Source organism: Cupressus sempervirens, chromosome 5, assembly GCF_028749045.1.
Source record: "Cupressus sempervirens isolate cs-2001-9-10 chromosome 5, ASM2874904v1, whole genome shotgun sequence".
Taxonomy (NCBI): Eukaryota; Viridiplantae; Streptophyta; class Pinopsida; order Cupressales; family Cupressaceae; genus Cupressus; species Cupressus sempervirens.
The window spans coordinates 290,078,841-290,223,019 of NC_143122.1; the positions used below are offsets into that span (position 1 = coordinate 290,078,841).

Sequence of the window (144,179 nt, forward strand, 5' to 3'; positions counted from 1 at the left end):
TTTTTTGCTCTTTTGACTCCCATAATTGTAGGAGAATGATCTCCTACTGTAAAATAAAAAATTTCAAAATGTGCTACTTGGAGCAAGCCTTCCAACGACTATAATTGTAATACATATTTTAGTCATTAAGACTTTCAAATATGAGTTTAACTCATTATAGGTTCATTACCAATTGAACATCAACCAATTTTGACACCTTAGAAAAATTAGTAAATTAGGTCAAAAAAATTTTGAAAAATATGTAGGAACTAGCTTATTGAGATACCTTTCTATTCAAAAAAAAAAAAAAGGTTTATGATAAATTGACTTCAAATTATCTATGTCAAACGGAATGTATGTCTGAATTACGGTTCATGTCACTTCAAAACTTCATAAACTATACAATATTCAACCAAAATAAATCAAACCAAATGCATCCTCTGGATATTGATGTTACAAATCTAATGCCAAAAGAATTAATTCATTATCATTTCTAGAAAAAAGTTATGTGTGTCAAATGGACTATCACTCTTTAAAAATATTAGATTTTATCATGTACCACTTTTCGGAGGAGATAAAAAAATTTGACATAAATAAATTTTTTTTTAAAATTAAAAAATATGGTTACAAAGTAGGAACAAAGTACTCAAAATCACTAGTTTATGTCATCTTGAAATTATTTGTAGTTTTGGAGATATAGTCACTTGAACATGATGTTTGTTGCAAAAATATTAATTTCAGTGTCAAAATTGGTCAAAAAGTGGAACCCATTATTGTGGGATCACCCAATGCTAATAAAACAATAGTTGAAAATTTTCAAATTTCTTATAAAAAAATTGACAACACGATTCGAGGAGGTGATTTGAGCACTATATGTAGAGCTGATGACTACTATATCTAGTAGAAAGTTGATACATAGAAAACAAGTACAGGTAGTTTCTGATTTACTACATATATCTAGGAGAACTATTCAAAGATACATTAGGAGGAGAAATATGCTAAATGAAAACATTGAGAATAACTGAGTGAATATTAGCAGAGTTCCTTGAAAAGATAGATTTTTTGAAGATGTAAAAAGATAGGTTATTGAATTTTGGACCACATCATCTTGTGTTTTTTCCAATAGATGTGATACTATACAAATTAAAGATCAAGAAATAGAGGCAAAAATTGAACATTCAAAACTTTTTATAGCTATAACACAAAGTGAAGTATTTCAAACATTCAAGCAAGAATTTTCAAATGTGAAAATATGTCAAAGAATATTTGAGAGCATGTGTCCTTCCTTTGTACACATAAATAAGATACGTGAAACTTGTTCTTGTCGAAACTATGTTGAATTTGGTCTACACTTGCAACCATAGAAAAAAATTATGGTAGTACTTGATCCAAATTTGGTCATCCCTAGCAGTATGTCACAATTTGTGAATTCTATATTATGTGATAAATTAGAAGATTCAGATGAGTTCAAAGTATAATGCATCATAACTCCATTTCCAAATTGTGGAGATTTATCTAAATTTCCACTTAAATTTGAGAATATCTATGAATCGACACTAGTTTCATGGATGAGATATGAATATAAGATAAACCAAAATAAGACAAGAGTTGAATCCAAAAAAATTGTCCTGAATGAGAGTGAATTGTGGTATGATGAGTTTATGGCCAAGTTCCATCCATTGATATATTCACATATTCAACATTGTCATGGTGCACAATGGCAAGCTAAACAATTTCATGATTTAATTTTTTTTTTTCCACCTGGTTGTATTCTTTCAATTGTAGATTTCTTTAAGAACTATACATTTTCACCTCAAACAGAGCTTCAAGGGCAATATTTTCATTCTAAAAAACTTGCAATATTTGTGCAAGTGACTTATAGACATGCACAATTTCAGGTGCATGAGATAGAAAGTTTGGAGGAAAATGAATGTATTATCATCAAGGAGGTTCATTTCTATATTAGTGTTGATAGAGTTCATGATAGGAGCTATGTTGCTAATTATTTTGCAATGTTCTTTGAAGATCTTAGAAATCATGGAATAAATGTTTTAGAACAATGGATCTGGTCTGATGGTTGTGTATGTATGTGTACATTTTTATTTAACTTTAAATTTAAAAATTATATTGATTTATACATTTATTTCAATTTGATTTATATAATTAATTTTATTCTCATTTCATGAACACATAGGATAATTTAAATTTGCAAAAGAATTTAATTGGTTAGCCATGCAACATGCTAGAAGCAATGTTAGGCTTTTGCAGAACTTCTTTGAAAGTGGACATGGAAAAGGGGAGCAAGATGGAGTATGAGCATGTATAAAGCACACACTTAGACAACATGAACTTTCAAGTACATATGTACATACATTTAGTGTATTCTTGATCTACTTATAACATATATACATGTATAGATTCTCTCTAGAGAACTATATATAGATTTAATGTATTTTAAATTATATATACATGCATGTTACACATTCAGGTAATAGGATAGAGAGTGCAAATAAAATTATTGAATGGTGCAAAGATAATTTTTTTACTCGAGATGTTGAATACAATAAGCGTTATTTTTGAGAAGTGAAAGGTAAATATTGTATATTTATTTATTTGATATAATACACGTGTATATTCTTATAATTCAAGTTGTTAATTATATACTTATTCTGAACTGTGATATATATTCTTATAATTATATATTAATTAAATAATACATATTTGTAATAGATATAGATTGATCTAATCCTTACAATTGCCAAACAATTTATGGTATTAGAAGTTTACATCAAGTGGTGACTACAAGACACCAAAACCTCTAGTGATTAAAGTATGAGAGAAATCATGTTTTTGTGATGACTGCATGCAGAACAATCTAATGAGTGTATGTGAAAATATTGTGAATGAATATGTTTCAAATTGGGATTTGAAGAACATAGTCAGAAAGCATCGTTTTGAAGATGTTGAAATTGACATTAACATTCATGATCTTATATATTTAGCTTATAATGAGTGTGTTTCTGATTTAGTTATAGTAGGCTTCTGGCATATGTACATATATATGAAACATGTGTATGTTCATTAAAATAAACACACACACACACACACACACACACACACACACACACACACACACACATATATGTATGTATGTATGTATGTATGTATATGTAGATACATATATATGTATGTATGTATGTATGCATGTATGTGTATATATATATATTTATTCACTTTATAAACATGTTTATTTGTATGTACATGCAAGAGGTATTTTTTTGTCCAAGCCTTAGTAGATAATGTAGAAAATGTAGACTATTATCTTCTAAGATGCACAAAAGAAAAACACAAGTTGCTAGAAGCAACTATAGATGTTCATGGATAGTCATATCCAATTGGATCAGTTGTTATTGAAGGAACGTATTATCAATAAAAAAGGATAATCGATAGTGGTATTCATTTTATTGAATACATGCTTGGAGAGAAGCTTTTTACAATATAGTAGTTCCATGTTATGGTGACAAAGTTGCAATTTGACACAATACAAAGAAGAGGACATCGTGGAAATCAAAAGTGGAAACTCTCTATTGAAGAACATGAAAATATTATATAGATGATTAAAAATAGAGAGTATCCTAACAATACAATGTTTGTGGAGCTCTAGTTTAGCTATTTGTACTTATTTTCTATATACAACTCTCATACTTTCATATGTACTACATACACATCATTTTGGATATATGCTTCATAAATTTATATAAATTTGATCATGGATCTTGGATATGTGGTACAAATTATGAACATGTATTTTTATTTATATATTGTGTATGGTTTGATGTATATATATATGTATACATCCCATCAGGACTCCCTCTTAGGACCTCCCCTTAAGACTTCCCCTTAAGACAACCCCTTAAGACATCCCATTAAGACTTCCCCTTATGACCTCCCTATAAGACCTCCCCTTAAGTTAAGACATCCCATTCTAGGAGTTCCCCTTACGACCTCCCCTTAAGACTTCCCCTTATGACCTCCCCTTAAGACTTCTCCTTAAGACAACCCCTTAAGACATTCTATTCTAAGAGTTTCCCTTAGGACCTCCTCTAAAGATTACTCCTTAAGACAACCCTTAAGACATCCTATTAGGACTTGCCCTTATGACCTCCTCTTAAGACTTCCCCTTAAGAAAACTCCTTAAGACATCCCATTAGGACAACCCCTTTACTGATTAAATACATTCTTATTAGATTCTATAACATGTATTACATTCTTTATGTTTGTATGTATTCTTTGTGTTCTTATATGTATTAAATTAAGCACGATTAAATGTTGTAACACATGTATTCTTTACTAGTACTCTTTGTGTTCTCAAATATGTATTAAATTTATTGATTAAATGTTGTAACACATGTATTATTTGTACTAGTACTATTTATGTTCTTAAATATGTATTAAAAATTTATTGATTAAATGTTGTAACACATGTATTGTTTACTAGTACTCTTTATGTTTTTAAATATGTATTAAATTTATTGATTAAATGTTGTAATACATGTACAAAATAACACATGATCTATGGAATAAAAATATGAATTTTGAGAACATACATACATTCAACATGAACATAAGACATGAGCATAACATGTACATCTAAAAAATAACACATCTATGAAATAATGTAACTATGTAAAATGTATCCAAAATACCATATAAAATGTCTCCAAAATACCACATCAAATGTTTCTAAAATACCACATCAAATGTATCCAAATAACATATAAATAACATCAAGGTCTACTTATCAAAGTATCTAAAATAACATGTGTGTGTGTGTGTGTGTGTATATATATAAAATTTCTCGACATCCATGAAATAGACATCTAAAATAAGATTAACTACATCCCCCTCCTGATCCATGACCCCAAAAGGCTCTATGATCTGGGTGTGAACCTTGTGTCAAATGAAATAAATTTGTTATTATAATATTATGTACATGCATGTATTATATCACATGTGTGTGTGTGTGTGTGTGTATCAAATATATATATTAAAAATTATAACATACTTGTGACTCATATCGTGCAATATCTATTGGGGTCTAGAGATCTCCAAAATGCAACATACTATTACTAAGACCCTATAAAGCACATGTATGTACACAAGTTAGATTGAATCACTTGAATATATGTATGTCTCTAAGTACATGTATTTAAGCTCAAGCATGTTAAACTTATAAGTGTAAATTATTGTAACAAATAACTTTAAACGTATAAATTTATATTTACCATAGCATCATGTAATGCTCTGCTAATCTAAATGATATTTAAATCATGTAGTGATAAAAGTAGTCTGGTTCAAGTTGATCATCTCATTACAAAGCATAGTAGTAAATACACACTTTCGTACTGTGGGGTGTTGTACGAGGTGGTACAATGTCCTCAACATGTGGGGGGTAGGTGTTGTAGGACCTTGTGTAGGAGTAGGTGCTACAAGATCTTGAGTAGGTGTGGGGGTAGGTGATGTAGGGTCATGTATAGGAGCAAGTGTTTTAGGTGTAGGGATATCCTCCTATCTTTGTGAACCCTATGATCTTGCTATGCATGAGAGAATATGGCTGATGTGTCCACCAATGTCACTAAGAGGAATCCACATAATTTTTGATAATGCTTGATATGAACCAAGAAGATTAGATGCTAACTAGGATACCATATGATGTAATGCACCCACATCTGATATAATAGAAACTTCTAGTGGAGATGGTATATATGCTATCCCCTACACATCATCAACTCTTATGTTAGAGGATGCAACTATTGAAATGGTACCATGAGACCATAACATATATATGCCACATCAATCTGAAGACATATTCTTTAACTGTGGCAATGCTAGAATAGATTTGAGTCCTGGCTGTATCATCTAGAATAGTCATACCCACAACAACCATCTATGGAGCTCTTGACATGAACAAAAGTTTTGGACCCATCATTTCCTATTTATTAACATATGCAAGGGTGTCTACAAGTCTAAATCTCTCTGATAATCTACCAAGGCCCTATATAGTATGACCTGGAAAATATATATAATCTACATCATGATGTAAATGAAATTTTGCAAACAATTATTTGCAGAAATAAAGAGGAAACCCACCCATGATGTGTAACTAAGTAGTGAAAATATATAAATGGTGTAATGAGCTGATCTATATACATTGTAGATGAATAATATATAACCCTAGACCTATCTGTATAAAAGGGAAACATACTCTTCACCATAGCAATGGAGACTTGTGTATCAATCTGTGTATACTTCACAGTGCCAATGACACTCTGAAAAAGGAAAGAGTAAAAAGTCTCAATAATAATATCATCATATGGGTTGTATATCTCTATATTGTTTGAATCATATGACATAACTCAACTCTCATAGAAAAAATCTTCTCCCTATTAGGGAGAGTGGTAGAAGCCAGAAGTGTAGAATTGAGAAACTCTATAGCATGAGATAACCTAGTAATTGTATCTCTAAATAAATGTTGTCTCTCCTTAGAGGATGATGTTAGTCTATATGCTATACTTGACTTAGCACTATGACCCCCTCCTTGAACACTAGCTTCCCTTGAGGACATAGGTGCACCATCAGTACTAGATGCCATAATGACATACAAAGAAGATATGTCTATAAATGAAGAGTTAAGATATGTAAGTATATAAAATTGAAATTAAAATTTAATTTAAAACATGTGTGTGTGTGTGTGTGTGTGTGTGTGTGTGTGTGTGTGTACAAAGTTGAATATAACTAAAAAATATAGATCATTTTAGTTAACACACATGTTAATGTATATCAACTTGATGTATAGCTCATGTATGTGAACAAAAAATGTGTACATGTGTATGTGTGATAAAAAACTAATTGGGTGAACCCACAATAATGGGTTCCACTTTAGTGGAAGGAAGAAACTTGAAAAAGTTGGCAAATTTTAGGATCTCCATTTACCATACGTTCGCGCGAACACCTTGGACATGTTCGCGCGAACATGTACAATGCGCATGTTCGGGCAAACATATGCACGTAGGTTCGCGCGAACATCTGCATGGTACATGTTCATGCGAACCTATATTGGAACAATTTTCGGCACTTTAAACCAGTTTTTTAACTTTTCCAAAGTCATTTTCATGTTGACTACTGTTCATTGAGCGTTCGGGCAAACATGTGGTTTGTGCTACTTCTGGCAACGTCATCCTGTTGTTTTCATTTTGATTTTCATTATTAGGTATGTCAAAATATTATTAATTTAATATTTTCAATGTTTTTGAAGTATTTTTTTATATTATCAAAGTAGATTTTAATGTTTTCAATGCATTTTTTTATGTTCTGAAAATATATTTGAATGTTATTTACATTTTTAATAGTTTTGAAAACATATCTAAATGTTAATTTAATATTTTTATTGTTTATTTATATTAATTTAGAAAACAAAAAAATATTATATAGAAAACATTAGAAAAACACTAGAAAAAATAGTAAAAAATTTATAATATAAAATTTAGGAAAAATATTAGAAAGAAAATTTAGAAAAAACATTAAAGAATTTATAATTTAATATAAAATTTAGAAAACAAATTTAGAAAAAAAAAAAAAAAAAAAGTAAAAAAACATTAAATAAATATTAAAAGTTTTATAAAAAAACATTAGAAAATTTAGAAAAAAAAACATAGCAAAAATATTAGAAAATTTAGAAAAAAAAATTACAAAAACATTAGAAAATTTATAATTTAATATGAAATTTAGAAAAGAAATTTATAAAAAAATATTTTAAAAAATTAGAAAATTAAAAAAAAACATTTAAAAAAATTAGAAAATTTAGAAAAATATATTGCAAAAACATTAGAAAATTTAGAAAAAACATTACAAAAATGTTAGAGAATTATTAATTTAATATAAAATTTAGAAAAAATATTTTTAAAAAAATCAAAAAATAAATTTAGAAAAACATTAGAAAAAATATTAGAAAATTTATAATTTAATATAAAATTTAGAAAATAATTTTAAAAAAAACATTGCAAAAACATTAGAAAATTTAGAAAAAACATTACAAAAATATTAGAAAATTTATAATTTAATATAAATTTTAGAAAACAAATTTAGAAAAAACATTAGAAAAGCGTTAGAAAATTTATAATAATATAAATTTTAGAAAACCAATTTAAAAAAACATTAAAAAAATATTAGAAATTTTATAATAATATAAAATTTAGAAAACAAATTTAGAAAAACATTAGAAAAATATTTTTTTAAAAATAGAAAAACATTACAAAATTTATAATAATATAAATTTTAGAAAAAAAATTTAAAAAAATAAAAAAATAAAAAATAAATTTAAAAAATAAAAAATAAAAAATTTAAAATATATATATATATATATATATATATATATATATATATATATATTTTAATGTTAAATGTAGACATGTATATTTTTGATATTAATGTTTATTCATATATGTCAAATTCGCTTTAATGTCTTAATCTTAGAAGTTTAATTAAATGACATATCTTAAGGGTCTAGATCCTAAATTGTACATGTAAAAATATAGATTAGAATGTATAATTTTTTATTTTGAACATAAATGTACATGTATATTTGTTCATGGTTAAAAGTAGATGTATGTACATGTTTTTAATAAATTCACATTTTTATATGTATAATTTGTGTATATGTTAACTATTGATCTTAATTTATCTTATAACTAAGTGTAATTAACTATATTTAAAAACCCATGTCTTAAGGGGAGATCCTAAATTATACATAAGAATGTAGATTAAAATGTATATTTTATTTCATAAATGTACATGTAAATATGTTCATGTGGTAGATATAGACGTGCATACATATGTTTTCAATATTCATGTTTAAATGTACATATGTTATTATTTTTAATGTCTTAATAATTAGAAGTATATAATTAACTATATAATTCAATGACATGTCTTAAGGGGAGATCCTAAATTATACATATATAAGAATGTAGATTAATTTGCATATCTAGGTACGAATATAACATACATGTACATCCAAACCCTAACCCTAACTTAACCAAACCCTAACCCTAACCATTATCCAAACCATAACCCTAACCTTGATCTTAAAATTTAATTTTTAAACCCAAGATTATATATAATAATAAATACCCTAAATCATAATCTTGAACCAAATCATAAACTTCATATGCTAAGTTCCCTTATCCTAAATTCTTAACCATGGACCTTAATATTAACCCCTAAATTTAATGCTAGAAATTATGTAATTTTGTGTAAACCCTAACAATGTCATAAGGTCTTAAATCTTACCCTAAAATTGAGCCTAATTAAACTAAAACCCTATTTCAAAACCTAATTGAGGCCTAACTTACATAAAATTAAAACAAGTTGACCCTAATCTTAAATTGCTAAAAATTACATTTGAGATACATGCACATACATTCAAAACCCTTTTTTTAAATGATATACATGCACATATATGAAGTATTCACCCTTTTTTTAAATGATATATATGTAACCCAACTTGAAACCTAAACTTTGAAACATTATCATTTAAGAGTAATATAAATAATTTATTACCCTTTAATTGAATTTTCTAATAATACCCCCCAAAGTATAATAAAATCTTAGAACAATAAATTAACTCTAACCATAACCAAACTCTCAACTTTAAAGTTATCTTATACTTATATGCAAATTAATCTAGGTCTGGATGTGTTATAGATTATCTAGGTCCATGATGTGTGATGTATGTTTTATTACATGTGTATAATTTTTAATGTTAAAAATAAAAAATTGTGTGTACAACACGTAGTTTAGCTCTTCATACATTTCTACAAATATGGCTTCACACAATTAGCTTGATGCAGCTCCTAGTGCGGCACTTGATGTAGTTCTTGCTGCAGCTCCTACTGTGGCACAAGTTGATGAGGTTCTTGTTGCAACACCTGATGCAATTCCTGATCTAGCTCCTCGTACAGCTCTTGGTGGGGATCATGTTGTAGCTTCTAGTGGGGTCATCGTGTACCTCAATGTAGGGCTCATCGTGCAGCTCATGTTTCGGCTCCTAGTGGTGTAGGTCCTGTCGTGGCTCTTGGTGCAGCTCCTATTCCATATCAGGCTGCACCTGCAGCTCCTGCTAGAGGTCCTGCTGCACCACCTTCACGCATTGATATCGATGCTTTATTTGCATTTTCAGAGCAAGAGATTGCTAGACTGTAGCACTCTATATTGACCTCTGATGATGGTCTTTATAGAGACATATGTATTATGATTTGTAGGAGTTTATAGGATCTGATAGCTAGATTTAGAGCTCACCATTCATTTACTCCTGCCATATTAGCATCCATATCGAGGGAGCTTAGGGATGAGGTTTCAAGAGATGCATCATTTAATGACATCAAGAGGGTAGCCCCCAAAGACATCATCCAGAGAGAGCTCTTTCCAGCTTATGAGGGAACACGGGGTAGGGTGAGAGGCTACAGAGTCACACGATGCACAGACCCTATTATTGCTAGCATGATCTATCCATAATTTTTAGCTACACATGGTCATTATCCTAATAACGACTAGATACCCCTTTATTTTGCACAACAGTTGTACACTGAGTTCCATATAGGGCTCAACATCAACTACTTGGATATTCTTGATTATTGCAGACAGGGGCGTGGTCGGATCATAGATCGTGACCAGTACCACAATGTAGATCATTTCCCACCTACAGATCTTAGAAAGTTTGTTGGACCGAGGATGCCTCCTGTAACTCCTGCACATACGCCTATTGCAGATAGAGTCATCATTACTTCCTAGAGGGAAGGAATTGACACTATTGGGCACATTGCATCTGTGGCAGCTAATATCACATCAGATTCTATTGGTTGTTATCTTCATAGTCGACGTCCTCATCCACTTGGTCGACCATCTTCATAGGCATCTAGTAGCACTTGAAGTGCCTCCTCTGATGATGCATATAGAGCTACTGGGCTACCACTGCCAGGCGATATTCATGGTCTTTCAGGACAGCATACACATATGGATATGGCACTATATTTCTTGGAGGATATGTTGCACTTTATTAGCTATATTTCCTATACATAGAGGATTCCAGTACACTCAGTGATGGATGTTGTTAGATAGCATCAGAGCCCCGACACAATTCCACAGACATAGGCCGCCACACCAGTGACAGATGATACACCTGTGCATAGCTCACAGCATTCGGCACCAAACTCATGACACTCTACAGATGACTCGAGCATATGAGTTGGAGACGTCCATATCACAGCTGAGCATCTTGATGATTTTGGTGAGCAATTGCAAGTCCTGTTTGAGATTGATACTAGTTCGAGCCTCGATATTTCATCATACATGGACCTATTGTTCGGACCTGGCAGCATTGATTCTACACCAAATGTACCCAGCCAGTTACACAGTCCACTTCACTCAGATTTACTAGCAATTGGACATGGATTTTCAGGCTCAAGTGCATCAGTAGACGATACAATGGAGTTTGATGATCATCCTCCACCTCTAGAGACCCAGGTACATATATAATTTAATTTTAATTTTAAAAATATATGAAATTAAAAAATATGTTCATTTATTAAAAAATTTAGTTCATATGTATATGTAGATATTTAATTTAATCTTTAACTCATAATAAATCATGTAGGCACAGGTCGCTGAGCACATGGTTACACATATTGTTGGTTCAGGGCATCATGTACATGAGAGAGATGATTCTATTGAGGCACCTGGTAGTGCTCAGGTACTTGAGTTTTAAATAGTTTGTTTTAAATTCATATTTAATTTGAATGTACATGTACATGATGCACATATGTATATATATGTTTTAAAGATAGAACTCTAACACATGTATGTATATATGTATATATATTTGCAGGACTTGGTTGATGCGCCTCGGCGAGAGGATGTACATGAGACTTGATCAGAGGGCCATTCTGTTTGTATGCATCTTGAGGGGTCCTTCTAGTAGTAGATCAGATTTATATATTTTTTGATGCATTTATATATTGGAGGTCCAGTTTACATACGTACACATGTGTATTTTAGTTTCTTGATGACATGCATGTACTTTCACTATTTATTTGATTATTGAGTATTTTAGTAGTTAGATACCATCACACGTACGTATATATGAATTTTTATATTTTGCTACATATGTGTATTTATTCAAAATTTATAGTTTGCATTTCAAATACATAGAGATATATTAGATCTGTAGATGTTTATTCTTGAGACATGTATATGTGTACATATGTGTTTTTTTTTTTGTTATAGCTATAGAACATGATCTTGAGATGTGTGTACATGTATATCAAATATCAATTAGTAGAAAGTTAGAAAGATACATATTTCTTATATTATCAATTACTAACCCGCTAAAGATAAATATTAGTTTTATGTGGATAAAAATATGTTAATAAACTAACCTAAATGATAACTATGAACTTATAATTTTACAATTTTAAAAACAAATGTTTAATTTTCACTTATGAAATTCAATCTAGTTTGAAAAAAAGTTGATAAATGAATTTAAATTATTAAATTCATCTATGGTACAATTAATTTAAATTATTAAATTATATAGTTTTTTAATAAACTAAATTTGATAATTAAGAATTTATGATCATACAATTAAAAACTCATTTAATTCAAGATGAAATTCATTTAACAATAGCCAATACATTATTTTAGAGAACTTTTACAAAATATAATATTAAAAAAAAAATTAATTTAAACTAATTTAAACTTTAAGAGTACATGACTATAGATGTAATAAAGTAACATTAAAATTTAATTTTTTTTTAATAAACTAACCTAAATGATAACTATGAACTTATAATCTTACAATTTTAAAAATACATGTTTAATTTAAGAATTGTAACATAGATAACGAAATTGTGTAAGTTTGAAATTGTAACATAGATAATGAAAAATATTGGCCAGTGTTCAAAGGAAATCAATGTGTTCATGCAAGGGCCACCTTTTTTCTACTATGAGAATGATGCTTTTGCATCGAAGGATATTTGGAAGACAATATCCAAACAATTTAATAGTGTTGAACCAGAGTTGGTGGACTCAATGTTATTTTTAGCTTCCAGAAGAGCAAGAGGGTATGTGCATAATCTACCAAAAGAAGAATGATTTCAAGCAGAACCTCTCCCCCTCATGACTATTCAGGAAGCACTTCCGCAAATAAAAAAATATTGGCCTTCATGGGATCAGAGGACAAAATTGAATTCCATAGACTTAAGACAATGTGGAACTATCTTTATTGATCAATTGAGAGTTATGATTCAGAATTCACGAGGGCAACTGCAAGATTGTGCGCAGAAATATATACTTCAAAAGTGTGAAGAGTGGAATTTGGTATAGGTGGGGCCAGGTGACCTTGTCCCTCTAGAGCTTCATGAGATAAAACTTATATTAGGATTTGATAGCGATCACAGTTGTGGAACTTCTTGTCTGACTGATCGCTTGCATTGTTTGGGTATTTCATTCCAAACAGATACAGTTGCATATCATTTATCAGTCTTGAAAGCATTATATCCTAATGGCATCACAATACTTTCTCTATTTTTTGGTATTGGTGGAGCAGAAGTTGCTCTTCATCAACTTGGGATACATTTAAGTTGTGGTGTATCTGTTTTTTATGAGTTTCCTTGCATTGTGATGGAAGTGAGGGAAATAATGCACTAAAAAGCCTCAGCTAATAATTTTTCCTGATCAATGTGTAGGCTCATTTTTTTTGTAAATAGCTCAACGTTAATAGACTACTTGAAAAATGGAAAAGGATTTAAACCAAAACAGAATGTTCTCTACTGATTTTAAATTGTCAAATCAAAGGATTACATACCCTAACTAAGAATAGTAATTTTTTTTCATTTTCAAACTAGTTTTATAAAGGTCTACAATCAGAAAATACTTTTTTTTTTAACGAGAATTCAATTTTTAGTTGTCCAACGAATTTCTTTGAACTGATTCTAAAGTGGTTTGTCATGGAAGCTTATTTATTGTTTGCAACTATTGTTGTGTTTTACAATGATACAAAATCACATATTTATTGTTTGCAACTACTTGAATTTCCTTGGAACTTTTTAAGGTGGAGTATCAAGAATCGTAAATTATTAAATTCATCTATGGTACAATTAATTTAAATTATTAAATTGTCTAATTTTTTAATAAATTAATGAAAATTAAGAATTTATGATCTTACAATTAATCTAAACACATTTAATTCAAGATGAAATTCAATAGTTTGAAAAGAAGTTGATATTTAAGAATTGTAACATAGATAATGAAACTGTGTAAGTTCGAACTAACTTCTAGCCAATTTATATCAATTTGTTAAATTATTAAATTCATCTATAGTACAATTAATATTATAGTTTTTAAATAAACTAATGATAACTGAGACTCAAATATTCAGATTAAAAACACAATTTCACCAAAGTTGATATATGTACATTTATAACATGCAATTTTTTTTATGATCTTCACTGTCTAGTCTCCACTTGCGACGTGCACGCTTAAGTTTGACTGGATTCAAACAAAGCCCTGTAGCAATGACCAGGTGGTCATATTGTAAAACCTTGTTGTCATGTTGATAATCAACAAAGTTTATTCCATGTTGGACTATTTTGTCTTGCTTCAAATATGTTCCCTCTATCACAACAAAACCTGTACCACAAATTTAAGTGTTTTAAAATTTGATAGATATGAAGTTACCTAGATATATTTATTTATTTAAATATATATGTGCATGTACATGTATATGTATAATTTACCTACGGGGAACAACATTCCATCACTTTCTTCAGGGTCATATAACTTTGTCCTCTCTGTAGTACATCGCAATAAATAATAACTAACACCTTCATGATTTCCAAGCTCAGCAATCACTACAAAGACATCTCTTGCATAACAAGTATACATGAATGCATGTGTACAATATATATAAGACAATTGAAATTGATAATTAAAGAAAAAATTGAAATTAATTTTTATGATACTCACCCACTTTTACTAATCCAAAGATATGATTATAATCATCAGAAATCAATGGAATATCATCAAAATTTTCATCTTCTTTATCAAATGTATCGGTAACATCAAGTGGTAACGACATGTGTCTGATTGATGCATTCTTCATAATTTTCATCAATGCAACTGTCACAAAAACATGAGTATTCTCTTGTTTTCAATGTCCAATTGCAATTATCTGTACTCATGACTGAATGTAAGGAACTTGTCTTTTCTATCCTCTTGCAACCATGCATGTTTTTTCTATTAACACCTGAAAGTTCGTTAAATTGAAAATATAGAAAAATTAAATTTAAACTTCAATGAATTCAAAAATAAAATTTAACAATAAATTTTTATAATTTAATTGCATAAAAGGTAAATAAACATACACATCCATACCTGTTATCTCCCAGAAGACTCTAAATGGTGTTTGCGACTCATTGTTGATGATGTCCCGACCTCATCTAATGCCAAATGAGTTTTACACCATTCAACAACATCATGTGCATCATTTATACAAACTCCCTGATAATTCATTTGATACTTTCGCAAAGCATGTTTGATGCAAGCTCCAGCACCATCATGTTCACCTTTTCCATGGTCACTCTCAAAGAAATTCCATATGTGTTTTATATTCTCATTGCGATGATAGCTACACAATGCATAAAATGGTCTAGATGATTTAAACTGTGTAGCACATCCATTAGACCAAACATAATGTTTATCAACATTTATGTTTCTTTCTTTCAAATAAGAAAAGAACGTATTGAAGCAATGTTCTACATAGTGAATGTCATGTTCTTTATCATCACTTATATATAAATGATATTCATTTATAATTACTCGTGCTTGTTTTGTACTCTGAACACCATCCAAATCTAACTGTGCATGTCTATAAAAAAACATGTACCATAATAGTGATATGCTTTTTAAAGTAATAATCTGATTGAATTTCTTTCTGATGAACAAATGAATAGTTCTCTACAAAATCAACAACTGATACAATTGTTCCAAGTGGAAAATTATCTCTCAGAGCTTGAAACTATTGTGCTTGCCACTTTGCAAAAAATGCATGACAAATATAAGGTTGAATCAATTTCTTAAATCTGTCCATAAATGTTAGAATAGGCAACTACTCTTCAACATATTCCAACCTTTTTGTTTCTTTCCCCAACTTTGTTTCATTCTTGACATACTTGTAACTTTTGCAATTCAATATTTTTGTTACATCAATATTTTTAGTTTTCAAAGGAAATAGAGCCAATTCACCACATGTTTCACATAATCCTTTGATGCAATTTATTTTACTAGTTGGATCATCTATGTTGTCACACAAAATGGACGATGTAAACTCGCTTCTCCTACTAGGAGGAGCAGCATGAAAACCATATGTATCTTCTATAAACTTTTGAAATACCTGATAGTGGAGATCAAACTCAATATGATGACGACAACAACAAGTTTCAAAGACTTTGTTTGACATCACAAAGTATGGCTTCAATTTTTCAAACAATGTTTGCCCAACTTTTACATTAGGATGTTCATTACAAAACGACACATATAACTCATGCTGTGCTGTGTCCAACCAATGTTTTGTATGATGTTCATATTGACTAGGTGCAATCTTATGCCTAATAACATCTCTACTATTTGATGAAGGATGAGTGTTATCAATCCAAAATGATATGACTAAATTTTTTAATAACTCTTCAATCCTATCAAAATGAGGTGTTGTACACATGATAGCCCAGTTGCCCTCCATAGTACTGTCATCCACAATTAATCTTCTCTTAACATATTGTCTCATTGTTTTCCTACTAAAACCCATTTCAGATGAAATTGAAGATATTTGTCTATTTTGAGACATATTTTTACTTACAACAGACATCAACATCACTTTTCTTGCCAAAGACTTATCTTTAGTTCGGGAGTGTTTTCCTATGTTTCTCAAACCTTGTTTAACATTTTCAATCAAATCATTTTGCATGCTAGAAAATCTTCTCTTCTTTGATGTTGTGTTTACACCTAACAATTTCAATGCCTCTTGCAACTTTTTTGTGTAGGAAAAAGTGAAAGCAACTGAGCTTGTTCAAGTGTTTCAGTATTATCAAATTGAGTCATAATTTCTCTTATCTTCTTCTTCATGACCTTCTCTTAGACAAACTTAATGGTTGAACACTAGCTGCAAGTTTTCTCAATTTATCTACATCTATTTTAAGTAAATGATTTAAATTCTTATGAGAAATACCATACTTTACAGATTGGACAATATTTAAGAGTTCATCCATACCAGTTCCTACACCTGATCTCGACCCTTCTCTGATTTTTGTTATTGGAATTTCTATAGGGACCAATCTTGAGCCTTCTCCAACATCCATTGTTTGAGATTCAACAAAGAAAGATTCTGACCCTTCTCTGACTTCTGTTATTTGAACCTTTGTAGGGACTGATCTTGAACCTTCTTCAACATTCATTATTTGAGATTCTGTAGGGAGTGTTCCTAACCTCTCTCCCATACACACTACTTCTACTTTTATTGAGCCTTCTTCAACATTTCCTTCACCTTGTTTAATTCGATGATAATGTGCCGCAATCTTCTGAATATTTCTTTGTTCTGCTTCATCAGATCTTTTTCTTGCATATTTGTTTTGTCTTCCTTTCTTGTTTCCCATTATAAAATAAATAATAATAATAATTTATCCCTTGCCTCAAGATAAATTTTGCGCAATAACCAGATTAAAAAATCACTGTATAGATTTGTCTGTTGTTGTTGGTACTTTTAAATTGTTTAACAGAAATCAATAGAATGCAGTCATCTGCAACAAAGCATAAATATTCTTCATTATAATATGACTAAAATATGTGAGTCACATTCTTTACAAGTGGCAAAGCATGAAATCCTTCTTAAGACATCATTGAATCACAAACAAATAACATGGTATGAATACTAGAATGTTTCTCCTAAAAAATAAATTGCTTTTCATTTTATGAAAAAATATCAATCTATTTTTTCAAGAATAAATTGCTGCATAAAAGACAATGGCATCGGCTATCAAAAGAAGCAATCATAATGTTAGGAATCCTCTCTTTCATTTGTAGCTCTCATGTCCTTCTTTCTTCTCCAAATGATGTGAGTCCTAAAATCAAGTCTTAATGTCCTTTTGGGATATTTAGGAATTGGTGGTATCTCATCAAACAAGAGATTAACATTGATGTGTTCAAATGTACCTTAGATGATTTCGATGGTTGATTCTTGATGAGACCTTATAGGTGTCATTATTGCATTTGATAACTCCAAAGGTTGTGTCCTAGTGAGTGATGGCATGATACCTTAGAATGCAAATGTAGTGGAGGGAAAATTAAATGAACTTTATGCCTCCCAAGTGCATACCTAGACTATCAACTGCGCACTTGAAGTGTGTAGTTAATTAAAAAAGGTTGTAGTTGGTAAAACAAGGTTGCAGGGTGCCTAAAATGCAAATTTTGATTGTTTTGAATGATTTAGAGTGTTTCCTAAGGTCTTGGGATGCAATGCAAGGTGTGGAAGTGCAGATTAGGGTTCTTGAACCTAGAATGAAACACCTAATTACCAAGTGCACCCTAAAACTACCAACTGCACCCTGAAACTACCAACTTTGCCCATGAAGTGTGTAGTTGGTAAAATAGGGTTGCAGTTGGTAAAAGAGGTCAAAACTTGATAATTAAGATGTGGGTATGCAAGATATGAGTGTTTTTGGGATTTTTAAGTGTTTAGAGATGTTATACAATGTGAGGAAATGCTAAATGACATAGGGTTTTGATATGCAAAGTGCAAATGTCCTAGGGATGTTATGCAAGTGCAAATGCAAGGTGTTGTTTTGAAGGTATGCAAGATGAAGATTATGATATGCAAAATGAAAGTTAGTGTTATGTTTTGGACTTGGTAAAGATGCTAAAGGTAGGTGTACACAAAGTGGACTATGAAAGGGATGGTTTCCTAGGGTTCATAATGACATTTAGGCAATGCAAAATGAGGATAGGTGATCAAGAAGACAAGTTGGTTGATGGACAATTTGATAGGGTTTGATAGTGAAAATGATGCTAGGGTTTGCACAATGCAATATGAGGGGGATATACTACTAGGGTAAGTCAAAAATGACATTTAGGAATGTGATTATGCTAATGATAGAGGTATACATAAGGTTTTTTGAACTTAGGTGAAATCTTGACAAGGTTTTCACAATGTTTGATGTTTTGACAAGGTTTTGCAAGTTTTCAAGGTGTAAATTTAAATGTTGGCTTTTATCTTGATTATGTTTTACACACATGCAAGACACATTAATACAAGAATAGCTATTGTTAAAAATGAACAATCACACCACAACCTAGGCTTTAGGACTATATCCACTGAATTCCTACTTGAAACAAAGTTCAACCGCGCTTATCCAGAGTAGACAACTTAGGACCTTGGCACCACAAGCTCCCCTTACAGTGCACTCACTTCTCGGGGCTACCAAGATCCACGTCTCAAGGGGCATGACTTCCCAAGGGACTATTGTCTCTACTAAGGACTGCGAGAATGTAGGATGTCTTCACAGGCATGGGTGACCCCTTGAGCTAGTGGATAGAAAGGATTTTGGCCACTAAAACATGGTTTTTAGTAAGGGAATTCTATTTAGCAAGTGAGTGATAAACTTCCTCAGAAGGTCTCCCAACCCCTAGAACCAAGGTTTGATGCACCATAAGGGTACTGGAGGAGAGCTATCACTCAATAATACCACCGACATGGCTTTCACCGTAATCAAGTTTTATATAGCGGCTGGAATGTTGACCTAGCTTTCGGCCTATTACCACTTTGAGGTCTTCCCTTGTGATGGAGACACAATCCAAGAACAGAATGGACACAACAGAAAAGGGATATTATATTAACTGAGAAAATAAGCTAGTACAAATAGTACAGATAAAATAAACTTCAGAACATGCCCTAAGGGCTTACAATAGCATAAATCTGGAGAATATTTCTCCTTTTAGCACCTCCTCTCAAACTTCACTCCGAACTGCCTTTTACAATGTCAGAAATCTCCTTAAATAGACCCCAGAGGGTTAAGGACTAGGAGTACATTCTAGAAAGTGCTAGTAGGCATCCATCGACAAAATAGAAGGTTCCAGAAGCTGCGTTAGAAGTCGGTACAAATCTAGAAGAATCCAGAAATGGTAACCGAACTTTCGGGAGGCATAACTTTTGAATCGTAGCTCCAATTGACGAACCGTTTACATTTTTGAAAAGCTCTCGAAGAGCTCTATAGCCCTATGGACCAGCTTTGCTCATCCCCCATTTTTAGACCCTTTTTGAGGTCATTTAATGCCCCAAACCTGACTTTGAAGCATTCTTAGGAGGTCTCCAAAACCCAAAAAATTGCAATAACTTTCAAACCGTGGGGCCTATTGACCTGATTCTTTTTTTGGAATGCTCTAAATCATGATTACATTCATCTGGCCAATTCACACCTTCTAGTTTACCGAAATGATGGCCCAAATACATGCTCCTATTTTTTTGGGATTTTCAAACGCACTGATAGTTGAACTATGAGAGTTGGAACCTTTATTTGATCCAAATGGGTATCCAAAAATGTAAAGACATGAAACAGAAACTAAGTCTAAGTACATTTTTTTGGGTGACACAGGATTGCCCTTATACCTCTAGATGCTCCTGCATCAGACACCCAGGGTAGATTGAAAAGTGACCCTGTCACTTTATGGATGGTAGAGGAAATCCCAAATGGGAAACCTCAGCTACTGAAATCCAAGTTGAGTCCTCGATTGGCCATCCTTTCCATTTGACCAAATACTCTTCATACTGCCTATTTCTGGTACTCCTACCCACATGATGATCTAGAATGTCTTCTATCTCCTCCTTCTTAGAAGCAGGAATTGGACATGGCTCTAACACCAGCTCCTCATCTACACCATCATCATGATACTCTGTTAAATCTGCAATGTTGAAAATGGGAGAAATCTGAATACCATCTAGCAGCTCTACTTCATATGCATTTCCTGAGTCATGTTTCTTCAAAATTTTGCAGGGGCCAAATTTCTTCATTTTCAGCTTGTTGTAAGTACCGGCTAGAAATCTTTCTTTTCGTAAGTGTACCATGACTAAATCTCCTACTTGGAATTCCTTATGTCTTCTCCTTTGATCAACCCTAGCTTTATACTCTTGATTCATCTTTGTTATGTGTGCCTGAACCTCCTCATGTAGACGCTTGATATGTTTAGCAAATTCCTCAGCTTCAGCACTTGTCCTCTCCCCTTGTTCTATCTTCCTCAACTCTGGTGCAGTCCTTGGGCTATTCCCATATACAATTTGGAATGGTGATTTTCCAGTACTCCTATTTATAGAGTTATTATAAGAAAACTCTGCCTGTGGTAGAATCAAATCCCATCCCTTGGGCTTATCCCCAACTAAACATCTTAGCAAATTTCCCAGACTCCTATTTACCACTTCTGTTTGGCCGTCAGTTTGTGGGTGATGCGTGGAATTGAATTTCAAGTCTGTTCTCAACTTTTTCCACAATGTCCTCCAAAAATACCCCACAAATTTAGTATCTCCGTCAGAAACTATACTCCTTGGAAGACCATGTAGTCTTACCACCTCTTTGAAAAACAAGTCTGCAATAAGGACAGCATCATGAGTTTTGTGACATGGAATAAAATGTGCCATTTCGGAGAACCTATCAACCACCACAAATACTGAGTCATTACCCCTTTGTGTCCTTGGCAATCCAAGAACAAAATCCATACTTATGTCCTCCCATGGCCTTAATGGAATAGGCAATGGCTGATATAGGCCAGTATTGTGACTAAACCCCTTGGCAACTTGACAAACTTGGCAACTCTGTATGAACTTCTTCACATCCTGTGAAATTTGAGGCCAAAAATAATGTTCTCTAAGAATGGCAATGGTCTTATCTCAACCAAAATGTCCTGCCATCCCTCCATTGTGTTTCTCGTTAATCAGATTTTCCCTCATGGAACTCCTTGGAATGCACAATTGACTACCTTTGAACAACATGCCATCCTGAATCAAATAGTCTAACCACTTGGTTCTATCTATAGCAACAGGCTCTTTACAAGCTTTCCATGCTTTAGAAAAATAAGGATCCTCCGGGTACAAATTCTTGAGTTCATCAAACCCAACTACTTTAAGCTGCATTGTTGTAAGCAACAACTGTCTCCTACTTAGTGCATCTGCAACCCTGTTAGATTTTCCACTTCTATGCTTCAACACAAATGTATAACTCTGCAAGAATTCTACCCACTTCATATGCCTCTGATTCAATTTACCTTGGCTATTTAGGTGCTGTAATGCCTGATGATCAGTATACAAAACAAATTCCTTTGGCAATAAATAATGCCTCCATTTCTTTAAGGCCTGAACTATTGCATAGAACTCTTGATCATAAACATAATACTTCTTCTTTGCATCATTCAATTTTTCACTAAAATATACAATAGGCTTACCTTCTTGGCTTAATACAGCCCCAATACCACCACCACTAGCATCACAATCCACCTGGAATACTTTTCTAAAATCTGGAAGTGCCAACACAGGCTGTTCAGTCACCTTCTTCTTCAGCAATTCAAAACTTCTCACAGTTGTTGCAGTCCATTTGAACTCTTTTCTATCCCCTCTTATTGTATCAGTTAGGGGTGCACATATGCCACTAAAAATCTTAATAAACTTCCTGTAAAAACTAACTAGACCATGAAATGATCTTACCTCAGTAGCAGACCTTGAAGTAGGCCATTCCAAGATGGCTTTTACCTTCTCTGGATCCATTTTGAGACCTTCAGGTGATATAAAAAATCCCAAATAGACTAACTCCCTTTTTGCAAAGACACACTTCTTTAGATTAATTAACAATTTCTCTTCCCTTAGCCTTTCAAGGGCACTACGAATATGTAGTAAATGTTCTTCCAAAGTCTTGCTGAAAATTAAAATATCATCCAAATAAAGAATAAAAAAATGTCCCAAGAACTTCTTAAGTACCTCATTCATGAGCCGCATGAAGGTGCTTGGGGCATTCGTCAATCCAAAGGGCATAACTAACCACTCATAAAGACCCTCCTTGGTCTTGAAGGCTATTTTCCACTCATCTCCTTCTCAAATCCGTATTTAATGATAGCCACTCTTGAGATCTATCTTTGTGAAGTACTGAGCTCCACTCAAACAGTCCATAAGATCATCCATCCTTGGCAAAGGAAACCGGTACTTGATGGTTATCCTATTTATAGCTCAGGAATTTGTACACATCCTCCACTCTCCATCCTTCTTTGGTGTGAGTACTGCAGGTACTGCACATGGACTCAGGCTCTCTTGAATCAAGCCCTTCCTCAACAGCTCTTGAACCTGTCTATTTAGCTCCTCTATTTCAGTAGGAGTCATCCTGTGAGCAGCCTTGTTTGGCAAACTAGCTCCTGGAATCAGATCTATCTGATGACTAATTTGCCTTATTGGTAGCAATCCATCTGGAACATTATCAGAGATAATATCTCCAAATTCCCCTAGTAAATCTGAAACTTCAAATGGTATTTCACTACTACCTTCTTTATCTTTCCTAGGAATCAAAGCATAGCACATATGCTGATGTTTCATGCCATCTAAAAACTTCCTTCCATCAACAAGACAAATCCTAGCACTGCTACATACCTTTTCACCTTCCTTTTTCATGGGCTTCAATTTGTGGCGAACTCCATCCTTTGTTAGAGAGTATGTGTTTGCATGTCCATCATGTATTGCATGTCTATCAAACTGCCATGGTCTACCCAACAATAGATGGCAAACATCCATCGAAATAACATCACAGAGAACTTCATCATGGTAACTCCCAATTTTGAATTTTACTAAACATTGTTCACTTACCAGGACCTTATGATCATCTTTTACCCAAGAAATCTGATAGGGCTTGGGATGTTTCTCCCTCTTGAGCTTCATCTTAGAGACCATCTCTTCTGATACCAAGTTATCAGTGCTACCACCATCAATGATCACATCACAACATTTATCCTCACACTTGCATCTGGTACGGAAAAAACTCCTTCATTGTCCTGGTTCATTCTCACCACTTAGTAGGACTCTTTCATTTACCAAGGTCTCTCCTCTTTCTGCATCCTCTGAATGTGATGATTGTGCATCCTCATCCACATGAGCAACCCTAGCTTGGCCCTCAGCTCTCCTATCTATCCTTCCTTCTCGTTGAGGGCATTCAAAGGCACGATGACCTTCTTCATTGCAATGGAAACAGGTTCCATGGAAGCCTCCTCTTCCTTGTCCACGTCCTCTACCTCTTCCTCTTTGATTTCCAAAGTCTTGATCATGGGAGCGGTTGAAACCCTCATTCCTCTGGTTTCTGCTAGTACCCACATCTTCATTTTTCTTTTGGGTTTCATTGTGGCCTCCAGATGATCTACCGCTTCCCCTTCCTCCTTGACCATGCCCTCTTTGTCTTCCTTCAAACCTTTTATTCAACTTCTCTTCAACTTGTAGGGAAAAATGGTATGCCTCTTCAATGTTGGTCATTCTTACCAGACTTAATTCCTCCTAGATGCTAGGTCACAACCCACTGATATAACGCTCAACCTTCTCCTTATTTTCTTCTGCATGCCCCGCTCTAATCAAGAGTCAGTAAAACTCCTCTGTATATTCTTGGACTGATCTTCCTGCTTGCTTTAACCCATGCATCTTCTTAAACAGATCAAGCTCGTAGTCCACAGGAATGAACTGCTTCTTCAATTTGTCCACCATGCGATCCCATCTTGTGATCTTCTCCTTTCCTCTTCTAAGTCTTTCTAGTTGAACCTCTTGCCACCAGATTTTGGCATGGCCTTTCAGTTTGGCCTTTGCAAACTTAACCCTATCTGGGTCCGTTATATCCTCATACTCAAAGTATTCTTCTAGTTCATTGATCCAATCGATCAACTCATCTGGTTTCAGATTTCCTGAAAATATACCCACTTCAATTGTAGGTCTTTTCCCAAACTTAGTAATGGCCCTAAAAAGCCTTTCCTCTATAGGATTCAGAACTTCCCCGTCAACTTCCTCTTCTGGTCCCATTACTTCCTCTTCATTGTCATCCTCACTATTGTCACCTGCGGCAACATTTGCTCCTCTACGAAGCTCCTCTTGCAATGCTTGTACCTGCCTCTGGAGGGCTCTAACCTCCTTAGGATCAATAGCTCTGGCCCTTTCGCCATGCTCTCTTTGTGGAAGCATCTTCTAACTCGAACCCACAACCACACAGTCCTAGTGTAAACTGCCTCACAGTCGGCACTCTGTCTACACACTCAGGAAAACCCACTCTGATACCACTTGATGGGGACACAACCCAAGAACAGAATGGACACAACAGAAAAGGGATATTATATTAACTGACAAAATAAGCTAGTACAAATAGTACAGAGAAAATAAACTTCAGAACATGCCCTAAGGGCTTACAATAGTATAAATCTAGAGAATATTTCTCCTTTTAGCACCTCCTCTCAAACTCCACTCCGAACTGCCTTTTACAATGCCAGAAATCTCCTTAAATAGACCCCGAAGGGTTAAGGACTAGGAGTACATTCTAGAAAGTGCTAGTAGGCATCCACCGATGAAATAGAAGGTTCCGAAAGTTGCGTTAGAAGTCAGTGCAAATCTAGAAGAATCTAGAAACGGTAACCGAACTTCCGGGAGGCATAACTTTTGAACCGTAGCTCCAATTGACGAACTGTTTACATTTTTGGAAAGCTCTCAAAGCGCTCTATAGCCCTATGGACAAGCTTCACTTGTCCCCCATTTTTTGACCCTTTTTTAGGTCATTTAATGCCCCAAACCTAACTTTGAAGCATTCTTAGGAGGTCTCCAAAACTCGAAAAAACTGCAATAACTTTCAAACCGTGGGGCCTATTGACCTGATTCTTTTTTTGGAATGCTCTAAATAATGATTACATTCATCTAGCCAATTCACTCCTTCTAGTTTACTGAAATGATGGCCCAAATACATGCTCCTATTTTTTTGAGATTTTCAAATGCACTGATAGTTGAAATATGACAGTTGGAACTTTTATTTGAGCCAAATGGGTATCAAAATATGTAAAGACATGAAATAGAAACTAAGTCTAAGTACATTTTTTTGGGTGACACAGGATTGCCCTTATACCTCTGGATGCTCCTGCATCACCTTGGCATACCCAATATCGAGTATCTTGGTCCAAGGCAAGCCTCCTATAAAAGTTACATGGATTTCTCTTACACCCAAGATCCATGAATGGTGAGGGGAGAGGATACGTCCAATGCAACTCTTAGGGATTTAAACACTGTAGACACGCTAGACAAAAAATAAAAAGTTCATTTTAAGCAACAAATGAAGTGTTGTTTAATCTAATAAATCCACACACATGGTTTTGACAAACACATAATGGTCTTCGACAATGTCCTACAAAACAAGCATTAGTAGTTTATTACGATCATGTCTTTATTCCACAATTGCCACGTGCTACAAGGAGTGCATTAGTAACACAATAAGAATATACATTTTTTAACATTATTAATGTGTTACTAATTTTTAATTTAACTTCAATGCATCCGTCAAACAACGTCACTAATGAAAAAAATAAATAAATAATTTAAATGTACAAATTTTTACCAAATTGATGTTTTCAATTTTGCGAATGAAATTCATGGCAAAGATAAACAATGCACGTAGGTTAGGTTGATGCCAAATAGTTTTACAAATGGCAAATAACTTTACAAATGGCAACCTTTTTGGATTTTTTTTTAGTGTTCGCAAGAACACATTGAATTGCATATGTTTAGGCAAACATATGCCCAAATTTTTTCGACAACTGCAAAATTTGATGACGCATGTTCGCGTGAACATACATTCATGTGAACATGGGAAATGTGTTCGCACGAATGCCATGCTCGCGTGAACATGCAAAATAACAAAAAAATTAACCTTTTTTTCATTTTTTTTTTTTTGCTCTTTTGACTTCCATAATTGCAGGAGAATGATCTCGTCTTGTAAAATAAAAAATGTCAAAATGTGCTGCTCAGAGCAAGCTTTCCAATGACTATAATTTTAATACATATTTTAATCATTAAGACTTTCAAATATGAGTTTAACTCATTATAGGTTCATTACCGATTGAACATCAACCGACTTTGACACCTCGGGAAAATTAGTAAATTAGGTCAAATTTTTTTTTTAAATATGGAGGAACTAGCTTATTGAGATACCTTTATATTCAAAAAAAAAAAAATTGGTTTATGATAAATTGACTTCAAATTACTTGTGTTAAATGGAACGTATGTCTGAATTACGGTTCATGTCACTTCAAAACTTCATAAACTATACAATATTCAACCAAAATAAATCAAACCAAATGCATCTTCTAGATATTGATGTTACAAAATCTAACGTCAAAAGAATTACTTCATTATTATTTCTAGAAAAAATGTTATGTGTGTCAAACGGACTGTCACTTTTTAAAATATTGAATTTTATTATGTACCACTTTTTGGAGGAGATAAAAAAAATTGACATAAATAATTTTTTTTTTTAGATTACCTTTTTTTAATTAAGTTAACTTTCTTCTACCTAATTTTTTACTGCATGTTAAAGTACATAGGTTTACAATGTTAATGTTTTATAAAATCTAACTATTTTTTAGCTATCTTGAGGTTTGAACAAGTTTTCTAAGTTTCATGTATATGCATGTTATTGTAGTTTCTAAGTTTTTTAAGTTTGAAATTGGTTAAATTTTAACTTTCCAAGTTTGAAAAACTAGAAGTTATTATAGTTTAGTTCTACCTAATGTTTCACTACATGTTAGTTATCTATATAGGTTTGTACTATGTTAATATTTTCTCAAATGTAATTAATTTAGTTATCTAGGTCTCAACTTGAGTTTTCTATGTTTGATTAAAATCTACATTTATGATTAAGTAGATATTTAAATAAAAAATACTATATAGTTCTATATCTAACATATGATTTAACTAACTAACTAACTAACTATATATATATAATTAACTAATCTAAATAACTAACTACTAAAAAACTTAAAATACAATTAATTTAATTACTAAAATAATTAAACTATATTAATTTAACTAATACTAACATGTAATAACTAAAAACAACTTGAAAAAACAAAGAAAAACACCTACCACTTATGATCGGAATACCCTAATCTACTCCTCAAGATCCAGAATTCGCAATAGTCAAAATGACCTCCAAAACTAATTTTTGGCCTATTTTTAATGTCTCATATGTTGTTATCCATAACCATTTTGGTAGTAAGGGTTTCATCCATAACTCCGGTGACCACATAGGTATAGAAAAGTGCAACGCATGTATGATCAATAGGGTTATGACCAAAACACTTTTGGCCATAACATGTTCGGTCGTAACCCTCCAGGATATACGAGAGGGTGACACAGTTTTGTGCTTTTACCCCTAACAAAATTTATAGATTTTTTTCCATTAGTAGTGAATATTGTATATTAAGTAGATGTTTTCAATGAAAATATACCAAGGAAATATTAATTAACTTTGGATTTGGATTCTAGGCTCCTAGTTATGTATCATTCATTCAACAATTAGGAATAATTTAAATATAAGAAAATTCTATATTAACCTTACAACTCTCAGTGGAATTAAGAAAGGTAACTAGTGATGCTAATAGTTAGCACACCAAATTATTAGGCCATTGATTAGCAATCGCTTAAGAGGAAGATGCACAATCTCACAATCATTTAGTAGACATCTACACTAGTCAGATCAAGTATAAAGATAGGGAAAAAGCAAGTCAGTGAGTCACAATCAATTTGATGAGTCACCATCAATGTGACATGATAGAGAAGTCAAGATCTGCACCATGACATGATTAAAGTTCAGTTGACATGGTAGAATAAAAGAAAAATAGAGAGGTGGCACTTGGGCCTAGCATAGGATTGAAAAGGCTAGCATTCTAGACCCTATGATATAGGTGTTATGATTTTTTCATGTACATCTCATCCATGTGATTCAAATTTTAAATGAATCAATTTTGGGTAGGATATTTTAGGGTTCTGACACCCAGAGAAGAGGGTAACACATATAGCTTGAAAACATTTAGATTCATGTATTCGTGTGGTATGTGAGTGAAGTAGTTAGAGATTAAATTTGAGAGAAGTATTTCCTAGAAAGGAAATAAAGGGAGCAGAAAGCTAATGCAGACTAGTACACTATAGACAAGGTAAACCAAATATAAGGGAAGAGGTGATACAATAATATTATGGTGAATGCTAACATAGAGAAAGGAGACCAAGATATCTCCATTATACATATTGGATATCTAAAAGGAATGGTGTCCCATAAGGTTTAGATAAAACTTTGATTTCTTTCTTACCATTATAATCATTTGTAAGCTCTTAGTTGAGTATGCTTTAGTAGCAAGAATATTGTAAATCTACTAACCAAGAACCTCTCAGAAGGATCATTTTAATCCTTTAACAAGGTATCTTTGATAAGCTCATGTAATCCTCAAAGGTTTCAAACATTCATAACGATATGTGTTCTTAGAAGTAATAGTTGTAGCCTTTAATCAACTAACTTTTTATCTGCAATAAAAGAGTGGTAGGTATATTACCCCCACTATGATCGTCATTTTTTCATTGAGGGTTTCTACATAAAAATTTGTGTCATTTGATGTATAGTTTTGTGTGTGAGATCATACACTTTTACCTTATTGCATTTATCATTATTATGTCATTCAAGTTATTACTGTTCAATTTTGTAAGAACAATAGTTCCATAGAGTGGTTGGAATGTTCATATCAATTCACCCCCACCCCCCCACCCCCTACCTACCCCCCAAGTCCTACTTGGGACCAACAATTAGTATTGGAGCTTAGACCCTAGTAGTGAAAATCTTGACAACTTGAGGAAAGAATAAATGAAAACCATTAGATATAAGAAGGGACTTGGTGAATCATTTGATAGTGTTAAGGAATTGAAAAAAAAGTTAAGATTACCACTGTCAACAAGAAAGAAACTAAATAAGAGTCATGAGTTATTGAGAAAATGTAAGAGTACAATGGAATAGATGAATCTAAAGAAACTATCATTGATCTCATGAGTGACAATGAGAAGATAATAAAATAAATCTCATGTCTAAAGAAAGAGTTAGAAAAAACTTCAACAAAGCTAAGTCAAGCACATAAGGAGAAAGGTAATGTTGCATTGACAATCGAGAAAGTTGTGGATGTATTGAGAGAAGAACTAGAAGAAAAGAGAATGGTTGATGAGAATAAAAGAAAGAATGGTGAACAAGTCCATAAAATAGTTTAGGAACTAGAGAGTACAAACAAAAGAAATGAAAATATAAAGATGTCTAATGACTCTATGAGAAGATATATGAGAAACTTAAAGCATAGAGAAAGACCACGAGCACAATTGGTCTTGGATTAAAAGTTCATAACAAGAATAAAGTAGTTTAGACTTCTAGAAACAAGTCCTAGAACCACAAAAGACAATAGAAAACATCATCTAAAGGTTAAAAAACCTAAGGAAACAACTTGTCATTGTTGTGGTAAAATAGTTAACAATTCTAATGTATGTTGGCATAGAAAGGGTATACCTATGACTTAGAATACCTTCAATGGGTATTGTAACACATGCCACTAGTATGATCATGCTACATAAGAATTTTTCTCTTATCCAAATGAGAAAAGGTTTGATGGATACTTTTACTTCTATAAAAAGTATGGGAACAAGGCTAAGGTCTATAGGTCCATAGAAAAATTAGACTAGTCATTTCTCAAAAAATCAAATCGTTCTTGGCAAAATAGTTTTACTTCACTAATATGTTAAACCTATGGAAATGATAGACATGTTACAAAATACTACAAACTAATGACTTTTCAGAGGAACCATTTAGGACCCTATAGGTGAACATGCATTACTTGTTACTATTGTGGTAAAATAGGTCATCTTGCTAAGGAATGTAGATCAAAGAAAAGGTCTGACAAGTAGAACCCTAATAACAAGGGAAAGAATAAGATAGTGGGCAAAGAGGAAGCTAAAAAGAACTTCTACAAAGTTTGGAGAAAGAAGATTTGTAAAGGTGTAGAAGACAATCTTGTTGACATTGTACGGTCACTAGTTAAAGGCAAGACTTTGGAATATAATTAAGTTGATCCAAGATAAAAAGGGGTGGATTATGAAGGCTAAGATCTTAAACTAGTCCCCTACTCAAAATGAGTAAGCCATGCACTAACAAAGAAATAAAATAGACAAGAAAAGAATATAGTGCCTATAATAAGATAGGAGTATGAGGAGAATATGATCATTGTCTCATGGGTCATAAATGTTAATTATGGGTTAATGGTAGGTAAGAATTTTGTTTACTATTGCATATCAACACTAACCTAGCATTATTTACTACAAGCTATAAATAGGATTTCAAAGAGCCATATACCACTGTACAAATTCAAACACATGAGTTGTTTATTGGTGACAACCTAGCTTATCATATTTGAGAACCATTATCTTGCAAAAAAGTTATATCCCAAGATTGCATAGGCAAAAGTGAAGAAAGAGAACAAGAAGTTTCTGCTGCAATATAAACTAATACTCACCAATAAGAAATTATAATGGAACAAGTAATTCACAAATTTGAATTGGTTAGCACTAAGTAGTATGAACACCCATATTATGAGATCATTCCAATGAAGGGAGGTGCAAAGAACATGATTGGAGAACTATCATTACTAAAATCTACTAATTATATGGAATGTGGGTGTGTATCTTAAGGAAAAAAATTCAAAACTCTGAGATGATAAAATTTGTAGTTTATTTCAACATTATGTATGAATGGGATATTAAAACCTAAACTAACTTATCTATAAGAAGCCACCCTATACCATGTTGTAGACAGTCATGGCTTCTTTTGAGATGATTGGATAAAATTTACATTGATTAGGATATATGACCAATATATGTGGCTAGATAAGCACTTTAAAATTACCAAAGAGGTTATCAAGAGGGTGACTATATTTAGTGCCACTATAACCAAGATAACAATAGGGAAAAATGTTGTAGATAAATATGTAAATTTTACAAGAGGATGGAAAGATGGACAAGCATGTGTCATCAATGACATTTCTAAACCAAAAATGAGGTTTATTGTAATGGTGATCACATACAAAACATATTACTCTTGTGAGGCTCAAAATAGTGTACCTAGTGGAGCAACATATGGTGCATACCAAATAATTCATAACCATGCCCCACCTTACCTAATTGGATGAATACACAAGCAATTAATGATCAATCTATGCAAGTTCAAGGAGAATTCTAGGATACATTCATTGAAGTGAAGAGCTATACTAGTATGCATCTTTTATATTTAAAGAGGGAATTCCTAGGACATCCATCGATTAATAGGTCAAAGGAAATGCCTATCACTAAGCAATTCTATAAGATGTATAAGCAACTAGGAGATAGAAGAGATGACCTATTTAGGTCATATTTTAATAAATTTTAGATAGACATGCATCAAAGGGAAAGAATACCCTTTACCTTAGTTAAGGAATACCAAAATAAACTATGCTTTTTAGCATGCATATACTATTGAATGGTGTAGGGTTTTGAACCAAGAACTCATTGGTTAACAACATTCCAATATGAGGTGATAGAAGAGGAATAAAAGCCTTATATTGACTTTCTACTATCAATCCCTATAGACCCAATGTTTCAAAATCTTGGCATGATCATGATGAGAAGGAGTTCACTCATCAAATTAAAGAAATACAAAATACTAGCATACAAAAGTTCAAGAAAATCTAGAAAGAATAAAGATGAAAAAAATCCTCAAATTAGTATGAGTCATGAATTCAACATGGAAGAAGATATGGGACTTGCTAGTGAAGCATCACCGAGTTCATGACAATAGGAAAATATTAAAATCAACATTGATTCAAGAAGGTTCTCCTCCCCTAAAATAGAAATGCTCTTGAAGGAAAGTGGTAAGAAAGGAACCAATACTACTTAATAAAAAAGGGTGGACATATATAAGGGTAAGAAGGAACAAAAATAAGAAAAGAGGAAGCTAAAGTCATCTAATAGAGAATCATCAACAACAGCATCTAAACCAATGAAGAAAGAAAATGATGCAGGAGCATCCAGAGGTATAAGGGCAATCATGTGTCACCCAAAAAAATGTACTTAGAATTAGTTTTTGTTTCATGTGTTTTTATTTTTGGACACCCATTTGGGTCAAATAAAGGTTCCAACTCTCACAGTTCCACTATCAGTGTGCTAGTAAATCTTGAAAAAATAGGAGTATGTAATTGGGCCATCATTTTGGTAAACTAGAAGGTGTGAATTGGCAAGATGAATGTAATTGTGATTTAGAGCATTCCAGAAAAAGAATCAGGTCAAAAGGCCCCACGGTTCGAAAGTTATTGCAGTTTTTCGAGTTTTGGAGACTTCCTAAGAATACTTCAAAGTCAAGTTAGGGGCATTAAATGACCTTGAAAAGGGCCAAAAAATGGGGGACAAGTGAAGCTGGTCCATAAGGCTATAGAGCACTTTGAGAGCTTTTCGAAAATGTAAACAGTTCGTTAATCGGAGCTACGGTTAAAAATTTATGCCTCCCAAAAGTTTGGTTATCGTTTATGGATTCTTCTAGATTTGCGCCGACTTCTAATGCAGCTTCTAGAGCCTTCTATTTGGTCAGTGGATGCCTTCTAGCACTTTCTAGAATGTATTCCTAGTCCTTAACCCTCTGGGGTCTATTTAAGGAGATTCCTGGCATTGTAAAAGCCAGTTTGGAGTGGAGTTTGAGAGGAGGTACTGAAAGGAGAAATTATCTCCACATTTATGCGATTGTAAGCCCTTAGGGCATGTTTTGAAGTTTATTTTCTCTGCACTAAATGTACTAGCTTATTTTTTAGTTAATACAATTTTCCTTTTTTGTTGTGTCGATTCTGTTCTTGGGTTGTGTCCCCATCAAGTGGTATCAGAGCTAGTTTTCCTGAGTGTGTAGACAAAGCACCAACTGTGAGGCAGTTTGCACCAGGACTGTGTGGTTGTGGGTTTGAGTTAGAAGATGCCTCCATGAAGAGAGTGTGGCAAAAGGGCTAGAGCTATTAATCCTAAGGAGGTTAGAGCCCTCCAAAGGCAGGTACAGGCATTGCAAGAGGAGCTCCGTAGAGGAGCAAATGTTCCTGCAGGTGACGACAATGAGGATGACAATGAAGAAGAAGAAATGGGACCAGAAGGGGAATTTGATGGGGAAGTTCTGAATCATGCAGAGGAAAGGATTTTTAGGGCCATTACTAAGTTTGGAAAAAGACCCACAATTGAAGTGGGTGTATTTTCAAGAAATCTAAATCCAGATGAGTTGATCGATTGGATCAATGAACTGGAAGAATACTTTGAATATGAGGATATTAGGGACCCAGATAGGGTTAAGTTTGCAAAGGCCAAACTAAAAGGCCATGCCAAAATCTAATGGCAAGAGGTTCAATTGGAAAGAAATAGAAGAGGAAAGGAGAAGATCACAAGATGGGATCGCATGGTGGACAAATTGAAGAAGCAGTTCATTCCTGTGGACTACGAGCTTGATTTGTTTAAGAAGATGCATGGGTTAAAGCAAGCAGGAAGATCAGTCCAAGAATATATAAAGAAATTTTACCAACTCTTGATTAGAGTGGGGCATGCAGAAGCAAATAAGGAGAAGGTTGCTCGTTATATCAGTGGGTTGCGACCTAGCATTTAGGAGGAATTAAGTCTGGTAAGAATGACCAACATTGAAGAGGCATACCAATTTGCCCTATGAGTTAAAGAGAAACTAAATAAAAGGTTTGAAGGAAGACAAAGAGGGTGTGGTCAAGGAGGAAGGGGAAGTGGTAGATCATCTGGAGGCCACAATGAAACCTAAAAGAAAAATGAAGATGTGGGTACTAGCAGGAACCAGAGGAATGAGGGTTTCAACCGCTCCCATGATCAAGACTTCAGAAATCAAAGAGGAAGAGGTAGAGGACATGGAAAAGGAAGAGGAGGCTTTCGTGGTACCTATTTCCATTGCAATGAAGAAGGTCATAGTGCCTTTGAATGCCCTCAATGACAAGGAAGGACAGATAGGAGAGCTGAGGGCCAAGCTAGGGTTGCTCATGTGGATGAGGATGCACAATCATCACATTCAGAGGATGTAGAAAGAGGAGAGACCTTGGTAAATAAAAGAGTCCTACTAAGTGGTGAGATTGAACCAGGACAACGGAGGAGTTTGTTTCGTACCAGATGCAAGTGTGAGGATAAATATTGTGACGTGATCATTGATGGTGGTAGCACTGATAACTTGGTATCAGAAGAGATGGTCTCTAAGCTAAAGCTCAAGAGGGAGAAACATCCCTAGCCCTATCGGATTGCTTCGGTAAAAGATGATCATAAGGTCCTGGTAAGTGAACAATGTTTAGTGAAATTCAAAATTGGGAGTTACCATGATGAAGTTCTCTGTGATGTTATTCTGATGGATGTTTGCCATCTATTGTTGGGTAGACCATGGCAGTTTGATAGACATGCAGTATATGATGGACATGCAAACACATACTCTCTGACAAAGGATGGAGTTCACCACAAATTGAAGCCCATGAAAAAGGAAGGTGAAAAGGTATGTAGCAGTGCTAGGATTTGTCTTGTTGATGGAAGGAAGTTTTTAGATGGCATGAAACATCAACATATGTGCTATGCTTTGATTCCTAGGAAAGATAAAGAAGGTAGTAGTGAAATACCACTTGAAGTTTCAGATTTACTAGGGGAATTTGGAGATATTATCTTTGATAATGTTCCAAATGGATTGCCACCAGTAAGGAAAATCAGTCATCAGATAGATCTGATTCCAGGAGCTAGTTTGCCTAACAAGGCTACTCACAGGATGACTCCTACTGAAACAAAGGAGCTAAATAGACAGGTTTAGGAGCTGTTGAGGAAGGGCTTGATTCGAGAGAGCCTGAGTCCATGTGCAGTACCTATAGTACTCGCACCAAAGAAGGATGGAGAGTGGAGGATGTGTACAGATTCTCAAGCTATAAATAGGATAACCATCAAGTACTAGTTTCCTTTACTAAGGATGGATGATCTTATGGACTGCTTGAGTGGAGCTCAGTACTTCACAAAGATAGATCTCAAGAGTGGCTATCATCAGATATGGATTCGAGAAGGAGATGAGTGGAAAATAGCCTTTAAGACCAAGGAGGGTCTTTATGAGTGGTTAGTCATGCCCTTTGGATTGACGAACGCCCCAAGTACTTTCATGCGGCTCATGAATGAGGTACTTAAGAAGTTCTTGGGAAAATTTGTTATTGTCTATTTGGATGATATTTTAATTTTCAGCAAGAATTTGGAATAACATTTACTGCATATTCGTAGTGTCCTTGAAAGGCTAAGGGAAGAGAAACTATTAATTAATCTGAAGAAGTGTATCTTTGCAAAAAGGGAGTTAGCCTATTTGGGGTTTGTTATATCACCCGAAGGTCTCAAAATGGATCCAGAGAGGTAAAAGCCATCTTGGAATGGCCTACTTCAAGGTTTGCTACTGAGGTAAGATCATTTCATGGTCTGGTTAGTTTTTACAGGAAGTTTATTAAGAATTTCAGTGGCATATGTGCACCCCTAACTAATACAATAAGAGGGGATAGAAAAGAGTTCAAATGGACTGCAGCAGTTGTGAGAAGTTTTGAATTACTGAAGAAGAAGGTAACAGAACAACCTGTGTTGGCACTTCCAAATTTTAGAAAGGTTTTTTGAGGTGGATTGTGATGCCAGTGGCAGTGCTATTGGGGCTATATTAAGCAAAGAAGGTAAGCCTATTGCATATTTTAGTGAAAAATTGAATGATGCAAAGAAGAAGTATTCTGTTTATGATCAAGAGTTCTATGCAATAGTTCAGGCCTTAAAGAAATGGAGGCATTATTTATTGCCAAAGGAATTTGTTTTGTATACTGATCATCAAGCATTACAATACCTAAATAGCCAAGGTAAATTGAATCAAAGGCATATGAAGTGGGTAGAGTTCTTGCAGAGTTATACATTTGTGTTGAAGCATAGAAGTGGAAAATCTAACAGGGTTGCAGATGCACTAAGTAGGAGACAGTTGTTGCTTACAGTAATGTAGGTTGAAGTAGTTGGGTTTGATGAACTCAAGAATTTGTACCCCGAGGATCCTAATTTTGTTGAAGCTTGGAAAGCTTGTAAAGAACCTGTTGCTATAGATGGAACCAAGTGGTTAGACTATTTGATTCAGGATGGCATGTTGTTCAAGGGTAGTCAATTGTGCATTCCAAGGAGTTCCATGAGGAAAAATCTGATTAAGGAGAAACATAGTGGAGGGATGGCAGGACATTTTTGTCAAGATAAGACCATTGCCATTCTTAGAGAACATTATTTTTGGCCTCAAATTTCACAGGATGTGAAGAAGTTTGTATAGAGTTGCCAGGTTTGTCAAGTTGCCAAGGGGTTTAGTCACATTACTGGCCTATATCAGCCATTGCCTGTTCCATCAAGGCCATGGGAGGACATAAGTATGGATTTTGTTCTTGGATTGCCAAGGACACAAAGGGGTAATGACTCAGTATTTGTGGTGGTTGATAGGTTCTCTAAAATGGCACATTTCATTCCATGCCACAAAACGCATGATGTTGTCCATATTGCAGACTTGTTTTTCAAAGAGGTGGTAAGACTACATGGTCTTCCAAGGAGTATAGTTTCTGATAGAGATACTAAATTTGTGGGGTATTTTTGGAGGACATTGTGGAAAAAGTTGAGAACAGACTTGAAATTCAGTTCTACGCATCACCCACAAACTGACGGCCAAACAGAAGTGGTAAACAGAAGTCTGGGCAATTGGCTGAGATGTTTAGTTGGGGATAAGCCCAAGGTATGGGATTTGATTCTACCACAAGCAGATTTTGCTTACAATAACTCTATAAATAGGAGTACTTGAAAATCACCATTCCAAATTGAATATGGTAATAACTCAAGGACTGCACTAGAATTGAGGAAGATAGAGCAAGGTGAGAGGACAAGTGCTGAAGCAGAAGAATTTGTTGAACATATCAAGCATCTACATGAGGAGGTTATGCACACATTATCAAGATGAATTAAGAGTATAAAGCTAGGGCTGATTAAAGGAGAAGATATAAGGATTTCCAAGTAGGGGATCTAGTCATGGTGCACTTACGAAAAGAAAAATTTCCAGTCGGGACTTACAACAAGCTGAAAATGAAGAAATTTGGCCCCTGCAAAATTTTGAAGAAACATGACTCAAGAAATGCATATGAGGTGGAGCTGCCAGATGGTATTCACATTTCTCCCATTTTCAACATTGCAGATTTAACAGAGTATCATGATGATGGTGCAGATGAGGAGCTGGTGTTAGAGCCATGTCCGATTCCTGCTTCTAAGAAGGAGGAGATAGAAGACATTCTAGATCATCGTGTGGGTAGGAGTACCAGAAATAGGTAGTATGAAAAGTATTTGGTCAAATGGAAAGGATGACCGATTGAGGACTCAACTTGGATTTCAGCAGCTGAGGTTTCCCATTTGGGATTTCCTCTACCATTCATAAAGTGACAGGGTCACTTTTCAATCTACCCTGAGTGTTTGATGTAGGAGCATCCAGAAGTATAATGGCAATCCTGTGTAACCCAAAAAAATGTATTTAGACTTAGTTTTTGTTTCATGTGTTTTCATTTTTGGACACCCATTTGGGTCAAATAAAGGTTCCAACTCTCACAGTTCCACTATCAGTGTGCTAGTAAATCTTGAAAAAATAGGAGTATGTAATTGGGCCATCATTTTGGTAAACTAGAAGGTGTGAACTAGCCAGATGAATGCAATTATGATTTAGAGCATTCTAGAAAAAGAATCAAGTCAAAAGGCCCCACGGTTTGAAAGTTATTGCAATTTTTTGGGTTTTGGAGACCTCCTAAGAATACTTCAAAGTCAGGTTAGGGGCATTAAATGACCTTGAAAAGGGTCAAAAAATGGGGGACGAGCAAAGCTAGTCCATAAGGCTATAGAGCACTTTGAGAGCTTTCTGGAAATGTAAACGGTTCGTCAATTGGAGCTACGGTTCAAAAGTTATGCCTCCCAGAAGTTCGGTTACCGTTTTTGGATTCTTCTAGATTTGTGCCAACTTCTAACGCATCTTTTGGAGCCTTCTATTTGGTTGGTGGATGCCTTCTAGCACTTTCTAGAATGTATTCCTAGTCCTTAACCCTCCGAGGTCTATTTAAGGAGATTCCTGGCATTGTAAAAGGCAATTCGGAGTGGAGTTTGAGAGGAGGTACTGAAAGGAGAAATTATCTCCACATTTATGTGATTGTAAGCCCTTAGGGAATGTTTTGAAGTTTATTTTCTCTGTACTGAATGTACTAGCTTATTTTTCAATTAATACAATTTCCCTTTTCTGTTGTGTCCATTTGTGCTTGGGTTGTGTCCCCATCAGAAAGAATCCACCTCCTCCACTTTCTAGTGAAGATATTATATATGATATTATACCATACATAATAGAAACTATAATACAATAAAGAGTAGATACAAAATCTTCAATAAAGAAGAGAAAAACTAGGTAATAAGTGTAACACTACTCAATTTAATAATGTACAACAAAAGACAATTTTCTGAAAGAAATAGTGTCAATCATCTAAAGGAGATGGAAAGTTGGAATTAATAAGTTTAAAGAGATGATATATGATGCACTATCAAGTGATAGGCCAAACTTTTGAAAAAATATAAGAAGAACATTTGTTGAAGCATATAAAGATGATTTTATTTCATAAGAAAACATTGGACTAGTAATAACAGGAAGAGAAAATGATGCCTTTGAAAAGGCAATAAATTATTGTAAAATAATTATAGAACAACTAGAGGAACTTTGTACACAAATAAAGGAATAGAATGAAAAATTTCAAGTATCACAACAAGTTGATCCCAAAGGGAAACATATTCTACAACAAGAAAGATTAAAATAACTAAACCAATTGAATCCAATAGAATTCTTGAAGAAGAGGGATACATAGAAGAGTTATAGGAGACAATTTTTAACTACAACCCCCTTACATCACCAAGGATATAGAAAAACACTACTTCTCAAAGTGTGGATGCCCCAAAAAGGAAAAAAATCCCTTAAGTTGATAAATTTGTGAACAATTTCAATAGTAGTAGAATAGATAGAGAACGCAATGGATGAAAAGTCACCTAAAAGGGACTAATTTTCAAGTCTATGAGAGGCATTGGTACCTCATTTGAGATCACCTACAAAGGATACTAAGAAACCACAAGTATCCTAGTCTAACAAGATAGGAGTTGAAGAAAAACATCAAGATGAACAAGACACCATGTCTTAGAGTGTTACATCTACACACATAGATGAGGAAACAAAGGAAACTACCACTATAAGTGGAGAAAAAAATATAAAATTAGAATAGAAAGCTACTCAAGATAAGTGATCTACACAAATTGACACATCAATAGAAACCCAATATGTCAATACTCAAAAACCAATAGCAGATACAATACCAAAAATAGAGAAAATAGAATCTTAAAAGAAGATTGAACCAGATATGTCAAAATCTCATAGAGACTGTGTCTTTATGGATGAGAAAAGTCTAGAGAGGGACATAATCCAAACAAAATACAATTCACCTATTCAAGAGACAACACAACAAGAGGTTAGCAATGACCCACCAGTCAAATAGGTGAAACGAGAGAAATCTTAAATGGTTTTTAGTACCACTCAAGAACCTAGGAGCACAATGTAGTCTAGATCCACAAAGAGGAAACTTAAGTTGGATAATGATGGAATAGAAAAAGGAAAGAGGAAAATGAGTAAAGGGTGAAGATTTCCATCCTCATCATCTTTAAGCTCTGAAAATGATAGATCATTATTTGATAAATTTACAAAAGTTGTTGAAGACCTTACCAAGGTCTAAGAGGAATTAGATAGAAGCACTAGAAAACTAGGAGAGATGAGAAAAAAAGGAACTTGAACACTACTATAAGTTTGTTTACACATTCTTAATATGAAAGTAATCAACCAAATGATAGAAACAAGCTCAAACAATGACAAAATCAAGATATGTAATTAAGGGACTAGCCACTAATGCTCAACTTGATGCAGACATAGATTTCATAAGTCAAATAGACCAAATAGTTGAGATTGTAGATATTGATATTGATATGACCCTTAGAAAAATAGCAATCAGGAAATATAAGGATAATATTACACAACTAATTGAGAAATGTAGAAATTAGCTTATAGAAGAAAAGAATATTGGGGTGGTACTACTACGAGGTATCTCACTAATTTTACAAAAAGTGTCGAATGCCAAGGCTCCATGGTATTTCTGGAGAGCAACTTGATGAAATGTCACAAGGAGATAAAGGAGAAACATAACTCTTTTGACACTTTGATGAGTTCTGCAATAGAATATACTAGCCAAAAATAAGAAAATATACATTTGATCAATAAGATCAATGCAAAACAAGATAATTTCATTTCTATACTCTTCAAATTGTATTACTTCCTATCTCCACTGGTAGGAATTATCCAAGAGCATGTAAAATAATTAGAGGTACTAATGACCACTATCCTAATGGATACAATGGAAGATATGGATACCATTCACAATGAGATAATAAGCATGACCCTAACACTCAAAGAAATCCACATCTCATGTAGGCACAACTGGATAGTTCAAAGGCTCAGTATCCAAACATATTGTGATGCTTTGACATTGATTAAAAAAGGAGGTGAAATAAAAATAGCAAAAGGGAAATGAAGAAAGGAGGAGACTGAGATCAAAAGGGGAGATAAGAAAAAACAAGGAGAAAAATGAGCAGATGAAAAATATACAAGAGGAGATGAAAAGAGAATAGAAGAGACAAGACTGAAATGGATATGAAAATAGCCAAAGGATAAAGGTAGACAAAACAAAAAAAATAGTGAAGAATGGTACAAGATATGAGAAGGCATGATATTTCACTTTTTACTAAGTCCATACACTTGTGAGGAATCTACCAATGTCATTGAAGGAATTCCAATACAAGGACGGAGAAAAAATCAATTATAATCATAAGTTTTTTGATCAATGATAAAGGGGGTGATTGTTGATCCTACAAGTCTCAATAGCATTAAGAAAGGTAACTTTTACAATTAACCTTAGATAGAAATAACAATAACATGTAAATATCAAAAATATCAAAAAATAATAAATTGCAAAGAAGAAAACACAAGACACCAAAATTTAATGTGGTTCACCGAAACCCTAGGCTACATCCACCAAATAGAAAGTCCAATATTATTATGATCCAATGAATTGCAACTTGATTAAAATTTGTAATCCCCTACAGCTCAATACCACCACAAGAAAAAACTTTTGCATCACACATAATGAAAACCCCTAACCCTAAGCTCTTTTATAAAAGTATTTTTACTACTTTAGGGTTATAATTAATTATTACATGTTGACTCAACATCCTGATAAAATAGGGCCCAATTTTTTTTTTGGGGCAATGCCCTAAATGTTGGGTGATGCGACGCGCTCCCCTGCCCACAGGTGGTTAATTATGTGGTGTTCCATGTTCACTAACAGTCATGGCTTTTGGTGCAACGGTAAATGGGCCCTACAATTGGTATCAGAGCCTGGTTTTGGCCTGGTCATGGGTTCAAATCTCTCCAGTGCTTTCCCGACCCGTGTAAGCACTTGGTATGTGCGTCGAGGGGGAGATTGTTGGGTGATGCGACGTCCTCCCCTGCCCACAGGTGGTGAATTATGTGGTGTTCCATGTTCACTAACAGTCATGGCTTTTGGTGCAACGGTAAATGGGCCCTACACTGAAGCCTAAAGAATTATGAAGTATGTATAGTACGTCCTTGATTAATCACAACAAACTAACAATCTCCCACTTGGAGATTAATCTTATAGCTATGTTGCTACTCCATGAGGCTCCCACTAGATCAAACCACCCTAGACTCTATTATTCTTTTATTTTGTTTAGTCTAGAAGACCAACCGAAGCTGAATAGGAGTTCAACTTCTCCCTTGTCACTACATTTGTAAACAAATCTGCTAGATTTTCATTTTTATGTATCCTGTCCAACTTTAGCTATTCATCATCCAAAATCGATCGAATAAAATTTTTCTTTAAATGCAAAGCTGAATTCTTTGCATCTGACTATTTGTAAACAAATAATTATCCCTCTAAGGGTGTCCCAATTCTTCCAAGAAGAACTAAATCCATATCATCTCCTTGGCTGCCTCTATAGAAGGAACATACTTTAGCTCTATAGTGGATAAAGCAATAACCTTATATAACCTTGAAATCCAGCTCAATACTACCCCACCAATAGTAAATACATAACTGATAGTACTTCACCTAGTATCAATATCCCCTCCCAAATACAAGTCAACATATCCTTGTAAATTAGTAGTAGAGCCCCCAAAATGTAAACACTTACTAGATGTTCCTTTCAAATATCTGAGAATGCATTTAATTGTATTTCAATGCTCAATTCTTAGATGACGCATATATCTGCTAACAACTCCCACCATGTTTGCAATATTGAGCCTTGTACATACCATAGCTTACATCAAGCTTCCTTTAGCTAAAGAATAAGGTACCTTAGACATATTATCCTCCTCTTCTTTTGTCTTGGGGCACATCTCCTTATTCAACTTCAAATGACCACGTAAAGGTATGCTGACATCTTTAGCATTCTCCATAGAGAAATGTTGCAAAACCTTCACAATATAATCAACCTGAGAAAATGTCAATTTCTTGTTCTTTCTATTGTTGTAGATCTTCATACCAAGGATTTGTTTTTCTACCCCCAAATCCTTCATACCAAATGCATGTGCTAATTGGCATTTTAGCCCCTTAATGTGATCCATGTTAGACCTAGCTACAAGAATATCATCAACATATAAACATAAAATAATGTAGCTATCATCATCCAACCTTTTAAAATAAACACAATGATCTGAATGACACCTACCTTATCCATGCTCATGCAAAAAATTGTTGAATTTTTCATACCATTGCCGAGGTGCTTGCTTCAAGCCATATAAACTTTTCTTCAATTTGCACACTAAGCTCTCCTTACCTTTGGCCTTAAATCCTTGTGGTTGAGCCATATATATCTCTTCATGAAAATCATAATGAAGGAAGGCTATTTTAACATCAAGCTACTCCAAATGCAAATCTTCAATAACCACAATGCTTAAAATAGTATAGATAGAAGTCATTTTAACATCAGGAGAAAATATCTCATCAAAATCAATACCCTTTTTCTATGAAAATCCTTTTACAAATAACCTGGGTTTTAATCTTTTCTTACCTCCATCCTCTTCTCTCAACCTGTAAACCCATTTATTTTGTAAAGCCCTTTTACCTGCAGGTAACTTGCGTAAATCCCATGTCTTATTTTTCAGCAAAGAATCCATTTTGTCTTTCATAATAGACTCCCATTGAATCTTAGTATCCACCTACACAACTTCATCATAACATTCAGTTTCACTAGCATTAGTAAGTAAAATAGAATACAAAGAGGGAAAAAATCTTTCTGGAGGTCTAATTAGCCTTGTTGATGATCTAACATTCACTGGTGTGTGTGTTATTGGTTTTTGTGATTGTTTTACATCATGAGGAATTTGTAGAGCATCATCTTTTGGGGTATCATCCAACATGACATAATCATCTTCTTTCTTCTCATGTTGCAGCAACAGATCTTTGTACAACACTTTCTCATTGAATATGACATCCTTGCTTCTCAAAATTTTATGATTTTTATAATCCCAAAGCCTATAACCAAATTCATTAATGCCATTTCCAACAAATACACATTTCTCTGGCTTAGCTTCCAGCTTGGTTCTATTTTTAGAATCTATATGAGCAAATGCTTCACAATCGAAAGTGTTGAGAAAAGAATAACTCACCTTCTTACCAATCCATGCTTCCTCTAGAATACCACAACCAAAAGGAGTAGAGGGACCTCTATTAATAAAATATATACTAGTATTGACAACCTCTTCCCACATGTTTATGGACAACCCAACATGTAACCTCATGCTCCTTGCTTGCTCGACTATTGTCATGTTCATGTGTTCATCCACTCCATTTTATTGTGGAGTCCTTGGAACAATTTTCTATCTATAAATACTATTAATGGAGAAATAATCTTAGATCTCAAACATTTTTATTTCTTACCGGTCTCATTTTCAACCAAGTATTTCCATTTCTTAAAATTTTGAAATACATCATATTTTTATCTAAGGAAATAAATCCATAATTTTCTAGTTGTTTTATCAATAAATGTAACATAATAATGAGATCCACCAAGGTAGGAATACCTAAGTTGGTCCTTGTACATCTATATGTAGAAGCTCAAATCTCTTACTTTTCTTTTCCTTCCTAGTCTTCACAAAACCCACTCTCTTTTGTTTTTCATACACACAACTTTTATAAAAATCCATATTAACACATTTCAAATGTAGTAAAAATTACTTTGAATGAATTACTTTCATACCTTTCTCACTCATGTTCCCAAATCTATGGTGCCATAGCGTTGTATCAAAATTTGCAACAATAGTTTGTTCTCCCTGCTCAACTACAGCAACTATTCTTGAACACTCTTTTTTCTCTTAAACAATAAAAGTAGAAGGAAAAATAAGACATGTACAAAGATATTAGGTGCCTAATTTCACACTATTTTCTACTATAAGGGAACCTTTTGAAACCTTCCAGTTTTTATCATTAAAATTAACTACACAGCCCTCATCACCGAGTTGCCCGGCTAAAATTAAATTCCTACTCAACCTTGGAACATGTCTTACCTCATGTAGTAGCCAATGATTCCCATTCTGCAGCTTAATCTTTACTTTTCCCTTTGCAACAATATGATAGGGTTCATTATCCCCCAAATAAACAAGCCCAAAGTCCCCTTGGACATAATCAATAAGATAGCCTCTATGAGGTGTAGCATGAAATGAAGCACTAGAATCTAAATCCATGAATCATCAACACTTTCCAAAGATAGAAGCAAAATATCCTCTTTGGATTTTTTACTTGCCACATTTTCCTCCTTGTTCGCTTTGGGTTTATCTCCTTCATTGTTCTTTTGATTCCAACAATCTTTCTTCTTATGCCTTGGTTTCCCACTGTACTAGCAATCTCTTGGTCCACTCGATTGAGACCTCTTCCCCTTTGACTTTCCTCTTGATTTCCATGATTTCTAGAATTATTTCCTCTCTTAGTCATTCTATCTCTACTTTGTGTGTTCAAAGAATTTCCTAATGTAGATCCACCTAAGGTTTTCCTATGAGTTTCCTCACTCAAAATAAAACCGATCACATTATCATATTTTAGGGTATTAGATTGAGAAACAAAATTATGCAGAATCATTACCAAGCCATTTTAGCTTTTAGGTAAAGAACACAAAATCAATAAAACCCTAATTTCTTCATCAAAATTAATACCCTTAGAGGATAACTAACTAGTAATAGTATTAAACTCATTCAAATGATCCGTAACAGATCCACCTTCTACCATTTTCATATTAAATAAATGCTTCATGAGAAATACCTTATTTTAAGCAAAGAGCTTTTCATACAATTTCACTAGGGTTTCCATCAACTCTTCCATCATCTTCACTTTTGTAATATTAAATGTCACCAATGGTGCCAGGTATAAGTGAATGCTTTCGAGTGCCTTTCTATCTAAAATCTCCCAGTCCTCATTTGTCATAGTTCCCTGGTTCTTAGTATTTCCTTCCAATGGCTTCCATAAATCCCTCTAATAGAGATAGTCTTCCATTTGCATCTTTCATAACTAAAAATTATTCCCATTAAACTTCTCAACCCTTAGCTTACCCTCACCTACCATCTCTCCCACTCAACCATGAGACTTTCTTGTAGAGGATAACTAAAAAAAAAAAACTTGGCTCTAATACCACTTCTTAGGATTAACCTTAGACAAAAATATGTTCAATTACATGCAAATATAAACAATAAAAAATAATAATAAATCACATAGAAGAGAACACAAGACACCAAGATTTAATGTAGTTCATCTAAACTTTGGGCTACATCCACCAAACAACAAGTCCAATATTATTAAGATCTAGTGGTTACAACCTGATCAGTACTTCCCTGATTAGTCACCACAAACTAGCAGTAACTACTGATGCAAATATTTAGAACACCAAAGTGTTGTTATTGATTGGAAACTGATAAAGGAGAATGTTTACCATCTCATGATCATCAATAGATATCTAAACTAGTCAAATCATGTATGAAGATGAGGATAAAGAAAGGAAATGATTCGTATTTATTATAATGAGTCACCATTGATCTGAAACAAAAAAGAAGACATGGTCTGCACTATGACATGATTGAAGCTCAGCTGAAATAGGAAAACAAATGAAGGACATAAAGGTTATACCTAGGCCTAATTCAAGAATGGAAAGGCTACAAGTCTAGACCTTATGATGTAGGTGTCATGAGTTTTTCATGTACAAATTGGACATGCAATTCAAATCTTGAATGCATCAACTTTGGGCATGATGTTTTAAGGTATCAACACCCAAAGAAGAGGAACACATATATAGGTTGAAAAAATTTACATTCAGGTGTTTGTTTGGTATGCAAGTGAACGGGTGAAAGATTTAATTTGAGAGAAGTTTTGTGTAGAGATAGAACAAAAGAGAAAAAGAGCCAATTCATACTAATGCACTATAGATATGACAAAGCAAAGAAAAGGGAAGAGGTGATACAATAATATCTCAGTGAATGCTAACATGACAAGAGGAGATCAAGATATTGTCATGATATTGTTGAAAAGAATTATTTAATTGTATATTATCTTTAATGTTACACAAAATGTCAAGTCTTTATCAATTAGTGTCTATCAAGATCACTCGGGTGCTGAAGATAGTTTCCACTATCTGACGACCATTCCAAGGTAAATCAAGTTTAGAGACAATATGTACTAAGCTTCACTCAGGTACCAAAGCAAATTTGTAGGAAGACAATGTCTACCGAGTTCACCCAGGCACCAAAGACAAGTTGGTATGGAACTAATGTTAACTGAGCTTACTCACTTACCAAAGGAATTTAGTTTAGGATGTAGTGTTAAGTGAGTTCACACAATTAACAAAGGAAGTCTAAAGAAAGTCTTTTTTGAGTTAGTGTTGATTGAGCTAGGTTGGCTAATGAAGGATTTTCTTAAATCAACATATTTAGTTTGATGAACTTATTTTTTAAGTCTATCCAGCTTAAGGGATGAATATAAAATATTTGTAAGTACATTCAAGCTAACTTGACTATGAAAAAGATATATAAGTATAAGATCAAGTTGTGCGATTGAAAAGATAAACTAAGGAAGCAAATTGGAAGGATAACAGAGTATCCTAAGTTGACCGAGCTGCAAAGTTTTATCTGATCAAGGAGGTGTTGGCGCTAAAAATTGCATGGTCAATTTTGAGCACCATTGTGAAAATAGGCCCTATAAATGCTTTTGATGAGATTGTACTTAGCTGTCAATATGCGGCCTACATGGTGTTCAATGTTTCTAACACCCTCCATTCAGCATGTCCACCGGTCCCATGAGGTTAAAACATCATTCCGAGCTGTTTGGTGAAGTCTTGTTTTGAGCTAGTGTCAAATAGTGACAGGAAGCTGTGTTTTCCATTGATTATCTCGCACCTAGAAATGTCTCATGACTTATTGCTTTGGGAATGTCTAGTGTCCATACTCGAGAACTTGTGTTTTAGATTTTGAGTCATTTTGAGTATGTTTCACTAGGTTTTGAATCCCTCAAAGTTGGTCATTTTAAATTTGTCATGTTGATGCACATTGCACATAATTCTAGGAAGCCCTGTTTGACGTGCTATAACTTTGACCCAGTTGACCCAAATGTTGAAATTCTTGTTGTGTTGCATTTTAGAGGTTAGAGACTTGTTATGTTTCAAGTTTCATCTTATGACGAATCCATTTGATCAGTTTTCAAAGGCAATTCCAAACACAATTTCTATCTTTTTACTAGTGTCAACATTTGTAGATTTTTTAGGACCCTTGTCCGAGACATTATAACTTGAGATCCATGATAGGTCAAGTCAAATGGATTATACCCCTACATTTTCCTCTAAAAATACTTTAAGTGTGTCAATTTTCAAGTCATGACGAATACATATGCACACTTTTCCAGGTCAATTCCATTTGCAAAAAATGTTTTTTGTTAGTGCTTTTAATCTACAAATTCTAAGTAGCTCACTTTGACCGCTCGCCATTTGTGCGTAGTTATTCGTCATAAGCCCAAATCATAGATTCATAATGTCCTCATGACAAAGAACCAGTGTCCCAATTTTTGTTTCCCCATGTGCCCGTTTGCCCAATTTTCCAGGCCAAGTCCAAACCTAGTTTATGGTATTCTAACATGTTTTTGTGCAAGGAATTCTAAAGGGGTGACTTTGATGGTCAATATCTTTTGACCCTGAATTCGTCATGAGATAAGATTTGACAGGGTGAAATTATTTGGAGCAAAGAATCAGTGGGTCAGTTTTCAGAGCCTGGTCAGTTGTCTGGGTTAGTTTTTAAAGGCAGTCAATGGACCTCCTGACACCAATGTGACAGTTTGCAGATAAGTGGTAAAATGGTTTTCAGTTGATTAATCAATGATCGAACTTGATTCAAATCAATTCAAGGTAATCAATAGATCAATTTAGCATTTCAGTTGCCTGGAAATGAAATTTTTTTAGCCAGACCCACTTTAGGGTCTGACTAAATTACATCAAATTGAGATGAACACTATGAAGTTTTGATGATGTTCTAAAAGGAAGATTATAATGATGATGATTTGTAAAGACAGAGTGATTGTGCACCAATCATCATTTAGAAATTAGAATATTCTATGAGAAAATGAAGGAGCAATGTTCTCAAATAAGTGAGGGCCGAGTCAAAAGAAATGGATATTTTTATTCATTTCGTATCATAGGAACCAGAGTCTACCTCTGACAATGCCCATTTTGCTCCACATCTACTGCTATCTGATGCCCTCTATTAGTTTTAGGCAGTCTATTGCCTATGAAGCCATTGTTCTACATGTTTCAAATCGTGGACTGTGACTTGTGTGGGTTCATTTCTCAGAGCAACCCTAACTCCACATTAAAAGAAAAGATGGCCTGTATAAATCAAGAAAACCATAAATAATAACAATATACAAGGATAGGCAAAGCCAATGGCCAGTCTTAGAAGAAGCCCACGTAGAGAACAATACTTCAAAAAGGAACTTCACGATGCACATATAGAAGCAATCCACATTGAATGAAGGAAAGTAACAAGGGATGTTAGCATGTTATAACAGAGCTCACATGTAATTCTTAAAAAGAAATAGTTAATGTTTGATAAGGAAAGACCACCACAGAGGAGATTGGGAGGACGTGGTGTGGAAGAGGATTTCCATGCCCAAAACTTATAGCACCCCACTGCTGCAAGGAATCAATGAACATAGCAAGTGAATAAACTAAAAACCCCGTGCAAATAAAACAAACATTTCCACACATCGAACATAGTAAAAGAGAGCCCCATCAAGTAAACAAAGAAGAAATGATACTCCATGCCATTTAGAAGAAGCCTCACATAAAGTAGCCCACACGAATTGATGCACTAGATAGAATGTGCAGGGCATTCCCTCTAGCATAGTAGGAATCCTCACACCAAAATTGAAAGGAGCAGCTCATGCGCTAAACAGGGATAGAGCACTAGCAAACAAGAAAAGAGGTCCACATGTATGAAGGAGATAAGGCTACACGTAAGAGAGGAAGCTTTTTGTTTTTCACAAAGGACTCATGACCATGTAGCCTACAACTTTTAATTTCTTATCAGCAAGAGCAGTCCATGCTAAGACAGGGGAACTTCTACTAAAATCAAGCGACAGTTAGCGTTAGAAGCAAAAGAGACATGCAGCTAAGAGGAGCAACCTCCATGACTGGGACAAAATAATGAAACCTGTAGAGAACATGGCAGGGAGCCACCCATACCAGAGGAAGAATCTACAGGGCACCCCACGTGAAGAACAAGCCGCCGATGTAAAGATAGAAGCAGACCCCTGCATTAAAACACACACACAGTCAATGAAAAAGAAGAGGCTCATGCTAAAACCCCAACTCCATGCATTTTTAAAAAGGGGCTCATCCACATCAATGAAAGACCTAGTGCAATGAATGAAAAAGTTGCAGACAGAGAGGACAAAGGAAACAGATTAATCCCACATTGTCCACGATAAAAGAACTTATAGTGTTTAAATACTAAAAGACATAACATGCCTTGTGTCTTGAAGAATGAAGGCTTTTGGAGGCCTATGATGAACATGGGCCCGGTGATGTCATCTAGAGGAAAGGCAATGCAAAATTTTAATCAAAAATGCATAAATGATGATGTGGCAGAATCAAGTGAGGGACCAAAGGATTGCACCACATGGCACATCCTATGGTGCCTGCTTCCTTGCAATATCAAGTTGCAAGGAAGATAAATAATGCAAGGAAGCGGGCAGTTGACAAGTGGCAAGTGGGGCCTAAGCTGGTGGTGAAGTGGCGCTAGTATGACGGGTGATAAAGAAATCAAGCAGCTAGTAGAATAGTGCCATGTGCCAACTCGCGTGGCAATGGATCCTAGTTGGTGATCAGGAACAACTTGAGATAGGATGTGCTTAGATCGTGACACATGTCACGATTTGAAAAATGGTGCTTCCCTGCAAAATAAGATGCACATTAGTTTAAAAATGCAAGAAAGTGGGATTTTTCCACATGTCACTGGGCCTAAAGTAGATGATGATGTGGCATCTAATGCAGAGGTGGACGAATCATAGAGCGCCAAGCAGCATGGGTCAACAAAGGTTTGACCTCAAAATTGAAGGGATGGGTAAAATAAAATGATTTTAAATTTTCATTTTTTAAATTATTTTCAAAAGGTGACTGCACGTTCAAATTGTTTTTAAATCAAAAGAGGTTATTTTAATAAAAACTTTGAACTTTAGGCAATTTTTTAAATTTTTGAAAAATTTAAATTCAAAAGAAGTTGTAGACAGGCTAAGTGTTTCTACCAGGGGAGCAATTTTTCAAACTAGCTTTATGGAGGTTTTCAGAAGGAAAAATAGGCAATATTATATATCACCGAAATCGGGAGAAGATGAACTTTTCGATTTCGAAGTCAATTTTTGCATAGGAAGTAGTGTGTTCATGCTACAAGAGGTTTTCATCCAGATTTGAAACTTGCAACCGCATTTAGGAAATGAATTTCAAACCTATTTCATAATATGGAAATAACCTAAACATCAGTAAAACATGATTAAAATGCAATTGGGATGGAATTGAGTTACATTCAAATCAGTTAAATTTTGATTCCTTCAACATTTTATGATGCAGTTCAAATTTTTGGCAAGTAAAGGGATTTCATCATTAGGCAGAGATATTTTTAAGTTTGTTGCAAGGTAATGATGAAATCAAATCAGATTAGATGGAAGAGAGAGGTTAGAGAGAGTCTTTTCAATTGCAGAAGAGGGAATTTCAAGTGGACAGATGTCGATTGTAGATTCAATTTGGGAATTTACCTTTGTCTATATCTTTCTATCTTTCATCCATTGTAAGGGTTCCAGTCTTGGTCACTAAGAAACCAAATGGTTGGCAGTTTTCTCTAGGTAATACCAGCAGGGTTCCAGTTTTTTACTATGATACCACATTCTTCAGCAAATTTCTCTCTTGTATGAATAGCAATAGGAAGGTTAATACAGATAGTTCAGATCTGTTAGGTATTTTTCATGCTTTCATTTCATGTATATGGTTGTATTGTTTCAAGGAAATTAATATAATAAATAACAGATTCATTAGTTTCATTTTGATTCTTGTCTTCCTTCATCAGTGAGTTTTAATGTTTTATGGCCTTTGAACAAAGAGTCTAGGTCATAGTTGCAGTCCCTTAAGGCTATATGTTATTTCATTGTTGCTTATGACTCAAGTAGTTATGTAAATGCTTTAGGGAATTAACAAGGTTGCAAGTTTGTTGATGGGGATATCATGTAAGAATGAGGTTCAGATTGAGCATTGATGTCTATTTACAAGTTGAATAGATAGATCATATATCTAAATATATGTATAAGTATCAAATATCCATATGTATACATTTGATTCATGGATTTTCCCAATGGTTAAGGCACTGATAAGCTACAAGATCATTAAGTCTTATTGCTACATATCTGAGGGGTTTTCTAAAATCAACATTATTAATCAAATGATCTTTCTCTTTCATGTTGAAGGACCTAAATGTAATGCCCTCATTCAGCTTCTAAGATTCATAGATCTACATTTAGCTATTGTAGGTCGATGTCTTTTCATAAGCCATTAGGAGAAATAGGGGTATAATCTACTTAATAGATTCAAGGATACATTTTTTGCACTGGTACAGTATCATTTGAATTTGAGGTCTACCCACCTAGGTCTAGCAGAGCCTGAAGTAGAAGAAGGGTCATGCCTTATAGTTGGCCTGTTGTCAGAAATGGCATGTTGAAAATGGGAGTTAGTTGCCCCTAGATATGTCAGTTTCTCAGTGGGATAATTGAAAACCCTCCAGCATTTCCAAACACCAACAAGAGGATCAAGTATTCAAGCTAGAACACAGATATGAATTGCATCAACAATCAAATCATATCATTGTTACTCTCTAATAATTGTAATAGTGTATCAAATCTCTTAAAAGATTTAGCTTAACAACTATTTGCCAAGTCCTCTAACAAGGTGGCACTTCTAGATTAAAGTGTCTAAAGATCTCTAACAAAGCCACTCCTAATAGGGTGATTAAATCCTTTAATAGAGTTGGATCTTAATAGAGCTCACTTCATAAGAGTGAAAAACAGTAAGTAGTTGCAATTGGTGGTTTTCCCCAAATTGGGTTTCCATGTTAAATCTTTGTGTCATATGTGTACATGTTATTTTCTTTCTATTTCTACAGCTAAGTTAATTAGGGTTAATAAAATTAAACATCTTAAGAAGCATTTGTTTTACTAATTGTCGAGTAGCAATAATTCTTATTGTTTGTTGAGTGATTCAGTTCTAACAGAGTTACAATATTATTTTCAGTTTCAATAGAGTTTGGTTTTGATTTGTATTGACATCTAAGGGATCTAAGGTTTATTTTATTGTTAAATAATTCACCCTTCCCTTCTTATTTACTCTTATATTTCCAACAATTGGTATTAGAGATTTTGGTGCTTGTAGAGAAGGTTTCAAGGACCTAAGCTAAAGATCAAGATGTCTTATAGAAGGAAGATCCCTAAGCTAAACAAAGATAACTTTAAGGCATGGTAGGAACTCATGAGATTGTATTTGGCAACCATTGGAGACTTGGGCCTAAAGTACCTAGACTCCAAGTATGTAGCACCTTCTAGAACTATGATTGTTGAAGAAATCATAGAAAAGAAGAATAATAACATTATGATGATTGATATTACTTCAACTCTTAGCTATGTTGAATTTGATGAAGTCAAAGACTGTGATACTACTCATAAGATGTGGATCAAGCTAAGAGCCATATATGGAGGAGATGATAATGTGAGGAGAGCCAAGGTAGAAATTTTTAGAGGTTAATTTGATCAAATGAGGATAAGATATGATGAGAACAATGAAAAATATAGTGAAAGGATAAAAGCTTGTGTGTGTGCAATAAGAGCCTTAGGAGGAAAGATAGAAGATGAGACAGTGGTAAGAAAGATTCTCATAACACTTATTCCTATATATACAATTAGAATGTCAGTAATTCAAGAGATGATATGCAATCCCAATAATACTATAACATTAGATGCAAATAACTATGACAATTATGTTCCCACACTAGCAACCTTGAGTCTACATTTCAAGCCAAGCTATCACTCAAGAAGAAAGTTTCAAAATCTAAAAGGAAATCTAATAGTGAGGATGAAGATGGTTTTGATGAATATCTTGAAGTCATTGAAGCATTACTTGGAAGATGATTTTCCAAGGGCAAAGGGAAGTACAAAGGCAAAATTTCTTTGATATGATTTTCTTGTGAAGATTTTGGTCACATTGCTATAAGGTGTCCAAATAGAGAAAGAAAAGAATGAAAAGTACAAGGGGAAGAAGGACTTCAAAAGATAAAAGGCCTACATATAAAAAGGTAAGAAATCTTGTTACATTGCTAACGATTCTAAAAGTAGTGAAGAAGAATATGAAATGGTCTAAATTATTGTTAAGGATGAATCGGATGATGAGAATGATAAAATGGCATTTATCTCACATATTAGTAAGGATGATACATGGATTATTGATAGTGGTTTTGACTGGTGACAAATCTAAATTTAAGATCATAGTACACTATGATGGTGGAAGTGTTAGATTTGGCAATGATGAACCATGTTATATGAAAGGTAAAACTTGTATTGCACTAACCAATGATCTTAGGTGTGATCATGCTTATTGGGTTGAGGGTGATGTAGGAGCATCCTGGGTGTAAAAGAAATCTTGCAACACCCAAAAATATTTTATTTTCAATATTTTTCTATTTTAATAAGGACTAGTAGACAAGGTGATTACTATTTATGGTAACTTTATATTTTTAGTAAGCTTTTCAGACGAGCTTAGAATGTTCTCATTTTCTACATGAAGGTTTATTTTGGACTACTACCATAAAGATCACGTTGCTTCAACTTATGTATTAGAGAAGTTATTACAAATTTTTGATGGAAAATTTTGCAAAAAAATATTTAGGCTCACAGTTGGAGGCCTTAAAGTGCCAGGATGAGGTCCAAAAACTCGATGAAAAGGTGCTTGCACTGTTTCAAGCTTGTGATCAGGAGCTAACATTTTTTAAATGTGATTATAATAGCCAATTAGAGTAATAGTTTGTGAGTTATGGCCTTTCAAAGTTGGGCTACCCAAAATATATAAAATAATTGTTAAAGATGGATTTGGTCAATTCTATATGTATTGTTAGGGTCTATCGGCCCTAGGTATTAAGTTTCAATGTCTAGAACCTTCCTCAGTGGCATAAAATTGCCTATTTAAGAGAGGCCCAAACATTGTTTAGGACAACTCTAGGTGGTATTTCATAACTTAGTTTTGCATATTACTATAATGAAGGCACCCATGTGGGTTAGCCTATTGTACTTGTGAATTTTGTAATTTCACATTATGGCGCTAAAAATAAGTCCATATTTTGTTTTTCTTGTTTCTATTATGAGTTTATGATTTTAAGGGGAGCACCCTTCATTAGAGGGACTAAAGTATAATCTACTTAATGTGGCTCAATTGAATAATATTGGATTCAATGTAGAATTCATGAATGGAAAGGCCAATTTGTTGGATGGAAAAGGAAATCTATTTGGGACTAGAAATCAAGAAAAGGGTAATCTATTCTACCTAGATCATAATGGAAGTTAATGTTTCATTGGTAAAGTAGAAGAAAATTGGTTATGGCATAATAGGTTATGTCATGTGAATTTTGATAACCTGATAAACATAAGCAAGAACAAAAGGGTTAGAGCCATTCCAAACCTAAAGAAACTTTACATGGGCATGTGCAAGAATTGTCAAATTGTAAGATGGGAAAGACAAGTTTTAAAAGAAAAAGCAATCATTCTAAAGAAGTGTTAGAGCTGGTCCATACAAACCTTTGTGGACCTATTGGCATAGAAAGCTACATAGGAGATAAGAACTTTATTTTATTTGTTGATGATTATTCGAGAATGATGACTATTATGTATTTTAAGGATAATTCATAAGCTTTTCAAAAGTCCAAATGGTATTTGGCTAGAGAGGAAAATGAAATAAGAAAGAAACTCAAATTTTTAAAATCAGGTAGAGGAGGAAAAATTATTTGTAATGAATTCAATAAATTATGCAATGAGAGAGGAATTAAAAGCCAAGTGTTTACACCTGGCACACCTCAAGAGAATGACATTTTTGAAAGAAGTAATACATCAACCATGCATTGTGTAAGGACCCTTATGATAGAAAATAATGCTACTGTCAAATATTGGAAGGAAGTAATCAACATTGTAGTTCATACCTTGAACCGAGTTCAATTGATGAAGGATTCAAATAAAACACCTTTTGAATTATGGCATGGCTATAAACCTAATGTGTGTTACTTCAAAGTGTTTGGCGGTAAATGTTATATTCTAAAGGAGTCTAGAAAAGGAAAATTTAATGTCAAAAGTGATGAAGGCATATTTTTGGTATATTCTAATAAGAGAAAAGCATATCAATGTTTGATTCTATCTACACATAAAGTTATAGAAAGTGCACATGTGAAGATTGATGAGTTTGAAAAAAATAGTGAATAACAAAGCAATAAGGAACTTGAACACTATAGAAACTTTGTTTACTATGAGCCTGATACTATTCCTAATGTTGAAGCAAGTGGCAATCAACAACCTCCAACACTCGAGTCTTCAAAATCTCTAGTTCAACCTGAGTTGTAGCAAGTGCAATACGAGTCATCAGAAAGACCCAAATCATTAGAAGGACCCAAGTTTCAACAAGAGGAAACTGAGTCATAGTCTAATGGACCTAAGTCACAGACAATGGGACTCGAGCATGAAACAAAAGATCAAATTGAACCTACTGATTTTAGAAATAAGGAGCCTAGACTTGCTTGATATGTTAAAAGGCATCATGTACAAGAGAAAATCATTGAAGACTAGTCAGTTAGCACAATGACAAGGAGCAAGTTAAAAGGTACATGTTTTCTTACTGAATTTGAACCTAGATCTATAAAAGATGCATTAGAGAATGAAATTTGGATTGAAGCTATAAATGAAGAAATTGATTAGATTGAAAGGAATAAGACTTAGACTTGTGTTCCTAGACCCAAGGATAAGAATGTAATTGGCACCAAATTGGTATTCAGAAATAAGTTGAATGAGAATGGAGAAGTTTCAAGAAACAAGGCAAGGCTATTTTACAAGGACTATGCTCAAGAGGAAGGTATTGATTATGGAGAAAATTTTGCTCTTGTTGCTAGACTTGAAGCTATTAGAACACTCCTTGCATATGAAACACAGAAAGGATTCAAAGTGTATCAAATGAATGTGAAATCAACATTCCCGAATGGAATCTTAGTAGAGGAAGTCTACATTGAGAAACCTAAAGGTTTCATTGATCCTAAAAAAAGGGAGATGGTTTATAGACTACATAAAACCTTGTATGGTCTCAAAAGCCCCCATAGCATGATATGAGAGGTTGCACAAATATCTCATAAAGATTGGTTTTCAAAAAAGTAATGATAACGACAACCTATACATCAAAGAAAGACCAAATAAGAAGATTGTGTTGGTAGGAATATTTGTGTATGATACATTATTTACTAGAAATGATGATTTATGCAAATTGTTTTCTTAGGAAATGAGTAAGAAATTTGAGATGTCAATGTTTGGAGAGATCAAATTCTTTGTTGTCTTAATAGATTCAATAGAAGAAGGATGGTATCTATATTACTCAATCAAAATACATCAAGGAGATACTAAAGAAGTTTAGAATGGAGGATTCTAGACCAATCACAATACCTATGTCTATTGGACATAAGCTTTCCAAAGATGACAATTCAAAAGAAGTAGATCAGACTACATATGGATCAATGATTGGGAAATTTTAGTATGTGGTGTACACAAAACCTAATATAACAATAGTGGTTGGAATGGTGGTAAGATTCTCTGCTAATCTAGAAGAAAATCATATGATGGAAATCAAAAGAAACATGAGGTATCTAAAGGGTGCTAAAGGTTATGGTTTGTCGTATAAGAAAGGTTGCAACTCTGAATTGAAAGAATTCATTGATGTTGATTGGACATGAAGAATTAATGATAGGAAGAGCACTAATGGTGGAGAATTCTTTCTTTGAAAGAGGCTAGTATCTTGGACAAGCAAGAAGAAAAACTGTATCTCTCAATCAACAATAGAAGCACAATATGTTGCTGCAGTAGGCAATTATTCAAATATTGTTTGGTTCAAACATCTATTTATAGGTATGAAGGAGGAGATCAAAGATCTAGATGTTGTTTTTTATGATAACACCAGTGCAATTAACATTTCCAAGAATCCAGTGATGGATACCAAGACCAAGAACATTGTAATTAAGTATCATTTCTTAAGAGAATTGGTACAAGATTTGGAATTAAGACTAGAATATGTAATAAAAAAGAATAGATTGCAGATATATACACCAAGCCATTCCTTAAGGATGCAATTTTTTGTCTAAGAGGTAAGCTAGGGGCCATTCCCCTATCTAAATCTCACTAATCAAATTTTAGTGATGTATCAACTAAGCATGTTTAAGATTAGTCAAGTTGATGCAATATTGTAAAAGGGAAGATTGTATATGAATTAGTATATTAGGTAAATGGAAGCTCATTGAATGCTACCTTTGGCATGAGATTTCAAAGAGGGAGAGTTATGTCATACATCGAAAAATTTTATATTTGATAGAGAGAGTTTGATATTATAGTCACAACAATCAAAGATTGATATTACAATCACAACAATTAGAGGTTCATGTTAGAGGGAGTTCACACAAACAGAAGGAGTTATCATAGATGAGGATCACAATGAAACTAAGGATATTATCCTTACCTTTTATATTTCTCTAAAAAAATTCATTGTATTATGACATTTGTGTTGCTACCAATTCCAAAAAGGGATATCATTAATAAAAATTGTTTAATTGTATATTGCCTTTGATGTTACATAAAATATCAAGTCTTTAATAGTTAGTGTCTACTGAGATCACTTGGGTGATAAAGACAATTTCTAGTGTCTATTGAGCATTCTAGAGTAAAGCAAGTTTAGAGATAGCATGTGTTGAGCTTCATTCAGGCACCAAAGAAAGCTGCAGGAAGACAATGCCTACAAAGTTCACTCGGCACCAAAGAGAAGTTGGCATGAAACCAGTGTTAACTGAGCTCACTAAGTTACCAAAGGAATTCAATTTAAGATGCAGTGTTAATTGAGTTCACATGGTTAACAAAGGAAGTCTAAAGAAAGTCTTTTCTAAGTTAGTGTTGACTGAGTTGGGTCAACTAACAAAGCATTTTCTTAAATCAACATGTTTAGTTTCCTGAAATTATTTGTTAAGTCTAGCCAACTTAAGGATGAATATTGAATATTTGTAAGTGTATTTAAGACAACTTGACTATGCAAAAGATATAAGTCAAGTAGTTATTGTTTAATATTTTAAGAATAATAGTTTAATGGATTGGTTGGAGTGTTCATATTGATCCCCCCTCCTCCCCCAGTACCAATTGGGACCAACATTATACTTCTAACAATAGGAATTTTAAAATATTTTAGTAATTGATTATTTTTTAAGTAATAAAGGGACATCTCACATATTTATGCTCATCCTAAGGCTATAAAATTAGATGAAAAAGTGTAAATTCTCCATCCATCTAACAAATGGATTCAATTTAGATTAATTTCTAACATTAAGAAATCATAGATGCATACTCACAAATTTCTATTTATAGATCCTAAGTATGCACTCAAACTTACTATTAATTTCTTGAACTATCTTAGTTCTCCCCTTGAAAGAAAATTTTAAAAAAATAACACAAGATTAGAAATACTAAAGTGAAGAATTCAAAAAGGTTTCATATGAATTTGATGATGTGAATTTGAGATAATGGTGTGATATTTTTTATCATATCCACAAACTAATTTATATTTAATTGTAGTATATACATATTGTCTTATACATAGACTTAAGGCTTCACTATTCTAATGGCCTACCATAACAATTTCAAAACCTATAAACAAGGCTTTATAATTCCTTCTAATAAAAATAAGGAATGAAACAAACTTTAGGTTCTTTACCCAAAATCCTGATTAAAAAATATTTTACTTAGAAAGTAGTATTCTTAAAAGATTTTCTTGGCTTCATGTGATAAAAATATGCTTCCAAGCTCCAATGTGGAATCATTATTTAAGAAGGAAGATGGTCATGATTGTAGAAGCATAACAATGGTGCTAATGTGACATACTATTCAATCACTTAGAAATTAATTTTAAAAATTGTAAGAATAAAGGAAATTGATTGAAAGTTGAAATATCTAAAGCACTAAAATCTTAATCTCTTCACCAACTACATTCAATTTCATTAATAAACCATAAGGCATGTGTGACCAAGGTGTGGACTATCAAGGTTCTTATTCAAAGACAACTAAATCATTAATTGGAGTGTGTAGTATGCGACCCTATCATCTCACATTAACCTTGTGTACAAAGCTTCAAAATTTTTAAAATATCCGCTTATTGTACCTTTGTTAGAAACACAAATTACTAAAAGGGGGAGGTGAATAAGTATTCTACAAACTTTAGAATTAGATATTATTAATTACCTTATAACTTGCATATGAAAGTAAGCTAATTATGTTGAACATTAAACATAACCATGAAATAAGAGAACTCATAACACCATATTTTGTTAACTAGGGAAACCTTGGCCAAGAGAAAACTCTAGTGAGGATGGTACCCCTTTGACTATCGTTCTAGTTGTTAAATTACTCACCATATCTTATATCTTACTTCTCCTTTATACATACACAATTTACATATACATTTGTGATCTTTCTTTCTCATTTATATCTATACAAATGTTCTTACCTTTCTCTCCCCCTTTGACATCAATTACAATGTTGTCTAAACTTATTTAATTGAGTCAAAATTGTATTACCCCTTCTTTATGTTGAATCTGAGACAATATAGTCTGCAAAATTTTGATCAAGCTCTCAAATTCATTTTGCCAGTTATCCCTTACTACCTCTGATATGCTTAGTAATGCACATAGGCCATAGGATGCCACCTCAAGTGCATTCAAGTCCATATATACATTTTTTTCATAGGATGTCTTAACTACAAGACACTCCTCAAGTTTTTTATGCATATTACTAATTTTTAGTGTCAGATGTTCTCTTAGCAAAGAGAACCTCTAAATCATCTCTCTTTTCTTAGCTCAATAATTCTAATACCATTATTTACTTGTGCAATTTTTGCCTCTAAATATTCTATGTTTTTGTTCAGTTGCTGCAATATGGATGCCAAAACTTGTAACTCATTCAATTTGGTACTCAACTCATCATTTATATCCTTGATGTAATTGTGTGATAGGGTGCATTTTTGATACAATTTTCTACCTTCTTCAAAACATCTTCTCAGCTCCTTGATGCAAGCATAATTGATTGTAGGTCATCCTTTACATTTGTGCAAACATTATCAAAAATTTGTGCATCATGTTTTATATGTGCTTGAATTGTTGCAACTTCTTCCAACTAAGTAAACTCACTGTCAAATGAACTTATCAATTTTTATGCTCTTACCTAAGGATCAATATCTATTATTCTGACAGATACAACTTCTTATCATTTGTCAAATACCTTTCTTAAGGTTATTTCCAAACTTTTCACTACTTATTTCTTTCAAATAACTTACTTAATGATGAAACCAAACCTTGTTGATCACCATCATTAGTTAAGCTCTCCAATGTGGTTACTAGGGGCATCTTCCTTTTCTTTTCCTTATCTGCTTCTTCTTTTTTCCTCTTCTTCTCTTCCTCTTCCTTCCTCTTCCTTCCTCTTTTTATATTCCTCTTCCTTCCTCGTTTTCTCTTCCTCTTCTTTCCTCTTTTCCTCTTCTTCTTCCTTTTCTAGTTCTTTTTCTTTTTTTAACTCCTCTTCTTTATTCTTTTCTTCTTATTCTTTCTTTCTTAATTCCTTTTCTTTTTCTTCTTCCTCCATTTTCCCTTCTCATTCTTCCTCTTCTTTTGAGCTCTTACAGATGACTAAATTTTCAACATTTGCACCAAAATACTTAAAAGCATCTTCTTTAGTATCAACAGTAACATTAGTATTATCAATTTTCATGGTATCTATATGTATTATTACTTGTGAAGTTTCTGCTATAGTTGTTGTAATTTGGTGGCGGAAAGGTGTAATATTCATCATCATCTATACAATTGCTTCCTATGTTTTGTCTCTCACCTCCTCTTAGTTTCCATCCATGATCAATATATCCCTAGTCTTGTTCCTTAGAAAGGGTTCAAGACTCTGTAACAAATTCTTCAAGTGCAGTTCACTTTCCACAATGCACAACATTCTAATCACATTTTCTCTAATTTGTTTCTCTTTGTCTCAAACTCTCCTCTTCCTATTAATTAGTCTCTCATAAAAATAATTAAGAATGCATTTCTTAATATCTTCAAAATTCTTCTTATTCAAAATCATATATCTTATAGTAGCATTTTCTACCTATAACTTGCCCATGTTGTATAAATTATAAAACTTGTTGAACTAACCAAAATTACCTTCACTAGTAATTTCTTTGTTCAATTTCTCAATCTTAGGCTTCCATGGTTGCCTCCCTTTTCTCACAAACTTTGGTTTTGTCTATTTGGCTAGTTCTAATTCTTTTTCTTTCCTAGGTGATTATACCTATCCTCACATATTGGTTCCTTCAAAGGTCATGAAGACCCCTTTCCTTTTTCCCAGTCTGCTTGATATCTATTTTACTCTTTTATGTTTTTCTCCTTTAGCTTGTTCTTGTTTGACTTTAGCTAATTTAGTTGATTTCCTCTTTGTCTACATAATCTTTACTTCTTCTTCATCACTAGATTCTATTGATTGAATATAATGTGTACTTGTTGGTTGTTTTAGTAATATAATTCCATAAGGAAAAACTGATGTTGTTGCCTATGATCTTGCCATACTTATATCCTCTGATGGTCCTACTATTGCTAGTGGTTGTACATACATAATTCCTTGTTTCCCACTCTGTTTCATTCTAGTGATAGTCTTCCCAACTATTGCAATTTCTTTAAGTGTCATCTTTCCTTCCTCCATAATATTCTTCATTGCAGCTTCAACCTTTTTCTTTGAAGATTTCTAAAGCTATGATTGAGATGTCACATGCATTATTTCTTCATAAGTTTCAAACCTATTGAATTTTTCATCTCTAGCTGATTTTAGAATTACCTCTACATAACCTTCAATTTGAACCTCAATGATCTCATAACCAAGAGTTTCAACAAAAATCATTATTGGTTCAACTAGTTCTATGTAGGTAAAATTTTTATCAACCATAAAATATATTTATATTTTAATTTCCTTGCAATAGAAGCTAATATTCTATACCTCTATTTTCTTTTTTCTTGAAAAGTTTTTACAATAAGATCTATACTATTATAAATATTATCAACTAGATATTTGATATACAAATTAGTAATCTTTCCAATAGTACATTTTTAGTGTTAATAAAATCAATAATTGATAGGAATGGAAATCTCTTAATCTTTAATGCCCCACTTGGAAACCCAAAAGAAATAAACCTAATATGTTACAAAGTTTACTAAACTATTTTTTTTTAAAGTTTAAACAACATCAATGTAACAATAATGTGGAAGCAATATATACATACACATCAAGAACACACAATCAATTACAAATATAGTTTCAATTCCTTAAGTGTTCCTCCATGTTGAGTCACATTTGATAAAGTTATATTAATAAGTTAAAGTCTCAATTACAATGTTCAAAATTATAAAATAAATAAACACATACATAGTCATATAAGCAAATGCATAAGTACAACTAATAATATCAAAGCACATCTAATGAAGAACATCCACTGCACATGTCGCAAGGTATGTGAAAATAGGTACATGTACATCAATATACATTACAATATCCTATAGGATCTCAAAACACATGATACATAGATATACATCAAATGAATAGAAGTCTTCAAGATAGAGGAAGAATGATAATGGTACCACTATATCAAGGAGCATCTAACATCTGTCAATCTGAGGGGGACCACAATGGTAAAAATACACTACCTCCTAATCATGTGGTCATGTAATCAAGAGCTCGCTCACACTGTGCTAGAGAGATAATGTACAATCTACACATAGATAATAAAATCATAAAATAATTCTAGACAAGGAATCCTAAAGCCAAAAGTACCTCAAGGGTAACACAAACTACTCAAGAAGAAAATATAATCAAAATCAAAAGGACACTCATTCCAATAGTAGCATCTCATACCAAGTCAACATACAAATACCAAGAAAAAATATATAACCACCACAAAATCATTGCCAAGTGTCACAAGCACAATGACCAATAGATAACAACTGTCATCAATAAAATTAAACTACCAATCACTAACTCCAACAATAAAAACACCACCAATAAATAACTAATCATTCATTAATAAAAGTCAACAGTCAATGATAAATGACATCTAATCAATGAGTAACAACTCACAATAAATGCACCATCAAAATTAATATCCAACAAGTACACCACTAGAGGAAAATATTTTTTTTTAAATGGAGACTTAGGCTACATACTATGGAGTGTCATCAAATGAGACAACTCAAAGGTTCCCTTGGCAGTCTCTCAAAACCCTGGCCCCCTAGTGACTCTATACAGAACTAGAATACCCTCTTGTGATGACAAGGAAATTAGTCATACATCTCAAGGTATCATCTCCATCTCATCCTTAGTCTATACAAGCACTCAAGGCATGGATGAGGGAAAATCTCTAACTTATCTTTTTAATGTATCATAAGGAAAAGGGCTAGGCAAGATATTTTAATTACTATATTATCACTTGTTACACAACTTACAATGAGTTACCCTGGCAACCACTTTGGGCCCTAGCCCCCTTTGCAAGCCACTCCATAAACATGCACCTAAACTACCTTCCCAAAATCACAAACCACAATAGTGTCTCATACCACAAAAGTAATATTGATCGAATTTGGTTCCTTAAGAGGCAACACAAAAAAATAACATTGGTTCATGAAACCCAAGTTCTCATAAATGCTCAATAGTATAAAAATCATAAAACATAAATCTCATTCAAATCATAAATTTCATCATGACATCCAGTCAAATAGTCATACAAGAAATCTCAAAAACGCCCTTAATGCACATACTAACTTGGCCAACTAGCAACCCACAAAGAAAAACTATCAAGAAAATAAACATCACAACACTATAAATAAAATATTAGAAAACACATAGTTTTCACCCACATGATTTAATTCCACCAATTTCTCTTGTTTAGTTTGGGTCATAAGAACGTGTTTAGAAATAAAGTAAGAGTATACATGTTAATATAAATTGTTATGCCAATATACTCATTAAAAACAATAAGTATTTTATCATGCAATTTTATAATGTTATTAATTTAAATAACCTTAAACCATAAATGATTTAATTAATAACATAAATATATATTATTAGATTACATACTAATATCAATTTCATTTTTCAAATATTAATTTGACTTCTATTTAAGTCTGGACAATATTAAAATTTAATTTTCCTTTAATTCATAATGCAACTAGAGATAAAATTATACATTTCATTTAACTATTTATAATTTCTCTCATAAAGTTATATAGTTATTAACTAAATGATTACAAAGTGAACTCTACCACAACTTCTCTTAAAATATAATAAAATTCTAAATGTTTGTTTATTATCCCCCTCTTGCATTAATAAATATCATCTCAGTTATAGAAGCAGAATGGGGTAACCTTTTTATTCATTATATGGATGAAATTTGCATCTTCTCAAGAAAAGTAATATGGAAAGACCCAGATCAACTCCCTTTAGATCCTTAACATAAACAACAACTTAAATCCATCTTATTAGAAAGATAGGCTTTTGTATCAAAAGTTGAGGATCAACTAACGTGGATCTCGGCCAAAAATGGTAACTATTCAATCAAGGAAGGTTACAAACTTCTTCAACAACTTGAGTTGGAAAAACCATCATCTCAAGCATTCATGTTCTACTGGAATAAAATAGTACTTCCCAAGGTTGGGTGCTTTGCATGGCTAGCAATGAAGCATAGAATTATTTGAAGTGATAGACTAGCTAGGATGAATATTGTCTCTCCTTTCAAGTGTGTTTTATGTGGTGAGGAAGATGAATCAATTGACCATCTATTTGCAAGATGTCAGTTTGCATACCAATGTTGGATGTTTGTTTAAAAAAAATTAAATTACTACTCCCCACCACAAAACAATATCTGGGACATTTTTTAGGCTTGGCCAATTCTTTACCCCAATGCCCTTTTTGTAGGAATTTAGAAATGTACACCTACTCTAGTTATTTGGGCTATCTGGTGGGAAAGAAATAAGAGGAATTTTAGAAAATAAGTATCATCTTTAGAGAAAGTGATCCAAGAAGTTACTAATGCAAGTGTCAATAGATGCATATTTAATTTAGCTATCATTTCCTGGGATGGAAGTATCATTCAGGAATGGAAATCAATTTTCATCCCATTTGACACTGGCACTTCTTCAAAGTTGCAAACTCATATATAGATAGGTCTACAGTTAAATGGCAACCCCCTTCACCTAGCTTTGTTAAACTCAACATTGATGGAGTATCCAAAGATAATCTAGGACAATCAGGATTGGGAGCATGCATTAGAGATTGTACTGCTAAAGTCCTGGCAATCATAATGGCTCCCCTTCCTATAGGAGCTAATAATATGGCCAAGGCTCAATCATTTTTTTTAGGGCTGATTATTTCTAAGAAAGCGAACTTCCAAAAAGTGCAGATTGAAGGTGATTCTCAAGTTATAATCTTTGCTTGTATTAAGAGACAATCATCTCCCTGGAAAATCCAATACGTGTTCTAGCAAATTTGGAATATTATTGATCAATTTCAAGAGATCAGAGTTTCAGAAAGATATAGAGAGGGCAACAAAATGGTGGATTATCTTTCCAATTTAGGATGCAATGGGATTACAACTTTTACACTAAAACCTTCTACACTCATGGAGCATTATAAAGATTTGCAGAAACTAGTGGTCACTAACCTTTAGAAGAGGATTTTATTGTTTGTGCCAAGCTATTTTTCATTTTGGTGCCAAGAGACTATAGGTGCTAAGCATGCTTCATGTGTTGAGCATTTATTATGTGTCAAGTCATAGCTGATGCTGAGCAAGGCAAAGATTTTAGGGGTTGAGCAGACTCTATGTGCTGAGTAATTCTTATATGTGCCAAGTTGCTTCAGGTTTTGATTGTGTTTCATGTGTTGAGTGATCAATATGCACCGAGTTAGCTAATTTCAAGCAAGGCAGGGACTTTGGGGGTTGAGTGAGCTATATGAGTGTCGAGAAATTCTTATATGTGCCGAGTTTCTTTAGGTTCTAAGCATGCTTCATGTGTCGAGTGATTAATATGCATCGAGTCATAGTTGACATCTACTAAGCCAATGATCTTAGGTTTCGAATGCCATATGACATGTGCTAAGAAAGATAACGCACTTCATGTGTCGTGTATAATGTATGTGCTAAGCCAACATCAATATAGGTGCCAAGTTACTTCTAATGTTGAGTTAGAATTCTCATTGGTGTCGAGCTGCTTCAAGTGTTGAGTGTGATTCATGTGCTGAGTGATCAATATGCACTGAGGCACAGTTGATGATGTCTAAGCCATTGAACCCAGGTGCCCAATGCCATATGTGTTGAGTGTGTTAGTATGCTTCATGTGTCATGCAAACTAGTATGCTATATGTGGTGAGTAAATCAAAATAGTACATGAGTTATTCTCTAGCTATTGAGATGAGCTAGAATTCTTATAGGTGCCAAGTTACCTTTGGTGTTGAGTTAGAAGCCAAGATACTTCAAGTGACATGAAAAATGTACCTTATGTGTCGACTGATCAATATGTGCTGATTCATAGTTGATGTTATACAAGCTAGTGACTTCAGATGCCAAATGGGTTACATGTTTTGTGTGATCTATATGTGCTGAATTGTAGATGATGTTGAGAAAACTAGAATGTCATATGTGCCGAGTATGCTATAGTGGACATTCTGATATCACTCTATGGTCACTAAGCATTATCCAAATTGGACATTGAATATTTATTGATGCTTTCATAAATTAGGCTCCCATGTGCGAAGATTAAGGTAAAATCATGATATATCTCCATCATTAAGTAGAATTTCGTTGGCTGACATCAATTGAGTATGATCTTGTTTCAATTTGGTCATGTGGCACTTTGCACTTGGAAAAATTAAATTCAACATATACAGCTATAGATCAAATTGTTCATTCTTCAACTTTGGGCACGTCATATTTGTACTTTGGCCTTCTCAATTTGCAACTGATTTCTGATTTAATGGTACCCTGTTTATTATACACATGAGTGCAGGTACTCCACTTCTTATGTGCATATGTTGAGGGATTTAGTTTAAGGTGCAAAATGGACTTCAATTCAATTTATTTATCCAGCTTGTTGTGTTTACCATTCAAATTGCTTTCAAAATGTCATCTCTACAAGAAGTATGCGTGAAATGTGATTCTTGCCATCAGTTCCATCACAGCATCTTGCCAAAAAAAATTAGAATCAAGCTTCATCCGGCATTGGATGAAGATACAATTTCTCACCCTCTTGAAGATGCGGTTCTGGACAATATGTTTATTGTACACTCCTATAACACCCAGCGTGCAATTCAAACCATAATTAGGGAGGATCTTTTCTTTGCATCCGCAAGGAATGTTTTATTCCCTTCAACTTTGGTCTCCATTTTTCTATCCAATGCCATGGATCTTCTTCAATATTTGTCAAGATTGGAAATTATTGCCATCAAGGTGGTTCGGCCAAAATTTTGGGCTGATAATAAATTAAAATGTGCGATGTAGAACTATGATTTATAGACCGATAATGCCCTGGTTGGTGGCATATTTTCAAGAACCATGCTCTTGATGAACCATAAGTCCATGATGACCTTTGAAGTGATGCAAAAAACCTTTGAGAAGCATAGCAGTTGGTTCCTACTCAAGACCCTGCAATTCACGACTCATGCTCTGGGTTTCCAATTGACTGAGGAGGTGAAGAAAGTTACTTTTTCTTTGTTTGACATTTTGGGGATTCCAATTTCTAATGCTCGAGTAAAAGCTGCCCAAGTGAAGACACCTTTGGCCACCCCAACTCATTTAGTTAGTGAACCTGGTGCTTGGTCGTTCTCAACTTTCAAAGATCCTACTCTTGGTCACCATGTCTTAGTAGAAACTACTCAGCCTCTGCATCTAGATGTCACTATACTTAGTGGTTGGGGTGTGCCTTCATCCACTGGTTTTTCTACTAGCACTTTAGATGTTGCTATCAAGGGCCTAAGTTCAGGTTGGGATGTTTGTAATGCCCCGCCAAGGGATCCAAAGAATTAACCTGAAATTTCACTAAGTTTTGTAGCATTTTTTTTTTTACATGAAAGTAATATCATTTACAACTGATACAAGAATAATAGAAGCAATAGCAATAACCATCTAAAAGTAAACATAACATAACATAGCAGGTTACATTCTTTAAGGATCCCTTAATATTGAATTACATCTAAATCAACTAGCATTATTGAATCCATCTAATACAACAACCACATGAAATAATAATGATAAGTCCAATGTTTATACATTACATTTCTAAATGCTCAATCATCCACTGTACATGTCACAGGGTATGAAAAGCTTCAAAGAATATACATATGTGGAATAGGGTACATCATCATAATTCTAAGCCATGATACCTCAAAGTAAAGATAACCATATGGTACACATGATACATCATCATAGAAGATATATACATCCATCATCAAGATCAAACATAATAAACTAAGTGCATGGTTCCTCCCAACTGTTAATAGCATCATTAGACCATCGTGGGTCCTAGCCATACCTCCATGCATAACATTTCAAACAACCAAAGAGATCATCTGTATTAACATAATAGGAATGTCACTCCTAACATATACTAAATCATATGCAGAAAGTAATCTAACATGCAAATATAAGCATAAGATAACATCATCTAACATAAGCTAATCATCAATATAAGGATACATGTCCACCATCATAAAGGACACATCAGCCACGATGTCTCAAACGGATCTCAAATGATAAGAGTAGAAAAACACTACCACTTGATCGCGTGGAACCTAAGTGGTCCACTCCCACCATGCTGAGGAGATAATCTCAAGTCCCAAACAGGTTATCCAAATCATATAGCATAAATCTCTATAAGTCCAAGAATCCTAAAAGTATACTAACTCAAAGGTTCCAACACATAAATTGACATCTAATTCCCAGAGGCACACAATGACATGTAGGAACCTACTATGCAAGCAGGAAAGTGTCATCACATATATCATGTAGAAGTTACCTTGGCAGTTAGCTAAACTCCACGAGTCCCTAATGATCCTCATGCAGCCACTAGTATTCTCTCATACTGACAAGGCATACTATGGAATGCAAGGTCGCAATCATGCGTTCTCTCTACTCCCATCCTAGTTTGTACTAGCACTCGAGGCATGGGCGAGAACAAAACAATTATCTTTTTAGGTTTATTTAGTTAGTATTAGGTGTGAATGTTTTCACTTATTAAACTACTTACAATGAGTTACCCTGGCAACCTCTTAGGGCCTCGGCCCCCATTGCAAGCCACTTCCCAACACTACAAGAAGATAACCTACCCTAAGCTCATGGAATCATAAATCACTCCAATCCTATACAAGTGATTGGAAAGAAAAATCAAAAGATAATCCATAATAAGAACATCAAATATCCACAATAATAGCATCAAATTTCCATGAGCAACTGAAAAGCATCCATAGAAAATCATGACCACAACAGCTCTCTATTGGCAACTAAAGCATCACTGATAATCAAAAGTATCCATTGGTTCTCAATAACCAAAATATATCTCAAATCATATTGATCGAAGACTCCAAAATGGTTGAGTCAAAACATGTCACAACATGACATCATAAATCAACATTTCAGTTCCATCATGGTGATTGGAAAATATCCCAAGAATAACTGATCGATGACTCAAAAATGGTTAAGTCAAGTGTCTCATACATAAGAATCTCAACTATAACAATCAGTAATTACAAACATTACATAGAGCATTCCATCACATAACCATGGTTGGGTTAATAAAGATTGGAAATAAGACATCATCATGACATCACAATCATAACCCCCAAGCCTCTGGTAGACGTCCTATAACTGGTCAACACTAGTCAACCCAAAACCCAAAACAGAAGCATAGAGAATACACAAAGCAAGCACATGTTTTGGTTTGCTAAAATTACATCATTGAATAGAGTGTGGAGATCTCAGTTTGCGTTTTCCAACATATATTTCATGTGTATAAGGTTCTTCATTAAATTTATAAGTCAACCTATCTATCCCCTTGATTAAAACATAGGATTATTCCTCCATTAGTTTAAAATAATTTTCTAAAATGTTCAGAATAATACCTATCACTTTCAAAATTTCAATTTTCTTAAAACACCCTTAAATACACTCAAAACTTTAATATAATCTTCATTGTCCTTAGGTAAAAACAACCTTACTAATAATTCAATTACATATTTCCACTCATTAATTAATCTTATTTAAATTTTACAATACCAAATTTATGAATATTAATATCTCTTTATTAATGATTAATAAATTATTATTTATATTTAACATTGTTAATATTATAACAATAATTATAAAACATTAATATTAACATATCAAATAACATATATTATTAACAAATGTTATTATCAATCCATACAATATTTAATAACATTTTTAATGATAAACTTTATATAAAATATAACATTCATAATATAAAAAAAACTTTATCACATACCAACACTGTTTTAATAGCAGTTGCCGCCGGCTATTAAAAAGTTGTGCGACCCCATACCTGTCATCGCAGGCCTGCAACTACAGGTATGGTGTCGCCACAGGGTGTGCAAGGGGTACGGGTTATATACCCGCCCAAAGTTATGTTTATTATTATTATTTTTCTTAAACATTTTACGCATATTTGCATCAATATAATATTTTTAAATGCTTTCCCATTGACGTGTTTTTAAAACCGAATATATATATATATATATATATGAATATGTATATATATATGTGTGTGTGTGTGTGTGTGTGTGTGTGTATGTATATACATATTTATATATATACATGCACTTTGTTATCAAACACTGCAGCGTTTTATAATAAACATATGTAAGCAGTCTTGTATTTTATTATAGTAATAATTTTTTTTAAAGAAAGCACATACATAATTTAAAACAATAGGGCTTTCCAATTCAACAAATTGAGAATTTCTCCTTAAAATAACTATTTTCTAATTACCCATTAATCTTCTAATAGATTTGACTATACATTTTAACCCTAGTTCCATAATTTCATTGGATCTACGCATGAGGGGTTTTCTCATATACAAGAATAAAACAATTGGAATATTCACACATAGAATCCTCAGAAAGTATTTAGAAGACACGAAGAAGACAGGAAGTGCGAGATGCGAAATAACATAAGCAAAATCACAAGAGTCTACCCAGATTCTGATGCTAATTCGCTTCTCCTCGGAAACTGTAGAGCAAGCTCCTTCCTTCTCCCACATTCCCAAGTCCTCCAATGCTCCAAAAATGCTCTCCCCTAAGCCTCTAGGAGTGCCTAAATATAAAGGACTCTCAGGAAGTACCTAGAATGTCTCTAGAAACAACTAGAAGGTGTAGACAACTAAGCACAAGCTTTTTCCAACCTTCTAGATGAGTTATAAGGTTGTAGACACCATGTGCTTAATTTGTATGCTAATCCCCGTGTTGTTGACATATGAGAAATAAAAAGGTGCGTTTACTCCTAGGTAAGCTTATAACTCTTATTTTATTTTTTATAATTTTCATTTTAATTTTTATAACTTTTATTATTATTATTTATTTATTACTTTATTATTATTTTATAATTATTATTAATTTTAATTTCTAATTTATTTTATTTAATTCTTTTCTCAATTAATTCTCATTTAATTAATTATAATCAAAATATCAAAGATCATGATATTATATTAATTTTCTTCAAATAATTAATTTATTAATTAAATCTATTTATTAAGACTTAATTAATAGAAAATTCACCATAGACCTCCAAGATAAAATATAAAAACCCATCATAGAACAATTCATACAAAATCAGTCCAAAGGGTTAAAAATCACGAATTATGTCATCCGACATATTCAGTGGTGAAAATGTCCAGATACTTGTCCTACCTCACTAGGAAAAATGGTTTAAGGGTTTGGGATTTGGACTTGAGAAGTTATCTCCCTTCTCTTATCATTGAGATAGTGTAATAGGGTATGGTCATCCTGGCAATTCAAGGAAGTCGATACCCGGTACCTGCAACCTACATAAAAACTATGCATGTACATACAATATATATAATGCTAAGCTAAATAGGCAATGGCAAGAAGTGGTGCATCGTGTAGGTCCTGACTAGCAGGTGACTACGACTCCCTTCCTTAACCACATCAGAAACACCATACAATAAGAACAAACATGCACACCATACACATGTAAGTATGGGGTAAGTATCCATAATAAAACACATGAGATGATAAACCATCTAACTAATCATCATCAATAATTGAAAGCAATGTAATGGTCATCATGCATACATGAAATGTAAAGTCTAAATGATCTCATCATATATCAACTGAATCCATAACATCATGTCTGATAGTCTCAAAACAATACCACTAATCCATCAACATAAAACTAGTCTAACATAGTCTGATAATAGTAGTAACAATGTGTCCAGAAAAATGTGAATGAGGGTAGACACTACAACATTACTCCTATATCATGTCCAAATTTTAGATGGGGCTTCTCTGTAATGGATGCTTCTAGTGAGGATATGGATGAAAAATAGCACAGTCATATCTTTCTGTCTTGTTGGACTTTTTCTCCTCACTTTAGGCATATTTTATAGAATGTTGAAAATCTTGTTTTGACTGAATTTGAGTCCCCCATGCCTGCTATGTGATGAAATTGTAAAACTCAATAAATTTTGAATATTGTTGGTTGTTCATCGATATAGTTGGATTGTAAATATTAATGTTAAGCTAATTGTAAATATTGTGATGAGGCTAGGTTTTCTTTTTGGTTCTTTCCCAGTTGAGCTCTTGAACTAGTTTTTATTTTATATAAATATATATCTAGTGGCTCCTTCACTTTTGCCAAAAAAAAAAAAATCCACTTTAACTAAATGAATAATATTTATTTAATTTTTAAAATTAATAAATAATTTTTTAAAATTAATTTTTAATTAATTTATTTATTTTTAAAATAAATAAATATAAAAATTATATTATATTTTTATAAAATAAAATAAATATGTAATTAGTATTTTCAAATGTCTTTGATCCCTCAAATCATGCAAGCATTCTATACTCTCTTTTATGTTTTTAGCATATTTGTTTTCACATGCATGTAACCAAACTAGACCTAATTTTTTATTTTTAGCTTATTTGTTTTCACATGCATGTAACTGTACTATACTTAGCTTCTACTTTTAGTATATTTATTTTCACATGCATGTAACCATACCATACTTACCTTGTATTTTTAGTATATTTATTTTCACATGCATGCAACCATGCTATACTTAATTTCTATTTTTAGCATGTTTGTTTTCACATGCACGTATATGTTTAGTTACAACATGTGTTCCTCTCAATTAATCTTTTTCTTTTTCAATAAATATTTCAATTGAATTATTTTAGATATAAGAATAATATTTATCCTTATTTTAAAAAATAATGATAATCATATGGTTCTAATGACAAATTTAAAGTTGAAACCCAAACTGTTCAATTTATTGTTTTCTTCAAATTTTCTATAATCAAATATTCCCTATATTATCTAAAGGGGTTTAAAAGAATATAGTCATGATAATTTTCTACAATTTTTTTTTCCCAGTCGAGTTATCTTGATTAGTAAGTTTTTCCTTTTTAAAATCTACAACATAATTCCTTATTCAACAATCACTACAATAAATTAATAAGCAATATGCAAACACCCAAGAAGACATAAAGTAGACATATCTTTCAATAAAATTTGATAATCAATTTTCAAACCCTACCTCAAAACCATAGCTAAAATCTCAAACAATTTGTGAATGAATGCAAATCCAAACCCTCTACAACTTTCAACAATTATTTTAAACCAATTCCAAATTTTGCTCCAGATTATTATTTAAATTAATAATAATTTAATCAAAGCTAATTCTTTAAATGCAACTCTAATCTAGTCATTATTAAATAAATAATTATAATGAAACAATATTAAATCTTAATAGTTAATTCTCTTTTTTTCCAACTTCTTAAATTAGACTTTTAAATTGAAGTACATAATTAATTTATGATTAATTAAATATCATCATATTCTAATTTCTCTTTAACCAATTTTCTAAATTTAGACTTCTAAATTAAGACTTTTAAATTAAAGCACATAATTAGTTAGTTGTTTTATTAATTAAATATTCTCATGATTTAATATTTTCTATTTAATCAAATAATATTTAACTATATAATTAACCCAAATATTATAATTAAATCATTTACCAAATAAATCACATAGCAAAATCCACATAAAAGCAACATTACCAAAACAGACTGAAACTAAAAATTAAACAACACAGACAAGGATAAACTCACAGGTTTTAAAAATGGTGGAAAGTCAATTATGAGTCCTCCTTGCAAGACAAGTATTTAGGCTATGGCTAGGATTGGACCTGAACATTATCTCCCCATTCTTACCATTGAGTTATTATGATAGGGCACACTATCTTGGCAATTCGAGGAAGTCAATACCCAATACCTACATTCTACATAAAAGATGGGCATGTACATGTATATAAATATATCTTTAGTCTTTCAATTGTTAGTCAACTAAAAAAAAATTGTAGATATTTATATAAAGAAGACAAACATATATATATGTTAGAAATGAAACACCTCTTGTAAGTTATATGCCAATGATAATGTCTTTCGGCTTAATTGAAGATCTTGATCAATTTGGATGCATTATAAAGTGAATAAATAAGTTCAATCACATCCCAACATATCCATTATGTATATAACATTGCATACAATAATGTCCACTTGAACTTGAGTCAATATAGTTTAGTGTACTAAGATATATATCTATGCATGAATTTTGAAGATGTTTTACCTAAGTTTGGTAGTGATTGTGTTTTTAATTCCATTTATGTGTGATTGGATAATCTTTCTATAATTTTGTTTCTTCTGGAGAAGTTAATCCAAGTTTTATTGGTCGTCGAGAACCAACTTTATTTGTGGATCTATAAATTGAGATAACATATATTTATATAGGCATTGAATGATGTGTTTGTCAAGATATTTATACAAGGAAAGTTCATTGAGAGTGTATTTAGTGCATTATTATCATGAACTAGTGAAGTGAAGCATGCACACAAAAGAGATAGTTGTTTGGTTACAAGATATTTGATATTTAAATATTGTGAAATTATAATTGAGTTAAAATAGTTATGATTATTAGTATTTGATTTTAAAATTACCAAAAATTTGGATTTCTAGCATGAGTAAGGCGTAGATGGATTTCTCAAGCAATAATCCTATTAGCAAACAAATATTTCTAGTGAAATGGAACTTCTGATTTATATATTAGTCTATTATTATTTTATTAAATGTTATTATATATGAGCAATAATATTTTATTTATTTATTTTTGTTTGGGTGACTCGTTATTGGTTACTAACTATTTAGACATCTATTTAGTAGTTCTTGTTTAGGTGACTAATTCTTCAATCACTTATTTGGTAGTTTATTTAGTCAATTTTATTTAGTAAATCTTGTGATTTTATCTAATGACTAAATTAGTAACATATTTAGTCACCTATAGTTATAAATTACAAAGAAATAGTAGAATGTGATCAATTTTAATCATGTGACTAAACTTTTTAGTAGTGTGACTAAAAGTTTTAGTCACATAGCCACATATTTGCTAAAATGTACTAATGATCCTTAGCAATGGAAATCTATACTTGATTGTGATCTTGATCTTGATCTTGGAAATCAATTCTTTTTGGTGTTAATATTGTTGGTACAACATATGGACTCATACTCTCTCGAATCAATCCCTTATGTAACAACTCATGAACTTGTATGTTTAACTCTTCATGGTGCCATTCTATGCGCTACCTTGTTTAGCAAACTAGCTCCTAGGATCAAATCCATCTATTGACTGATCTTCCTCACTGGGGATAATCCATCAGGTATATTATATGACAAAATATCAAAAAACTCTCACAATATGTTTGCAACTTCTACAGGTACCTCCTCTACTTCTTCTTTACAATCTTTTTGAATTGTATAAAAACACATGCTCATGCTCCATACCTTTGAGATATTATTTTCCATCGACAAAACATATTCTAGCAGCACTACATATCTTTTCTTCTAAATCTCCTTCAAATACTTTAACTTATGTTTCACTCCATCCTTTTTCAAAGTGTAGGTATTTGCTCACCTATCATGTACAACATGTCTGTCAAATTACCATGGCCTACCCAGCAAAAAATGACATATATGCATAGGTATGATGTCACAAAGCACCTTATCTTGGTAGCTTCCAATCTTGAACTTCACTAAGCATTGCTCACTAACCATGACCTTGTGGTCATCTTGCACCCAAGCAATACGATATGGTCATGGGTGTTTCTGCCTCTTCAGGTTCAATTTTGTGACCATCATTTTTTATGCCATATTTTCAATACTTCCACCATCAATGATCACTTCACATACTTATCTTCACATTTTCACCTTGCGTGAAATAAGCTTCTTCTTTGAATAGGTTCATTCCCACCACTCATCTAGACTTGTCTGTTAACTAGGACTTCTCCTTTTGTAGCATCTTCATCAACATGTGTAGTTCTAGCCTGGCCTTCTACTATTTGATTTGTTTTTCTTAACATTGGGAACATTCAAATTCTCTATGCCCTTCTTCTCTGTGGTGAAGCCTCCTCTTCCAAATCCTTGTCCTCTACCTCTTTCTCTTTGATCTCAATTTTTTTTATCATGGAGATGAGTGAAATTATTTCCCTTCTAGTTCTAACTTCTACTTCTAGCTTCATCCTTTTTCTTTTGATCATCATTTTGGCCTCCATAAGATCGTTTGCCAAATATTCCACCACAACCTCTACCACTATTTTTATTATCAAACTTTTTTCTTAGCTTCTCCTCAACAACTAGTATGCCTCCTCAATATTGGTCACTCAAATAAGACTCAACTCTTGTTGAATGCTTCTCCTTAATCCTTTAAGATAATGGGCCACTTTCTCCTTATCATCTTCTACATGGCCTATTCTGACAAGAACTTGGTAGAAATCTTCAGTATACTCTTGAACAAATTTTCTCGCTTGCTTCAACCCTTCCATTTTCTTCAACAGATCAAGTTCATAATCCACAAGAATGAACTATCACTTCATTTTAGCTACCATCTAATCTCATCTGGTGAGTTTTTCCTTTCCTCCCAAATTTTAATCCAACGACATCTCCTGCAACCAAATCTTTCCATGACCCTCTAGTTTGGCCTTCACAAACTTGACCCTATCTAGCTCTTCAATATCTTCATATTCAAAGTACTTTTCCAATTCATTGATCTAGTCAATCAATTCCTCTAGGTTGATATTTCTCAAAAATTTGGGAACATCAAACATAGGCCTTTTTTCAATACTAGAAATGGCCTTAAAAATCTTTGCATCCTCTTGGTTAAGAACTTCCTCTACTATGGCTTGGTCCACGTTTCATTCTTCTTCTCTTTCATCCTCACTTTCATCATCTCCTATGAAAAGACTTATTCCTCTACACGTCTATTCTTGCAATGCTTGCATTTTCCTCTAGAGGGTTCTAAAATTGTTAGGTGTAACACATTCAACTCTTCTACCATGTTATCTTCGTGGAGGCATTTTTGTGCTTCTGATGAAACCCTAGTGCAAACTACATCATAGTTGTCAATCTATCTATGCGCACAACCCAAACCATGATCTTGGTGTAAACTACCTCACAATCAATGATTTGTCCACACACTCAAGAACTCTAGCTCTAATACCACTTGATCAAGGGTGCTCTCTGTATTACCATAAGCACATAGCTAGAACAAAGAAACAAAAGCAATTATGAGAACACAATATGGGTTTCTTATTATCACTGCAAATGTAGAATTACAGAATTCATAATTACAATATATTAACCCACATGGAAACCTTCATTACAATAATTTGCAATGCAAATCTGTGAACTATCATCCAGAGTTGTCCTAGACAATGTTCATGCCTTTCTTAAATAGGCAATTTTATGCCACCAGGGAAGGTTCTAGACACTCAAACTTAATACCTAGGGCCAAGAGACCCTAACAATACATATAGAGTCAGCCAAATACACTTTTGTCATTTAATTTAGAAATTTTGGGTAGCCCAAACTTAGAAGACCATAACTCTTGAACCGTTGCTCTAATTGGTTATTATAACCAGTTTTCAAAAACCTCACCTTGTCATCTACAAGATCAGCTTTGCACAAGCGCCTGTCCATTGAGTTTTTGGGCCTCATCTAGGGCCTCTAAGGCCTTCAAAAATAAGCTTGGAGTTTTTATACCAAAATTACACACCAAAAATCTATAATAACTTCACAATTACATATAATTTGGCCATGAGACTCCACTCTTCTAAGCTCATGTGACTGACTTACTAAGTAGAAAGCCTCCATAGATAACAACTCTGCATTAAGAGAACCCTTATTGAAACAACTACAAGGAAATATTTTGAGGGTGATGCAAGATTGCTCTTACACCTAGGATGCTCCTACATCATATTTTTATGACCAACTTCTCAAATCCTCTTCATCAATCAAATAGATATTACATTTAGATTATGTAGCAATATCTCTTATCAATATATTTGACATCAATGACAAAACAAAAATTGTTCCGATTGTAAGTTTCCAACACTACATACTCCATCAATTCAACAACTTTGCTATAACTAACCTTTATGTTGTCCATGGAAGCTAGGCCTAAACAATTTAATGATGATGGAGCTATGTGATATATCCTCTCTTTAACACAAAAATAAGTGCTAATTGGAGGTAATTCAAAGGGTACCCTTTCTTTCTGAAGATGTGTGTACCTCAAGGGAACCTTGATGTCACCCTTTGTCTCATCATCATAGGAATATGACCCCCTTGAGAAAGGAAAAATTGCATGCATTTATTGAATTTTCTTCTAATATTTTGACCTCTAGGTTGTCCTTCTTTCATACACCAACTACATGTATCACTATCCTCTTCTATTCCTACATTTCCGTCACTCAAGGAACACAAGTCAAATAGATATCTATTAGGTGGTACCTATAGCCCATCAAATTAGAGGTATAGTTGAACAAGAAAAATATCTTGTTGTAAAATGAGGCTAGTATTGATAAAGTTTGCCTAAAGTTAATGTTGAAGGTAAAGAGAAAGAAAGCATGTAATAAACTTATACCTCTCGATCCATGTCACTATGTATAATCCTTGTCAAAGGGGTATAATTTCCTACATATGTAGATCATTTGTCTTAGGTTAGTTACAAATTAGTTGGTACTTATGCTATAAATTACATACAACATAACATGAGCAATATGAATACATCATAATTATTGTATACTTTTTAATTTGTTACCTCTACAAAAAATATATTATAAGTAATTAGCACCAAGAATTAAGCATCATAACAAATGTTTGCACCTAATCAACACCTAATACATTTATATTGATTATCTTTGTCCATCCCATTATCATCAACATCATCATTATTTCCTTCATCATCCAAATCATCACAATGACCATCATCGTCATCATGACTGTCACTATGACCATTATCGTCATCATCATCACCATCACAATCACCACGACCTTCATCATTGCCACCACCACCACCACCACCACCATCATAACTATCATCACTACCACCACTATCATCAATGCCTTCAACATCATCATGAACATCTTTTACATGATCATCATAGTCTCCTTCTTCATCTTTGTCATCATTGTCATCTTCTTTGTTTTCCACTTCTTTGGTTTATTCTACTTCAATCACATTATACTTTATCAGTCTTCCTCTTGGATTGTGTCGAACAAAAAATGACCAACTCAATTTATGTGGAATGCCAAAGTAAAACACTTGTTTACATTGCCTTGGAAGAACATATAGTTCATTTTGAACTAGCTCAAATGACCTTGTATCAATCACTGTAAATTCATTATCATGTTCAATAACAGCTCTATCAAGATCATTTTGATTTAGTTGTAGCCTATACCATTTGATATCAAATAGAACTAGTTTGAATGAATTAGAGTCACCCTCAATTATATCATCCAAAATTCCATATAATCTATTTTCAAGTTTTTGAGGATGCATATCATTTCTAGAAGAAGTATTGGTGACCTCAAAAATTGAGGTTATCCTAGAATCATAAGTTCTCTTAGTGTTGTCCACTTTTTTATGTGAAATTTACAACCATAGTACATAGCTTTGTGGTTCTTGACCTATTATTTTTCAAACATGTCAAAATTATGCATCCATTTGTGAGTTGATATTAAAAAAATGGATCATGATAAATTAACTTATACATGCCTTTCCACCTCTTAAACCATTTGCTAGATTGATTACCATCACCATAACATTGGAATCTCCATTATGATGAGCTTCTTTAACCAATGAAGCAACACCTTCACATGTTAATGAGAAACCATTTTGTTGATATTCAATACATATCATCATCTAATCAAGATTGCAAGGTAAACTTTAAGAAAGTCATCTCCATAAAAAGATATAAAATATTGGTGAATATTTCACTATTTTGAAAAAACAAAATTATTTCTATTGGCAAATCTCTCAATCTTTTATTCTAAATATGATTAATATTGGTGATTATTTTCAAATCATAATTTTTTTATATAAAATATTGATCAATCTCAATAATGATAGGAAGTTCATTAATCACCATGAAATACTACAAATCAAAATTTAACACTTCTTTACCTCATGGAATATTATAAGGATCGTTACATATACTTTAAATCAATAGTGAAAACTAAAAATTGGTGATAAATCCCTAAAGTAACTAATAATTATGATAATTATTGGTTAGTTCAAGTTAACTTCTCCAATAATATATTATAGTTAGGTGACTTGAATCTAATCATGTAATAAATATTGTAGTGAATATTTTAGTTTAAAATTTTCAATAAAATAAATTATTGAGTGACTTTAAATATTCTATAACTAAATTTTATAAAACTATGGCAATTTGGGTTGTATCAAATCTTAAATTATTAGCCAAATTACTAGTCTAAATTCTTAAAATTAGCCAATTTTTGAATATTAGCTACTAAAAAATAACTTACAAGATTGTTTGCAATATACAAATGAAGTGTATCCCACTCATGAGAAACTATGTAAAATAAATAGACCAGTTAACAACAATAACATCTTATAATTGTTGGAAATATAAGAAGAGTAATTGAGAGGGGAGGGGTGAATTAGTTACCACAAAAATAAATCCCAGATCCCTTAGATGTCAATACAAATCAAACTCTATTTAAATTAAACTCTATTGTAACTCGGCAAATGTATAGGCACTCGATTTACACTAACAAATGTTGTAACTTGGTAAACACTAAAATAACTCAACAAATAATTATCATGAAAATATTAAGAATTTCTATGATTGATCTTACTTCAACTTAGCTATAAACACATAAAAGCAATAGTACGAACACAATTGACACTAATATTTTAACATGGAAACCCAATTTGGAAAAAATCACCAATTGCAACTAGTTACTAATTTTCACTCTTTTGAAGTGAGCCCCATTAGGAACCAACCCTATTAAAGGTTACAAAACATATTGTTAGGTTTGACCCTATTAGAGAATTTAATCACACTATTAGGAGTGGCCTTGTTAGAGGTTTTTAGATAATTCAATAGAAATTTCACCTTTTTAGAGGATTTACAAATAGTTTTTAACCCAACTCTGTTAAGAGATTTAGATCACTACTACAATTGTTAGAGAGTAACAATGAGATGACCTAATTTCTAATGCAATTGAATTTCTAATTACATATATCAATTTTAGCTTGTATACTTGATCCTTCCTAATCAAATGTATCTTTGCATCTCAACAAGGATATTATGCTTATCCTTCTAATTTGCTTCCTCTAAACATCATCAAATCTTCAATAATGTTCCACACATGCTTATTCTTCTAATCCTCAACTTTACCTTATATTTATATCTTAAACATTGTCAAGTTGGCTTGAATATAACTTAGAATAATTAATATTCATTCAATCATCTAAAACCAATAAACAATTCAATTGAACTTAATATGCCAAAACAATAAAATCTTTCGTTATCCAACCCTTCTTGGTAGACACTAACTCAAAGTGATTTTCCTATGTTAACCAAGTAAACTTAGTTAACACTCTATATTCACAAAGTTCCTTTTCTAATCGAGTGAGCTCATTTGATGCTAGTTCCGTCCAAAATTTCTTTCATTAATTGAGTGAGCTCAGTTAACACTTAACTTTTGCAAGCTTTACTTTATCGCTGAATTGAACTCAATAGACACTATCTTTTTAACTAGGCAAACTCTACAATGCTCAGTACATACATATAGCTATCTTCAATGCCTCAGTGAGCTTGGCATACACTGACTAGCAATGATATGAAATTTTGTGTAAGGGTAAAAGCACAAACTAGTGTCACCCTTTTGTAAACGAAAAGGCTAACAAAAGTATAATTGTTCACCTTCAATGACATAAAATTGGTGTTATTATTTTGAATTTGAAAATGAAGTAAACTAATGAAATGTGTAGAAATAGATGAAGTTTAGGATTATAATTTTTAATAATTATTTGGAATAATAATTGATCCATTGTCCTAATTTTTATACATGATTTTTAACCTACTAAAAAACACTAAAAATTGGGGTCTAGTTCACACCACAAAATTATATGAAAATTAACTTATTTAACTTTGATCTCAAACTATGTTATAGATAACATACAAAGGTAGAACATTCAATAATAAAAATATGTTCAAACCTATATTTTCTCTTTTATAATGATTTAAACTTCAACTCACTTGAAATTGATAGTTTTCATCTCCCACTACATTTTTCAAAACAAATCTATTCTAACTAGGAAAAAAAATTATATATTCTAGAAGAGGACTCTCTCCTCTAGAATGTCGTATAATTTTTAAATATTTTTTATATGATTTAATATTTTGTTCTTTGTCAAAATTGGCATCTTTTCAAGTGTTAAAATATGTGCTTGCAGAGTTTTTTAATTACAATATACTATATCTAATTAAAGCACTATAAAATCTATATGAGAATGTTCTTGAATCTCAGCTCTATAAAATGTTGTTTATATGTTATTAAAAAATTATCATAAAAAATAGTAAGAGTTATTGAAACATGGCTTTTCTGAAATAATTTTATTTTTTAGTAAATGGATACAAACTAGTATAAAACATGCATTTAATAGACATTTCCAATTGGAAAAGTGCGAGACCATATATAACTTAGCAAGAATGAATTTATCTAGATCATATATTTGAAAAAAATTAAGTTTTAGATATAAATACTCAAATTCCACTGTTCAAATAAGTTAGACTAAAGGTGACATAGCTTTGTACTTTTACCCTATAACATCAAAGACAATACACAATTAATCAATTGTTTTCAATAATCTCCCTCTTTAGCATTGATGGAAACACAACATGTCATAATGTAATGAGATTTTAGAGCAAGAATAAAGTAAGGAACATATCTTTAGTTTCATTATGATTCTCATCATGAAAAATCAACTCCCTCTATCAGTGTGAACTCCCTCTACCTTCAGTATCTTCTTCTACTAGCAAACCTTTGCCTTTGATTCAGAGCAAGTTCCTTTTTTTTCTTTGACATTTCTTTCTCTTTATAAAATTTCTATGAGATATGATAGTAAACTTCTCCCTCTTTGGCATCTCATGCCAAAAGAAATATTCAATGAATATCAATGTACCTCATGTATTGATTCATTTACAATATGCCCTTTTCAATACTACATCAATTGATTGATCTTCAATATGCTCTAGTTGATACATCACTAAACTTCATTTAGTGAGATTCGGATAGGGGAATGACCCCTTACTTACCCCTTAGATACAAAAATGTATCCTTAGGTAATGGCTTAGTGAATATGTCTACAATTTATTTTTTAGTATTCACATATTTCAATCTCACCTCTTTATCTTGTACCAATTCTCTCAAAAAATGATATTTGATAGCAATGTGATTTGTTTTGGTATGCATCACTGGATTCTTTGATATATTAATTGAACTGGTGTTATCATAGTATATAACCACTAGATCCTTGATCTCTATCTTCATACCTTCCCACAAATGTTTGAAGCAAACAATATTAGAATAATTAACTACTTCTACCACATATTTTGCCTCTATTGTGGACTGAGAGATACAATTGTATTTCTTTCTTGTCCAAGGCACTAGTCTTTTACCAAGAAAGAATGCTACACCACTAGCACTCTTTCTGTCATCAACACTTCCTGTCTAATCAGCATCTGTGAATGCTTTCAAATCCAAATTTCATCCTTTTCTATACCATAATCCATATTCTTTAGTACATTTTAGATATTTCATGATTCTTTTGATTTCCATCATGTGATTTTTTTAAAGATTTGCTAAGAATCTTGTCATCATACCAACTACTAATGCAATATCAGCCCTTGTATGCACTACATACTACAATTTTCTAATCATTTATCTCTATGTGGTTTGATCTACCTCCTTGGAATCATAATTTTTTGAAAGCTTATGTCCAATAGACATAGGAGTTCCAACTAGTCTTGAATCTTCCATTCCAAACTTATTTAGTATCTCCTTGATATATTTAGATTAAGTAATATAGATACCATCTTTCTTCTATTGGATCTGCAATGCAACAAAGAATTTTATCTCTCCAAACATAGACATGTTAAAAAATTTACTCATTTCTTTTGAAAATTCCTTGCACAAGTCATCATTTCCTATAAATAAAGTTTCATCCATGAATATTTATGCTAACACAATCTTCTTTTCTAGTCCTTCTTTAATATACAGACTATTGTTATCATTTGTCCTTTGAAAACCAATCTTTATCAAGTAGTTATGAAGTCTTTCATACCAAGCTCTTGGAGCTTGTTTGAGACCATACAATGCTTTGTATATTTGCAAACCATATCTCTTTTACTAGGATCTACAAAACCTTCAAGTTGTTCAATGTAGACTTCCTCATCAAGAATTTCATTCAAGAATGCAGATTTTACATCCATTTGATAAACATTAAATCTCCTTCGAGTTGCATATGCTAATAAAGTTCTAACACCTTCTTATCTTGCAACAGGAGCAAAAGTTTCACCATAATCAATACCTTCTTCTTGAGAATAACCTTTACATATGGTGAACCCATAATAGTGGGTTACACTTTTTTGGAGAAAGAAATTCCTCCAAAATTGTGAAAGACAATTTTTTTACCCAAAAACTAGGACGTCCCCATCTTTTTAGTAACTCAGTGGAGTTCTTAGCCTTTATGTTCTCCAAAGGCTATGGAGAAATAAGGAGAAATTGATTAAATTAATTTCTTATATAGTTATTAAATAAATTAAAATTAAAAGGTGACTTTATATTTAGTTAATTTAATTTACTAGAAGCACAACTAATTATTGTATTGCAAAGGGGGGAAGCTTCTAGAGAGTGCATTTTCTAGAAGTACAACTAATTATTGCCTTGGAAAGGGGGAAGCTTATAGAGAGTGCAATTAAATTTTAAATGTAATAACCCCAATAGGTTATAACATCGTGAAACACCAAATCCTTCTCAAATTCAATTGTTTGACATTTTGTCAAACACTTTGCAAGCAAGAGATATATTTGCATATGTAAATTCTAATTGCTTTCTAATGCCAAAATTTAATAAATATGCTTCCAAAAAAAAACACACCAAACAACTAACAATGAAGATGCAATTGTTTTTGAATAACGTTGATTACAAATAGGAAAATATGCATATACTTCAACAAGACATTAGGGAAACAAATTCTGATATAAAACTCTAATATAAATCAGATTACATTATATTTTGCAAACCCTACCAATGCCCTAAATATCTACTCTCCAACAATTCAAAATTTTGTAGATTACAAACCTAGAATTTCTCAAAAACATGAATTTTCTTGTAGCAAGACTGTAGCGAATTCCAGCTTATTTGTTAATCCACAAAGTTGGCCCTAGGCCACAAATTTGGCAACATGACAAGACTGGTTTGTCTTCTCCAACAGTTGCAACCCTTTGGAAGATATTTCACCACCTCATTTATGCAAATCAATGTGAGTGTTCATTCCCAATGATCAATATAATAACTAGAGAAACGTTTGGCTCCACAAGCTATCCAAAAGAGTAGATGAAAACACATTTGATGCTCAACAATGAGGCTACTTCCCTATTTATTCTTTTCCTTCACCCTCTAGAAGCAAATTAAATATTATCTTAATTGCACTCTCTAGAAGCTTCCCCCTTTCGAAGGCAATAATTAGTTGTACTTCTAAAAAATGCACTCTCTAGAAGCCTCCCCCCTTTCCAATATAATAATTAGTTGTGCTTCTAGAAAATTAAATTAATTAAATATAAAGTCACCTTTTAATTTTAATTTATTTAATGACTTTATAAGAAATTAATTTAATCAATTTCTCCTTATTTCTCCACTTTGCCCTCAGAGAATGTAAAGGCTAAGAACTCTATTGAGTTGCTAAAAAGTAGGGGACATGATAGTCTGCCCTCCCTAAAATTGCTTGTCCTTAAGCAATCCAGATCAACAATAAACTCCAACCTCCACCTGGATCTCAAATGGAGTAGTATGCGACATCCCTGTGGACACTAAACTAGCTGCAAACTAGCATCATTAGGACCAACCACATGCCCTATAGCCTAGCACCCAAAACTTGTGCTAATGATGTAGAAGTTAGAATGTCCCCAAAAGGAAACTCCATAGAAGTTTTATGAAACTTCTTCTTGCCTGTATCCACCCACATAATATATATTGGATAGGAATCTTAATCATCGCCAATATGCATTGAAAAAGATGTAGCTACAAGCGAACCATATGCACTCATGCCAATTGTATCAACAATAGATGTAGCCACATCAAAATATATGTACATAGGAACAACACTAACTACCACAATAGAAAACTAAACTAAATCTATTATTGATGAAAACTCATAATCATTAGCATGTGCACCATCATCAACACACATCAACAACTGCATGCATATTGCTAAAGTCCTTGTTGGATGGTTCAACTGACATAGAAGTGGCTATTGATATGACAATATCCTTGCATGCTCCTAATCCCACTATTGTTGCCTTTCCATCCCTTGGCAAAGCCTTAACTATGGACTCCTGACTCTGCACACATGAGTCAACATCAAGTTGTGAATTAGTAATACTAGAGCATAAACACACATCTACTGACTCTACTAAAATACCCACATCACTAACATCATAGCTAAGTGACTCTATACATGTTTTGGTCTGACCTAAGGAAGCAATTGCCTCCTACACTACAGCTGCAGCAACACCATGAGATCTCAAATACAAATCTCCAATGATAATCATGTCCTTAAGAGAGCCAAAAGTATTAGTGGTAATAATTGTATCAATTGTCTCTGCACTAACTATAACAACAACTCTAGGAGTCTCAACCTGTTGAAGCTTAGTGCCGCTATCCTTTGTTGCCACTAACACAACCACATGTCCCTGTAAAAAAAGTCCATCATCAACACTACAAATAGGACTAGCAGGTGCCAAACTAAATATAGTTACAATTGCATCAGGGACTCTTGTCAAGAAAAACTCAAACTTCCTTCCTTGCAACCTTGACGTTGGCCTTCTAAAGGCCCACATGATATACCTTGCTACCCTTTCAATTGTCTCTAGATCTAACAAGCTCTTTGTCAATCTCTTTTGATGAAGCTTAATTTTATCCATACTCTCTTGCAAATCATTAATCTTCACGCTAACTTCATCATTACTCCACTCACTTCTAGAACTTCTAATCCTCCTAAGTCTGTCCATGGATAGAAAATGCTAGAGTGTTGGTCACTCCAAATGTAAAACAAACTTGATAATAATATAAATTTTCTACCCCATAGGATGGTAGGAAACTGCTCTGATACCAATGTACTAACCCTAACAGGTTATAACATTGTGAAACACCAAATCCTTCTCAAATTCAATTGTTTGACATTTTGTCAAACACTTTGCAAGTAAGAGATATATTGCATATGTAAATGTTGATTACTTTCTAAATGCAAAACTTTAATAAATATGCTTTAAAAAAAAACACCAAACAACTAACAATGAAGATGCAATTATTTTTGAATAACACTGACTACAAATAGGAAAATATGCATTTACTTCAATAAGAAATTAGGGGGAAAAAATTTGACATAAAAATTTGATATAAATCAGATTTCATTAGATTTTACAAACCCTACCAATTCCCTAAATATCTACTCTCAAACAATGCAAAATGTGGTAGATAAAAAATCTGGAATTGCTCCAAAAACATGAATTTTCTTGTAGCAAATTTCAACTTATTCCTTACTCCACAAATTTGGTCCTAGGCCACAAATTTGGCACAATGAAAAGAATGGTTTTTCTTCTCTAATAGTCGCAACCCTTTGGAAGATATTCCACCACCTTAGTTATGCAAATCAATGGGAGTGTTTATTCCCAATGATCAATATAAAAACTACAAAAGCCCTTGGCTCCACAAGCTATCTGAAAGAGTAGATGGCAACACCTTTGATGCTCAAAAATGAGGCTACCCTTCCTGTTTATTCTTTTCCTTCACCCTTATAGAAGGAAATAAAATATTATTTAATTGCTCTCTCTAGAAGATTTTCTCTTTCCAAGGCAATAATTAGTTGTACTTCTAGAAAATGCACTCTCTAGAAGCTTTCCCCTTTCCAATACAATAATTAGTTGTGCTTCTAGAAAATTAAATTAATTAAATATAAAGTCACATTTTAATTTTAATTTATTTAATGACTTTATAAGAAATTAATTTAATAAATTTCTCCTTATTTCTCCACTTAGCCTTCGGAGAATGTAAAGGCTAAGAACTCCACTAAGTTGCTAAAAAGATGGGAACATTACAAAAATGTTTGATAGAAAGTAATCATATAGTTTTGATAGAAACAATAAAAGTATCTATCAAAACTACTTTTTAATGACTAACCTTTCTTTATTTCTAGAAACTTCTCCATCTCCATTTAGCTTATTTATGAACACCCACTTTGTGCCAATTACTTTTTTATCCTTGGGTCTAGGAACAAGAGTCCAAGATTTGTTCTTCTCTATATGTTTTATTTCCTCATTCATTGCTTCAATCCAACTTTCATTATCTAAGGCATCTTTAATATTTCTAGGTTCAAATTTAGCAAGCAAACTTGTACCTTTCAATTTGTTTCTTGTCACTGTTCCATCTAACTTGTCTCCAATGATCTAATCAGGTGCATGATGCCTTCTGGCATATCTTGCTAACATATGTACTTTGGATGTGGAGTTTGTTTCACTGACCTCTTCATGATTTTCTAGATTAAGCTCAAGTCCCACTGTTTGTGACTCGAGTCCATCAGACTCAGTTTTCTCTAGCAACAAATTGGTAGCTTGTAACTACAACTCAGGTCCTTCAAACTATGGCTCAGGTTGCACTAATTACAACTTAGTAGCTTTTAGAGATTTTGGGGACTCGGGAGGTGAGGCCTCCTGACTTCCAAATAGATTTAGCAAAGTATCAGGTTCATAGTTATAATACCTCAAAATTGGCACATTGCCATATTAACCAATTTTGGTTTATTCAATAATTCCTAAGTCCTATTTCACTAGGCAATTCTAATTCTAATAATCACTACTTGACCTAGGTGTCAGATACAAAAAACCCTAATATGCATTAACCACACTACTTATTTAATTACCAAATACCAGGTCAAATTAGCTATAATAAACCTATTGATTTAATTTAATTTAATTATAAGTATTCATACTTTAATTAAATTAAAATTACCTCTTTAGGTAATGTAAAAAAGAATTAAATACATTTGATTTAATAAGATATCTCCTCTTTTTAATTATTGAATTTATTTATTCAATTGATTAAAGTTTGTCCATTTATGCGGTCATATTCTATTTTATTAAATTAAATATTCTCACCAAAATCTTCTCTTCAATTCAGAAATGGAACCTTTGGGTGAACTAAAATCAAAAAAGGAATTAAATCAGTTAACTCCTTTTATCACTCAAAGACAACCAGTCAACTCCCTTTTCATGAGGAAGTTTTCATTATGACTGAGTCTTTTCTTCAATCTTGATCATCCATTTCAATTAATCTTGACCGTCAATCCCCTCTTGGATTCTATTTAAAAAGCTCTCCATTCCTCATTACAAAGGTTGAAAATTGGAATTTGCATCAAACTTATGCTAAAATTGTTGGAAATGATCGAAAAGATCATGAATAATGAAACTCGCAAAGAATGTTTCAATCATTGTTTTCTCATTGATGTCAAACTTTTTACTTGCAGGAATGACAATTGCTTAAGTGATCCAAATACTATCAATTGGTTTATTGACATGGAGGTGGCAGTCAATAAGATGTAATTAGAGTACCTAGAGAAAGGTTGAAGTTATGATGTTGTAATGAAGTATAAGGATCAGCTAAGCCATTGATGAAATAGTACATATTGATGACATACTCTAAGATATAAAGGATGAACACATTGAGACACATCAAAGATGTAAGGATTAACTAAGTTCATTGGAGAGAACTGAGCTAGCTAGTAAGTGCCAAACAGATTCTCAGTTGAAGTCGAGCAAGTTCAACTTAGTGTGTGTTGAGTGAAGATCAAGTGTCGAGTGAAGATTAGGTACCGGGTGATCTTTAGGTACCGAGCAGCCTTTAGGTCCCGAGTGAAGATCAGATGCCGAGTAACAAAGAAATACAATAGGTGCTGAGCACCAGTAAAGTAATAATAGAAGTTGAGTAATACAGAAGGAGCCGAGCATTAGTAAATCAATGATACCAACTTGTTACATTATTTGTTAAAGTCAAAGATTTGCCAGATCAGCAGCGATAAGGTTGTTACGTCAAATTTTGTAAATTAGTTGGATGGTTAGGGATGATGAGTAGGTGTCACAAAATTCTATCTAATCCATGAAAACCATTTTCAAGGCAAATGTTAATGGATTTATCATGAAGTTTCTAGAAGAAACAATTTGGAGAGAAAACAATACCATTTTCTCAAGAACAAATAAAGATTTAAGCGGTAAATCAAGAATAGAATTTTTTTATAAGGAGTTATAGATCAAAGATCAAATGTGCATGCATGAGAGGGAATCAGTCATAAGTATGATCATGCGAAGAAGCCAAAAGGAGTAAGAATCGAGCAACATATCTTTGAATTGATCAAGTGACCATAGAATGCATTGTCATAATGAGTGAAAGAACTCAAGGAGACAGATCTTGAAGGGTGAACAAGCTGCTAGAACTGCAAAGGAGGAAAAGCCAAGAAAAGAAGAGAACTGAAGAGTGATCTAAAATTTGCACGGTTAGGGTTGCAATCTGTATCAAGTCAAAACCCCTCTAATACTTTCTTACCATTGTATTAGATATTGAAATCCTACATTGCTAGGTTAGCTTAACAGCTAGGTGCATAAGCCTCAAGAAAAGGATAGAAGATCCCCAGGAGAAGGATAAAGAGATCCTCAAGAGAAGGATAAAAGAGATCCTTAGGAGAAGGATAAGAGATCCTTAGGAGGAGGATAGGAGATCCGTAGAGAGGGATGAAAGATTCTTTTGAGAAGGTGACTATAAATCCCATGGACTTGGGTGAGCCTAACAGCTCTATGTAAATCCTTTAATAGGGTGACATTCTAAGTTGAATGTTCTTAAATCTTTTAACAGGGTCATATTTAACAATGTGTTGTAGCCTTTAATAGGGCAGACCATCAGAAGTGGTTGAAATCAATTGTGCAGTTATTTTGTGGGTATCATCCCCACTCTAGTTTTACCTTCTTATTCCTAGACGGTTTCTGGGTTATCAAATCCTTAGTGTTATGGTGTGATGCATCTTTACTTTTCATGATTGTTTATTGTTCAATTGCATGCTTGATAATTTTAGTTATGTGCCATTAAGGATTTGCAGAAAAAGTTGTATTGGACATCATTAGACCTTGGATAACTGATTCACCCCCCCCTCAGTTATTCTAAATAATTCTAACAATTGGTATCAGAGCACATTGTTGATTTGTTTCAAGGTATTAGCAACAGAAAGATCAAGATGTCCAAGAGAGAAGTTCCCAAGCTAAATAAAGACAACTTTGTTGCATGGCAAAGTCTGATGAAGCTACACCTCAGATCAATAGGTGACTATGTAGAAACCTCAATCACAGTTGATCATGTAGACCCTATAGGACCCCTCACTATAGATGACATGAGCAAAAAGAAGGAGCACAATCAAGCAATGTTAGATATTGCTTCAACACTAAGCTATGCTGAGTATGATGACATCAAAGGATGTGATACTTCACATCAAATGTAGGAACCATTATCAAGAATTTATGGAGGAGATGACAATGTCAAGAGAGCCAAAAGAGAAAGCCTAAGAGGAAAATTTGATGATATGAAAATTGAAGAAGGAGAGAATGCTGCTCAATATGGTGCAAGGATGAAGGAAGTAGTAAGTGCCATAAGAAGCCTAGGAGGAAAGTTAGCAGAAGAAACAATATGTAGCAAATACTTGAGAACTTTGCTTCCTATCTATGCTATAAGAGTATCAGCCATCCAAGAGCTAAGGTGTGTACCAGGAAACTTAATGACATTTGAAGGAATAATTGGAAGACTCACTGCCTTTGAGCTATCCAACATTGACAACTACAAGCCAGAAAACTTTGAATCTGCATTCAAAGCCAAGGTGACAATAAAAGACAATGATGAGGTGCAAACAAAGAAAAAGAATAGAAAAGGAAAGTATGTATCTAGTGATAGTAGCACTGATGAAAATGATGTAGACCAATTGGAGGCATTACTAGCAAGAAGATTTCACAGAGGAAGAGGCAAATTCAAAGGTAAGCTACCAATCATTTGTTTTAATTGTAATGAAGTTGGTCACATTGCAGCCAGATGCACACAAAAGAAAAACTTCAAGGATGGAGGCAACTTCAAGAACAAGAAAGAGGACAACAAAGACTACAGAGGTAAAGGCAAAAGATGCTACATTGTTGAAGAAGACACTGACAAGAATGATGATGAAGTAGTCTATGTGGCTATGAAAGATGAATTAGATGAAGATGAAGCAACTGCACTAGTAACCTGCATGAACAAGAATGATAGATGGATCATAGATAGTGATGCTCTCATCACATGACTGGAGACAAAAGTAAGTTCATTTCCTTTACTCAATATGAAGGAAATAGTGTTAGATTTGGTAACAATGCACCATGTCAGATCAAAGGGAAAGGTAGTATCAAGCTTATTGAAAAGATATCATGTGATAATGCATACTATGTTGAAGGCCTAAATTATAACTTGTTAAGTGTCTCACAGTTAGTAAACATAGGATGTAAGGTTGAATTTGAAAAAGGAGTTGCTAAGATTTATGATTCTCAAGGAAGTCTAATAGGAAAAGGTGATCAGACTAAGAGTAATTTGTTTTACCTACACATGGAAGATGCTTCTTGTCTCATTCTTCAAACTGATGATGTATGGTTGTGGCACAAGAGGCTATGTCATGTAAATTTTGACAATCTTATAAGCATCAGCAAGATGAAGAAAGTCAGAGGACTACCAAAGTTGAAGAAACCTGATAACATCATGTGCAAACAATGCCAACTAGGGAAGATGACCAAGTCAACTTTCAAAAGCAAGACTTATACTTCTAATAAAGTATTAGAGCTAGTTCATACTGACTTGTGTGGTCCTATTGAAGTACAAAGCTACAAAGGTGACAGATACATAATGCTATTTGTAGATGACTATTCAAGGATGATGATAGTCATGTTCCTGAAAGAAAAAAATAGATGCATTTCAAATGTTCAAATGGTACTTGGCCAGAATAGAGAAAGAGACTGGAAGGAGCTTAAAATGTCTCAGATCTGATAGAGGTGGTGAATTCACATCAAGAGAATTTGAAGAGTTCTACAATGAAAGATGAATCAAAAGGTAGACATTAGCACCTAGAACTCCACCTCATAATGGTATAGCAGAGAGAAGGAATAGATCAGTTATTGACTATGCCAGGACCTTAATGATGGAGAAAAATGTTGCACTCAAGTACTGGAGAGAAGCTATAAGTACTGCAGTCTACACACTCAACAAAGTTCAAGTCAAGAAAGGTACAAATGCAACACCTTTTGAATTATGGTATGGGCATTCTCCTAATGTAAAAAATTTCAAAATATTTGGATGAAAATGCTATATATATAAAGACTCTAGAAACAAAAATTTTAATGCAAAAAGTGAGCAAGACACATTTCTTGATTATTCTACTAGAAGCAAAGCTTATAAGTGCTTGAATGTTAACACTAACAAAGTAGTAGAAAGTACAAATGTGAAATTTGGTGAGCTTGCAGAAGTTTAAAGTGTTGAGAACACCAAGAAAGTAGAAGAATACAAGACCTTTGTATACTTTTATGAAGGTATACCAAATAATGAAGTTGCAACTCAAAATGACAATCAGCAACAAAATTCAACATCTACCGAGTCACAAATAGTGAATGTCGAATAGCAGACACATTCAAAAGATGAGCTGTAGAATACAAAAAATGTTCATTCAAATTTTGAGAATAGCCAAAATGAAGAAAATGAACAAATACCTGATGAAAATATGCATGAGGATTCAGATTCTGAAAGAGACAACATGCAAACAAGGAAAGAACCAGTATTGGCAAAGTATGTGAAAAGGCATCACCCTGCAGATCAAATTATTGGAAATAAAGAGGCAGGACCAATGACAAGGAATAGACTCATAAGTGAAACATGTCTGCTTAGAAAAATGGAACCAAGAATAGTAAGTGAAGCCATAAAAGATGATGATTGGTACAATGCTATGAAAGAAGAAATAGAACAAATTGAGAAGAACAAGACATGGACCTTAGTCTCTAGACTAGCTGGCAAAAATGTGATTGGGACCAAGTGGGTATTTAGAAACAAGTTAGATGAGAATGGTGAAATCACAAGGAACAAGGCAAGACTAGTTTGCAAAGGGTATGCACAAGAAGAAGGACTAGACTATGGAGAAACTTTTGCTCCAGTTGCAAGAATGGAAGGTATAAGGACCTTACTGGCATATGTAGCCTTCAAAAGATTTAAAGTCTATCAAATGGATGTAAAGTCTGCATTTCTGAATGATATACTTGAAGAGGAAGTCTACATAGAGAAACTAGAAGGTTTTGTTGATGAAAAGAACAAAAATAAGGTATGTAAATTGCATAAGGCTCTATATGGATTAAAGCAAGCCCCTAGAGCTTGGTATGAGAGACTTCACAAGTATCTAGTGCAAATAGGATTTGAAAGAACTTATGATAATAGCAACATGTACATCAAATCAGAAGAAGGTAAGGATATTCTTGTATCAAAAATATTTGTGGATGATATAGTTTTTGAAGGAAAGGAAGTACTCTACAAGAAATTTGCTGACAAAATGAATCATGAGTTTGAGATGTCAATGTTTGGAGAAATCAAATTCTTTGTTGGATTGCAAGTATATCAACTAAAACATGGTATATTTGTGACACAATCAAAATACATCAAGGAGATACTCAAGAAGTTTGGATTAGAAGATTCAAACCTATAAGCACACCAATGGCAATAGGACATAAGTTATCTAAAAATGATGAATCAAATAAAGTCAATCAAACAATGTATAGATCCATGATTGCAAAATGACAATATGTTGTACATAGTAGACCAGACATAGCACTAGTAGTTGGCATAGTGGCTAGATTCTCTGCTAATCCTAGAGAAAATCATCTCATGGAAGTAAAAAGGATAATGAGGTATCTCAAAGGAACTGATGATTTTGGCCTATACTATAAAAAGAATGAGAAGTTTGAGCTCAATGCATATAGAGATGCAGATTAGGGAAGCAACATTGATGACAAGAAAAGAACAAGTGGAGGAGCATTATTCTTAGGTAAAAGGCTAGTTACTTGGACTAGTAAGAAACAAGCATGCACATCTCAATCCACTACAGAAGCAGAATAGGTGGCAGCAGCAGTCAATTGCACAAACATTGTATGGCTCAAACATCTATTGAAAGGAATGAAAGAAGAGGTAACCAAACCTGTGATATTGTATTGTGATAATACAAGTGCTATAAACATATCCAAGAATCTAGTAATGCATGCAAAAACTAGGCATATTGCAATCAAATATCACTATGTTAGAGAATCGGTGGAAGACAAACAAGTGAAGATGGAGTACATTCACACAAAGGAACAAACTGCAGATTTCTTCACCAAACCATTGCCCAAGGATGCATATGAATATCTTAGAGGCAAGTTGGGGGTAATGTCCCTAACTCAAGCAGTCTAAAGGAACAAAGAAATTGCCCTACATCAATAGGAGTAGATCATTGAAATATTAGAAGAATGATGCAGAGGATGACAATAGGAGCAGAAACTCTAGATCAGTCACAAGCATGGTGACAGAAGGAGAAAACATGAAAATGTAAAGCTTATATTTAGCATGTTGAAGATGCTACATCTTTGGCATTTATGTCAAAGAGGGAGATATATGAAAAATTGATCAATACAAAGTAAGAGGGAGATATATATAAAAAAATGTATAAGAAAGAGGGAGATTTAGAAGAAATAAGATTTAGCAAGTAGCTATGAAGGATCAAAAATATAGAGTAAAGATGTAGCAATCTAGAGGGAGAAGAAGAATAGAGGATTCAATTTTTATTAGCAAAAGATGGAGTTATATACCAAGTATACAACATATGTAATTTTGGTGGTAACTAAGTTGATCAGCTTAATCATTTGATCAGTTTGGTTTATCATCAATGCCAAAGAGGGAGATTGTTGGAAATGATTGAAAAGATCATGAATAATGAAACTCGCAAAGAATGTTTCAATCATTGTTTTGTAATTGATGTCAAACTTGCTATTTGTAGGAATGACAATTGCTTAAGTGATCCAAATACTATCAATTGGTTGATTGACAAGGAGGTGGCAATCAATAAGATGTAACTAGAGTACCTAGAGAAAGGTTGAAGTTATGATGTTGTAATGAAGTATAAGGATCAGCTAAGCCATTGATGAAATAGTGTATTGATGACATACTCTAAGATATAAAGGACGGACACACTGAGACACATCAAAGATGTAAGGATTAACTAAGTTCATTGGAGAGAACTAAGCTAGCTAGTAAGTGCCAAACAGATTCTCAGTTGAAGCCAAGCATGTTCAACTTAGTGTGTGCCGAGTGAAGATTAGGTGCCGACTGAAGATTAGGTACCGAGTGATCTTCAGGTACCAAGCAACCTTCAGGTGCTGAGTGAAGATCAAGTTTTGAGTAATATAGAAATACTCTAGGTGCCGAGCACCAGTAAAATAATAATAGAAGCCGAGTAACATAGAAGGAGTCGAGCATCAGTAAATCAATGATGCCGACTTGCTGCATTATTTGTTAAAGTCAAAGATTTGCCAGATTAGCAGCGATAAGGTTGTTACATCAAATTTTGTGAATTAGTTGGATGATAGGGATGATGAGTAGGTGTCACAAAATTCTATGGAATCCATGCAAACCATTTTCAAGGTGAATGCTAATGGATTTATCATGAAGTTTCTAGAAGAAACAATTTGGAGGGAAAACAATATCATTTTCTCAAGAGCAAATAAAGATCTAAGTAGGAAATCGAGAACAGAATTTCTTTATAAGGAGTTACAGATTAGAGATCAAATGTGCATGCATGAGAGGGAATCAGTCATAAGTATGATCATGTGAAGAAGCCAAAAGGAGTAAGAACAGAGCAACATGACTCTGAGTTGATCAAGTGACCATAGAATGCATTGTCATAACGAGTGAAAGAACTCAAGCAGAAAAATCTTGAAGGGTGAACAAGTTGTCAACACTATAAAGGAGGAAAAGCCAAGAAAAGAAGAGAACTAAAGAGTGATCTGAAATTTGCACAGTTAGGGTTGCAATCTGTATCAGGTCAAAACCCCTCTAATACTTTCTTACCATTGTATTAGATATTAAAATCCTATATTGCTAGGTTAGCTTAACACCTAGGTGGATAAGCCTCAGGAAAAGGATAGAAGATCCCTAGGAGAAGGATAAAGAGATACTCAGGAGAAGGATAAAAGAGATCCTTAGGAGAAGGATAAGAGATCCTTAGGAGGAGGATAGGAGATCCGTAGAGAGGGATGAAAGATTCTTTTGAGAAGGTGACTATAAATCCCATGGACTTGGGTGAGCCTAACAGCTCTATGTAAATCCTTTAACAAGGTGACATTCTAAGTTGAATTTTTTGAAATCCTTTAACAGGGTCACATTTAACAATGTGTTGTAGCCTTTAATAGGGCAGGCCTTTAACAAGGCAAACCATCAGAAGTGGTTGAAATCAATTGTGCAGTTATTTTGTGGGTATCATCCCCACTCCATTTTTACCTTCTTATTCCTAGAGGGTTTTTGGGTTATCAAATCCTTAGTGTTATGGTGTGATGCATGTTTACTTTTCATGATTGTTTACTATTCAATTGCATGGCTGATAATTTCAATTATGTGCCATTAAGGATTTGTAGAAAAAAATTTATTGGACATCATTGGACCTTGGCTAACTAATTCACCCCCCCTCTCAGTTATTCTAAATAATTCTAACAAAAATATCTACTCATTTGCTCTTGCATTATTAGCTTAATATTCTTGCATATCAATTTCATACCAGTTTAATATACATCTATTTAGCATAATATATTTCTTTGTTTCTTAACTTAACAATGCATTCTCATCTAGATTAATCTTGCATATCTCATATAGCTTAAAATCCTTTGTTCTAGAGGTTTGGTTACCAACTTCTCATTTTGAAAGTAAACATAAAATCCTTCTAGTTAGAAGGAAATAGGTCACACTCTTGGATTTACTCAGGTGAATAATCTCATATTCATTTTGGGATGATCTTTTAGATAATGAACATGTTGAAGTGTGTGTAAGGATCTGAGGCCAGTATTCCACATGTACAATAGTAAGAAAATCTTCTATAATCCTCAAGTTCTTTGTTGCCTTCTTCTTCACTCTTTTCTACAAACTCATCAATTCTCACATGTGTACTTTCTATAATTTCATAAGTAGATAGATTCAAATATTTGTATGTTTTACTTCTATAGGAGTATCTTAGGAATATACCTTCATCACTTTTGACATCAAATTTTCCTTTCCTAGATTCTTTCAAGATATAACATTTGCTATCAAATACTTTCAACTAACTTACATTAGATTTGTAGGCATGCCATAGTTTATAAGGAGTTTGATTTGAGTCTTTCTTCAATTACACTCTGTTCAAGGTATGCACTGCAATAGTAATTGCTTCCTTCCAATATTTGATTGCAACATTCTTTTCTATCATCAATGTTCTTGCACAATCCATGATGGATCTATTCCTTCTTTTAGCTATACCATTCTGCTGAGGTGTACCAAGGGTTGATACCTATCTCTTAATTCCTTTTTCAATGCAAAATTTATTGAACTCATTGGAAATGAATTCACCACCTCTATCTAAGCTCAAACATTTTAGCTTCTTTCCAATTTCTTTTTTTACTCTTGTTAGATACCACTTAAATTTATGAAAAGCTTTAGATTTTTATTTTAGATACATTATTGTCATCATTCTAGAATAATTATTAACAAAAAGAATGAAAAACTTATCTCCATTGTTACTCTATATTCCAATAGGTCCAAATATGTGTGTACATAACAAGCTCTAAGATTTCTTTAGAATAATAGTTCTTTCTTTTGAAACTAGGTTTTCCCATCTTACCAATTTGACAATTTTTGCATAGACACATTTTAGGTTTCCTCAAGCTAGGAATATATCTTACTCTTCTTATTTTGTTTATCATGACCAAATTATCAAAGTTTACATGACATAATCTTTTGTTCCATAACTAACTTTCTTCTACTTGAGCAATAGACATGAACTTTCACTAAAATCAAGATAGAATAGATTACCTTTTGTTTGTTTGACAAATCCAACTAGATTTCCTTTTCCATCCAACAGTTTGGTCTTTCCATTTATGAATTCTACCTTAAATCCAATTCTATTCAACTATGCCACACTTAGTAGATTATGCTTTAGTCCTTCAACCCAATAAGCATTTTCACATCTAAGTTCATTGGTTAATGAGATACAATTATTTTCCTTTATGCAACAAGGTTCATTGTTTCCAAATCTCACACTACCACCATCATAATGTTCCATGTGTTTAAATTTGCATTTATCACCAATCATATGATGTGAGCAACTACTATCAATAATCCATGTATCATTTTTGCTAACATGAGAGACAAGTGTCACTTTATCTCCTTCATCAATGGATTCATGTTTTATAGCAATATATACCATTTCATCTTCACTATTATCAAAATCTTTAGCCATAAAACAAGATTTCTTACCTTTGTCCTTGTAGTTTTTGAATTCTTTATTTCCTTTGAACTTATTGCTTTTCTTTTCATCCTTATCTTCTCTGTTTTGGCACCTTGTAGCAATGTGACCAACTTCTTCACAAGATAAATAGATTAGAGGAATCTTACCTTTGTACTTTCCTTTGCCTTTGAAATATTTCCTTGAAAATATGAATTCAACAACTTCAAGATCATTTTCTAAACTTTCTTCTTCTTCTTTACATTCTAATTGATTGGCTTTTGATTTCTTACCCTATTTCTTGAGTGAAATATTGGCTTCAAATGTAGACTCAGTACCTTTAGAACTAGGGACATAGTTATCATAGTTATCCAACTCAAAAGTTGTCAATCTTCCAACTAGAACATCCAAAGTTATATTTCTATTTGGATCACATAGCATTTCTTGAATAGTAGACACTCTAATTGCATAGATAGGAAGAAGGGTTCTAAGTGCCTTTCTTACAATTATTTTGTCATCAATGTCTCCTCTAGATTCTTTGATTGCACTTGCACTTGCTTTAATTTACTTAACATATTTTGCAATGTTTTCATCTTCTCTTATCTTCATTTGATCAAACTATCCTCTGAGACTTTCAGCTTTAGCTCTTCTTACATTACCATCTCCTCCATAGATAGATTTCAGTTTGATCCACATATCATATGTTGTAGTGCAACTTTTGACTTCATCAAATTCAAGATAATTAAGAGTGGAAGCAATGTCAATCAGTTATGCTTTTTATTTTCAGCAATATCTTCAACTAATAATGTTCCATTAGGAGTCTTGTATTCACTATCAAGATATTTACAACTCGAATCATTGATAATTGCCAAATGTAACCTCATAAGTCCTTGTTATGCTGCAAAGTTGTCTCAGTTCAACTTGAGAATCTCTCTTCGGTAAGAGGTCTTGATCTTTAGCTTTGGTCCTTGACACATTCTCTGCAAGCACCAAGAGCTCTGATACCAATTGTTGGAAATATAAGAGGAGTAACTGAGAGGGGAGGGGTGAATCAATTGCCACCAAAATAAATCCTAGATCCCTTACACGTCAATACAAATCAAACTCTGTGTAAACCAAACTCTATTGTAACTCAGAAAATATACAGGCACTTGATTTACACTAAACAATTTTGTAACTCAATAAACATTGAAATAACTTGGTAAATGCATACCATGAAAATATTGAGATATTATCTTTGATTGATCTTACTTTAACTTAGTTACAAACACATAAAATTAATAGCATGAACACAACTGACACCAAGATTTTAACATGGAAACCCAATTTGGGAAAAAATAGCAATTTCAACTAGTTACTGATTTTCAATCTTCTGAAATGAATGTTATTAGGATCCAACCCTATTAAAAGTTACAAAACAAACTATTAGGTGTGACCATGTTAGAGGATTTAATCGCCCTATTAGGAGTGGCCTTGTTAGAGGTCTTTAGACAATTCAATAGAAATGTCACCTTGTTAGAGGATTTACAAATAGTTGTTAAGCCAACTTTGTTAAGAGATTTAGATCATTGCTACAATGGTTAGAGAGTAGCAATGAAATGACCTGATTTTTGATGCAACTAAATTGTTGATTACAGATCTCAATTCTAGCTTGTATACTATTCTTCATGATTGAATGTATCTTTGCATCTCAACAAGGATATTCTACTTATCCTTCTAATTTTCTTCCTCTAAGCATCATCAAATCTTCAATTATGTTATACACATGTTTATTCTTCTAATCCTCAACTTGACCTTATATTTATATCTTACACACTATCAAGTTGGCTTGAATATAACTTGGAATAATTAATATTCATTGGCTAGAACCAATAAACAATTCAATTGAACTTAATATGTCAAAACAATAAGATCCTTTTTTAGACAACCCTTCTTGGTAGACAATAACTCAAAGTGATTTTATTAGTATTAACCAAGTGAACTTAGTTAACACTATATATTCACGAAGTTCCTTTTGTAACTAAGTGAGCTTGGTTAACACTAGTTCCATCTAATATTTCCTTCATTAACTGAGTAAGCTTGGTTAACATTCAACTTCTACAAGCTTTACTTTGTTGCCTAAGTGAACTCAGTGGACATTGTCTTCTAAACTAGGCAAACTCTAGAATGCTCGATAGACATAGGAAACTACCTTCAATGCCAAAGTAAGCTTGGCATACACTGACTAGAAATGATATGATATTTTTTGTAACATCAAAGATAATACACAATTAATCAATTGTTTCCAACAATAATTACCTCTCACTTTCCTTAAACTACCTTTCCCCATCAAGTACTATGCTTTGAAATTATTAATGGAGTTGGAATCCCAAATGTGATCTATATGGATATTTGATGCAAACTTGAGAAGATATTTGGTAATGTACACCATGGTTTGGTATACCATAAATCCCTTGACAATGGAACCCATAGGATGTGTTCTTTGTCAAACCAAGCCCTTTAAAAAATTTGAGTGTCTCTTAACCATTCACATTGACCTAGTTGGTATAGGTCCACACAATTTAATCTCCTCAACAAGATGTATGAGGTAGTGTTCTTGTTCTTTTAAAAAGGTTGAAGCTAGACACTTTTTCATCTCACATAAAAGCTGTGGAATTTTCCTCTTCCAATGCTTTATGTCTTTTTGATCAATTTCTTTAGATGACAACCACCTACAAGATATTCATCATGCAAAAACATATTAATGAGACTCTACAATAAATTATAGAAAAGGAAGAGCAAGATGCAAAAATAATATCTATACAATCAATCTAACAAATAACACTTCTAACCTCATGTATTTCTCAAGATCATATATAACTTTTTTGACACTCATATTGTCAAAGTTTTATGGAAGAGATAGAGGTAGAATGTACTGCAATAACAATAAAATAATATTTTCAATGTATTATAAAATAAAACAATGAATAGTATATGATGTTTTACAAATTTATTGTAAATAGAGAAGAACATGACTTACCTTGATGAAGGTATGTCAATCATAGGATGTGTTCTTTGTCAAACCAAGCCCTTTAAAAAATTTGAGTGTCTCTCAACCATTTAAATTGACCTAGTTGGTATAGGTCCACACAATTCAATCTCCTCAACAAGATGTATGAGGTAGTGTTCTTGTGCTTTTAGAAAAGTTGAAGCTAGACACTTTTTCATCTCACATAAAAGCTATGGAATTTTTCTCTTCCAATGCTTTACGTCTTTTTTATCAATTTCTTTAGATGACAACCACCTACAAGATATTCATCATGCAAAAACATATTAATGAGACTCTACAATAAATTATAGAAAAGAAAGAGCAAGATGAAAAAATAATATCTATACAATCAATCTAACAAATAACACTTCTAACCTCATGTATTTCTCAAGATCATATATAACTTTTTTGACACTCATATTGTCGAAGTTTTATGGAAGAGATAAAGGTAGAATGTACTGTAATAATAATAAAATAATATTTTCAATATATTATAAAATAAAATAATGAAAAATATATGATGTTTTACAAATTTATTGTAAATAGAGAAGAACATGACTTACCTTGATGAAGGTATGTCAATCATGCATTTTCAACCCTGACCCAAAATCACCTTTCTTTGATATGAGACTGTTTATGTTTGCAAAAAATCTTATGGAAAATTTAGTTTTTTTTTATGGTATCATTTTGTTGTTGCATTAATAAAAAAGGGAATGACACTTGTATTAATCTAGTTTCCATTGCTATTTGATTTAAAGAAATGATTGGATTTATCAATGTCATTACAAATTTTGACCAATTTTTCTTTCTCATGTCTTCCATCCAATATTTTCCATAGTGTCTCTATTACATTCTTTCCAATATGCATAGCATCAAAAAAATACATGATTGAGAGATTCTTGTAGTACAAAAAACTACTAAATTATCTAGGATAGGTTTTAAGTGCTTTTGGAGTTTTCTCACCAATGCCTTGATGACCTTCACAAACATCAATTACATCATTACTAAATAAAAGATAGTATCCAAATTTCAATTTCATACAAAATCTTGCATTAAATTGAATGACATTACCTCAATGATTCAATCTATTGTATTCCAACTTCCATATGTGAGGTGTCATTCTTCATTGCTTTGATGTTGTCTCTTATTTCCCATTGAAAAGATATTTTTCAATAATTAGATACTTGTGATTTTTTTTGAGAAATTGTCTATGCTCATTGAACACCTACTTTCCTAAACTTTTTGAATGACAAAATTTCATCTTTGGACCACAAATTGGACATAAAAAGATTCCCTTATCTGAAGACCTATAAGATCATTTATAATTAAATGGCATATGTACTAGAAGATTGATATTTATAATTATCACGTGAAACTTAAACATACAATGAAAATGTGTTAGCACTATTACATACCAAAAATATGCGTTAACAATTTTACATACCACAAAAATGTGTTATTCCAAGGGCATCATGTATTTTCCATACAAGCCTTGCACAAAATTGAAATTTTCTTTCTACAATTTATCTAAAGATGTTGTGTATAGTGACCCCATTTCATAACTCCAACAACTCATTAATCAAGGGCTCAATATATACATTCATATTTTTCACTTGGTACTTACCTAGTTGAATGAACATAAACAAAACACAATTATTATGGTCATTTTAATATTGTACTTATAAATTAATTTAGATGACTATTAAATAGAAAAATACCTAGTAAAATCATTACCAACATTATGTGCTCCCTCTTTATGGAAATCCAAGGAGGAATGTTATTGTTAATAATAAAAATAGGCTAGACCGAGTAAACAGGTATCATATCTCCAAATGGATTGACACCATCTGTTGCCAATGAAAGCTTTAGAATACAAGGTTCTTCATTAAATACTAGCCACCTATCTTATATTTCCTTAAATGAAGAACCATCCATAGGCATTCACATAATGTCATCTTGAGTTCTATTGTGTGCATGGTAATCCATAAATTGTGTCAAGCTAGTACACCTAAATAATTGTTGCAGACGTGGAATAATTGGAATGTATTGAAGAAACTTATGAGACACCTTTTTAGTTATTTGATCTTATCAATATCTAATCTTATGAAAATCATGGCATTTTATTTCAAATTCATGTTGTTTATGATATATAATATGATCATTGGGACATGCATGTATTGTATGACACTCCATTCTAGTATCTTTCATAATGGCTGATAATTCTTGATATGAGTGAGCAAGAATGTTTAATGGTGGTAACAAACACTCACCTATCAACCTATGGAAAAAATTGTTAATATAAATAAAATCAATGGTATGCTAACATAGAAGACAACAAAAATGACACTATACCTTAGCATATGTGAGATTGCTATATTGGATATATCATTCATAACCTTGAATTTTACCAACAACAATATAGTAGAGAGAAGCATTGTTTTGAAGCCTTGATACAAGGTCCCATATGCCTTTTCAATTACAGGTATATCAAGGTTCTCTTCATCATCATTATTAGATGCACTACTATCATTGTCTTCATTAGTTGCACCAGTAACATCTTCTTCAATCCTTTTCTCTAGCACATTATCAATTATGCTAATACCATCATCTTCAATGGTGTTCTCTTCCTTAGGATCATCTTCTTCTATGGGAGCATTACCTTCTGCTTCGATATTCACACCTCCATGTTCCACCAGTTTGAAATCCACATTCACCAAAGGATGAAAATCATTTGTGTCTTCAATGTGATCATGTTTCTTACAATGTCTTTGAGCTATTGCGATTAGAATTCTTTGATTCTTTAAGCCCTTGCATTTTTTGCAAGGACAATAACATTTTCCACCACCTTTTCTTTTGAACTAAAACCACAATCTAGCAATTGTCACCTTATTTTGTTCTAGGTTCATATTGTTAGATGTGCACTTTCTTCAAAGGCAAATATTTAGGCTATAAAATTATATCAAATATAAACATACAAGAATTAGTAGTATCTTCTATATAATAAAAAAAAATTAAATAATTAAATATTACTATCTCTTCAGTAAGGGTGGTATCTAAACAAATCAAATGAATTATATAATACTATATATATATATATATATATATATATATATATATATATATATAACTAGGTGGGGTCATAGTTTATAACTTAATCAATTTAATAACTTTTAGTTTCCCTTCCATTCCCCCAACTCAACAAAAGCTTCCATTATGTAGCCCCTTAGTTTGTCTTTATCATTGATTTATGTGTATGTAAAGAGGAGAGAGTGAAGTGCCTATGGTCAAAACACCACGTCAAATCTACAAGTTAATTACATAAGCTAAATCTCCAACCATGAGTATAGGGAAGGAATTTCATATTTGTAGTAGTGAATTGGAGATGTAGAGAGTAGAATGATGGAATTACACAATTCATTATTTATATGATTCAAATTAATCCAAACTATGAGTTATCATGGAATCAAATTGTCAATGTCCAGTAATTACAACCATAGAGTAAATTGCATAGCTTTACTTATCTATATTAGAAAATTTTTATTTTAGTCATGAGGTACCATATCTATCTTATATATGCTATAAAAAAAAGGCTTGATTTAATGATCAAGTAACAAGATAATAAAATCTTGTTGTACTATCATTCTCATTCTTGGGAAGATAGAAGTAGTAATTTTGAGTTCAATAGTGAGAAAATTCTTAGTTATTTGTGAGTAGAGAAAGCTATGCCTAATCCTATATTGTACCAACCACCTTCAAGTATGCAGCACAAGGATAGTTGTGGATTTTGTGAAGAAACCTCAGAAAGATAACTAATAATGGTAGTGATGGCTCAAAATGGTTGTTTCATCTATATCCTCCTATTGACCTATAATATTGAAGAGATGATGTCTCAAATGTAGCAAGCACTTGTTCAAGGTACAGACTACGTAGAGATGCACATTGATCATCTAAAAAGATTAATCCTCAAGTGGATTTATAAACCCTTGTAAAATCTATAACTTTGCATGTTATTGTAACTTATAGGTATACCTTTTATTATAAAATAGCATGGTTTATTCAATATAATCAATTGATATTGATGTTGGAAAAAAATATTATTTCTAATTGAAATTTAAGGTCACTCACAAGGATTACATAAAGAAACTCCAAAAATGATACAATACCTATAACTTAAACTGAAATATTGATTGTTCTATTTTTTTGAAGAAAATAGAGAAATTACTCCAAATCAATCAAGTTAGTGGAACTAGAACTAAAGCCAAAACTAGATGGAAGGTGAGGACTATTATCTTAAATGAAACACAAGTTTTTGTATAGAATCTTAATAATAATAACAATCCTATAAGAGATTGCAAGTTGAAACACCTAATTTCTAAATTAATAAATTTTCATGCTTCTTTCAACCATTAACAATTCTCTTTTGAGGTACTAATTTGGTTTTATCGTATGTTAAACCATTTCAAGTTTTCTTTGAAGTGTTTTAAATGCAATAGTACTCTTCTTGACTACGTTTAAGGGGTATTATATAGTCCATTATTGGTCTATGATCAATATAAGAACTTAAGCATGATTTTAGTGGCATGACATGACTAATAAAGGGTAAAAAGGTGCTACAATTTGGTTAATATAACATCTATCCCTTTTATTTATATTTTTGTATATACTATACAACTAAGGACCGGTCTCCTAACAAACACATTATTTGGTTTATTGTTTTGCATTTATGACATTTTTTATTGAGCTCATTATAATTTTTGAAATGTCATTAGCATGCTAAATTCACATGATAGGATAGCTTTATATCATGTCTATTGGGAATTCTATGGCTCCTATGCACCATAATACTCTTTTTCATTAACTGTCATGTGTGGGATATAGCCCATCATTTCTCTATGGTCAATATTGTAACTTGAGCCATAATTATAGGATGAAGGTAAGAATTAGAGATGATAAAATGAAACCACTAGAGGCATGTTATAAAATTATCATGTTGTCTTAATGTAGATCTTGTATATTTCTTTGTAGTAAAATACAATCCAATCAAATTAAATTAGACTATTTTAATTATATGAGGATTGTGTCAAAATATAAAACTAAATTAATAGATTAAATCTCCCCAAGTTCCTTGACTACCACATTTACAATGCAATTTTATCATGTACAAGCATTCAAAGATTTTAACATATCACTGCATTTTTATAAAATAAACATCTAAAGTTGATAGATTCTCAAGATTAAACATAAGAATCTCATGTATAACCTACTGTGCATTCTTGATGTTTTCCATCCATCTAAAACATGCTTCAAAGCATAATTTTGTGGACCAAATAAATTGTACACATTTCCAAATTTCTCCAATTTTGTGATAAAATAAGGATGATATTCCATTGGTTTTTCCTATTCCTCAAGAAGTCATAATAGAAGTGCTCAATAAATTTATTTGCAAAGGTTTCAATGAAAAGCTAAAATACATTCAACTTTATGCTTGCGTTTCTTGTTCCATCTCTTTTACATTCTCATTCATGGCTTCCCTTAAATAGTCTTTGTTGTGCCCTTGTGATCTATGTCTATATTGTGTAGTCTTCAAAAACTATTGGTTTTCCATGGTGATATCAATTTTTTACTCGTGCTCTATAAGCATCACTTCTTTTCACAGCATGATATCGACTATTTACTTCAAATGTTTTAGTTCATAGTTTCTTAGTGGGAAGATATGTTTAGATGTTGAAGTTTTGATTGTTGTAAAGGGCTTTTATTTTTAGATTCTAAAATTTTATTTAGATGTGTACTATCTAATTAAAAATAGGAATTTTAAGTATAAAATTAGAATGTAAAGAATGTTATAGATGTAAAAATTGGAACAAAATCTATTTTTACACTACTACAACTACTACTAATTGACATATAACCTCTTGCTACTCCCACGAGCCCTTAATGTGGTTGTATGTAAGCTACAATTCCTTAATTGTATCAAAGGGTTTCATCCTCTAATTAATTTAGCCATAATATAATGCTCCAACAAGGAACAAAAATCAACAAATGAAACCCTATCGACTCTTCAATTGACGGCTAGAGTACCACAAGGAGAGAAAAATGAAATGCATTTTGGGTTTCATTGTATTTTAGGGCTCCCTAACTCTATCTAAGTACCCCTTACCTAAGGATCAGATTTCTCTTGCTTCAATTTCTCCTCTCAGATTTCTCTTGGTCAGTGTTTCTCTTCTCAAGTTTATCTTGCTAGTAATCTATCACACGAAAACAAAATGAAGTGTTTCACTTTTTCTTTTCTTTTTAATATCCTAACAATGTCAAAATTTTGACAATAAACTTAAGTGTCGTCAAATTTTCAACAAAATAACTTAATTTTTTTTGAAATTTTAACAAAAAACTTAAGTATCATCAAAATTTTGACATTGTTGAGATCATAGTAAAAAAAAAGTTAATTTGACAAGCCAAATTGGCTCATCATCAAAAGTTTAGGTTGAAAATGGAGGCCTAATTTACTAGTGAATCTTCCACATTCTAAACCTTTTCAGAATATCAATGGTGTACTTCCCTTGATTTGGGAAGATGCTCCCTAACTTCTATCATATTTCCAATCCAAGGAAGTAATGAAGGCTACCTAAATCCTTCATGTCAAATTCAAAAGCTAGTTCTTTCTTACATTGATCAATGAGGCAGTCTTCACATGTACTCAAAAGGTCATCAACTATTTACTCTTGATTGTTTACTCATGCTTTGTAAACATAGTTGTTTTTCAAGGCATGATATCGACTATTTACTTTAAATGTTTCAGTTCATATTTTCTTAATGGGCAGATCTATTTAGATGTTGAAGTTTTGATTGTTGTAAAATGCTTTTGTTTTTAGATTCTACAATTTCATTTACATGTGTACCATCTGATTAAAAATAAGAATTTTAAGTATAAAATTAGCATGTAATGAATGGTATAGATGTGAAAATTGGAATGAAATCTAGTTTTACACTACTACAACTACTACTTATTGACCTAGCCTCCTACTAACCCCATGAGCCCTTAATGTGGTTGTATCAAAGGGTTTCATCCCCTGATTGATTTTGCCACAATCTAATACTTGAACAAGGAAAACCAATCAATAAATGAAACCCTATCAACTCTTTAATTGACGGCTAGAGTACCACAAGGAAACCAAACTAAAATGTGTTTTGGGTTTCATTGTATTTTAGGGCTCCCTAACTCTATCTAAGTACTCCTTACCTGAAGAACAATTTTCTCTTGCTACAGTTTCTCCTCTCATATTTCTCCTCTAAGATTTCTCTTGGTCTGTGTTTCTCTTCTCAATTTTTTCTTTCCCGCAATTTGTTGCACGAAAACAAGATGAACTATTTCACTTTCTTTTTTTTTGTCTATATCCTGACAACATCAAAATTTCAACAATAAACTTAAGTTTCATCAAATTTTCAACAAAATAACTTAAGTTTCATTAAAATTCCAAAAAAAACTTAAATATCATTGATGTTGTCAAGGTCATATTTTTATTAAAAAGTGAACTTGACAAGCCAAATTGGCCCATCATCAAAAATTTAGGTTGAAAATGGAGGCCTAACTTGCTAGTGATTCCACATTCCAAACCTTTCTAGAATATCAATAGTGTACTTCCCTTGATTTGGGAAGATGCTCCCTAACTTTTATGAGACTTCCAATCCAAGGAAGTAATGAAGATTGCCTAAATCCTTCATGTCAACTTCAAAAGCCAGTTCTTTCTTACACTGATTAATGAGGTGGTCTTCACATGTAATCAAAAGGTCATCAACATAAAGGATTATATCACCATTAGTTATTTTAAAATAAATATTTCGATCAGCATCATTCTTGGAGAATCCAAGACCCTATATATATATATATATATATATATATATATATATTATCAATCCTTTCATATCAGGCTTGAGGAGCCTATTTAAGTCCATAAAGGGCTTTCTTCAATTTAAAAACATAAGAAGTTACATCATGAATCACAAAACATTCAAGTTTCTCTAAATATACTTCTTCTTCAATAATTCATTTATAAATGTAGTTTTCATATCCATTTGATGGATTTTCCAACCTTTTGTAGTCACAATGGCTATTACTGCTCTAACTAAGGTATATCTAGCAATATCTACAAAAGTTTATTCATAATCAATTCCTTCCTTTTGTGAGAATCTTCTAGCAACAAAGTTTTCTTTATGATTTTCAATGCTTCCATTTTCATCATGGTTAATTTTGAAGAGATACTTGGATGAAACAATAAATTTCCCTTTTGGTCTAGGAACTATATCCCAAACATCACTCTTTAGAATTGATTGATATTCTTCTGTCATAGCATCTTTGCAAATTTGATGCTTGATAGCTTCAGCAAGATTAATAGGTTTAGAGTCAAGAATCTCACACATTGATGCATTGTATATTAATTTTTGACATCTTTTGTGTTAGGATTAACCATAGACAAAAATAACAATTATATGCAAATATAACCAATATTAGCAAAAAAATTGCACAGAAGAGAACACAAGACACAAAGATTTAAAGTGGTTCACCCAATCCTTGGGCTATATCCACCAAACAATGAGTCCAATGTTATTATTATCTAGTGATTATAATTTGCAATCCCTTACAACTTAATACCACCAAAAGAAGATATAGTTTCATCATACATTATGAAATCCCTAACCCTAATCCATTTTATACAAGCTTTTTCCTCTTACAAAATTAGGGCTAGAATAAGGCATCCAATATAAAATAATAGTTGACACCTTTTACAATAATAAAGACCCCACAAGGGGCACTTTCCCTTGACCCTATCTTGGGGGAAATGCCCCTAAACCCCTGTAGTAATAATCTAGGGGAAATCACATTGAATAAAGTAGGAAAATACTAACCTCCAAGTCTGATTAGGCTCCACATCACAACATTTTTATTTCTCTTAATATCTCTTTAGGTGGTGCAAACTAATCTAATTCCTCTATTATTATTTTTCCCAAAGTGGCCTTTAAGGATTATTGCCAAGATTCTCTTCTTGAATCTTAGCAGAAGTCTCATATTCTCTTTTAGTCCCTTCTAGGTGCTCCCTCTAAATCTTAAGAGTGGGAACCTCTTCTATGAATTTGAAGGCGTCTCATAAACCTCTATATCATTTGAACATTTTTCCCTTTTGAAAGAGTTATCTTCTTCAAATATGATATCTCTACTAAGTTCTATTTTTTTTGTCTAGGTAAGTACACTCTATAACCCTTTGCAGTTTCACTATAACAAATAAGTTTTATTTTCCTTCTAGTAGGTTCTAATTTTTCTCTTTAGGTACATGGATGTAATCAGGGCAGCAAAATATCTTCAAATGGATAATGTCTAGTTTTATATCTGAAAAGGCTTCTTCAAGAGTTTGTTATATTGTGGTGACTGATCAGGAAAGTACTATACATACTCCATAATTCCTTGGCCCAATACAATCGGGGTCATTAGGCCATGGCTATCTAGGGGTTTAGAGGTAGAGCCCTCGAGGAAAAAAAAATTGGAGCTATTTTATGGGCATTTTATGGCCAACATGTTGTAACTAATTTTAACCCTAAAGAGGCCAAAATACTTGTATAAAAGGGCTCAGGGTTAGGGATTATTTCATTGTGGGTGATGCAAAAATTGCTTCTTGTGGTAGTATTGAGCTATAATGCATTATAGATTGTAATTAGGTTGTAATCACTACATCATAATAATATTGGACTTGTTGTTTGGTGGATGTAGCCTAGGAATTGGGTGAACCACGTTAAATCTTGGTGTCTTATGTTCTTTTATGTTTGATCTATTATTTTTTGATATTGTGTATATTTGCATTTAATTGTTATTTTTTTCTGAGTTTTAATCCTAACAAGGAGTAGCAAAGCGAGGTTGTTTTTTTAGTTATCCTCTATAGGAAAGTCTCATAGTTGAGTGAGAGTCTCACGGTTGAGTGGAAGCAATGGAAAATGAGGGTAAGCTGAGGGTTGACAATTTAATGGGTAGAACTTTTAACTATGGAAGATGCAAATGGAGGACTATCTTTATCTAAAGGATTTATGGAAGCCATTGGAAGGAAAAACTAAGAATGAGAGAACTATGACAAATAAGGATTGGGAGATATTATACAAAAAGGCACTTGAAAGCATTTGGTTATGCCTAGCACCATCGGTGACATTTAACATTATAAAAGTGAAGACCATAGAAGAGTTGATGGAAACCTTAGCAAAATTGTATGAAAAGTTGTCTGCTTCAAATAAGGTATTTCTCATGAAGCATTTATTTAATATGAAAATGGCAGAAGAATGAAGAAAATAAACCAGAAGGAAACAAGGAGGCAAATGTGGTAAGTCACAAATTTGAAGAGGATGCTTTGAATCTATCTTTAGAAAGTGTTGATGATTCATGGGTTTTAGATTCTGGTGCATCATTTCAAGCTACACCTCATAGAGGTTAGTTCATTGATTATGTCCAAGGGGATTTTGGACTTGTTTATTTGGGGGATAATGAACCCTGTTAGATTGTTGGAAAAGAAAAAGTTAAGATTAAGTTGTAGAATGGGAACCATTGGGTACTATATGAGTTAAGACATGTTCCAAGGTTGAGTAAGAATTTAATTTTAGTAGGGCAACTTGGTGATGAGGGTTTTGTAGTTACTTTTAATGATAAAAATTGGAAGGTTTCAAAAGGTTTCCTTGCAGTAGCAAGAGGTGTGAAAGTAGGCACCTTATATCTTTGTAGAGGTCATATTGTTCCTTCTAGTTTGATTGTTTCAAAGAAAAATGAATGTTTAGGAATAGTTGTTATAGCTAAGTAGGGAGAACAACTAGCTACTATAGATTCTGATATAGTGTTGTGGCACAACAAACTCAGGCACATGAGTGAGAAAGGTATCAAAATACTTCATTCAAAGAAAGTTTTTCTAGGTCTGAAATGTGTTAATATGGATTTCTATGAAAGTTTTGTGTAAGGAAAACAAAAGAGAGTGAGTTTTGTGATGACTAGGAAGGAAAATAAAAGTGAAAAATTAGAGCTTGTGCATGCAGATGTATGGGGACCAGCTCAAGTATCTTCCCTTGGTGGCTCTCATCATTATGTTGCATTTAGTGATGATGCAACTAGAAAAGCATGGGTTTATTTTTTTAGATAGAAATTTGATGTATTTCAAACTTTTAAGAAATGGAAATGCTTGGTTGAAATGAAACTGGTAAGAAATTAAAGTGTCTTAGATCTGATAATGGTGGTGAATATTGCAATCATGAATTTGAAGATTATTTCTCCACTGATGGTATTCATAGATAGAAAACTATTCCAAGGACTCCACAGGAAAATGGAGTGGCTGAACAAATGAGCAAGACTATAATGGAGCATGCAAGAAGCATGAGGGTGCATGTTGGGTTGCCCTTAAACATGTGTCCAGAGGCTATTAATACTATTGTATATTTACTTAATAGAGGTCCCTCTACTCCTTTGGGTTGTGGTATTCTAAGGGAAGAATGGACTGGTAAGAAGGTGAGTTATTATTTTCTCAGAACCTTTGATTGTGAAGCATTTGCTCATATAGATTTTGAAAATAGAACTAGGCTAGAAGCTAAGTCAAAGAAATGTGCATTTGTTGGATATGGCATTAATGAATTTGGTTATAGGATTTGGGATTTTGAAAATTGTAAAATTCTAAGAAGCAAGGATGTCATATTCAATGAGAAAGTGTTGTACAAAGATTTGTTGTAGCAACATGAGAAGAAAGAAGATGATCATGTCGTGTTGGATGATACTCCAAAGATGATGTTCCAAAAATTCCTCATGATATGCAACAACCGCAACAACAAATACCACACTCCCCAATGAATGTTAGATGGACAACAAGGATAAGTAGACCTCCAGAAAGATTTTCTCCTTCCTTGTATTATATTTTACTTACTAATGTTGGTGAAACTAAATGTTATGATGAAGCTATGCAAGGGGATACAAAGATTTAGTGGGAGTTTGCAATGAAAGAAGAAATGGACTCTTTGCTAAAAAATAAGACATGGGATTTATGCAAGTTTCCTGTAGGTAAAATGGCTTTATAGAATAAATTGGTTTACAGGATGAAAGAAGAGGGTGGAGGTAAGAAAAGATTTAAAGCCAGGTTAGTTATAAAAGGATTTGCATAGAAAAAAAAGGCATTGATTTTGATGAGATATTCTCTTCTGTTGTTAAAATGACTTCTATTCACATGGTTTTAAGTATTGTGGCTACTAGAGATTTTCATTTAGAGTAGCTCAATGTTAAAATAGCCTTCCTTCATGTTGATTCGGATGAAGAGATATATATGCCACAACCATAGGGATTTGAGATCAAAGGTAAGGAGAACTTAGTGTGTAGATTGAAAAAAAGTTTATATGGCTTGAAGAAAGCACCTTAGCAATGGTATCTGAAATTTGATAGGTTTATGCATGAGAATGGACACAATAGGTGTCATTCAAATTATTGTGTTTACCTTAAGAGGTTAGATGATGACAGCTACGTTATTTACTGTTTATGTTGATGATATGCTTGTAGTCGGGTCTAACATGGATCATATTAAGGGGTTGAAATGCCAGTTAGCACATACATTTTCTATGAAGGATTTGAGGATAGCAAAATAAATCCTTGGTATGAAGATTTGTAGAGATAAGAAGAATAGGAAATTGACTTTATCTTAGGTTGATTATATTGAGAAGGTGTTGCAATCTATGAAGAATGCTAAAGTTGTCAGCAGACCTTTACCTGGTCTTGTGAAGTTGACTAAGGAGATGTGTCCCAAGACACAAGAAGAGGAGGATAAGATGTCCAAGGTACCCTATTCTTCAACTGTAGGAAGCTTGATGTATGCTATGGTATGTACAAGGATAGATATTGCACATGCAGTGAGAGTCATTAGCAGGTATATGATTCATCCAAGAATTGAACATTGGAATGTAGTTAAATGGATTCTTAGATATTTGAGAGGAACATCCAATAAGTGTCTACACTTTGGGGGCTCTACTACTAATTTATAGGGAGATGTTGACTCAGATTTGGTAGGGGATATTAATACTAGGTGGAGCACTACAAGTTATGTATTTATTGTTGGTGGGGTAGCCGTGATCTGGGTTTCTAGGTTACAAAAGGTTAATGTTTTATCCACTATAGAGGCAGAGTATATTGCTGCTACAGAGGTAGCCAAGGAGATAATATGGCTTCAGTTCTTCTTGAAAGTGAGAAAAAAAAATTTAAGCTATTTTATCAGTATTTTATGGCTGATATTTTGTAACTAATTTTAACCATAAAGTGAAAAAAATGCTTGTATAGAAGGGCTTAGGGTTAGGGATTATTTTATTGTGGGTGATGCAAAAATTTCTTCTTGTGATGGTATTGAGTTGTAAAGGATTATAGATTGTAATTAGGTTGTAATCATTGGATTGTAATAATATTGGACTTGTTATTTGGTGGACGTAGCCCAAGGATTGGGTGAACTACATTAAATCTTGGTGTCTTGTGTTCTCTTATGTGTGATCTATTATTTATTTTTATTGTTTATATTTGCATGTAATTGTTATTTATGTCTGAGGTTTAATCCTAATAGAGTTTTTTTGTCCAAATGTGAGTGAGGGCATCTATTTTGAATATATATTGATGTATTAGATGCTTGAACCCAAAATGACATACTCAAACTTTGATCATATATCATGGCCCTAACAACTTCTACAATAGTCATATTTTTTTTCTCTTAGTGACCCCATTTTGTTGAGGCTTATAGGAAACTGTGAACTCCCTCTTAATCCCAACATTTGTACTAATTTCTCTAAATATTTCAGAAATGTATTCTCTTTCATTAGTTGTTCTTAGAATTTTAATTTTCTCTCCTAAAGAGTTTTTAGTGATTAATTTGAATTCTTTAAACTTTCTAAGTATCTCTTATTATTTCTTGCACTTAAGGAAGTATATCCATGTCTTCCTAGAGAATTCATCAACAAAGATTACATATTACAAAAATCCTCCTAAGGATGGTATTGATGTGGGTCCACATAAGTCAGAGTGGACTAATTCTAATATATGCTTTGTTTTATTCAAACTACTAGGGAATGAACTTTTGGTATTTTTCCCCAAGGCACATCCTTTACAAGAATCATTATGAGATTGACTTAATTTAGGTAAGCCCAGTTACTAATTTCCCCATAGAGGTTAGGGCGTGAAAGTTGATATGGCTTAATCTTTAATGCTAGATTTCATTTGAGTCCGAGGTCTCATGGATAAGAGCTTGATTTGACTTAGTGCAAACTTCATATAATAGTCATTGTCTCATGCTTATAGTTTGAGATTTCTTTATAGTTGAATTCTTTGATCATGCTAGTACTTTACTCTCCATGAATGCAACTCTGCATCCATAAGATTCAAGAGACAATACAGATATTAGATTTCTTTTAATACCTGTTATGTATAGTACTCTAGAGAATTGAATAGAGTTCCTTTCTTTCAAATTGATTGTGTGGGTATCAATCCCTTTCATGAAATGTGTAGAACCATCTCCTCGGTTGTAACTTCCTCATTTGTTTCTACTTGCATGTTCTCTAGATTGTCTCTATATCCTATGATGTTCCTTGAGGATCCATTATCAATTATCCAAGTGTTTGATTTCTTTGGCATGTGAATAGACAATGATGAGTAGAAGAAAAACTTCTCAAGATATTGATCTATGTTTCACTTTTTAATTTTTGCAAATGAGGATTGAAGTTTTGATCAGTCGGAGCAATTTAATGCATAATGTCCATATTGATCACATCTAAAGCATTGAATTTTAGATGGGTCTTTCTTCTATTTGGATTATCCCTTTCCATGAAAATTCTTTTTTATTTTCTTTTAGAGCTATTCTTCTTTCCCTTCCTATGATAGTTGTTGTTAAGAAAATGAATGTCTTCATCTATAGGCTTTTGTTTTCCTTTAGTCATTTATCTTGACTCTTCTTTAAGGCAATCAAATTTTAACCAATCCAATTTTGGAAGTTTATGTTGGAAATACAATAGGAGAAACTCTGAGGGGGAGTGAATCAATCCTTCAAAACTTTAACCATAAATTCATTCACCACACATCCATCTCATAATTGTCCATGTAAACTAAAATAGCTAGCTAAACACATTCATTCATAATATGAAAGAAAATAACATTCAACACATATATGACACAAGATATTTGGTTACCTAAAAACCCTCTAATAAGAAGGTAAAACTGGGGTGGGGATGACACCCACAAATCTTCACTACTACATTAATAAAGTGTATCTAATGAAGGTTACAATGTTTGTTCATGAAACATGATCTACCCTATGAAAGGCCCACCCTGTTAAAGGCTTACAAGATTGTTAGATCTTACCATGTTAATGGATTTCAACACCCTGTTAGAAGTGTGCTTGGTAAAAGGACTTTAACTTACAATGAATTAAGCACCCTATTAAAGGATTTACAACAACCTATTAAGACTACTTGGTTAAGATATTTAACTGATTCATGTGTTAGAATGTCTCAGTAGTGATCCTGTGGTTAGCACTCTAATGTCAGATAAGATCTTCTCTTTTTTGATGTGTACTTGATCCTCACTAATCAGATGTATCATTTTTGTACTCTAATTCCTTTCTTATGTTCTCCTCTAACTAGTTCTATGATGTATCTCAATTCACAATACCTTAGTCACCATGAATGCTCTATTTGTGCATGCCAACTTCTCTCTTTTCTCCTTCCACACTCATGCAAAGTTCAGGGTTTTTTCTCCTTAAGAAGACCTAGGTGACTTAGGGTTAGGTATGAATCAACGATTTTAATTTATCCATCTAGGCAATCAAAACATCCCTTTAATTGATTGAGTGCATGTACTACATAGAGATTTGTAATAAAGATTTGTCCTTATCATCTTAGAATCACAAAATAATCCTCAAGTAGGCCATAAAATGGTATACATAGTAGTTTGTGCCATTTCAAACAACTATGTCAAAATTTAATGCAAGGAGGGATAGAATAACTAGGGCCAAAGGCACACCCAGCTATCCAGACCACCCTACAAGAGTTAACACAGTAGAAAACACAACAAACAGAACAACCAAAAGGAGGAAGACTGAACACTTTGAATTGATTCTTCAAGTATTCAACATACATGCTTAGTTATAAGACCTTCTTGGTTATGGCCAATGACAACTCAATTACAATCCACGATGATCCTACTTTGCATTCTTTCTTCTTATCATTCTAAGTTCTACCCTAAAACTCAATCCTAGACCTCCTTAAATACTTGCGCAACCACAAGTTGGCCTATCACAAAAATTAAACCTTATATTAAATGTATGTATAGCCACAAGTTGTCTCACATCCAAAATTAACTACCTTTACTAAAATTAAATACAAGCAAGGTCGGCCCAAACTAGAACCAGACACAAAAAACTCGACAAATGAATGCTCCATGAAACACTGACACTCGGCAACCACACAAGATAGGCATCCAAAGAACCACTCGGCAGCAACTATGAACTTGGCATCCTCCAATGCTTGGCAACCACAAAGGACTCAATAACCAAAGGATCACTTAGCAAACAAAGGAATCACTCAGCAATCAAAAGATCACTCAACAACCAAAGGAATCACTTGATAGTAACTAAGAACTCAACAACAACTAAAAATTGGCACTTTGTAATAATTGGAACTTACTAGCAACTGGCAGAATGAACAAAAAAGTGTAGGATTACAAGACAACCTAGGATGCTTCTGCATCAAAATTGTACTACTTAGCAGTTGAAGTCCCTGATGCTCAACATCAACTTCAACTTCAATGCTATAACTTAGCATCTGAACAACTTGGCATCCATTGGTTACTCAGCATTTGAATCACTCAACATCATCTATCTACTCGAAACTTGAGTGACTTGACACTAACTATTTACTCAGCACATACTAAGTATCTCACTCGGCATGCGCTATCTGACATGTTATGCTCGGCATGGACTGAGGTCTAACTCGTAAATGAATTAAGTGTATAGACACTCATATGTCAAAACCAATCTAAGATTAACAATCTCCCCCTTTGACATAAGTGGAAAAAATACTTGGTAATGCATAAATGATCTTAATTTATGAACTCAAATACTCTCTATCTCTATTCAGCATATGTATGAAATTTCAAAATTTTAAAATTTTAAAAAACTTGACTTCACTATCGTACCTTAAAATCTTATAACTCCCCCTAAGTTGATTATGTTATTCTAAATTTGAACTTAATACTCTGGTTGAGTAAATATGCATATGTTGAATTGTACTATACTCTATTTCTATCTTTGACTCTCCCTTTGTTTGGTCTCCCCCAGAGTTGTATTCATTCTTTCCTTGGAGTCATTATCTCTCTCAAAACCTTATTACTCTTCCTTTTTGACACTAACATCAAAGGGTTATACATGCATAGTGTGTTTGTCCAAGAAAGGTTTATGACCTCAAGAATGCTCTTCAGAGTTGCATCCTAGTTATCACAAGCTACCTCCTATGATTTGATTTGGATAGTTAACTCAATAGCAAGGTGAACTAAGCCTTCATGTGTAGAAAGATGGGGATATTTCTTCATCATTATTTCTACAATGGTTATTTCCTTATGTAATATATCCATGTGTGGGGTCAGCATGGATTGGATGTTGATCAGTGTAGCCCAAATATTTACATCTTAAGCATGCAAGATTGCCAACTAACCTTGGGAATTCATCAAATTATTGAATTTGTTTTGCCTCTAAGATGGAGAATTGGGTAGACTAGTACTTTTCATTTTCATATCTCCCTCCAAATTTGCAATATGGTATTGCACTTATTGTGTGAACAGAGTTGTATCACACAACTTGGTGTAAAGTGAGAAAATATTCTCTAAATCTTTCTTTGCACTGTCAATCTTGGTTGCTAACTCAACCTGATTAAGTGCAATAGCACTTGATATCTTTCCATTGACTTGGTTTTTGAAATTTCCTCTCAAACCATTCAAGTAGTTTAACATTTGAATCCAGATTTTTATCATTTACCTGCTCTATTATATTCACCAACTACTCCATGATAGGTTTGTCTTCTATAGGTGTAGGAAGGTTGAATGCATCAAGAAATATTTCCTTGACATCTTGCAATGCTTGCTTATGCCTATGCTCCCTTTTGAGCAGTTCTCAGTACTTTTTCCTTGCAAGAGAATCCTAAAGTGTGCTCATCTATTCAATAGTGATTGTTGTCAAATTTTGGCAACACACTCATCTCATCCAAGTTGACATCATCATATGATGTAACTTCATCTACCTTGGATTTACTAGGACTAGGCCTTGATAACTATACTGGTGTAGCTTCTACACTCGGCCTGTGAAGAGCTTGACTTGAAGGGGTAGCAATTTCTAGAAAAGTAACCAGTTTTTGTATTACTAATTGCTCCTATTACTTGGTAGTCAAGACTGACTCTTCAATCCTATTTTTTCCTTGCTTTTCAATCTCAATTGCACCTTGATTTTTTGTTGTAGGTACAAAAATATCTTCCTGGCATATTTGAGCTTATATCCCTATGATTTTGTAGCAACTTCTTGTACTAGCACATTTTGCACCATTGTGCTAATATTTTCCATTGTTGTCTATTTCCTTTGGTACACTACAATGGGCATTGTTGGTTGTACCATAGTAAATTGATGAGTTTGAGTTATTGCTTGTTTTCCTTCCTTTGTAGATGTCTTTTCTACCTTCTCAAGTTCATCTATACTAACCAATATAGGATGACTATATAATTGTGCCTTGGTGGTGGTGTCTAACAATATCTTCTTCATGTTCTCCTCTATTAGTGGATTGATTTTTTGAGCTATAGTATGAGAAACATCCTTGATCTTTACCAAATCTATGTCGTCATCTATCACATGCTGTGGACTGGCACTTGACATTTGTATATTTGGTATACTCTTTCTATTTGTTGCTCACCTTTAGTTGTTGTCTATGTATCTACATTTTTCTTATTGCCTTCCACATATGCATATTTTTTAGTTTCATCTTTAGTAACCTCAGTTACTTCTTGTTCACCTTTTTCTTCACCTACCTCAATAGGTGTCTACTCAATTGTCTTAGGTGTTGTCAGTCCATATATTGACTTCAGACTGAACTTCTTAACAACACACTCAATGTTTGTTTGCAAAATACTGGATGCTCTATATTTAGGAGAAAATCACCCTTTATATTTGTTAATGGCCTTTGACATTGTGGCCTTATCCAATTCTAGCATCTATTGAGCAATTGCAGTCCCTCTAATTTTCCTTTCTATAGTGAGACTATATTTCCATTTTTTCTCAACTCTTGCATATAAACTTTTAGGTATAGATTTGGCAAGCTCAATTGGAGTCTTCTTGAATGTTTCCATCATGGCATATATTGACTCTTCCACTTGGTTCATCTCAACCTTTCCAAGTTTTTCAAACTCAACATGTGTAAATCCAAACAAGTCAGCATTATTCTTTATATTTTCACACAGGTTGTCCAAATCAGAAGAAGGACCATGACTTACCAGTTTAAATTAATTTTTCTCATTAGATTTTGTCCTATCTTTAACTAACTCAGCTAGAGAAATGTACTTTCTCCTTTGTCTCTTCTCAAACTCATCTTCATGTGTAGCAGTCCTTGTTATCTTCCCTTTTGGTTTTTGCACTTCTTGAACCTTCTTAGTAGTAGTCCTTGTGCTCACCCTAGTGGGAGGAATTGCAAGCTTAGGTTGTGTAGGTTTTACAACCTTCTTTGATTTGCTAACTATTGGAGCTTTAGTTTTTCTCTTCTTCTTTTCTTTTGCTATAGGTGTTTCATTGGCTGCTTCTCCCTCAACACCTTCATCAAACTCGGCTTCCTCTTCACCTTGGTTTTCTCCTTGACCTTGAGTAATGGCCAGTGGTGCTTGGGTAGGTGCATCTTCACCTTCTTGATCACCATCATCATTTCCTTCTTCTTCTTCGTCTCCTTCTACCCCTTCACCAAATTATTCTTTGAGTTTCTTCACAAGCTTATTCTTTTTCCTCATTATAGAAGTTGTCATCAAATACATGATTATCTTTGACTTGGATATATCATAATTACCAAAATTTGTAGCTTATTTATCTACTTCTTCAGCCAATAAAGAGGTAATTTTTGTACATGTCTCATCCACATTTATCTCATAACCTAGAGGCTTTAACCATCTCACCCTTGGAATTGCAACTTGTACATATGTGAAATTAGTATCAACTATAAAGAAAACATCATTGAAGTACTTCTCAACTAGTGACACTTGAATTGTATGTCTTTGTTTCATTGACTTCTTAAAGTCTTCAAAGTAGCTAGTCATTATAGACTCAAATTTTTCTCCAAGTCACTCAATGTATTCTCCTATCTATATTGCAATAGATCTATTTGTCTTCCATGCAACTTTACTAAAAGAAGGGAATGTGTTCTACACATAGAAAAATATACATACAAGTATTGAAACAAACTTGTACTATACACTCTTTTTTTTCCTTATGGCTCCCAAGTTTTCTGATAACTATTGTAACTGCAACTTGGCAAGGTCATAAGAATGATCCTTCTTGACTATCTTGTATCCTACATCAATAGTAATGCAAGGTACACTATTCAATCTGTTGAATTGAAAGAATTTATGTGTGATTATCCTTACTACAAAAGCAATTAGGTGATCTGTAGTGGTCTCAATTGTCATTCCCCTTTTATTCCATGTTGCCCCTATGTTTTTCTTAGTAACCTCTTTTGCATCACTTCTCATGGTCTTAGGTCTATCTATGGTTGGATACCCTATTACCCTCTGCACAATCCTCTTGGTGATTTTTATAGGGCCATCTTCCAACCATACAAAATTGTCATGAATTCTACTAAGAACAATCTTAATCAATTTTGTTTTGAACACATTTGGAAAATCCAGTGCATAAGTTAACCTTTTTCTCTCTACAATCTTGAATTTTTCTTTTAATACACCATTCTCACACAATTTTCCATAAATGTCTCTTATCTCCATGTCACATATGCTACCCACCTTACATGTGTAACAACATCTTATGTCTTGAATGATTAAAACTTATGGTGGTATCATGGATAATGCACCAAATGGGTCTTGTTTGTATGCAATGTCAGGAATTGCTTTAAATTTTGATTGTCTAATCTCATTACTGATTAATTGAACATTCAAATCTTCCTTTCCCTCTTTAACCTTAGAAGCAAAAGAACTAGATGTCATATTTGATACCTAGGGTTTGCACAAATTCAAATAGCGCAACTTGGTACATGATAAATACCTTCACAAATCTAATTAATGGTGTTGAACAGTGGTTGAGTTCAATCTACAAATGCTTGGAATGATTTCTCCAATTCAGCTTAAGCTCTCCATGCTCTTGTCAATCTTGAATAATTAAAAATGAATCAAAAATTGACTATATATCCCTCAAAACTTCACAATTAATGCTTAGTGCTTACATAGCTATAAGCTTCACTATAATAGAAATAATGACTCGCTCAGCTTCCATGGAATTTTGTTCATGCTCAACAACCACTACAAGCTTAGCCAACACTATCACTTAGGATATCTCAACATCAACTAGATTTCACTTGGCAACTTAGGTGAAACTTTTCATGTATGGAAACAACATGAAAATTGACAAAACTTAAATATTTCTACCAGGTTCTAAACAATACTTTACATCTTTCTTCATGCATATATAATCTTTTCATAACTAAATCCTTGGAACTAATGCATGATATATAATTTAAATATTAGTCCCTCACATACTATTTTATTTCTTAATTGGGGTTTTTGTGATCACCTAACCCATTGGGTGAAGTGATCCCATATGAACTTGATGTACTACAATCTTCATTTTTCTTCCATGTCTTGTTCATCTGCACTTTGACTTCTTCAACACCTTCCTTTCCTTTGCCTTTGTTAAACTCACTACTTGGTGCCTTTGACTTTGTTGGATAACGTCTGCTTATGTGACCAATCTTCAACCAACTAAAACATGTAGTCTGACTTAACCATCTACTATAATCACTTCTAAAATGTGTTCTTATGTAGTTCTCAGGGGCATTTCCATATTATGGACAATAGTGACAACTATACCTAGTATTATAATCCCAATTAAAAGAGTTTTCATTGTGCTTTACCTTTGTCTTCTCATTTGATGACCACTTGGGCTTGGATCTACACTCATATGCTCTTTGTCCATACTTCTGACAGTTATAGAATTATCCTTCAAATCTTTGTGTGCTTATGGTCTTGGTTCTGCATTCATGTGCCTAATGTCCTTGATTGTTGCACTTGTGGCAGTGACCCATGAACTTTTGTTTAGGATTCTAATTTGCAGTCTTGCTTAAGAAAACATTAGTAGTATGTCCTAGTTTTCCACAATTATGACTTGTAAGTTTGGAGTTCTTACCATTGATATTACTTTGTTCACCACTTTTAGATGATTCTCCTTCTTCAATACTAGTGTAACTCAATCTAGTAGTATCACTATTAGATCTAGGAGATATCATTATTTGCTCAAAATACTTGATGGCTTCACTAGGTCTTTTGAAACTTTTAGCAAATCCTTTTTCTCTTTTCAGATCATTTCTCAATTGTTCATTCTACAAATTTAATGTTGTGATTTCAATATCTCTTCCATTCAATTCACGATTGGTAATCATCATTTGATTCAATGTTTCTAGTTGCATGTGAGCAATCCTATTCACCTCTAATGTCTTCTCTTCTAGTCTATTGGTCAGTATCCTTTTGTCATACTCAATCATGACTTTGTCTTCTTCATCTTTCTTTTTCAACTTAGTCACCTCACATAGCAATACTAATTGGATCTCTTGTTCCATCTTGAGATTTTTGACCTCTTCAGTTAGGGCTCCATTCTTTTCCATTAGATTTGCAACTATTGCATCAAATTCACTTGTGTTTCCATCTATAAATAATTCAGTAGTGTCAATTTTTTGGTTGTGTCTATTATTCTCTTCAATAGATACCTCTTTCCTTCTCTTTATTGATCACTTCAACTCATCTCTTGCTTCATTTAGCTGATGTAGGGAAAGTTGTATTTCAATCTTCTAGTTCTCAATAGTCTTTCCCAACTTGTAGACTTCCATCTCCAAGATCTTTCCTCAAAGCTGCAAAGATTTCCTTTCCAAATAACTATGCTCTAATGCCAATTGTTGGAAATACAATAGGGAATGTAAACTTGTGTGTGTGTGGGCGGGGGGGGGTGGTGGCGGGGGTGAATAATTCCTTCAAAACTTTAACCATAAATTCATTCACCACGCGTCCATCTCATAATTTTGCATGTAAACTGAAATAGCTAGCTAAACACATTCATCCATAATATGAAAGCAAATAACAGTCAACACATATATGACACAAGATATTTGGTTAACCAGAAACCCTCTAATGAGAAGGTAAAACTGGGGTGGTGTGACACTCACAAATCTTCACTACTTCAGTAATAAGGTGTATTAATGAAGGTTACAATGTTTGATCATGAAATATGATCTACCCTGTTAAAGGCTTACAAGATTGTTAGGTCTTACCCTATTAAAGAATTTCAACACCCTGTTAGAAGTGTGCTTGGTAAAAGGAATTTAAATTACAATGAAGTAAGCACCCTATTAAACTACTATGTTAAGAGATTTAACTGATTCACTTGTTATAATGTCTTAGTAATGATCTTGTAATTAGCACTCTACTGCTAGATAATAGATCACCTCTTTCCTGATGTGTATTTGATCCTCACTGATCAGATGTATCTCTAATGTCCTCTAATTTCTTTCCTTTGTTTTCCTCTAATTGGTTTTTTAATGTATCTTAATTCACAATACCCTAGTCACTATGAATGCTCTATTTGTGCATGCAAACTTCTCTATTTTCTCCTTACACACTCATACAAAGTTTAGGGTTTTTCGTCCTTAAGAAGACCTAGTGACTTAGGGTTAGGTATAAATCAATGACTATAATTCATCCATCTAGTTGATAAAAACATCCCTTTAACTGATTGGTTGCATGTACTACATAGGGATCTACAATAAACATTCTTCCTTATCATCTTAGAATCACAAACCAATCCTCAAGTTGGATCCAAAACAGTTTACATAGTATTTTGTCCCATTTCAAACAATTATGTCAAAACTATATTACTTGGCACTTGAAGTCGCTGATTCTCGGCATGAACTACAACTTCAATTGCATAACTTGACATCTAAATGACTCAGTATCCATTGGTTACTTGACATTTGAATCACTCGACATCATTTTTCTACTCGGCACTTGAGTGACTCGACACTAATTGTTTACTTGGCACATACTAAGTACCTCACTCGACATGCACTATTTGACATGTTATGCTCGGCATGGACTGAGTTCTAACTTGTAAATCACTTAAGTGTATAGACACTCATATGCCAAAACCAATCTGAGATTAATAGTTTAGGTCTCACACTTATACTTGTACAAATGATTCCCATGAATTTGGTAATCCTTCTAATGCTATTAGGGATAGCTCTTGATTATCAATTTTGTATCCAACTAATGACAATTGAACTCTTAATTATATGATTCTCATGAAAAATGCATTTATTGGTTCTCCTTTATTGATGCTTATATGATTCATTTGTCTCTTAAGAGCAAGTATTTTGCTATTATTATTTTTTGCAAATGCATTTTTTATTGATTTAAACATACGGTATGTGGTTTCATGTTTTTCTACTATGGGTACTATATGATTTTGGACTACACCCACTATAATTTTCATGGTCTTCTCATTTTTCTTTGTCCATTGAGTTTTCTCTGGATCATCTTTTGGTTCTTCCTTTTTCTCTTTCACAAAATATTCTAATTTTTTCTCCTTTAGCAATATTATTATTCAAAGTTCCCAAAATGCAAAGTTGTTAGCATTTGCAAGGCAATCTTTGAATATTGTCATGTTTGACATTTTAGAATAATTACATTTGACTGTAATTCAAGGTGTAAATCTAGTGTCTCAAACTTAATATGATCTTTCCTTAAAGAGGCTTTGATATCATGTAAAGTTTTATCAAATTTATATCAGATTTAGTATGAATAATTTTTTCTCTGAAATCTACAAGCTGAATACTTGAACCTTTCAGATTTGATCTTATATATAGATCTTAATTGTGGTGTGTTGCAAGAATTTCATATGTAGACCTAGAAAATTGAGAAATAAGAAATGCTTATAATTATTAAATTGTATGTTATTCAAACTTTTCTTGATATTGTTTGATTTTGATATCAACTAGAATGAGTTCCTTTGAATATATAAATCATATGAGTAGGTACGAGGGTGAATGGGCATGTCTCTAATTAGAGATGTGACCATTCATCATGGTATCTATTTATATATAATTTGCATTTAACAAATGCTAATGGCGATCGGTATGTATAAGCATTAATTCATTAATGTGCATTGCTCGTACATGGAACTTCAATGCTAAATCATATCGATGCTATTCTGACAAGCCAATAATGATATCAAATATATTTGAACTTGTCACAATGAAATATATATATATATATATATATATATATATATATTCCTAATTTATTATTCATAGTATTTGTCTGATCAAAGCTACATGCTTCAACAAGACTTGAAGCCCTATTTTCTCCTAATTATGATAATTCATCAAATCTCCAATCAAATGATCAATTTCAATCAATTAATTCCTAAATCAAGTATTAATTGCTTAGCACATTTAATTAAATCAAAAGATTAAATTACTCTTGCTACTTTAATTATTGAAAAAATAATTAACAAATCCCACTAAAAGATATGTCATCTTAAGGGGGACAAAAGGACAAGGAGTGGTTCAATAGACCAATGAGAGCACATCACATGGATCATTCCACTTTGAATCCTAATCATCCCTCAACTTTGAATCTTAGCCATCCATTTGCACTCAATTTCTATAAATAAGATGGATTTGAAGCTTAAATGACCCTCTCTCATTTAGATGCATTGTTATTATGCTAGTATGGCCCTCATTCTTAGATTTGCATTGTCATTATAGTGAATCGATAATTAAATTTTAGATTTCAATTGTGCATTCATTTCAATTCTTGGTAATTAGTTCACATTTCTATTTTGGGATAATGGAATTGATTCTTTGCTTTGCATTTCTTACATCATTTGAATCTCTCATTCTAGTTAAGCATTGTCTCTAATTAGGGTCTCGATACTAAGGGCAATTGAACACTTTAGGATGCTATTTTCTAGATAGGGAGCAATAGGACAATTTTTAGGGTTTTTGTGCTTCCCTTTAATCTATTTGATGTACTTACCCTAACCATTTAATGTCATATTGAAGTGCAGTTTATTTGCATGTACTACATTCTACACTCACGTTGCTATGTATAATAAGATCTTTGACAACCTTGTCTTTATCGAAGGACTTTGGATTGTTGATGCAAGAGCATCCTCACTATTGCATTATCCCATTGATTTTGTTGGTTGTTGCTGAGTTACAACAATTGCCAAGTGCTGGTAATTTTGCAGTGTAAGCCAAGTTGAGGTTATCCCGCATCATGTTAACACTCAAGTTAGTGTGTTATCCCATTTTTACTCTGTAATGTGTGTCAAGTTCCATAGTGTGTATCGAGTAACTCTTCATGTGTCGAGTTTTCCTATTAATGTCGAGTGTCAACATTTTGGATGTGTTTTCTACATTTTTATACGAGCCAACTTGCGAGATTTATTCGACTGTGATGTTTATGATGAGATCTTGCCTTTGTATGTGTCTTGACCATTGTTGGGTTGGCCTTCTTGTTTTGTAATGTTCTAAATGCTTCGTAAGCCATTTTGACAAGTATAAATAGGGTGTTTGGCTTAGAGTTTGGAAAGTGATTTTAAGGGAATGATATTCTAGTAGGGAAAGGGAATGAAGTATAAATGTGAATTTTGAAGAGCTAGGGCTACAACTTAGAACCATATGATTGCTTGGTGGACCGAAGGGTACAAGTGATAATTCTTCTTGGTGTTCTTATCTAGTTGTGTATCTAGACTAGCTGGGATTGGGTTTGTAAGTTGGATCTCATTGGAACTTGTAGAACTAATTTTGTAATTTTTATTTGTATTTGGCCCTAACCCAAAAGGCCTTACAACTAGGCATATTGCATGTAATCAGTTATATCTATGAATAAAGAGTTGTTATTTGGTATTAGATCTTGCATTATTACTTCTTGTTGGTGTGTTTCCATTGTGTGGTTATTTGCTAGGGGCTAGGAAATCTCTTTTGGGGATTGACCTACCTTGTGCTGTGTCAGGTGGTATCAGAGCATAGTTGTTCTTGAATGTGCAAACAGATTATCAAAGTGTGAGGTAGTTTATACCAGGACCTTAGTTGGGAAAAGTTTGTCAAAGATTAGTTATTCCTAAGTGTGTAGATAGATCGTCGAAGTTGTGTTAGTTTGCACTAGGACTTGGGTTGGAGAAGTAGATCTAAGAAGATCTTGATCTAGTGGTGGATTGTTCTTTCTAGAATCCTAGATATCTTGATTATGAGGTGGTGGATCGTGGTTCTAACTTGCAATTGTAGAGGGCTTCTAGATGGATCAATGGATGTGAAGATGGAAGGTTGATCTTGTAGAGGCATGATTGCAAGGAGTTTGTAGATTACATATCCATGGTCCTGGACTTGTGATGTGGTTCCTAATTCTTCATGTGAGGTGAAGTTATGATCTAACTTGTAGAAAATTTGGGTTTATCACAAGGAGTATGGAAGGATTTGTTGTAGAGGGTTTATGAAGATCTTGGGAGATGGCTCTAAGAGGATTAGACCCTAAGATGATTGTGAATCTCTATGATATGGTGGAGAGGAGGTTTTCTAAGATGTCTACTTGGTTTGAAGCTAGTTTGGTTGATCAAGCTAAGGAGGAGGTTGCTCAGTTTGAAACTAGTTTGGCTGATTGAGATAAGGATAGGTATTATGTAGATGTTTGTGGAGTTGGAATCTACCAATGTGGAAGAGAGTTGTTTGGCTGGTTAAGCAACTTGTTCGTGAGAGAAGATGGCATGGCAAGGTTGAGGTGGAAGATTTTGGTTTTGTTGATCATTTTGTGGAGTCTAATATAGAACCTACAAAGTAACTTGAGGTTGTTACTGAAGATATTCCTAACCTTGTTGATGTTGGGATGGAGGTTGGTTTTCATGAGCAGATAGATAGATCTGACATGGAAATTGTAGAGCATCTTGTTGTGTGCAATGAGATTGTTGAAGAGGAGAGTTTCACTTTTGTTGGTAAGGAATTGGATGTTGTTATACAGAATGATGTTAATGTTGGAATGGATGTGATTGATGACTTATCTATTGTTGTCGTTGCTGATCTGGAGTTATATGTTCATTCTATTATGAATGATGTTGATTTGGATGTTACTTGTGGTAAGAATATGGGTTTACTTGCTGGTAATATGGTTGAGGGTTTAAGAGGTCTTATTGATGTGGATTTACATGATGTTGTTGTTGGTGATATGGATCTAAACTTATATGTTGTTGTTGAGATGGTGAAGGATACAGACGTTGTTACTAATGTGGATTTTCCTGATGTTGCTGATCTATATGTTGTTGGAGAAATAAATATACATGTTGTTTCTATTATGGACTTATATGTTGCAAAGCATCTTGTTGGGAGAAATGAGATTGTTGGTGTTGGGAGTTTGGCAAGTGTTAATGGAGATCTACATATTGTTGTTGATGTAGAGTTTTTTGCTGCTGGTGTGGATTCACTAGTTGCTAATGTGGATGAAGATTTGTTGATGAAGCATTATGTTTAGTTTGTTCCTAGAAGTGAGCATGCTGATTGGATGGTTGAGATTCTAGTGTTTGATAGAATGATGTGGATGTGGATGATGTGCAGATTAGTTTTCTTGTCCATGTTGGAGTGGAAGCCTTTGATGAAGATGAAGATGGTTATTGCTCTTTCTTTGGGCATCAAAGTGTTGGACACACTTTTCTATTTACTTGGGAAGTCTGATGCAAGAGCATCCTAACCGTCATGTTATCCCGCTGATTCTGTTGGTTGCTATCGAGTTACAACAATTGCTGAGTGCCAATAATTTTGCAATGTAAGCCAAGTTGAGGTTATCCCATGTCATGTTAACACTCAGGTTAGTATGTTATCCCATTTTTACTCTGCAATGTGTGCTAAGTTCCATAGTGTGTGCTGAGTAACTCTTCATGTGTGGGGTGGTTCTTCATGTGCCAAGTTTTCCTATTGATGTTGAGTGTCAACATTTTGGATGTGTTGTCTACATTTTTGTTGGAAGCCAACTTACAAGATTTATTTCAACTGTGACATTTACGATGAGAACTTGCCTTGGAATGTGTCTTGACCATTGTTGGGTCAACCTTCCTATTTTGTAATGTTGTAAATAATCATTTTTTTAACACTTCCATTAATTAATGTATTAATTTCAATTTTATCTTTTCCACATTTTGACAAGTGGATAAACTTTTTTTTTTAAATAATCAATTTTAATTTATGTTTATTTTTTTGTAATTTGTAAAATGTTATTCAAATATAGATATTTTAACCAAATATAGACATTTTAACTCTTTGAAATTGTCATTTTTCAAAAATTATTTTTTATATATTTTAATTTCATATTTATTTTAATTTTAATTTATATATAAGTTTAAATTAGAATTTAATTATTTTTATTTTTACATATCTAAACCAATGTTTTTAATAGATTTCCTTATATATATATATAATTTTATTAGATTATACATTTATTTAACATACATAATTTTTATTATATTGATATTTTTAATTTATACTTTAAAATACATAATATTAATTTTGTATCAATTTTAATAAAGTTCAAATTGTTTAGCTTGGTATATTATCAACTTTATTTATTATAAGTGTGTTTGGTTTTTTTAAAGCATAAATGTTATTTTTAAATTAATTTATATTTATTTATTTTTATGTGTTAGATTTATTCTTCAATTGGATGAATTTATCGCTTAAACAAGATATATCAAACAATTTAATAATTAAAATTAATTAATTTAATAAATATCTTTGGTATGATAAATGTTCTTTAGGATGTCATCTAATTTCAATTTAGCATGATATTATAATGTTTATTTATATATTCTTTTACTATTTTAATTAAAATATATCATTGTAGTTATATAATTTAATAATATACTAACTATATTCTATAATTTAATTTAATTTAGCACTATAATATTATATTTTTCATTACTAAAATCATCAACCATAAATCATAATAGTAATGAAAAATAAGAACTTCTACTTCTACGTCAATCAACCATAAAATGATGATTTTATGAAGATAAGAACTTTGGCACATGCACCTCTTGTGGTTAAATATAACAGATACATAACCAAATAGGAAAAAATTAAAAAATTAAAAATTAGAAAGGATTGGTAATCTGTACCCTTTAGAATTTATGAACGACTCATAATCCTCCTACCTAATATAATGTTATATAGAGGATGCCATTAATTTTTCCGCTCAAGTCCAACAACCCATGTCTGCCTTTCCCACAAGATTTGCTCACTCCTGCTCTCCACTTCAGTGGCAGGAGTGAACTTTTATTGACGAGTATTGACACGTATCCATAGTATTTCCCATCCAGCGTCTGGATGTTCACCTGTGCATTTTGGATGGAGATTATTCAGTACCAACGAGAATTCGGAAGAAATGAAGTATGCTTCACCAAACATATTAATTAGACCGGTCCCTCCCTATTCACTTTCTCCTTAAAAATGGAGCAACTTGTTTGGCTCTTCAATTCAGTTGAGTATTGCACAGAATTCTCTTGGTTTTTCCTGCACGTCATTCATGGATCTGGAGAATATTTCAGAAGAAATGAAATTCAGTTTCAAAAGCGGAAAGACTCTGTCCATGAATTGGAGGAAAAACCAACTTGAAGCTATTATCAAGTTAGTTATTGAAAATGAGGAAGATATATTGCATGCGCTTCATACTGATTTGGGCAAGTGTCGAACAGAGGCATACAGAGATGAGGTTATGTTCTGATATTAGTTCACATGGATAGGTTTTATTGCCTCTTACCAAGATTTTCTTTTTGGCGGTAAATCAATGGCGAGATATTAGTGAAGTTCGTATGTTAACAATTTTTGTTTTGTCCAGGTTGCTCTTGTAATAAACGCGGCAAGATATGCTCTTAAATACATGCATAAGTGGATGGCACCCACAGGGGTATAAGCATTTGACAGAAGTTTGATTTATAAGCTTGTGACAGAAGTTTGATTTTTTTGTAGATAGAATGAAATGTTGAGGGTATTTGTCACACTGGTTTTGGTTGATTTTATGTGGCAGGTTTCTTTGCCGCTTGTAGCATTCTATGGTTCAGCCTCGGTGATTGCAGAGCCTCTTGGTGTGGTTTTAATATTCTCTGCTTGGAATTTTCCATTCAGTAAGTCCTGATTTAGCTCAGCCACAATTGACCCAGAATTAGTGGTAAATCAGTACTTATGTCTGGTTTGTTTCATGGAATGTAGATTTGGCTTTAGAGCCACTTATAGGGGCCATTGCAGCTGGGAATGCTGTTGTTTTGAAGCCCTCGGAAATTGCTGCCGCTACATCAGATCTCCTTGGATATCTTATTCCCAAATACTTGGATAATAGTATCGTTAAAGTTGTTCAAGGTGGCCCTGAAGAGAGCACTAAATTGTTGGAGCTCAAGTGGGACAAGATATTTTTTACTGGTGAGTTTACTTACCTGTTATTTATTCTATCTAATTTTATGTCTTCGGATTTGATTGTGTGATTATTTTTGCATCCATGTTTTGGATTACGCTCTGTAATCCTCTTATCCTGATGATGGATTACAGAACGTAGTCTGAAACGTTGACGCAAAAATAATCACACAATCAAATCGAAAAGCATACAATTTGATAGTTATATATAGATTGTGGTTCCTAATTCTATGCTGTGCTTGATTCTGATCAGTGGTTTTTCTCTGTGTAGTCCTCTATGTGCTAATAGTTCCTGTTCAACCAAATTTAGAACATATAACCAGTTATACCCATTTCATATTTATTCTTACATGTGAATCTGGCCACACCCAACTTATGTATGACCTTCGAAATTAGATCTTTTAAACCCTAACTTTTATGTGGGCTGATTATCCTTAGCTTTTGTGAATCTAGATGCATACACGCATGCCCCAATTCATTCTAGGTTCATTTAATACAGTTTAGGGTTTAGCCCTTAGAAATTCATATGTTTAGTTGAGAGCTTCTTCAAGATCTGGATTGGATCACATTTCGTAATCTGTTAATTGGATAAAAAATCAAGGCTTCGTAGATTAGGTCAATACGTTCAACTACTGTTTATATGGTTCAGGCAGGATTTAAAACTAGAATTTTTCATTTGCTGTTCAGGTGCTTTGTTAACTGGTTTCCTTTTGAAGCCAGCCTATGATTTAAAACTGTATTTTGAGAAGTGGCTTCTTAAAACCTTTTAAAATCACACTCCATAATTCATCTAATTGGATGAGAAACTAAGAATGTCAGATGTTGAGCTACAGATCATATGGGCCAGCTAGAATTGTGGATCTAAGTGTGGCTTGTTTCTAACACCTCATTTTAACTGTGACTCTTAGCATGGCTCTGATATTAATCTAAGTTTGGCTTGCTTTTAACACCCCACTTTAAGCCAACTCCTAATATGGCTCTGATACCACACGTTGAATTACAGATCATGTGGATCAGCTAGGACTTAAACATATTAAAATGCTCTTCAAACTGAACTACTGATCTCTCTGTAACCAACCCATCCCACAAGCTTGATGTGATTTATGATTTTATCTCCAAGACAATAAATCCCTATGTCATATGCAAGGAGAGTTTTTTAAACAGTTTATTAAGCAAATCTAGCAATCTCTTCTTTGCTTAAAGACTGATCTGAAATTGGGTATTATAATTGAACACATTTTTTTTGGGAAGCACTGGAATTGGTTATAATAGTTTAACACAGTTATTTGGGAAGCACTTACAACTGAATTGAGATGATTTGAAATTGGGTATAATAGTTGAAATCAGTAAACATTTCAATTGAGTCTCTTTTTAATAGGTAATAAGCCGAAGTCTAGAGTAATTATTATTATGTGTTAAGTTCGAGTAAATTCAAACCAAAACCTCCCATATGAAATGCTCACAAATTACCAGTGTGTTGTAGACTCTGTGTTGTAGACTCTTGCTTACTTGAATTGAATTATAAAATTTGCAGGTAGCCAACGCGTTGGACAAATTGTATTAACCGCAGCTGCAAAACATCTTACCCCAGTTACTCTGGAATTAGGCGGAAAATGCCCCACAGTAGTCGATTGCATGCATAACAATAACGATTTGCTGGTAATTATATAGAAAAAGCTAAGAAGTGCTTGATATGTGTAATTTACCTGTGAAGTAATTAGAAATTGATGCAGGTAACAGCGAGGCGAATAGCCTTTGGCAAATGGATGTTAAGCAATGGACAAACATGTTGCTCGTCTGATTACATTCTTGTTGAAGAAGAGTTTGCTGATACCCTGGTAGGGACCAGAGCCTTCTCTGCTTATTCATTCGCATTCACACTTTGCCTACTCACATTAAATATCTCAAAAACAGGTCAGTTCCCTAAAGAATACGATTGAAAAGTTTTATGGAGAGGACCCCAGCAAAAGCAGCGATCTTTCCAGAATTGTCAATAAAACCAATTTTTTGAGGCTTACAAAGTACCTGCAAGATCCTTCTATTGCTAATACTATAGTCTACGGTGGCGGACACGATGAGAAGAAATTGTGAGTTCATCAAACCCTAGGTTTTCTAAGTTATTGAAAACCCTATTTGGGGGTGGTTTTATTTTTGCATGATCTCTGCATTTAGCATTTATTTTTTCAGGTATGTGCAGCCAACAATTCTGCTCAATCCGCCATTGACGTCGGACTTGATGAATGAAGAAATCTTCGGACCTCTGCTTCCTATCATTACAGTATATTTTTTTCTCTTCTTTGCCTTCTTGTTTTCTTCTCTGTTTAGAGCTGAGGCATCCAGATCCAATTAATAAACAACAAGCACTGGCTGTCCATTTGGAAACATTCAAAGCCTGAATAACCTGACAGTTTTAATGGAGCCAAAAAAAATTAATTTAGGAACCATTGCTTTCTGCCATTAGAGTGTTCTTAAAGACTGCAATTTGGTCAATTTTCTAACAGTTTTAATTATTACTTAATTACTATTAAGAATTGAGTCGATAGGCTTTGTTGAAATCATTTGTGGTGTGCGAAGAAGTGATTTTGTGAGCAAATAGGTGGAAGATTGAATTGTTAGCTATATTGAACTTGCTGTTATGATTCATGGATTATGATTTAATTTTCATGTTTTGAATTTCTGATGTTGAAGTTGAAAAATAAAATCTATGACAGTATGATCTTGATTCATGATGCTATGATTATAACTTCATGTTTAAAGTTTATGCTTATGGTGTTTTTGTTATTTAAATGATTAAATTATATGATTTTATCATACTCTATGCTTCTACTCTTCATATATATATAAAACATGTTTTCATATGAACGAACCCAAAACCCTTTCCAAAATTTTGCAGTGTGTCCTTTGAATCCGATCTAGTAACTAAGGTTTAAGACAGTTTGAATAATCAGAACCTTACATAACAAATAGCACGAAAGCTGGTTAATTTTAATAATTTCTTACAGTCATTTTAATTTTAATGACTTGATTGACAGTTGAAAAGAATTGAAGACTCCATAGATTTCATCAATTCAAGGCCAAAGCCACTGGCCATTTATCTTTTCACAAACAACAAAAACCTCAGAAACAGACTACTGAACGAGACATCCTCAGGGAGCTTGGTATTCAATGACACTGCGGTACAGGTAAACAGTATTTTGTTATAATCTATAATGGTGATTATTATTTTTGGTTAAGATTGTGTTAATTATAAGTGTCTTTTTACAATCTATAGTAATATGGTTTTTGTTTATAGATTTAGATTGTGTGTTCGTTTTTGAGTCAACGTTTTCAATCACACTTTGTGAACTATCATTAGGATAAGATGGTTTAGATTGAGATTTGAAACATTTCTTATTCTGATGATGGTTCACAAAGCGTGATTGAAAACTTTGGTTCAAAAAGAAACTCACAATTAGAGTTCAAAATTAAAAGTTATTAGATTGTGTTTTTTTTATTAGCATTTTAGATCATGTTATGCAATTGAAAACTTTGATATAATTTTATAGAAAGAAACATATAATATGATGAATCACAAAATGTAATCTGAAATATGAATCATAAAGTATAATCTGACATAGACATCACTTAATCTAAACTTAAAAACAACAATCTACTCCTAAACAAAGATTAATTTTGACATCAGAAGTGAGAAATTTCATTTGATTAATGAGTTATTCAAATTGCAGTTTGCCCTTGATGGTTTACCATTTGGAGGAGTGGGAGAAAGTGGATTAGGGAAGTATCATGGAAAGTACTCATTTGACACATTCAGTCACCTAAAGGCAGTGCTGTACAGAGGCATCTTTCCAGAGATGTTCTTCAGATATCCTCCATGGAATGATTTCAAGTTCAACTTGCTCAGAAATGCTCTAAGCTTCGACTATTTGGGAACAGTATTGGTTTTCTTAGGCCTAAAAAAATGATCCCATAGCCTCCCGAAATATTTTCCATGTATGCTAATGACATCTCCTCCACACTATAAAAGTGCGGATGATTAGCAAACTACTTATTTCTCAGGTTATTGTAATATTAAGATGTATGTCTGTTATGTATATATTTATATTTATATATTACAATATTTTTAGTTCCTACCAAGGAGGAATACTCATGCATTCATGTCAATCCAAATATGACATTAACACTAACCAATCACATTCAAGAATTTAAAAGATTATGTAAGATTTCAAATGTTTATATCTTTTTCTAATTTTTCATTATTTTATAAATCACATTTTTCATCCATTCTATTGGTCCATACTATTTTTGGTGGGGGAGAAAATTAATTTTCTTCAACAAAAATTACAAAAACTTTTATCGTATTTTGACAAGTTCATTAGATTTTATTTTTTCAATTATTTTATCTTCCACCTCACACATGTCTAATCAATATTAATTATCACAATCTATTAAATATTTTTAATTTCTTATTTTAAATATATTTATTATTAGTTTTACATTTATATTTATTTTTTACTATTTGATATAATTTGTTCTAATGCATAAGTTCAAATTATACTTCTATATGTGACTAATAAATGTCTTCTTAATATAATTTCAATATGTTATATCTTTGTATTTGAATTTCTATTTTTTTTTTAACTTTGCTTTTTTAATAAAAGTAGTTAAATTATTACTATTATTTTACTTTTATAAAAAATAAATTAAACAATATTATTTTTTAATTATATTTTATAATAGTGTTTGTAATATGTATAATTGATAAGTGTTACAATTTTTAAATTATATTATTTATTATTATTAATACTTTTAATTTAAACAATTTATAATTTAGTCTAAATACATTTAAAACTTAAATATATATTTTAATATTAAATTAATCATTATTTTATAAATCACATTTTTCATTGATTCTATTGGTCTATACTATTTTTGCTGGGGGAGAAAATTAATTTTCTTCAACAAAAATACAAATATTTTCTAACAACTTCACCTTGCATTAATGAATGCATTAATTACAACTTTATCTTTGTGACAAGTTGATAAGAGTTTTTTTTTTCAATCATTTTATCTTCCACCTCACACAACATTTCTAATTAATATTAATTCTCAATAGCTTGTATTTGAATTTCTAATTTTTTTAAACTTTGTTTTTTTAATAAAAGTAGTTAAATTATTACTATTATTTTACTTTTGTAAAAATAAATTATACAATATTATTTTTTAATTATATTTTATAATAGTATTTGTAATATGTATAATTGATAAGTGTTGCAAATTTTTTTCTATTAGAAATAGAGAGATAAAAAAAAGGTTACACAATACTCTGAGCACTACAAAAGAGGCAAAGCCTCAAACCGGAGCCATAGTAGCAAAAGACTAGCTAGAGAACATCAAAGAACAACAAAATTGAACAGCACAAGGCTAGTACAAGATATTACAGTACAGATCAACCCAAGCGGTCCAACCGAGTGAGCCTTCCATCCAAACAATAGTCTTTTGTTCCTGAATCTGGGACAACATAGAGATATCCACCTTCCTAGCATTATGGTTCCTCTTAATAGCTTGGATCAACTTCCAACAGGTGTGCTCAAATATTTACAGATTATCCATAGTCCTTCACCACTGATAGCCATTCTTAAGATCATGAACAAAGAAGGAAGCCTACCCATCTTTAAGAAATCTACTTAATTTGTCCTTTTAAATTACCATGGTGTTTTGCACCTGCAAGAAGATTTTAAAATGTGCGAGTTTTCAAAAAAACTCAGTAAGAACCCTTGGCTTACCTTGGTACTTTTCCTCATTCCTGCATTTCCAAATTTGCCAAAGAATGTTAGAGGATAGCATATTCCAGAAGAAATTAGCATCCTTACTAATCCCATTAATATGACCAATGACAATTTCAATGATGCTCACACTAATAGGATAGTAAATATCAAATATATTCCAAATTTCTTTAGCAAAAAGGCAATCAAATAAGATATGTCTACTTGTTTCAGGTAACCTACAAATATTACAAATATCAGAATGTTGATTAACTCTTCTAATAGGAAGTCTATCAATTAACAACAACCATTTAAAACATTGAATTTTAGGCTCACACGGACCTTTCCAAATAGAATTTAGCAACTTATTCGAAAATTTAATATCAAAAGAACAATACCAAAGTTTATTGACATGGGCAAGAATATCCACATTATGAGCAATAACCTTATAAATATTCTTAGCTTTAAGCTTATCTAAAAGAGTCCACATGGCAAACAGAAGGAATATCTTTGGAAGCATGAGAAATTAAATTATAGGTTTTCTTTTGAGACTGTGGTAAATTAAATCTAATCTTGAGACCTTCCCAAGGGATAAGAGAATCATGTTCGAAGATATCAACAAATTGAGAAATACCAGCTTTAGCCCAAGACTTGGTAGAACACCCCTGGTAGAGGGCTAGGGGCTAGTGATTCGGGCTCAGATTCCACCAGATGGATAACTCTCCATGAAGGTGACAATCATTATAAAAATCCCTATTGGTGATAAATTTATGAACATGCTCCCAAGTTCGCC

General features: G+C 33.0%; 1 protein-coding gene across 1 annotated transcript; it reads left to right on the forward strand.

The window, feature by feature from the left end:
* The first annotated feature begins 136,691 nt into the window (after positions 1–136,691).
* On the forward strand, positions 136,692–141,771 carry LOC149555716 (aldehyde dehydrogenase family 3 member F1-like). Its single transcript, XM_089833684.1, has 10 exons — positions 136,692–136,929; positions 137,056–137,124; positions 137,245–137,341; positions 137,427–137,633; positions 139,159–139,283; positions 139,358–139,462; positions 139,539–139,711; positions 139,812–139,902; positions 140,657–140,806; positions 141,350–141,771. The coding sequence occupies exons 1-10, from the start codon at positions 136,744–136,746 to the stop codon at positions 141,584–141,586; spliced, it is 1,440 nt and encodes a 479-aa protein (XP_089689810.1). The 5' UTR covers positions 136,692–136,743; the 3' UTR covers positions 141,587–141,771.
* The last annotated feature ends 2,408 nt before the right edge of the window (positions 141,772–144,179 follow it).

Bases quoted from the DNA above. Each gene is read 5' to 3' on its own strand.
- LOC149555716 (XM_089833684.1), top strand. From the start codon at position 136,744: ATGGATCTGGAGAATATTTCAGAAGAAATGAAATTCAGTTTCAAAAGC. The intron at 137,125-137,244 runs GTATAAGCATTT...TTTATGTGGCAG, and splicing joins AGTGGATGGCACCCACAGGG to GTTTCTTTGCCGCTTGTAGC. The intron at 139,903-140,656 runs GTATATTTTTTT...CTTGATTGACAG, and splicing joins CTCTGCTTCCTATCATTACA to TTGAAAAGAATTGAAGACTC.